The sequence below is a fragment of the Acipenser ruthenus genome, chromosome 3 (genome assembly GCF_902713425.1).
Source record: "Acipenser ruthenus chromosome 3, fAciRut3.2 maternal haplotype, whole genome shotgun sequence".
NCBI classification, from domain to species: domain Eukaryota; kingdom Metazoa; phylum Chordata; class Actinopteri; order Acipenseriformes; family Acipenseridae; genus Acipenser; species Acipenser ruthenus.
This window is the reverse complement of record NC_081191.1, coordinates 91199286-91343464: the sequence shown is the minus strand read 5'-3', so window position 1 is coordinate 91343464 and position 144179 is coordinate 91199286. Positions and strand designations below refer to the sequence as shown.

Here is a 144179-nt window from a genome sequence, read left to right as displayed (position 1 = left end):
AGGGTCTTCTTATTGAACAATGCTTCAACAATTCTTTTTTCATTGTAAACTTCCTTATTTTTTACATTGCTTACATGATTCAATTGATTTAAAAAAATGGATAATGCAAGTTTTTTTTTTTCTCTCACATTTTCTGTGAAATGTACTGCAAAAGGTCCCCATGCTAATTCCTAAAAACTTTCAGCCTTTTTTGATGAGCAAGTTTCAAATACATTTAGGAACATATTGAATATACCACTGATCTGTGTAGGGATGGATACAAATGTTGTATTTGAACATGTTTTTTTTTTGTTCATATTGTGGGAGATTTAAGTCTGTAAACACATACATTTATCTACAAGCATAATACATAACACTATCTAACTTTAAGGTCAAGCAGCTACAAATAATTAAATTAGAGATTGTCATTAAACCAGAACACACAATGCCTATCTGTCTACTTACCCCCATAATGCATCTCCTAATTACATAATTAGCAGTTCGATCACACTTCCAGGCAGATGTTGTTTAAAATACTGTTGTTCATAAACTATAGCTAGCTTGTTCCTTAGCTAGTCTAGATTCAAAATACACTAATTTATTTAGAAACCACTATAAAGATTTTTCTATTATTTTTTTGTGTGAAGTTATGGCCGTACAGCTGCCCTTTGTACAGTAGCTGACTTCATTTAATTTATTGCATGTGCCCTGCAGGTTTTCAGAACCATAGTTCAGACAAATTCAGTTACAAATTTCTAATAAAAAAGGAAAAACCATAAAATTGCAAATTATATATATATATATATATATATATATATATATATATATATATATATATGTTGAGTGAGGTGTTGTGCAGATCAGGGAGACTTGGCGGTAATCCTGGGAGATTTGGGCTGTTTGTGTTTTGTATGGAGGAAACTTACAGTCTACACTATATTGATTTTATGTTATGACCCTAGCATCCAGAAATTGCTTCAATCACATATATGTAGCACAGTACCTAATTCTGTCAGGATCCCTTGTGAAAGTCTGAAAAGACCCTGTCACTAAGAAGTGAAGTGCTGATGTGATGCTGACAGTCACAGCGGGACACGGCTCTCAGAAACAATCTCCAGATCTCTTGTTCACATCCTCTATGGCTTTCACCTAAAACAGTGCAACATGTGAACCCTGTTTCTGTTTGGGGATTTGATTAAAAGATTTTGACAACAAAACAATCCGCTCATTGCCCATTTTATCCCACTCAGACCCTTTGCTTACCAAATATCTTAGTATCCCAAAATAGACCCCCCTGCAGAATGTCTGGATGGAATTTGTTTTTTATATTACGCTCCCCCCCCCCCCCAACAACTGGATTTCTGCAAAAGTGACTCCCTATCTTTTATTTGTTATTTTTTTATTATTTTATTAAGTTATTTATTTTTATATATTTACAACTAGGACAATCAATGCAAGAAAGTATTATTTTTCAACATAAAAGCATCTCAGCCCAGTACATTCTTATACACTATCATGTCAAAAGTATATTGATGGCTCCATAAATGTCTACAATTGCTGGAAGTACAAATGAATAATAGGTGTAATTTCAAAAATAAAACAATATGACTAATATCACAATATGCGATTTACATGTTTCCTTGCTTTGAATGTTGTTTTGAGTTTATTCAGATAGACGTGTCTGTACGGTACTTAATTATTGAAGCTGTGTCTTAAAATCTGTATTGAACTGTAGCAATCTGACAACAAGAAGCATATTTCTGCATTGCAATTAATCAAACTGCAATTACATTTGGGTGCTTGAGAGTATGGATTAAATGATTTTGACAATTACTGCTACTGGTGTTGGAGATGGCTTCTGTGACTGCCAAATTGAAAACAGTGTAATATAGGAATTACTCAGTGGTCTTAATAATCAAGGCACCCTCTAGATACCAAGATAATCACTAGACTAGTGTAGCAAGCTTGCATTGGTGTTTTAATTATGTTAATTTATTCCATGTTTGCCTCTAGTATCTTGAAGCTGAAGGTCAATATTTTGAACTTTAGGCGAACACAAAAGTAGTGAGCAAGCCAAAGGTAATAGGGATGGACCGGTATAATAGTTCCATGGTATACAGTACATCATGCAAGTACATCAGGCTATTTCTCTGCAGCTGAACCAAGATGACTGCCAGCTACCAAACACACACACACACACACACACACACAGAGCCTCTGCTCTGCCACACCTGGAAGTATAGTGAAAAGTAATAAACCACTAATTAGTCTACATGTGAAGACGATATTAAATGATTAAGGTTAATACATCCAGCGTAAGTTCTATTCAAATTCTATTTATAAACCGTGAATATTAAATGAAGAGCTGATGGACATAAAAGTATAATTTACCTTGACTGAACATACACAACAAGGACAAAATTAAACCGTAAACCTCATCTGTGCATCTCTGTAACCTAAATGAAACACGTAAGTACCACGAAAAAAAGGCATTTACAAAACACAAAATGTGTATTGCAGTCACACAATTGTAAAACAGTTCAAACACATTTGTCCTTGTGACATATACATGCAGCCCTATATATACGGTATAAAAAGAAAGAACCACTCACAAACATGGGGTGCAAAGAGTAAATTGGAAACAATTCTGCAAAACAGCAAGAGATACAGGACACCTTTGTGACTCTGTCCCCAACTCAGTGCCAGTCCGGCACCTGCTGGTTGTTTCCAGTGTCAGCCCCACTGTGATGTTAATGAGACAAGACATACTGCTAGGAGATTGGGTATTTACAAAGGCAATGGTTTGTTTCTTCCTGGACTCCTCCATCTCCCCTGTCCCTTCTCTACTTCTTTCTCACCAGGTTCTACATTCTTTGATCAGTAGATGTTTTCTTTTCCAAACACAACTCTTAATTAAACGTTGGGTCCCCAGCCTTGTTTTAAACGACCTGCCAAAGCAACACTGAACAAGCTGCATGTTTGCTGTTCTGAGGTTATAGGTCACAGTCCACCCTTACTTGATAAAATTTGCCACAATAAGCTTGAAAGCTTTTGTGTATTATTATTTTACTTAAGACTAATGTTTATTTTATCCAGGATATATGGTTCTACTATTGTATATATGAAATATGTGGGATATATTATGCAATATGTTCTGTACACATACCCATTATATTCTGCATTTAGTCCATAGACCGTTAGTTTATAATTATATATATATATATATAGCTGGCTCTTTGAGCTAAAATATATATATATATATATATATATATATATATATATATATGTATACTGTATACACACACACACATATGTATATGCATATATATATATATATATATATATATATATATATATATATATATATATAGAGCGAGAGAGATTTGTTTTTAAAATTATATATAAGAGTTAGTTCTTTCGATTAGTTTGTCTTGGGCTGGACATAAAAAAATCCACAATGACATGGGTTCAAGTCAGGGCCAAACTATACCTCCCCTTCAAGATGTGTCACCTGCAGTAACTATGCATTCTCAATTCAGTGATTAATTTGTATTTTACTTTTTGCCAGAGAAGGCTATCAATAGTGAGGTTTCTAGTGAGAATTCCTCATGCTACTGTCATGCCATGTTATAGTGCTCAGTTTCATATTACCCACAACTTGTGTCTTTGAATTTATTACAAGTACCCCCTAAGCATCAATGACCTTAACACAATATAGGATGAGGCATGACATTTTTTATTTAATGAGAAATGTGGTCAGTTATCAGTTACGGCAGGAACAGACACCGTTTTTTGTATCTAAACAAAAACATGATGACAAAAAACAACTATACGTCATAGTATTTAGTAACGCCAATAAATTGTGCAACTAAGGTGAATGGAACTTTTTGAAAAATTACATTCAGTAAGTCGAATTAATGCAAAATTTGGGAAACAAGCAAAAGCAAACAATAAAAACATATACTAGATCAAAGGTTGTGCTGTGAAAGTTGAAAATGAAATGAAGATACAAGACAAGGAAAACACTATGATACATTGGGCCCACAGTCTTTATGAAGCTCACATACAGTAGTTAGCAGCCTCTCACATTCTGTTGACAGCAATAGTAATAATACATGCAGTTAATAAACAGATGATTGATTGTAATTGCAAGGGTAGCTCTGTGTAGCAGTACTAACTGTGCCAGGTCCTTAATAGATCATATAAGATCCATAACTGTAGCTACAAGAACTGAAAACTCAAGTTTCCAACCTCTGTTATTCATACAGCATTTCATTTGGGCACCAATTCATGCTCCTATGAGCAGGTCTTCTAATCTCTATTCTCTCACCAATGCAGTTATTTTATAATTTATTAAAAGCTTGTCACTCCAGAATTGAAAACTTGGCACACTGACTGCAGAACACTGTGCTCTATTAATGAAAGTCGTGATGGCTCTTCAGAATTACTCTCGCTGTAGTGTAGGATGTACCCATAACCCTTCAAAGGACAGCACCTATTTAAAGTAATATGTCTTACATGCTGAACATTTCCATTTGCTTTAAATATATATTTTTTACACTCCCACAACCTTTTTATTACTTGAATGTATTTCATTAACACAAAACAATCTAGCAAAAGGCTTTTTAAGTTTCCCTTGGATGTTATATAAATAAGTGGATAGAAAACAAAAACTCGGTTAGCAGATTCGCTCTGTTTCATTCTCACTGAGAATCCCGCTGAGACTATTGGTCCCAGTTCTCATCTATTTTATAGAAACTAACATGTTTTCAGGACAATGTCTCTATAGCATCAATCTCGAAGCAAATGTAATCAGCTGATCATCTCTTTCAGTGCCCCCAGGGGCAAAGCTACAAAAGTAAGCATTTAAGTAAGATAGAGAGATTCAGTAATTGCTGAGCGGATTAACCTGTGTGACATTTCAAAGGCAGATTTCTTTTATCCTCTTCCTAAAAAAGACTAATCAGAGCTCATTTTTGAGTAATTAAATTCACACAGATGAAAAAATAAATATGCCATGAATTTTAACTCTTTAGCATTGTGTACAGGGGTTAGACACAAAATTAGAAACACCTGCCATACCACTGTCAATAGTGTGTAGGACCACCATTGGTAGCCAAATTAATCAGTCATTTGAGGAGCAGTCAATTTATGTAAAAGTGTACTTCAAATGTGCGTTAACACTCTCAAACGTTTTTGTCCAAGCCCTGTTTCGGAAGACCGGTATGCATTTCAAAAGGTGCTTAGACAAATTATTTTACCTCAATGTTTTGTTACATTCTGATATCTGGACATATCAATCATATATATCCATTTTATTTCATGTTTCTAAACCATTCATCTGAAATGACATTGCCATTTGATTATGCTCCTGGGGATACTTTGTTTTTCTTCATAAAAACTCAATTTTCTTACCTGTTCAATATCGTATTATGGGGTAGATATACTAAAGTGTGCCTGTCCAGTTGCAAACGAGTCGGAAGTCTAGGGTGAAATGTACTAAACATGCACAATGCTGTTAGCGACTTTTTAAGGAATGCTTTGCGGCAACAGTTAGAAAAACCTTAGATGAATATGTAATTCTGGGCGTTCCTGCATAATTTTGCAAAAAGGGGGCAGAGATAGTGCAAATAAGGGTTCACAAATATTATGAGATGTACTAAAGCTGCCGACAATTGCGACACTTACAATTGCATCAATTTGTTAAGAGCTTTTGAAAGCACATTTTAAACAGTCGCAATTGTTGCTGGCATTTCTCAGTCTGCTTTTTCTTGTGTGTTGCCAGTTCTGCTCAATGCATTTTTGAGGCAAACACCCAAGTACCTATTTTTCACTAAAGTCAGGGTGTCCTTACAAGCCTTGAAAACACATTTCTATGACATTTCTGGTTTTCCCAGCGTGTTGGGAGCAATAGACTGCACACATGTGCCACTAACCCCTCCAGCTCATTCTGAGCATCTGTACAGGACCATGATCTATTGTGTGTTAATTGTCTAGGCTACTAAGCAGACCAAGTTAAACATAATTAAAATAAAATATAATAAAAAAAAACCTAAAATCATTTAGTTTCAATTTAAAATAATCTTTTATTCACATTGTACACCAATGTGTACAATGCAGCAGCATGATTTATTTTGTGTTACCAGTAGGCTAAAGTACAAAAAAAGTGTGCTAGGTATTCATTTGATTTTACTACTGTACTGTATAGGCCTACTGTACAGATTTATATTTTTACATAATTTAATGTGTAGCCTACCCAAAACACATTAGTGTTATTTCAGTGCGATGATTTATATTTGAAATACATCTAGAACTGTAAATGTATGTGTTTATTGTATTGTTTCATACACCTCCTTATGTATAGACATTATCCTTCGGGATCCCTCTCTGCTGCAGCAAACCACAACTCAACTGCCACTATATTTTATTTGAAAAAATGTCAAACCACTCCTGTCCAACCACTCTGCTCAACCCTCTCCAATCTGGCTTCCGCTCTGCTCAATCCACTGAAACCGCCCTCCTGTCTGTCAATAACTCATTAAACTCTGCCCGAGCTGCCTCTCTCTCCTCTGTCCTAATTCTCCTCGACCTCTCTGCTGCCTTTGACACTGTCGATCATTCTATTCTACTATCATCTCTCGCTGACCTAGGAATCTCTGGCACTGCTCTGGCCTGGTTCTCCTCCTACCTCTCCAACCGCACTTACCAGGTAACCTGGCATGGAGCAACCTCCACACCTTGCCCTCTCTTAACAGGAGTCCCCCAAGGGTCAGTCTTGGGTCCTCTCCTGTTCTCTCTCTCTACACCCGCTCCCTGGGCCCCCTCATCGCATCCTATGGTTTCTCATACCATTTCTATGCTGATGATGCTCAGATTTTCCTCTCCTTCCCCTCCTTCCCCGCTGTTGTATGCGTGCGAGATGTGAATGTGTGGTCGTTTCACAAACTGGCAGGTAATTCAAAATGGTGCCCACTAAAAGTCTGTCCCTTGCTCAGATAACTTTCCCTTTCCTTGGTGTTTACAATTCCAAGGGTATTGGAAGCCTATTGTACAAGGCATTTTCACTTCAAGGCACAAAATGATTGATTGTGGATGATGATGTTTCTTGGGAGTCACAGCCAAGAAAGGCAAAGAATAATGTGAATTGTCATGCTTAAAGTGAAATAAAGCTATTCAGTGTAATTGTCTTTTAATTAAGACACACAGTAGTTCGGCTTAGCAAGTTGGATATTAATTTGCATTCATTAACTTTATGAATATTCCCTATTTAATTTTAGCATATAAAGAACCTCTATTTTGTTGAAGGTCAAGGAAAAGTACATTTTAGGCCATTATATTATAAAATAAATGAAAGCTTTTATGTGATATCTAACAGGTTGTCAATAAGGAAACAATGCCCTTTTCATACTTTATATTAGTAATTATTTTATTGTTGTCTTATGGGAGTCTGTCCCCTTCAGTATTGTATCAATTTTAAAATGTGTAATAATTAGCATAAGCATGAATACTAATAGTGTTGAGTGTATTTGTTTTAGGATGCTGCTGGACTACAGTATACTGCTATATTTGGTGACATGTGAGATCAAGGTTTCTTTCTCATCTCTTTGAAAAATATAAAAGGTCACTTTGACACCTACTGTACAGTACAATGTTGGTTAGCTAACTTTGCATGGCAGCATAACCTGTTTTTAATATATATTTACATAATTCAATGTTGGCACTGTTTCAAGGGAATTACTCAGTTTAAGCAGTAATGAATACAAATCCTAATCTAGGATTAGATACAGGATATGATTGTCCTGTAAAAAAAGGCAGTACAGAATATAGGTTATTAAATCTTAAAGGTGGAATAACCAAGACATGAAAAACTCACCTCCTACTCTCATAAGTCCTTCATTGTTTTGCTGTTTGAAGAGAAATACCAAAACACTTCACTAAAAGCCTGAGCTTTACAGTTATTTTCCATGCTGCCTGTGGATAAACATAATTTTGGTCCAATAAGCACCCATACATTACCCCACTGCACATTTAAAAACACAGTGTGTGATTTCCTGGTGCTGAAAAACAGGATAATATGAAGGAGGAAGCAGATAAGATATGTTTATGTTTTGTATGAAAAATATTGCCAGAACTGTCCCCTAGCTAGTGCATGGGTTGATCCTTTTGTATAACATTGCCCATCCTTATTTTGCAGTTAGTGATTGTGGCAAAGTGCCCCCCCCCCCTGTGTATGTTATATGTTACGTGTTGTGTGTAAATGTTGGTGTATAGGCATTGGTACACGGGATATAAGCGGTCTGTGTTTCACGTGTGTGTAAATTGTATATTTGTAGTTAGGCACGGGGATGGCACATCACATCACGTGCAAGTAAAAAGTAATATGTGAGCACGGGGAATTGCACTTTAATTAATTCACGTGCAGTTGTACCGAGATTCCAATTGAATGATTGACTAGCAATCGAATCTCGGTACAACTGCATAAAAGCTGCATGTTTTCACTCACTGGGGGTTGGTGTTCGGTGAGTGGAGAACGGGTTAGGAGACGGAGGGTATTGTAAAGTAAAAGAAGTAGTAAAAGAAGCTCACCGTGTTTGTCTGTGTAGTCCGTTTGGTTTGTCTCTTTATTTTGGCTCAAGTGCCGTGTCCTGTTTTTGTGTTTTGTTACAAACGTTTATTTTCTGTATGTTTATTCATTAAATGCTGAGCGAAAGCATTCGCTCAGCTCCACCAAACTCCACATCTCTCTGTCATTTGTGTTCCTGTTTCTGGTCTGACGCCACCCACTCCGGCCGTCTTTGTGACACGTGGTGTCAGAAGTGGGATAACAGCGCCTCCAGGGCTCAGGCCAGAGCGGGAACCGCAGTTTTTTTTGGGGGGGGAAAAAAAAAAAAAAAAAAAAAAAAAAAACCCAAAGGAGAAGAAATGGGGAGAAGAGGCTGGACAAGAGCACAGGAGGGCAAAGGGAGAAAGGTGGAAGCAGGGCTGTGGTGTTTCGACTGTGGCCAAACTAGCCACACCACCATACCCTGCTCCGTCCACAGGACCCTACAGGCAATGGCCCAAAGACTGGGATGGGGGGAGTGGTGCCCTGGCTGTGGGGCATATGGGCACACGTTGGCCCTATGCCCCATGCAGGATGAAGAAGAGGAGCCCTTGCTGCCACGTCCTATGCCTGAGCGGGAGGAGCCCGAACGTCCACAGCCCGAGTGGGAGGAGCCCGAACGTCCACAGCCCGAGTGGGAGGAGCCCGAACGTCCACAGCCCGAGTGGGAGGAGCCCGAACGTCCACAGCCCGAGTGGGAGGAGCCCGAACGTCCACGGCCCGAGAGGGAGGAGTCGGTGCGTCCACGGCCCGAGAGGGAGGAGTCGGTGCGTCCACGGCCCGAGAGGGAGGAGTCGGTGCGTCCACGGCCCGAGAGGGAGGAGTCGGTGCGTCCACGGCCCGAGAGGGAGGAGTCGGTGCGTCCACGGCCCGAGAGGGAGGAGTCGGTGCGTCCACGGCCCGGAGGGGAGGAGCCGGTGTGTCCTGTGTCCGGAGGGGAGGAGCTGAAGGCCCAAACCCCTATTTTTTTTTGGGAGGGACGAGGGTGTGAAGCTCAGGCTCCACAGCAGCCGCTGTTTTTGCTGCTGAAGGGAGCCCAGCGGAGACGCCCGCCACCAGCTCTACCCCCGCGGTCGGAGGAGCCGGCAGCGCCACCAGCCCTACCCCCGCTGTCGGAGGAGCCGGCAGCGCCACCACCACCACCCGAGGGAGAGGAGCAGGAGCTGCCTCTGCCTCCACCACCTGAGGGAGAGGAGCAGGAGCTGCCTCTGCCTCCACCACCACCCGAGGGAGAGGAGCAGGAGCTGCCTCTGCCTCCACCACCACCCGAGGGAGAGGAGCAGGAGCTGCCTCTGCCTCCACCACCACCCGAGGGAGAGGAGCAGGAGCTGCCTCTGCCTCCACCACCACCCGAGGGAGAGGAGCAGGAGCTGCCTCTGCCTCCACCACCCGAGGGAGAGGAGCAGGAGCTGCCTCTGCCTCCACCACCCGAGGGAGAGGAGCAGGAGCTGCCTCTGCCTCCACCACCACCCGAGGGAGAGGAGCAGGAGCTGCCTCTGCCTCCACCACCACCCGAGGGAGAGGAGCAGGAGCTGCCTCTGCCTCCACCACCACCCGAGGGAGAGGAGCAGGAGCTGCCTCTGCCTCCACCACCACCCGAGGGAGAGGAGCAGGAGCTGCCTCTGCCTCCACCACCCGAGGGAGAGGAGCAGGAGCTGCCTCTGCCTCCACCTCCCGAGGGTCCGCTGCTGCTGCCGTCGCCTGAGGTCATCGAGGGTCCTGCTTCGCCTGGGGTCGCCGGGGCCTCTGCTTTGCCTCAGGTCGCTACACTGTGGCCGGAGCTCCATGAAGGGGAGCTGCCGGCCATAAAGAAAGAGGGGGAGGTCAGGAGACCAGCTCCCCCAGCTGCACTTTCGCGGCAGCAGATAGTGTGGCTGAAGCCCCGGAAGAGGGAGCTGCCAGCCACGAAGAATTGGGGGGTGCCAGGCATTCCACCATGGCCACCCCCAGAAACAACTTGCTTCCCCCTCTTCCGGGACTTTGGGACTGGGGGGGGAGGTGGCCATTGAGGCCATGTGTGCGTTGCACAAGGGGGGGTATATGTGGCAAAGTGCCCCCCCCCCTGTGTATGTTATATGTTACGTGTTGTGTGTAAATGTTGGTGTATAGGCATTGGTACACGGGATATAAGCGGTCTGTGTTTCACGTGTGTGTAAATTGTATATTTGTAGTTAGGCACGGGGATGGCACATCACATCACGTGCAAGTAAAAAGTAATATGTGAGCACGGGGAATTGCACTTTAATTAATTCACGTGCAGTTGTACCGAGATTCCAATTGAATGATTGACTAGCAATCGAATCTCGGTACAACTGCATAAAAGCTGCATGTTTTCACTCACTGGGGGTTGGTGTTCGGTGAGTGGAGAACGGGTTAGGAGACGGAGGGTATTGTAAAGTAAAAGAAGTAGTAAAAGAAGCTCACCGTGTTTGTCTGTGTAGTCCGTTTGGTTTGTCTCTTTATTTTGGCTCAAGTGCCGTGTCCTGTTTTTGTGTTTTGTTACAAACGTTTATTTTCTGTATGTTTATTCATTAAATGCTGAGCGAAAGCATTCGCTCAGCTCCACCAAACTCCACATCTCTCTGTCGTTTGTGTTCCTGTTTCTGGTCTGACGCCACCCACTCCGGCCGTCTTTGTGACAGTGATATACAGTAGTAGTGATATTTACTTCACCCTGAGCAAGTCACTTAACCTCCTTGTGCTCCGTCTTTCGGGTGAGACGTAGTTGTAAGTGACTCTGCAGCTGATGCATAGCTCACACACCCTAGTCTCTGTAAGTCGCCTTGGATAAAGGCGTCTGCTAAATAAATAAATATGGTGGTGTTAACTTTGGAGTTAGTGATATAGTAGTGATATATTGTAGTAGCCATGTTGCAGACCCTACCTACAAAGCCTGTGCAGGGGAAGACAGTAGCAATGAGCTGGAGCAGTTGAAGCCACCTTGTAAACTGTAGAAAGGTATAATGGTATATTTTATTAGAGCTATACCATCATATAAATATAATCTAGTAATCTATAGAAAAAAAATACATAAAATATAAATAGTGACCAGAGCCATATCTTTCACAAGTAAAAAAAAAAAAAAAGTACTGTTTATTTTTGTCTTTCAGAAAATATTAGTGGTGGGCAACAATATGAAAATTGTATATCGATATTGTGCACTTATTTCGATATCAATAATATCAAAGTCTTCCATAACACAGAATAATATAATAACACAATTGCAATATCAAACATATTGTGGCGACACAGGGTCTCTCTTATTTTGTTTTTAACAGAATAAATGGACAGACTCAGGGATTGCAGGTGCAAACTCTGGCTATCCAATCCTCCACTCCACGCCTCTGCTACCTCTGTTAGTTCAGTCGCTCCTGCTCTGTCACGCTCACAGCCTTTACCGGATCTCTCTCTCTCTCACTGACTCCCGCAGGTTTCGTTCTTGCAGCTTTTCGCAGATTGTCACTCATTTTCACTTTGTCTCTGAATCTCGCTCACCACTGTCACTCACAACTCACCGTCATACTGACATCGCTCCCGTTCTTATACCACCCAGCTGGCACGCACCCCCCCCCCCCCCCCCCCAACTGCTCTCCTCCAATCACTGCAGCACATCACTCTCCCTGACTGCCACCCCCCACACATACACACACACTTCCCTGCCTTCCTAACCTAACCCTCCCTGGCATAGTCCCTGCCAGAACAATGCATGCATCTGCTCAAAGACAAACAGACAAACAACATGAAAGTGCCCTCAGCAGTACCCCGATAGCTTACTTTAACTTAGTGGAGCTTTGCTTCACAATATCCATGGATAAAAACAAGGTCATGTTATATTGTTTTAGTATTCCTTCCATACCATCATCAGCCACTGCACACTTGAAATATTTCTATACTTCAGTGCGCACTGACTAGCCAATCCAGAAGTAACTTAATCTTCTCTGCGTATATGTTGACACCTCAAAAAGTATTAAGGACGGTGTCATGCTGAATGTTGCATTATTTTGAGAGGTGTTTTGATGTTTTAAAAGTACATCTCATTCATAATACCGAAAGTTCACATTTAAAAAATATATTAATAGTGTAAGTAATCACATGGACAAAATGCAATGAATCACCGATGCATGTGCATATCTCAAAATAATCCCAAGAGTGCTTAATGCAGCATGCAAATAGCGTTTGATATTTTGAGCACGTTCTGAATGGAAGAATATATGTAAGAAATAACCCATGACAGGGTGTGCAGTAAGACAATTCTTACCGCACGCGTTGTGAGGTACGAGGCCACAGGCCGAGTGCCTTCAACCACCCAGGAAGTTGAGCTGCAGGCTTTTTATATTAGTGACCGAGGGATTAACCAGCTATCAATTATCTGATTAATACATTTCTTTTAAATAATAAACACAATACATTTATACAGCAGGGCTTTGCCCTGTCCCATGTCATATGTGCAGGGCTTTTTTTTACCGCCCTGCTACATTCCTCAATACATATATTTTGTACTTTTTTATTTGCCATAAACATTACATTGAACATTCCCATTTACAGTAAACTCTTAGAGATAAAATGGCATTTGAGAATTGAAAGCAGACTGATTTCCCACATCTGAGGGAGGATTCACGGAACAGCCAAACACTGCACTGGCACTTGACATTGAGGGAGGAGCTTCCGAGTGTTTTTTTTTGTGTGTGTGTGTGTAGGAAATGATCCTACTCAGGTTTTGCGGTCTTCAGGAGAAGTTGACCATTAATTTCTGAGGTCGGTAACCGGCATAATCTCCCTAGATTGTAAACTAGCATTAGATGATATGTGGACTAAACGACCCAACCTTGTTTAAAAGCCCAATGGTTGTAGTAAGGTGTAGTAATATTAATAGATCAGGTAAGTAAGTTGGTCAATGATGTCATAGCCGTGTGGTAAGACATCTTGTTAAGCCAATCACAGCACTTCATTTATCCAAGCCATTTTATATATATATATATATATATATATATATAATATATATATATATATATATATATATATATGAATGACCTGTTCACATTTATTTTACACTTGTATGACATTTTTATAATTTATTTTATTTATTTGATTAGTGCACGTTTTATGTTGTCTTTGTGATAATTGTTTTTTTATCACGTTATGTTGGCTTCTCCACTCACTTCCGTATGTTTGCCCTGTTGAGCACCTAGTAATTGAAATATTGATCAATTTTGTCATCATCCCCAGTTGGGCCAACGTTGCGCCAACCTTATGTAAAGTGCTGTTTGTTGGGCCAATGTTGGTACAACGTTGTTTTTTGGTGGTTCTGAAACTGGGCCAACATTGGCATATATTTCAGTTTTTAGTTGTTAAAATAAAATATTTTTCTGTAAATACTTATTTTATTATTTCACTTCCATTACTAACAATCCTTTTCCTGCTTCAGGTGTGGCCGTGCCTGATTATTTCAGACTGTTCTTTTGAATAGTTTCTGTTTAAAGTAGCCTTTGTTTTCCTAATTAGATATTGAACACATTTTCAAGCAAGTGCAAAGGGATATTTTCTTATATAAAACGTGCTGCTTGTGGTGTTGCTGTACGCTACCCGTGTCACCGGGGAGGCGTTACATATTTTTTTATATATATATATATATATATATATTATATATATAATTATTTAAGCCAATTTTCCTGTTTTATTATGTTTTTTTATGTTAAGTTTGTTTTTGGTGTATATCCCTTTAAAAAAGACAACCCAGTTTCTTAACACTAGAACTGCCATACATGTCAATTTGACGTTTTGTGATTTAAATTTGAAATGACTCTGTGTTGGTGCATGACATGCGGTTGTCCTTCCTTGACTTTTTCTAAATATATGAAGTAAATACGGAGACGGCATATGAGCATCTGAACCACAAAAATAAGGATGTTATAAAAATGTATACCTAGAAGAATCGCCAGGCGCGTCATTTTGACGCATATTACAAAACATCATAACATGAGCGCAAGCCTTTGAGGAGCGGGAAAAAAACAGGGGAGACTCAGCTTCATTGTATACTATACTCTGCTGTGTGTAGCACTCACTTCATTCATACGTGTATTATTAAAGAGGTTTCTGAGGTTTGGAACAGCTTCATCAAAAACAGCATTGCCTACTACAAACCAGGACCTAACATCACAGTGGATGAGCAGCTGTTTCCCACCAAAGCACGCTGTTGCTTCACCCAGTATATGGCCAACAAACCTGACAAGTTTGGAATCAAATTCTGGCTGGCAGCAGACATGGATTCCAAGTACCTGGCAAATGGTTTCCCGTACCTGGGAAAGGATGAAACTCGGCTTGCTCACCACAGTCTCTGTTTCATACTTTCATAGTTAGATTTTCTTAAATTGTAAACCTTAGATTTAGTCATTACTTTTGGGGTTTCAAATGAGACCATGTTGTGGTCTGAGTTTGCCAATGGCTCTCTGACCTCTGTTTTAGTTATTCTGTCTTCGTTATTTGAAAAGACTAAATCAAGGCATGCCTCCCCTCTAGTCGGTGCCGTGACAAATTGCGTTAGGAAGCAGTCATTTGTCATTTCCACCATTTCCATTTCAACTTCTTCCTATGAAGTCAATAATCTATATTATATATATAATTAATATATTATATATATACACTGTATATATTTGTGTTTCTTTCCAGACAATACTAGAACAGTAATATGCCAGTCCAGCTTCCCAAAGTCTTTAAAGCGAAGACAGAACTTCAATGTCCCTGCAACTTTTTCTATCTAATTAAATAGTGCCACAGGCGTCTCTCAAAAAAAAAAAAAAAATAAATAAAACAAATCAATAAGCATGGTTCAGTTTTAATGTTATGGTTCATGCTACAGTAATTATCATTCTTTCTCATTAAAAATGGTTTACTGATTTATTTTAGCATACCAAAAAATCAGTATATTCAGTTTTACATGATGCATCACAAGCAACTGAAGCGTGTACTGTAGTTGGAAACCATTTATCCTGTGTTGGCTAGGCAAGGTCAATTGTGGTGATAGGGATACTATTATCTCATACCATAAGATTCATTGTTAGCCTAAATCCAAGCTAGCAATCAGTTTCTAGAACAAATTTTCTGCCACTGTTATTCTGTGTGGTCCAGTGGTTAAAGAAAAGGGTTTGTAACCAGGAGGTCCCTGGTTCAAATCCCACCTCAGCCATGGACTCATTGTGTGACCCTGAGCAAGTCACTTTACCTCCTAGTGCTCCGTCTTTCGGGTGAGACGTAGTTGTAAGTGACTCTGCAGCTGATGCATAGTTCACACACCCTAATCTCTGTAAGTCGCCTTGGATAAAGGCGTCTGCTAAATAAACAAATAATAATATAAACACAAAAATATATGAAAGTACCAAATAACTGTCTACACTGTACTTTCCACTTGTAATAGCACTTCAACAGGAAAATCAGTTATAAACAGATGTAATAATATAATTGTATTGCTTTATTTATTATTGACCATGAAGCATACATGATAGACATGCTTAAAGAAAACTAGCAGGTAGTGTTATTGAACTTTCAGTTTCTTGCATAGACTCCATCTCCATTGCTAGTCCAATCCCCAGGTATTGTACAGCAGGAATCTAATGAGACCAATACAGTGATCTGTGTCACGGAAAGGTTCCCGTTATCTCTAATAAGGGGTCTGTTATAATATCTAGAGAATTTAATAATTATCCAGACTTCACTTAGACATATAAATGGTAGGGTGATGCATGACAGATACCAGTATAATAAATGTTATATGAGGCTGGGGGGAAACGCACACTTGCTTGACACTGTCCCATATCTCCTGCTGGGGAGAATAAGGTTACTGTTATAAGTAGAAGGCTGAAGAAATAAAGCACAACATTAACATGACTACATAACAGATGAATATACACAAAAACTGTACTTTTAAAGCACTTTCAAAAAATAAGACAAAAACTTAACTCCCACATGCTCCCACTGTTTTTCCCCCGAATCTAACTAAAATATGATAGTTAATCTGTTTACCACTTAAAAAAGAAGATTTTTTTTTACAAAACACACACACAAAAAAAGGTTTACCCACTATCTTTTTTTCTAAACCACACAAGTCTCTCCACACTGACAACCTCTTTCCTTCTCAGACTGCAGACTATCTAGAACACACTTTTGGCCCGGTTTAAATACCTGCCTGCTAATCCTTGGCAGGTGACACATATTACATAAATTAACTAAATGATTACACCTGTGGCTGTGCAAACATAGCCACGCCACCACATTTATCAAAAGGTAATGTAAAAGGATTATACAACACTTTCAGCTGTCTACTATAAATACCAGAACATAGCTTATGCGTTGTACAAAATGAGAAAGAGTATTTGCTTTCATTATTTCAAACACATGACAAAGACATGCACAGTGTGCATTTTGAATGTCAAGTCTTTCTAAGCATTTTGTAAAACTGTTCAGCAAATCGTTGGTTTACGGCATCAAAGGTTTACATTACAAACTGTGAAAAGTGATTTTAAAAAGTATTAGTAGGAGAGCATTTAACATTTGGTGATGTGAAAATAGCTGGCATATGTGCAACAAAGCCTGTCATTGTGTCACAATATGTTGTGCCTTTTAATAAGAACATGTCTTATGCAGCCCTTACATCTTTAGTTTCATTTGCAGTTGTCATTCATTAATCCCTTTACCAAGTGTAATGCTGGTGGATTAGTAGTGCAAACAGATTGCTGAATTATCATCAGAAACAAAGTGAATGATGTTGCTAATAGGAAAAGCATTATGTAGCTGGTAGGTTTTTTATAACAGGCAAATTAGCATGTCACTACAATATCTGTGTTCATGTTCAGCGCTTTAAAACTTCAAATGATTACTTCACAGTACAAGGATTTAATAACTGAGGGCAGGCCAAGTCCATCTGTGCCTAACTAAAGACTTATCGTTTCTTCCATGCATGAGAGACCGAGATTGAACGCTGTTGAAATTTGGCTTTTTTTCTCATCAAGGATAACCAGAAGTGAGTTTCTTAAAGAGCCAGTATCACGTCTATAAAAGTTATAGCAATACCTGTAAGATCTTGCTGTGCTGTTTCCTGTCTTTCTGGATCACCTGAAGTATGAACTGCTTTGGGTCACTCCGATCTATCCCAGTGCTTGCTGGCATTGTTTACACTACATCTTTTCCTGTAAATCTTTGGCAGCAGTCCCTGAATTAGCATCTTCATTTATTCTGGTCAGGTAGCAGCATGCTCATCCCTGATGAAAGTCAGTCGATTCATTATTCTAACTCGAGAGTTTTTCCCTAAGCTAACTTTTACAGATAGTAGCAGCTCAGGTTGCTAGACTACAGTCTGCCTGGCATCACATGCAGCAGTGTCATCTGGTATGAATGAACTCAATGGCCTGTAGGTTTTAGACATGTTTTATTTTTGTATTTCTAGTCTCTGTAAGTCGCCTTAGATAAAGGCATCTGCTAAATAAACAAATAATAATAATAAATAAATTTTAGACACCATTAAGTCGTCATTTTTACATTTTGTGAAATGCCTACTGCAGCGGTAATAGTATAAATTAAATACCAACTCAAAAAAATGTCTTTCTGTATATTGTGGCAGCAAGAAATAAAACAGAACAGCATTTCACTTTTCTTTTTTTATAAATGTGCATTGTTATTATTATTATTATTAGGGATACAACATTATAATAGCTATATCTTTGACTTGTGTATGTGTTATGTGTAGAATAGACACTGTTTTTTCTATTTTATTTTTTGCCATGGGTCTTGAAAACGCACCACTTATTAAATACCTCAAGTGTGTGGCTAGCAGGTAAATCTTGATTCCTGCAGCCACAGGCGTGCTGTCTAACAAGTCGATCCTGAGTTGAGACAAAAGTTGACTGAAGTTGACTCAGTAATAATATAAACTTTTTCTTCTTTTTGGCATCTCTCCATCATTATACATTAATTACATTATTTTATGTTCTTAGATACTATGAATGATGTGTACATATTCAACATTGCTAATTCAGTGTTCTAGTTTCTGAAATCCCATGTTGCTTGGAGTCTAGGGACACAGGAGGAAGCAGATTTAGAACAAGCTCATGACTAGATTGGCTTGCCTGGCTTGTTGATTTATGATGCGACCACAGGCTGAACACATTTTCATAGGAAAAAAAATACCCTATCTATCTATTTATCTATGTCTATCTCTATTAGTGTTCTGCGGTGTATCAATACCTACAGTATATCATGATACCAAAATCCTACAATACAGTGGTAAAAAAAATATCGAAGTATCACTGTTTTTCGATACAGTGTTTTTTTCAGGGGTTTTCTTTTTTTTGGCGTTATTAAAACAAAACTCTGTAATTGTGTGCTTTAAAATCAATATGAACTACACTTACTCATTTCCGCTTAGCGAAAGTTGTTTTAAACAAGTAAAAAACAAAGGAGGAAATCCCACCAATTTATTGAAACATCTTTCAAATCGCCACCCTGATCTCTTTGCCGAAGTTTACTTTAACTGAATTCCAGTGCATATTACTTATGAAAAGGTCACAGCAAAGATAACACATAAAACAAGAATGTGCTAGAAGCTGCTCAAAAGGGAGTTAATTTATGCTTGTTTACTTCTTCATTACAATGCATTTGCTAAAAAGTGCAAAAATATAATTTGCCGACGTGTCTTACAACTACCGCAAGTCAAAAATGTTACCGATGTATTTATATTCTTTGGGTTTTGTGTTAATCCATATTCTATGTGTATGCAATGTGATCGCTGTGAAAATCCTGTGTTTTGAATTGCATGCACAAGCGGTGGAAAGACCAGCATGAATACAGACTTCACTGCCAGCATATGTTTCCCTACGAGGATCAATGTGATGCTTCACCTGCAGAGGAAAGCACAGGACCTAAAGCTTCCGAGTCACACTGCAAAAGTCCACCAAGGCAGACGGCTACAGGTTCAGCATGAAAGCAATAAAAAGTACTTACAGTTTAATATAGTAGCCATAGTGGTTGTCTTGTGTAATTTTACTTTCTTTGAAAGATTTTTAACAACCAAAATGAGCATGATGGGCCGAATGGCCTCCTCTCGCTAGTAAAATGTCTTATTGTGTTCTTATTTAAGGTGCACTGGTGCATTGTTTTGAAGGAGACATTTGGCTTGAATACGCTTAAACAGAATGCTGTTCTAATAGCACGTAAGAGGAAGGCATCTACATTAGTTGCCTGTTTGTTTAAGAAATGTTTCATTACATATAATGCTTAGCTTTGAATATCTCACTATTGAATTCCGTATGTTTGCAGTGTTTTTAGTAAAGCAGTTTGTCAGAAATACTTTTTTTTTTTTTTATCCGCTGAACTAATCAATTATTTGGAAGTGGTGATTTTCAAAATATCTAACGCTATAAAATGAACCTAGTGTTTAAAATGAAGGAATACATTTGTGTGTATTCCCTATTGTAACATGTTACTGTGTTTGTTTAAAAAGAAATGTTTACAATGTAAATCAGGCTAGTCTAGTTTAGCATTATACTCTGTGTTTACTTGTTTTACTTTCTAAAATATCTCAACAGTATAGATTCATGGAGGTATTATGTTGTAGTGACTTAAGAACACAAAATGTTACAAACAAGAGGAGGTCCATTTGGCCCATCTTGCTCATTTGGTTGTTTATTGATACAAGCAAGAACCTCATCAAAAAGTATGATCCTTATATTTTTCATATATAGAAATTGGTCCCTTTTTATATATTTAAAATATACAGACGTGCTCAAATTTTAAAAAAAAATTTTCATGTCAACTTGAATGCTGAAAAGTTTATCCGAGGGACAAGATTTTTGACTGGTTTGATAGACGTTGAAAGAACCAGAATTCCTGATGACGTCGGTTCTAGTGTAATGCTATTGTCTCCACCACTGTTTAATGTCAACAGATTTGTTGCTGCACAGCACACTAGGAGAGTAATTATTATCATTCTTGAGGGCATTCATACCAGCACTGAATTTAAATGTGTTGCCCTTTAATGATTACCATTTCAGGTATATCAGAGTAAAAGCAGGACCTTTAAAGGTGAAAGCATTGTCCTACAGTTTCCAGATCATTTAAACCTAAATGTTCTTGCATTTAGGTTTCCCAGAGGTTAATAATTTAAAGCTAAGCTCCCTTGTCTCTCCCTTTCAGTAAACACAACATGACAAATTCTAGTTTGATGTGTGTCTAATTCATTTTTTTCCTGTCTCAGCAATGTTGCCCCAAGTCATTTACTATTGCTCTCTTGCTGAGAGTAGAGTCGCATTCTCTGCAAGAAGTCAGGTTGGTTCCAGTGATTATCTCTGTTGAATGAGCATGCTCAGATCTCGCATATGGTCAATGGAGTGGAATGGAGTCTGCTGGGAATATGGCTTAACTGCATGTTAATAAACACTCAGTCAGAGTGTCATGCAAATAAAGAGCCTTAAACAGCTTTTAATAATACATGTAGTATAGTTACAAAACAACTAATTTGCAACTAATAATGTTTACCTATATTATGCTTCAATTTAGATGACGAATTAGGTTTTACTTTTCTTTGTAGGTCTTTGTTGGTGGTAGATATAAGACAAAGTAAATATTCTATTAATGATAGTCAGATTATCCTTTCACTTTAGGCACACTAAAATTGCATGTTAAATATTAACCAATGTTGGCTAAAATGCAAGACAGTGCTGGGTCAGTATTACACTTATCATAATCCAGCTAAATGGATTAAAATCATGACCCTGGTAGTTGGGTCAAAAAGTTGGGCCAATCCATTGGGTTATTTCAACTTTGTTGGGTTACATAATTTAGTCTATTGGGTTAGGATTTAATCTACGGTAACAGGCTACATTAATTGATCTATGTTAGATTTTGTGATGTAAAACATAGTACACAATATGGGGATTCATCAAGTATTAGCTTTTTATGAGACTTCAATAGCTTAGATTAGTGGTGCGCAAAGTGTGGGAGTCTAGGGTAGAGTGACTATGAAAGCGGCAGTTCTGTAAAAAAAAAAAATTAAGGATAGAACATTTTAATAAATACATAAATGACACCTAATTAGTCCAAATTCTTACCTTTCAAATGAGCCATTGACGATCACTCTAGGAATTGTAGAATCTGAGAAATTATGTTTGAAGTGGCAAGTGTCAGTGAAACTGTAGCGAACAGAGCCAAAATGGTGGTGTCCATGTATCGGACGCCAAGTGTAAAAAAAAGCACACATTTAACAGGTTTTTTTTCCCGTATTTCATGTAAATCGTGTATTTTTTCTTAGATTTAACCAAAAAAAAAAGTCCAGCCTTACCTAAATACATAAATGTTACAAACACATTCTTAATTTTAAAATGTGTAGATTTCCTTTATGGCATTGCATGCAGAGGCAGGGAAGTGGAGGGATTGCTTCTCAGTGTAAGGACAACTCTGCAGCATACCATGCCAAATCAAACACATCAATGTCAGCTTCAGATTTAGCTGGCAAAATAATTTTTTTTTTGTGAAAACCCAGATGTATTTTTTCAGACTTATTTTTTCAGATTTATCTGTCAGTTAAATGTTGAATCTTTAAGTTACGTATATTTTTACTGATTTATTTGTTAGAAACCCAGATTTAACGTGTCAGCTAAATGTTGACTCACCAAGTGTATATTGTGATACGTGTGATAAATTATATCTGAAAGTAGAAATTTCAAAACTTTTAAGAATGGTGTTTGTTAACATTTATGTATTTAGCTAAATCTGGACTTTTTGTGGTTAAATCTAGGAAAAGAAGACGTGATTTTCATTAAGTCCTAAAAAAAATGTTAAAATGTAAAGTTAAGTTATAACGTTTAATATCGGTGTTTTAACAAAATGTATGCTAAGAAAAGGAGGCGGCATATACAAAGTTTGTGCACCACTGGCCTAGAAGATAATAGCACATACTAAATATTTCAATGTTTAGAACTGAGTGGTTAAGGTATTATGATTATGAAACCTATTGCTTGCATAATTGTATAAACAAAGTAATCGACTAAAAAAAAGCAGCTGATAGCCTACTATGTGATTAACTAAAAACATAGCGGTACAAGAATGGATTATAAAAGCAATTGATATTGGTAGAGTATTCATTATTATTACTGTATTCTTATTTAAATTGTGCAAATGCAACTGTTGTGATGTCGCTTACAATATTTTTGTGATACAGCAATATAATAAGAAGTAGGGGTGTGCCCGTGTCCGAGAACAAATAAGCACTCGTAACGAGTATGGCCATTTTTTTCAACCAATTCACAAGTAATTTTGCTATTCCAGTAAAACCTGGTTACCCTGGCTCTCCTTTTTTTATCCCAGCTTTGCACTTTCAATTTTCAACCCCAGGAGAGATACTAGATTTTGCACTTACGATGTCTTTTTGCTGGAAAATGTATTTTATACAGATGGTATTCATAAATTTATGCTGCATCTCATGCAGCACTCTGGTTTTCAGCATCTCTATGTTCTCAAATGTTGCTGCCACAAACGATTGCAGTTCAATCAGGCAAGTCAGTTTAAATTATTATGGGATTGTGTGTATTCACTTTTTTTCCCCAGTCCCAAGAATCAAAGGCAACTTTAGCAGTTCTCGTTCTACACAAGAGTAAGTTAAATTTGGTGGCCTAATGGCAAAGATGACAGAATAGCTATATGTGATGGAATTAGTTATAATGAAGGATGCTCTTGAGACTCTAAAGGGCGTGTCCCTATTTCTTCAGAACAGGAACTCCAGTGCTATCACAGCTAAGAGTGAGATCTACAGTAAAAGCCATTCATGTTATGGAGGATTGGGGTAGCACAAATACAATAGCTGTGAAAGATGAGTAGTTAAGAACCAGTGCATTTAACCCTTTGCGGTTGCAATTATTCCTATCAGGTCCATTGTCGGACCCTGTCCGACATCAAAAAAACGCAAAAAACTGGTTTCTAGACGTTTTTTTTCCCGGAAAAAGCCGAGAAAACCATTCAATGGCTGAGTGGGAGCGACAGGAGTCTAGACAAGTTGAGAAAAAAAAGGGGCGTATCTCATGAATAGTCATACTTGCCCCTGGCATCAGATAACGGGTGGTCATAAGGAAACAAGCTGGCTGTTACTGAGTCAGCGCACAGAGACTATCACGGACATTTGCAGAGCTTTTTTGAGATGTTATAGTAATAAAATAATGACTTGGATCGCATTATTGAGGAGTTTGGTGATAAAACGAGTGATCAGGAGATGATCGATCGGTATGTACGACTAATTATTATTATTATTACTTATTTCTTACATAGGTGAAAGCTGTAGCGAACGAAAGGGTGGGGCGGGACTGGAGATGCCTAGTGAGTGATTTGTTGATATGCAGGGCCTTTTAAACCCATTTGACTGTGGGAAAAAAAAATACTTTTAAACAGCGCGTCTAAAATTAATTGCACGTGTGAAAATAAATTGGACCTGACGTGCCTGACACGCACTTAATAAATGGACTGCAGGGTTCCAAGGATTAATAGACAATATAGAGAGTTAGTGATTAAAGAGCCCTGGAATACTCAACCCTTCATCATGGCCATCAGATGAAAGAATCTTGTCCGGGGATAACCGTGAAAACAATCGCACCATAAGGGAGTTCAGAGAGTACTAAGATGATCGACATATGGGAGATAACTTGAAGAAACTGTTAATTGGTATAATTTCTGCTGAATGTGAACGTGGATTTAGTGCTATGAACCTTGTTCTTACAGACACCAGAAAGCGTATGCATGTGAGTACTGTCAGCAGCATGTTATTTATTTCAATTAATAGCTCCTACCTTGATGCTTTCCAAGTCGACAAATACACAGAGATAAGGATTAAAGAGGGTCATCACTCTACTGAGGACACCCCTGCAGGAAAGGCAAAGAAGGAAGAAACAATCTCCCACCAAGCCAAACTGCTTTGCTTGAGCAATCCTGCATCATCAATTCTTGTGGGTAATGTAACACAGCCGGCACTCGCGGTCGTTGGTTTCCCAGGACACAGAAATTTTTCAAGCGCGGTTGCGCTATTTTTAAATAAGCCGTCCACAAACAAACAAAAACTAAATAAACACCTAGCTCAAACGTAGAGCTTAACTTCACTTTGAACAGGTCCGTGACCAACACGTAGGATGGCTAAGCCGTTTACCTGTCAACAAACAAAACACACAGTTTTAACACAGCACTTACTTTTACATTGACTGCTCGGAAACAGAACACACCTTCTGCCTCCTTCTACTCAGCAGTTCAGTGCAGACTGACTGCACCTCTTAAATACCCTGCACCTGGTTCTAATTTACAATTACTTCCAAGTGCAGGGGATAATTAACAATAAAATAAATTAAACCAAACATGCATATGCACATGCTTTTAGGCAGGGAGGCATTTAACCCTCTCCCTGCTCACAGTAAGTTTAATTTATTTATTTGTCAGTTGATTATAAGCGTACATTGTTGTCATTCCCTTTTAGTTATTGAGAATATAAAAAAAAGTTTTAAACAACAGGTTCTAAAAAAATCAGATTAAGCAGGTTAATATCAGCTTTTCGTCTTTTATTTTGATATAATGACTCACAATATATTTATATGGCTAAGTCTATGCAAGTTAAGAGTGTACTTTATCTTGCACTCTTTGTATGACAGACACAGCAAAGAGTCCACAAGAAATACACTCTCAACTTGATTAGTGGTAGGCTCCGAACACTAAACATACAATAATTGCATTTGCGTGGTGGCAGATTTTGTCACATGAGGAATTTCTTAACACGATGTATCTATTCTATAGGCTTGGCACCTTTTTTGTGGCTTGTGTATTTTATCCCCCTGTCCAGGGAGCCCTGTCACTGGTTCATGGAGTGTGTGTGTGCCTGGGAGAAATCAGCTGCAACGTGCAGCCAGAGACGCGTTGCTAAGCGACCAGCTGAGCGGGAGGCTCGCCCTGCGCTAACCTGATCAGGAGTTCCCGGTTTTCTGGGGGGGCATGGCCAGGGATGCTGCGCATAGCTCAAAAAGCTTGGGGCGATTGCAATGCCATTGACACACAGACAGGCGCTGTGTGTTTGTTGACATCAAGGAGGGGAGCGTCCGCTCTGCAGGAACTACTACCACAAAACCCTTTAACTGCAAGACGGTGCCTGTGAAGGCAACTGCCCAGCCAGGATTGTTGGAACGGCCTGGAGTCACTGGGAGGCCAGGACTTCGGAAGCAACAGAACAGAAGTAGGTCAGCTTAGGGGATGTGGATCCCAAAACAGTATAGAGAAGGTTACGTAGAGTAGTAGGTACCTGGAGTGGGACGTTCCTTTTAGTGGGACTAGCGCTCGTCATTTTGTGTGGAAAACTTTTATTTTTAGCTTTGTTTTGTGTTGGTTCCTTTATTAAATTTGACACTAGGGCTACCATTGTTGGTACCCTAGTGCCAGTACTGTGTTAAAATTAAACCTGTGCACCTGAGTGGTGTATCAATACCAATGCTCTGTGTCAGTATTTTCAAGTGACTACCCACACACGTAACACACCCCCTGTCACCATGATTTTGTGTCATGGGTATTTCCAATTAGTGCTCGAGCCTAATTTTAAAACCCAATCCAAACCCGGCCCAGTCAAACAAATCTGTACCCGACCGGAGCCCGAGACCTTTGAAATATTTGCATTCCCGACCCTACCCAACCATCTCCACAAATATATTCCAAACATGCGCTATTGAAACTAAGTACCTCCACTGTAGAGTATTCCCGGTTTCCAGTTAAAACTTAAATATCATTTCACTTGCATACAGAGGAAGAAAAAAATACTGACTTAAAATTCAAAATGCCATAATCCACTCCCTGATAACACACTGACCTGACCCGAGCCGAGCCCGAACTATAACATACAAGCTACATCCGACCCGACCCGAACCCGACACTTATATCTCGTTTCCATTGACAGCCAACTCGAGTCGACTTGTGTGCGTTCGAATTGGTCTGAATTCTCCCAGGATTATTGTCGAGAATACAATAAAACGGTATTATTGTCGAGTCCCATCGGGCTTGGGAGGGGAGGAGGGCTCTATTTCCAATAGCCTAAATAATACCTCAATACTTCTACTTACATGAAGCTGTTCTTCAGTTCAGGTACCTCGTACACAAAAGAGAACATGGTTTGTAAACTGCTTCTCTACCTCATAAAAATTGTAAAGCATGTAAAAGAATAAAAGTACCAGTAACTTGTAGATTTGTGTATTTGTGTAATATGCAGTATTTAAATTACTGTTAGGTCCTAAAATGTATTAGCGAAATAAAAAAAAGAAAGTTTTAGGAATTAAAAATTACCCAGTAGCCTACATGTAATAATGCTAATCATGCTTTTTTTTTTTTTTTTTTTTTTTTTTTTAGAGAAGAGAGCATAATGCCTGGTACTATGCTGAATTAAAGTTGCTGAAAGTAATCAGTCTGCATGCAGTTGTTGGATTTATATAATTTGCCATTCAAACCAGAGAGTAAGTGCTATTTGTGGTTACTGAATTGCCACTGAGAGCAAACACTATTCTCAATTTTTGTATTATTTTTTATTTGCTATACTAAATTTAAATAGATAGACTGAACGTATAGAACAGCAAGAAAACAGACAATCTACATTGACAGACAACATTCAGAAAGTGTGTACTAGAACGGAGATTCCCTTTCAAGTCAAAAATAACCATCAAGTATGGGATATTGCCGTCAGGCAGTAGGGATTGGCTGAGCTTTATAGCAAAGCTGCCGATAGGCCTCTGCGCGAGCTGCCACGCAAGCCCGCCCCCCTGGGAGCTTACTATACGCAGCGCGCAGACGCTCTTCCTCTTTTGTCTTCAGCATCGGTAGCGATAGGTAATAGAGCTGTTAACTGATTGTACTCGCTAAGCTTAGGCTTGAGAAGCTGGTTATTGCCCCTTCTCTGAGTTTATTTCATTTATACTCTTCGGAGTGATTATTATTTTGTTATTAAGGATTATATAAATTGTTTTACACTTATATATTTCCTTCACGCTTTGCTTCGGCATCGCGTTTGTCTCGTGGTCTCCATCTTTCCTGTGTTAATAATTATTTTATAATTATTAGTGTTGTGTTTTGGGTTTTTTTGTAAATAAAATTGTATATATTGTGTATATATATATTTTGTGAAGGACGCGGGTTGCGTTGGCCTTGGCCGCGAGCGTATCTGCAGCCCCGGTCTTGCCTTGGCTAGACCACGTGTGTGGAGCCTGCACTGCAGTCTCTCACATACTACCTCTGCGGTGTGTTCCACCAACCGCGTGGTAGCTGTACTGTGCCCACATATCATTGTGCCCCAGTCACATATCACTATCATATAGTGCTGCTGCAGCATCCCAAAAAAAATTCCCATTCACTGCACAGAGGAAGACAACCACAAAGCGCAATTCCCCAGCACCAACAGGTAAGTAGTGCACAGCATCCAAGACACTGTACCAGCACTTAACGTCTCCGCTCTGCAGGTCAGCTGATGCTTAGGCGTCTGTGCTAGCGTTCTACACTCGGTACTCACGCTCCGGCGTGCTGCGCTTCGGCGCTCTGGGTTCAGCGATTTGCCGCTTGGTGCAACGCTTCGGCGCTTTGTGCAGCGCTTCAGCACTTGTTGCTAGCGCGTCTGCGCTTGGGGACTCGGTGCTCGACGCGCTTCCCTCGACGCACACACTGTCGAAAAATCACCCTTGTTTCCTCAGCTACCTCTCTCTACTGAGGCGCTGAGGCCTCCTTTTATGTCAGGTGGCTGGGTGCTAATTGATTGATAATTGCTCCCACCTGACACAATAAACCTGGGCAAGGAGGAGAATTTAACCGCATCCCTGCCAATATTTACAAGGACAGAGCCCTGATCTGCCACACCTCTCCAACTTAATACCCCAAATCCCCCAATAACACTCAAATAATAAATAGTATTTCTTGCAGATTTGTTGGTCTCATCATACTATGTACTGGACACAAGCATGCCCTCATGATAATCATCACAAAAATAACTAGTAAATAAATTATAATAAATACATTTTTCAGATTTGCAATATAGTCAAAGTGGTTCCACTTCAACTGTACATAAATCACCACCCCATCACAGACATCCCATATCATTTGAAAAAAAAAAAAAAATAATAAGTCTTGCTCAACAAGAATTAAAATGACACATTAGCACTTGAAATCCTGTCTGTCTGGTCACTTTCTGGATGAAACTCAGGGCCAGCGATGTATTTTAACAGCACTTGTGGTTTTTGCTCGCCCACTGCTGATGACATCACCCAAGTAAAGTATGAGTATAAATACGTGTATTGATTTCTGAGTACGTAGGGAAATTGCTAACCAGTATATGGGGAATGTCATTTAGTGACTGAAAGCAAAAGTCTGTGTTAGTATACAAAACAGGCACTCCACAGTTCTAATTGTTCTAGAATACAGCTTGCAACAGGTTTGTTGTTCAAAAGTAGGTAAAGTGTATTGGTTAGAACTATGGAGTACTTAAGAATTAAAGAATAATTCATTGGGCTCCTGAGTGGCGCATCCGGTAAAGGTGCTCCGTGTGGAGTGCAGGATGCGCCCTATAGCCTGGACGTTGCCGGTTCGAGTCCAGGCTATTCCACAGACGACTGTCAATGGGAGCTCCCAGGGGGTGGCGCACAATTGGCCGAATGCCTCTAGGGGGGAGGGCTTAGGTCGGCCAGGGTGTCCTCAGCTCACCGCGCACCAGCGACCCCTGTGGTATGGCTGGGTGCCTGCGAGCTTGCCTGTAAGCTGCCCAGCGCTGCCTTGTCCTCCGATGCTGTAGCTCTGAGGTGGCTGCATGGTGGGTCTGCAGTGTGTAAAAGAAGCAGTCGGCTCCTTCTCCACCCTTGCCCCTCAGTGGTGGAACGACCTACCCACGGATATTAGGACTGCTCAGTCCCCGAACACCTTCTGGCGCCTCCTCAAGACACACCTGTTCAGACAGCATCTGTATACCTCACAACTTTCGACTATACTGAACTATATGGCACCCACCTGTATCAGTACTTACATCATCTTGTACTTGCACTTAACTGCTCCACACTTTGCTGTATTCTACTACTGCTCTCAATCATAATTATATTTTCTGTATCTTGTACTTGATTTTACTGTTAAAGGTAACCGTATTCAGGTTTTTTTCTAAGTGCTCTTATTTGAAATCATTCTTATCCATTTATTGTACTTACTACTTGCTCTTAATGGAATTTACTCTCATAACCAAATATTTGTAAGTCTAACTGTTCTTAGTCGTAAGTGCTCTCAAATGTAATTATTTACTGTATGTTTTATTTTCTCTCATTTGAATGTGCCCTTACTACTGATTTTATTGTATTCTATAACTGCTATTATCTGTAATATGATACTTTATAATGTGATATTGTAACAACTGTAGGTCACCCTGGATAAGGGTGTCTGCTAAGAAGAAGAAGAAGAAGAAGAAGAAGAAGAAGAAGAAGAAGAAGAAGAAGAAGAAGGAGCTAAGGGAGTTGTTGCAAGACATAACATGCCTGCAGCACTATGTCACGATTTATAAATACATTTGTTAGGGTCTATTTATTTGATCTAGAGTGTACCAAGGTTACCAAGGTTATGAAAAGCAACATCTTTAATAGTTAATTTGATTGTGTCAGTGCATTTTATCTATAAAGCTGAAAAATGTAAAGTAGACCCATTTTTAAAGATTTAAACAACAACATTTTTTTTTTACTGGTTAAAAATGTAATTAATTGAATAGCCCTGTATTTGTCTTTTTGTACAAAAGCCTGGTTTTGTCGGTATCCCACAGCAATACTACAGGAGACCACTAGCACCAAATCCCAGCTGTTCTAATTTAATACATTTTGGGGTACAATCGTGGGGGGGTTTTTGTCGTTGGTAGGTACCCATGATAGATCTTACTTAAGGCTAGTGTACAATGAATTGCATCTTATTGCTAAGTTACAGAAAAGTCTAGGCTTAAAGCAATCAGCTGTCTGATGACCAAACATGATGATAACAAAAGCGTAAAGCATGAAAAATACCTATTTAAATATTTATTTATTGCAAAGGGCTGCATTTTTTAAATTTGTAGTAGCTTTAGTATTTTTATAACCTTAAACTATAAAGCACAATAATTTCAAAAATATGGAACGTTTAATAAATGGTGTCACTTAAGAAAAACACTGAATGAAGAGGTCTTTAAACCCCTCGTACTGTATGGTTATGTTTTCCTATTTGGTCAAAGAAAATTGCTTGGTTTGGCCTTTAGTTGTAGTAGAGAGTTGCGTGACGTCACAAACGGGATCTTCACTGCTGAAGTCTCGCGAACATAAGGAACGGCTTTAGGGCATGTTTACATGCAAGTGATATGTGCTGCTACGCCACATTCTCACAACAATGGAGGGAGAATTTGGAGTTTTTAAACTGCATGCAAACCCCACTGTTGTGTGTTGTCAGTAGATGCAGTTTCTGTTCCAATTTCCTGAAACAGAATAAACATTAAATAGTATTGTGTTAGTTATTTCTTTGTTTGTTCTTTCATCAAGGATATCAACAACCTAACCCCACTTCCCACCAATATCTGAAATTTGATCATTTTTTCTCACATCCTTGAAGCTTATTTTAACAGGTTAAGCACAACTCTATTGAAGACCATTCCAGAACTTTTTATGCCAGCAATGCATCAAGAAGTAAAACAGAACTGAAAATCAAATAATGAAATGTGTAAGAGAATTAGCCATGTTTAACCTTTAAAATTATAATAATAATAATAATAATAATAATAATAATAATAATAATAATAATAATAATAATAAAAACGGGTTGATGTAATAAACCCTGAGATCATATGATTTATCAATTCAGACTCAAACTCTTAGTCATTTGTTCTGATGGAGTATGTTATCCTCATTTTCAATTCTGCAGCTCCACCCCCAGCACTATTTTTTTTTTTTTTTAAATATAGTATTTATTTATTTCCATCAAGGCCACTAATCAATCCAAGTTTGAACAGAGTGCACTTATGAAAAATGTGGGGAGTCAGCCTGCTACTGGCCTTTGCTGATTAAAATCCCAGGAGTGTTCCTTCATAAATTAAAAATTAACCAAAAACATGTCACACAAATGACATTTCATACCAAATAGCATGACATAATTGCATCATATATGAAAAAGAACAGTATGCCAAGCTCCAAGTATGTGCATATTACAAAGTAATGTACACATTTATTTTTTTGCTGCACTAGACTATGATGCTGATGCATTACAGTACTCATTATTATTATTATTATTATTATTATTATTATTATTATTATTATTATTATTATTATTATTATTAGTAGTAGTAGTAGTAGTAGTCGTAGTAGTCTTAGTAATGTTTACAATCTCATAATAATGCAATACAAAAAGTTAGTCATTTCCTTCCACATGACAGATAGCCCTTGTCAAATTTTAAAATATACTCTACTAAAATGCCACTGTTTTGCTAATTAAAAATACAAATGGTGGTAAATATTTATGAAGAAATATGTTTATGCCTTTCTGATAGCAACGGTGCCACTCTTTCTCGGCTACTGCAGCTTGTGGAAAGGGGTGGAAAGGGGGGGGGGGGTGGAGCGACTCATCTAAAAATTATTTACAAGTTGCTGGCATGTTTTTACCGTTTTATTATCATTGGAGAAACAGATTAGAACAGGAGGAGATAGCCTTCAGACATCAAACACCAGCTATAATGGGGGGAGGGGTTATTAACAAAGCCGTACTCTTTGAACACTCCCACTGCATTCACATGGAAATCTTCCGGAATATCCAACATGTAATGCCCGCATCCTCAATTCTGCAGCTCCATCATCTCCAGCTCCGTTTTTTTTGTATTAATCAGCCAATCAGAATGTCAACCAATCAGGAGGAGTGCCATCCAGAGCAAAAAAGTGATGCGGAGTGAGGCAGCCGTGGAGCAGACTGTATTGACTCAGTTCAACTGCTGCAGTGAAAGGATACACATCACGTTATTTGATAGTGGTTTGCCTTATGCTAGGATTGTGAACTTCTGTCGGTATCAGGTAAGTGTGATTTAATACAAACCTCTTATTGGATTTACTTAACTTTATTAAAACATGTGTATGTGAAAACGAGAAAATAAACCATATGAGGACCCTTTGTATTAATTAAGTTTTATTTCTTAAGTACTGTGTGGACCTTTCTTAAAATAAAAAAAAAGTAGTGACCCGATCCCCTCCCTTATTAAACAACGCAAAACGGCCAATTATATACATGCACACAGTGCAAGTTCAAACAACCTTGCCTTGTCGTGTGTTTTACTTATTCTGTTTAAAATAAACATAATCCTATTCATTTTACATGTATTTATGATTTATAGTGCTCGAGTGCACTTCTTATTAAAAAGTGGATTACGAACGTTTGTTTGTGCATCTATACACACTTACATTAATTATTTCCATAATTTGACATATGAGCAATATATTTTCTTATTAGATAATACATTTCACCTGGTACAGTTCAAAGACCATTAGTAGTTCTTAGTTCTAAAAACATCCATTTATAAATCATCTCGTTCTAAATGAAAACATTCTTTGTATGTTAAAAGGTTTAATTATTGTGGGAAACATACACATAGATAAGGGAAACTAATAATTAAAGCACAATATTGCAAGCAGTTTCAAAGGAAATTGTTTTGCATGTCAACAAGTGTGCTATTTTTTAAAATTATATTTTTTTCCAAAGTCATCAGTTGTTTGTATTGTTTTACAATATACTTTTCTCTTGAAATAGGCTATTGCAACTTGAAATGGTTCGTGTGTGACACCTATTGTTCATTAGCCTACCTATTATACATTTTTTGCACCATTCTGTAACAGGCTTTAGACTCTTCACATTAACATTTTTGATGCAGTAACATTTGTTTAATTTAACCAGGCTTTAAACTATATGAACTGTGGCTATGACATAAGCTCATACAGTGTTAATTGGATGCCACCGAAAGAAAACCATACAGTTTTGTAATGCAGTTATCGTCACCCAGAGCACATGAAAGGGGCATTCATAATTCACTTGTGGGATTAGTATTTATAAATATGCTAATTATATGAATTCAGGGAGGCACATTTCTTTGTACAACATAAGACATTCTTGAAAGTCTGCAGTTGATTGATTTTGATCAAATGCAGATAATGAATAAGGCTGTATACATCAGCTATATGAAAGAGGCTTGTCACTGCTGCAATAAAATCCATATTTTATGTGGATTTAGTGCAGCACTTTGTATGATGAAACGAAGTATGTAAAAGTAAGTGCTTTAAATGTCAGGAGGCAAAACCAACCCAAGGGGCTTTGTCCAACACTGAACATATGCTTCAAAGTGCTGCTCAGACTGACCAAGGTCTGTTCCATTAATACTGTGTGTGGGCCTCATCTTAAATCCAGGGCAGCCATTAGCATGCATTCCTTGAATCTTAAAAAGATGAAGACCAATGTAGACAACAAAGTTCAGAAGCATATATCATTGGAATATCAACTAACAAAAAGACCAGAAAATATATATATATATTAATTAAAAATTGGAGAGGGGCACTGGAAATGGATGCCATCACCATAGTTACATGGATTATGGTTAAATAAAGTTTTTATTTTTTTTAAGTACTCCCAACATTATTCTACATGATGAATTTGAAAACAACCAGCTGTAATTGTTGGTGTTTTTTTTTTTTTAATATTTGAAGCTTTAAAACCTTAGTCCCATGACTAAGAGTTTGAGTCTGACGTAACCTAAGCATTGAATGATGTGGAATCGAGAAACATATCTCTTATAGTTAAAAAGGGTAGTCCTGTGTTTATCTGAAATGAGAGCACTATGTATGTGATTTTGATGTTTCAGGATTAAAGAATGTTAGGTTCTCTCTGGGGTCAACATAAAAAATGCTTGGATGATCAAAGCCATATTGACAACACAGGAGATAGGAGATGTTAAATATTTAAAGATATAAGTTATGCAGGCGCTTTTTATAACTGTTTTTGTGAAATAAGTATATGGTGCACAAGAAAGGATGCCATTTTATTACTAATAATACCAAAGACTTATGAGAAAACCTGTTAAGTATTTTTGGTTTAATTATTTAATGTCAGGTGCTGAAGCACCTTGTTTTACACACCAGTTATTCAAATTACACCTCATCAAATGTGGCAGAGTAATGTACTGCAACTTAGACTTGACTGACACCTTGTTTGTAGTGATGTATTGTATTACTGTGTAAAGTTATTCAAGTATGTCAAGTATGTCAAAAATGTACTAGAAACCAAGAATAGAGAATTAAACATAGTGTGTTTGTGGTAATAGCAAGTGTATATGCACATTCTTATGGGGTCATCATCATTAATTAGCTTACTTTATCATGGGCATACCAGCAGCTTAAATGAGTAATTAACATAATACATAAGATATTGTCACTCATTTAATTTGACAAACCTGTGTTTAAATCTATGTGTTAAACTAAAAGGCAGCCATAACGAATGGATGATTTTACTCATAACCTAACAGTGGGCTACCTGTTCTGTAGTTTCCTGTAGATTCTACACCTATAACCCTTGGTCTGAGAACAATAGAAGTTAGCAACTGGAATGAGTGCCAAGCCTGACGGGTAAAAACAAAGTAAAGCAAAATCAACCCAGTTTTCTGACAACCTGATACCGAGCTCTAAGCAAGTTTATAAAGATGAATCTTAAGCAAAAATACATTTAAAAAAAATACAGTCCGGTAGCTTACTGCTCATAGATAAATAATAAAAACACTGTCTATGAAGAATATAAGCTAGGTCATAAAGTACTGGTTTTGACCTGGTCAGAGATACATAACTGTTCATGCTGGTTTAAGAAACTTGATTATGGATGAAGAGCTGATTATCCTGGCAGAAGATAAAAAGACAATTAAAAGCCAGTCTGTTGTCTACTCTCCCAAAGTAATGTAAGTGCTGTCAACACGAGCCTTGGTTTTATCTAACTGAGTACATCCAGTACTAAATCAGTAAATGTGTGCTCTAAATGAGGCAGATTATTATTCATTCAAAATGTTCAATATCCATTTAAAGTTGTTGCTGATGAGTCTAAAGGGTATCCATTCATTAAAAATGCCGTTAACATGAATTATGATATTGATAGCAATAGTATAAGATTAGATTACTCTAAAAGAGTGATGTATTAACATTAAGACACATTACATAACGAGAGAAAATAGTGCTTTCCCAACCTTTACATCTTCAAATACAGTGTTGAATATTATGACCAAATCAAATTGTAGCCTACATCAATGTCTGTGCTGTAGATAAGACAAATTTGTAAGTAAAGAACTAAAGCCAACTCTGGCTATCATCTTTAGGGTCACCTACCTATTGTCTTGCAACTCAACCATAATCTACTGATGATATAGTAACAAAACTGTCTCGTATTAGCAGTTTGTCATCTGGTTTATCTACAGTATAATTAATAAAACAGTTTCTGTTCAGGTTTGTGATTTCTGTTGGTACCAGTTAACATGTAAACAAATATTTATAATGTGAATGGAAAATAGAAACAAATGTAAATTACATTTTATTCTCAAATGATAATCAAATGGCACCGGTAGAATATTACATTTAGCAGCTGCAGCACAATCTGTGTTTTAATGGATTATTGAACCAGTTGTAAAAGAGGCCCTGAAACAGCAAAACAAAGCTGAAAAAGACAGCACTGTTCAGCCTGAAATAGAAGATCAATCTTGTGTTGCCTTGATAACTACGAGGGTTATTTAAACCACTAGCATGCTCTTGTAAGGACTGATTTTTCATATTCTGGTCTGTATTATTATTTTTTTTCATTTTAAAAAATTGCTTATTTCACAGCACTTCTCAAGGTTTTAAGAGTAAACATACTATTTATTAAAATCAGAAAAAAATGCATTTCACATTGAAAAGGGTACAACAAATGTTCCTAAAAATTTAAATACTTACCTAAACAACAACTTTGAAAGTAAAGACATTCTATTGTTACCATAAGTGAGTTATCAAATAATAATAATAATAATAATAATAATAATAATAATAATAATAATAATAATAATAATAATAATAATAATAATAATAATAATAATGGCCCCTTCTTGTACTGGACAGAGTGATCTTTAGCAAAATAATTTCCGATCTTGGTGACTTTATCGTTGAAGACATTTTTTTAAAAATCATTATTATTTGTTTATTTAGCAGACGCCTTTATCCAAAGTGACTTATAGAGACTATCATCATGCAGCTCTGTGCAGTGTGCTCAGTCATTTACTGGAAGCAAACTAAACCAGCTGGCAGGTTCTTAAATGTGACAGGTAGTGCTTCACTAAAGCAAACATTTACTGTATTTATTTTTAAGTGCTAAAAAAAATGTATTGTAGCGATCTTGGTTCTCGCAGGCAGGCGTATCACACAGGGCGAGGCAATCCACACACAAGCGGAGGGTGGGCACGAACCCGGGACCTCTGCACTAAAGCATAGCGCCGATACCGCTGTACAAAAGAGCCGGCTCCCTTGCAAGGAGTGTATATCGGGCTTATGTCTTTGTGTGTGATTACGTCACCTGCCAGCCCTGCTGCTGCCTTCCCCCATGCACGCTACAGTATATTTGCACTGTTCTTTCAGAAATGGGAATTGCCCATGGAACTACATATTGCACTGGTACATTTGATGGAAATTGTGAAATCTAAGTTCAAGTCCTTATCCAGATGCATTAAAAAGAGTAGGTACTCTGTAGAACTGAACATAGATAATAGTCTCTGCTTTTTATATTTTATTTGAATATGTTATATTGATATGGATTTTATTTCCAGTGGTTAATCTTTTTGAGCAGTATGTGTTTGTATGGCTGTTTTACATTTACTTGTCAACTAAAGTAAGTTACCAATATGTAGATCTTTGAATTATTACCCACTTTACCACCTTATATTGGGTCATATTTAACACACCATGTGTTTTTGCCTTTATACTAGTTCAATGTCAATATGATATCAATATCAAAGTCTATCTTATTGTGAGAGCAGTGGCTATACAAATAAGAATAATTAAAGGGTATATAAGGACCTTTTTATTTTATTGTGTTACATGTCCCCATGTGTTGCTACAACTGTTTACGTAAGGTGTGTGTATTGTTTTACTTTTTACCAGTGAGCAGGAGGATGATAGGAGTTGTAGTTCTGAGAGGTCCATGCAGGTACATGTGAAGCCATCTTGAGACAGGGAATGCAATTTAAAAATTTAAAAAAGTGGTCAAAATGTAAAAAAAAATTATAAAACAATACACACACCTTTCTTAAACAGTTGTAGCAACACATGGGAACATCTAACACAATAAAATAAAACGATCCTTATATACCCTTAAAACACTGTTGTTTTTTTTGCCACTCCCACAGATCAGTGCAGCATTATTACATTTTTTAGGACTATCTGTAGGAACTGTGATGCAACTGCATACATCTGTGGTGTAGCAGGTGCTATGGAATTGCATAACTTTGCCACCAGTGAAAGAGTCACACGTAGTCCAGTACATGATCATAAAATGTAAATACTTAGTTACGGATAAAAAAAAAAACCATTAATGGACATCGTTAATGGATATCAGGTATTATTTGGTTGACCTGAGCCAAACTGGAATGCTCTGTTTGCCGGGCTTGTTAGACCAACCTGATTGACAGGCAACCAGAAGTATATTAAAGCCCTGAAGCACTATGTGTGCCTGGGGCATATGCCCTCCAGGCATACAAACAAGGGCTACATCTCTTAAGTCTAAGAGGACATGATCAAAATAATCACAGGGGAACTAAAAAGGAGAAACTGAAATGTGATTAAGATCAATAGGAAATAATAGAACATCTTTGGATCTATTGAGCGTGAATTGTGCATTGAGAGTGATGGGAAGGATTTGGTGGATAACACTGATGCAATGTATTCTATTCCCACAAGGTCTGAATTTCTTTGTCAGCAAAAATTCTCAACTGTATGTGAGATATTGCTTTGATTTTAATACCAGTTGATGGCAACCCCTTGAGTATTGAGAAGCAGACCTTTTTGTTTTGTTGTTAAGAAACCAATCACCCTAGAAATCCCTGACGTGTAGAGTTGCTCTCAGTTGTACTGCTGGGTGGACTGAAGTTAAACAGGATGACCTCTGTGATTAAAATGGACACCCTGCACTCAACTAAAACATTAAATGAATCATGAAGCAGCTTGTACAAATAATAATTGCACCATTGCTCACACCAAAATGATCTAGGGTGATTGACAGAGAAGTGAATAGTGTGATAGCTGTTTAAGTAAATAAACAGTAGATAAGTAGGCAAATGTAAGTACAGCAGTCCAAAATCAATAAATTGTTTTATTAATTTAGTCTCTGGAAGCTCTTGATCTTAGCTGAGTGGAGTTTAAGATGGGCCAGTATAGTCCCAGTTGGCACTGTATAAAAGTTGTATGCAGGCAACTACATACTGTATGGCAAACGAGTAATGTAATTGGAATAATGTACACGAAGATGAACAGTGAAGCAGTTGGCAAAGATCTGCTGTACTTCAGCAGGGAAAATAAAGTTAGCCACGTAACTGTGGTGATGCATACATTTCCTGATGTGCACAAGGTGCATGGTGTAATGGTTAACGAGATGTTAAGGTCATAAAAGCCCACATAAAAACAGCTGTACATTGTGTTGTGTCACACTGCCGTGACACATGGATATGTAATACTGCAAAAGCTTCCAATTACTTTTTGACACAGTTGTCAGTCAAACTAGAGTGGACCTTTTAAAAGGAGCCCTGTAGTATACTAATCTGTGTGCAAGCTGCAAAAAAACGGTCTTCTGACAGATTCAAAGAAAAGAAGCAAAAAAAGTAGGTAATTTAGGTTCTGATTTACTGGTAACAGGTCTTGATGCATACAGGGAGAGATTGGGGTGCTGCTAAAGGTGACCTCTGGGGCTAACAGAATTATTTTGCCAACAAAAGTTTAAGAGCCCCTTTAATTGCAAATCTACAGGGCATCAAAATAAATAATAACACATGCATATTTTCTTAAAACACTTTCAGTGTAAATAAATGTGGTATACTTATCATACTTTTGCAAACATCCTCACAGCCAAAAGGTATTGTATATTTTCCTATTAAATGTATCTGCTGGGTAAGGTAATTAATTATTGTTAATATTATTATTATTATTATTATTATTATTATTATTATTATTATTATTATTTATTTCTTAGCAGACGCCCTTATCCAGGGCAACTTACAATTGTTACAAGATATCACATTATTTCACATTATACAGATATCACATTAGATAACACACATTTATACCCATGTATACACTTGTTTTTTTTTTTTACTGGAGCAATCTAGGTAAAGTACCTTGCTCAAGGGTACAGCAGCAGTGTCCCCCACCTGGGATTGAACCCACGACCCTCCGGTCAAGAGTCCAGAGCCCTAACAAGACCATTTTAAATAAATAATTGAAAACAGATTATTTAAGAGTTGTTTGCAATTCAGACTTTAGTAAATAGAGTTTGTTATTACATCAGTTTCAATACTTTATCTGTCCTTGAGCTGTAGCAAGTAGAACAAATTGTGTACCACATCGCCAGCTTTCAATCAATGATTGGAGTATTGATTGTGTACATACAACATCAAAAGCAAAACTGACAGTGGCAGACAAATTGTGTTATTTATAGATAGATCCCCTGGAATTAAACACAGTGGTCAATCATTGATTGCAATGAACCCTCAAGGAATTGACTTGAGATTTTTCAGGAAATGCTTGGCAAGGTACCATTCTGAAGTTTCCGTCTTGTAAAAAAATTAGTGTCTGTTGGCTCCTGCTCAGATAGCTGTGGTCACCTATGTTGTATGGAGTTACGTGTTACTTTTAGCAAAAAAATGACTTGAATGTACGAGCACCATTAAGGGAATACTGCAAACCAATTGAAGAAATAAAGTATCCACAATTGTAAAATGAAGCTTCTCTAAACTAATACTAATTATATTATAAAGAGTAGGGAAATAATTTTTATATATATATATATATTTATATATATATATATATATATATATATATATATATATATATATGATCCCGCTAGAATGCAGACGAACTAATGATTCAAAACAGCTCACGGATAACAATAGGAGTGAGACAGATAAAAGATACGGGAAGGTAAACAATTGTGAAGGAAAAATCCAAGACCAATAGTTGTAAAACCAGTGAAGTAATAATCTGAAACTTCCTGGATAAATAGCCACAAAAGCAGTAAAGACAAAGACAGAAACATTGGAATGTTACAACATACAATAAAACTTCCTCATATAAAGGTCACATTGAGGTGTGAGACCAGGGGTCAGATTGACAGAATAGCCAACCACTTGAAGGCATAGCTCAGTTTTGAGGACTTGAGCAGAGTGCCAGAGGATGTACATACTGTACACACATAGATCATCTTTACATACATTTTAAGGTCACACTTTTTTCAGAACTTTCTGTTATTTCATTTAGTGCGTTGGTTGATGATAAACAGCACCTAATTGCAAGAAAGAAATAGTAGTTCCATTCTAGAAAATATAAATCCATAAACCCCTGCTGTGAAAATTAACTTCGACTTACTGCATTCAAAATGACAGTGCTAGATAATGACTTAGGAGGGTAAGAGAAATACAGTGTGCCATGAGGTCAGTCAGCAGTTAACAGAGCAAAGGCACAGAAACAGCTTCTGTTAATTACAAAGCTTGAGGTTCATTTTGTTTTGTAGTTCAAAAGCTCACAGTTGTTTGTAACACAAACTGTTAACTTTGGAATGAGAAAGTGAAATGAAAATAATAATAATAATAATAATAATAATAATAATAATAATAATAATAATAATAACAAACAGATCAATCACTAAAATTGTGCAGTGTTGCGATTTCTGTTGGACAGTTGGTTAAGAATATACTACATGTGTAATGCCATTGCCTGTATTAAAGGTTCAACCATAACAGTATGATTCAAAACCGAGATATTCTTAGTTGACATGGAAAATAATAAAAGGTTATTTATCAATCTGTACAGAGATGTTATATTAAATGTAACCATGAGCTCTTAGCAAGCTTGTTTCTTTCTGATTGTTATAATGGAAGTTTTTAAAACCCATGTGGAAAAAATCAGTAACAATGTAGGTTCATTTAGTTAATGCAAATAATATACAAATCCGGTAACTGCAGTAAGCTGTGAAACTAGCATGTAATTCACATTGCCATGCATTAGCAGTCTCCATAACTCCTCTCTTGTTTTTACAGCACTTGCACTTGTCCTTGTCCCTTCTTCTCAAGCACATATTTAACATTCTCCTTTTTCACATTTAATTGTACCTATGGGATTCATTGGAGTCGATCCTTGAGTTTGTCACCGTGGCAGCAACAGAAAAGTTCACCATGTTCGATGACTTCTCAAAGTTATTTGTGTCACAGGTTTTGGTCAACTGTACAGTACCTGTCAAGTGTAAGCTGGCTGATAGATTTTTTTTCTGCTTACTGAATAAGTCCTGGTATTACACAGCATGTATGGAGATACCTGATGCCAAGCAACTTCATGCCAACCATGTATATCTCTCCATACTATAGTCTGTATGTATGTGGCTGTATAAACTGTATATGACAGATATGTTTTTTAGGGCATTAAGTTCTCGATTTTAGAGATAGGCTTCTAAAAAGATATCCCAAAAAACAAATACTTGCAACTGTTAATATGCACAGCACTAAACAGCAACCATTTTACTGGTACAGTAAAATAGCTGCTGTCTTAGGAGCCCTGATAAGGATGCATTCCTATTAAATGTTTAACATTCTTTTTTATTTTTATTTAGTGCCCATTTATTTTACCCCCGATTGTCTCCCCAATTTAGAATGTCCCAATTATGTTCCCCTTACCACAGCAATTCTCCAGATAGCTCAGGAGAACTAAAGGTTCAGTGGGCATCCTCCAATACCATGACCAAGCCAGTTTCCTCTTTTACCCCCAGGAATTTGAGAGCGTTTGTCAGCACCAAGCCCTACAGCTGTTCACCAAGTGCCTGGCCAGTAGGGTCCGCTCTGGCACAATGAGGAGAAGCAGTCCCTGCTGGTTTTGCTTCCATAACCCACTGGAGCCCCAGAGAAAGGATGCGATCCTGAGCTCCCCTAACAGTATGACTTGCCCTAAATGTTCAACATTCCTAGTCATACTGATACTCCCATTTGGTTATTTTTATTTCAATGCCTCTAACTGACAAGCCTATGTGACAGGCAATTAAAGCAGTTTCAGACTGTGGCATAAAATGATGTGAAAAGCTGTAAACAATGTATTGTGTGTAAACTGGTGTGTGAGTGTATAATTATTTTGTCCCATTTTATCATTTAGTTGCTGAATGGCTCTTACATTTGAAGCTGTAAATAAAAGTGAAGGTATTTTGTTGCAGCATGTGTGCCTGTACTCTTAGTCAGTTGACTTGTGATATCAAGGGATTATTGGGTCATGAAGCTAAAGAAAATGGTTTCTAAGACATGACTAATATGGTCTAGGATCTGTTTCCCCACTGGGAACAACATCTTATATATTGCAGGACATTAGCTTTCCTGGCTACATGAAAATATACACAACATTGATGGATCTTTTGTACTGTATATTGGCACAATTATCTACCTACCTTAGTACTTTGGGTTCCCAGTGGCACAGTACTTGATTCATGCAGACTAATTTGGTGCAACTTTATTTATACTATGACTATATGTAGCACCAAAAATATTCAGCCAAGTTTCAATATCCATAGTTACATACATTATAATGTATTTGTATACAACAATAAAACAATATTATCCTGGCAGTTTAGCAAACCTAAATCGATGTTAAAGCACACTATCAGCAATAGGAGGCTGTGTGGTCCAGTGGTTAAAGAAACGGGCTTGTAACCAGGAGGTCCCCGGTTCAAATCCCGGCTCAGCCACTGACTCATTGTGTGACCCTGAGCAAGTCACTTAACCTCCTTGTGCTCCGTCTTTCAGGTGAGACGTAATTATAAGTGACTCTGCAGCTGATGCATAGTTCACACACCCTAGTCTCTGTAAGTCGCCTTGGATAAAGGCGTCTGCTAAATAAACAAATAATAAATAATAATAATCACATGGATTAATTTAAGTTGAATAATATGTCTAGCTATTTAAAAGGCAGTGGATATATTTTGTTTTATATATTTTTACAAACAAATATATAAAACCTTTCCATCATTTCTAGACAGTGACTGCATCTGATTTAAACCTCATTGCAATAGAAGCGCAAATGTACCGTACTTGGGGCTGCAAAAAAGCCTGCTTGATTTTTATTATCTATTTATACAAGAAAATACATATTTAATAATGAACAAACAAAAAACAAAATGCAGGAACAAAATGAGCTGGCTAATACTAACATCTTCATCTCTGTTTCAGGTGGCCCCAGTGAATGACAAACTGGAGACAATGCAGTTGGGCAGAATTTATTGAGGAGTGACGTGTCAGAAGTGTTCTCTTATTATTCGGATTCTACTACACTGGATACAATGAGAACTTGCTTACTGATAGTAGTCTGGGCATGCTTGTCACAACTTGGTGATGCAAAAGCCTTATTTAAAAGGACTACAGATGTGGTTGTCAAGGAAGGGATGGTGGTGGGGCGAGGAGATGATGTGTGGGCACTAAAGCGTTCCAAACGAGGCTGGATGTGGAATCAATTTTTTCTGCTTGAAGAATACACTGGGTCTGATTATCAGTATGTTGGAAAGGTAAGTTTTTTTTTGGTTTTTTTTTTCATAGATAACATGAAGCAGCTAGAACACAAACAATGTATGTAATCTGCTTTCAGTGGAATATAATGGTTGAGCCATTAATAACATTTGTGAAATTTTATACAAATGATAATAAAAAAAGATAACCAAATTGATAGAGAACTAAATTATTTCTACAAATCACTCAAAATGGTCACTTCAGTTAATAAGAAGGGGTCTCCAAGCTTTTTGTTATATAAGATTGTACAGTAGATTACAAAAAAGAGCTGCAAATGGGAAATGCCTGTAGTAGTGTGTTTGTAATCAATGCAGTGTGTATCATTACGTGGCCTCCATTTTGCACCATATTGATGCAACAAAATGTATGGTATCCTTTGAGTATTGTTTGTTTTACACAGTGAGTATTGTTAAGGTCATCAACTAAATAAAAACTCATCCCTGGTCATGTTTTGCTAAATTTAAGCTGTTGGCTAAAGATCATCTTATTCTAATTTCTCATAAGACAGTATAGGTCAGGGATTCTCAAACTCGGTCCTGGGGACCCCCTGTGTCTGATGGTTTTCTCCAACCGAGCTCTCAGTTACTTAACTAGACCCTTAGTTGAACTGATAATTTGTTTATTAGACATTTTTACTTGTTTTTACTTTCAGTTCTTATAAACAGTTGCAGTTCAAGTAACTTATCAAATGTTACAGCTAACTTGAAATATGCAACTTTTTAAGAGCTGAAAACAAGTAAAAAGGTCTAATTAAGCAAATTATCAGTTCAATTAAGAGTCAAGTAATTGAGAGCTCGGTTGGAATGAAAACCAGCAGACACAGGGGGTCCCCAGGACCGAGTTTGAGAAGCCCTGGTATAGGTGGACACATTGCATACAAAATGATATCAATGTTAAAGGGACATACAGACATTCCAGTACAAATGGTCCCTGAAGGGTAGGTTGACCCCTTGTGTCAAATGATGGTAATGTTAGATATCGCATCCATCAAGAAAGAAAAATTAGGTCAAATGTCATCGAAATGGCACAACATCTACCCTTTACTCCTTTATGTATCCTCAAAAAAGAACAGAAACACACTAGCGCACAAGAACCATGCTTCTATTAACAGAGTATGTGCAGGCAATACCCAACTTGGAATCTATGTTTTGATGCAAGAGTGCACTGACTAATTATGTGTTTTGCATTAAGAGTTTTAATGCCATTGCCAGAGCAAATATAAGTCGTCAGGCCTACAAAATGATCAGTACTTACTCTAAAATAGAATGGAGGTAAGTGGTTCATTTGTCACTTGACAGAGACATTTAGGGTCTTGCCCTTTGAAATTATTGTATGTATTAAAAATACCAGTTTTAGCAGAGACTGGTCCCAGCATTAATGGAAATGTGGTGATGCTAAATTGGATTAATTGGTGTCTTACAATGTTTTGGCCAGCCAGTGCATTTGGCTCTAGTTTTGGAATATGGTAAGGTAAGGGACATGGGTGGCTTTAAAATAATGATACCGTAATGACTGTGCGGGTAAAACATTCATTACAGTATTTTCTTATGACCTTTTTTAAGTTGGGATCAGTGGGAGTGATGAGCCACAGAATAAGCAGCACTTTTTTGCTGTCGTGTTCTAATTATTTTGTTGATACAGTGATTTTGAAACTCAAGAGATGATTCTGTATAGTTAATAATTAGGTGGTGTCTGTAATTTCAGTGAAGCTTAGCTAACTTCTTTGTCAGAAACATCCATCTGGCTGTACCAAAGCAAGCTGGATCACAACAATCTTCAAGTGACAAATACACATCAAGTCAACAAACCTTCACAGTTAGTGCCTTCATTTGAATGCTGATTTTTGGACTGGTTTGCATCATTTAAAACTTGTAAGGCCAACAGTTGAACTGCAAACTATGTGGAACCTGTATGGCAATTTAACAAACTGTTTGTTTGTCAAAATATTAATATGCCGAGGCAAAACAGGGTTTGCACAGTTTAAAGATTTCTCTGAGTATCGACTGAACCGTGGGTACATTTAAGAAGGTTCGTTCTCCAGTGTGCACTTGGCGCAATTCTTTGTAAAATGGGAACTATTAATGACTTAAATCTAGGAAGCCTAACCAGGAACTCAAGGTTTATTAAAAACATATGCCTAATTATTTGTTATTATCTTTAAGATATTACCAGTTTGGTTTTCCTTTCTATAAAATGAGGATACATTGCAAAAAAACTTGAAGAATTTGGACCTGTGCATTATACCAAACCAAGCAGTACAAATACACAGATGATGGAACTGTGTCATACAATATAATGCAAATGGCTTAAATACAATCCATGAGATTATGCACATCAGCTCTAAATAGGAAAGCTAATGTCCTGCATATAGAATAGGGTTGATGCAGTGCTCCGGGATAGAAATACACAAGACAGTTTGCAGTTCAAAACAGCTTTATTTCGCTGGGTTGCGTGCCAACAACTCAGCTAATATCCTGCATATAGAATAGGGGTTCTGCTGCTCCAATGTTGAGTTCTCTACCTGCCTCCACATGGCTTTGAGCTTGTCTGGAGAATCACAAGTTCTGTTAAAATGGGGTGACACTGTTGCGTTTAACTCTGCCAGTCCCACCTCCTCAGCGTGTCTATAAAATGAAGAACAGGTTGGTCTGACAGAGTTGATACATGATTTTTTAAATGTATTGAGGATGCCTGTTCAGTCCTTGTGCCTCAGTAAGTCAATAAATTCTTGTTATTTAGCAATCAGCATTGTAAAATGGAGACCCATACGTTTTTTTTTTGTCTGTTTACATACTGAAGCTTCCTCTTTTTTTCAGCTGCACTCTGACCAAGACAAAGGAGATGGAACCCTGAAGTATGTCCTTTCTGGAGACGGGGCCGGTTCTTTGTTTCTTATTGATGAGAATTCAGGTGATATTCATGCTACAAAGCGACTGGATAGAGAAGAAAAGGCTTACTACACTCTCCGTGCTCAAGCAGTAAACAAGAGGACAGGCAGACCTGTGGAGCCAGAATCACAGTTTGTCATTAAAATCCATGACATTAATGACAATGAACCAAAGTTTACAAAAGACACTTATATTGCCAGCGTCCCAGAAATGTCTGATGTTGGTAAGTTGCTAGCAATGCTACTCTATTGGGCTCTATTTTCCACTAAGGAATGTTAAACAAAATGTTTTATTTCTCTTTTTTAAACTATGAATCTGGGATGTTTAAATAAATAAAATTAAATAAATTTATTTTAACACAACATAATGGAAAAGTGTAAAATACAATTGTTGTAACAAAAGATATAAAATGCAGAAATCCCCCATGAAGGAGACAGAGTGCAGGTGATACGTACCTATGTCACACTTCACATTTTTCCATATGCAACATTGCTGATCCAATTGGCAAATGTACTGGTAGTAACATTTGTTTAAATTATTGAGATTATCAGATTTTAGAGAGATAGCGGGGTGTCTGTACTTACATTTGTCCATCTGCATGTCTCACTTAAGAGATGAGCATATATTTGGAGAACTTCTTATCCAGTAGTCATGGAACTTCGTATTTACATTAGCTAGCTAGTTAGGTGGGGGGCGGTCTGTACATCCATCATCCATCTTTATGTCACACTGTGACAAGAATGACAGAGGTTGAGACTCAGAGACAGTTTGAAAGTTCAAAATAAAATTTTTAATAAACAAAAATTCAAAATAAATCGGCACAAGGGCCAAACAAAAAGGTTTCAAAATACACAAAACAAAACTTACAAAAATACGGCTTCCAGGCTGGGCATTGCCTTCACTGGTCAAAAACAAACTTACAAAAACAGCACACACAGACAAACACAGTTGCTTCTCCTCCTCTAGAACTCTCTCTCTTGAATGGGAGGCTGATGCCTCCTTTTATGTCAGGTGGCTGGTGACTAATTGAATAATTAATGGGTAGATTGCTCCCACCTGACACAATCAACCTGGGCAGGGAGGAGAATTTAACTCCTTCCCTGCCAGTATTTCTAAAGGCGGAGCCCTGCTCTGCCACACACACATATTTGTGTTTGCCTTACAATGAGAATGAAAGTGCCAGTGGAATGGCATTACAGGGCAAATTGTTCTGCAGTATAAAAGGCTACCTTATAACGTGGGAGCCCTGTATGCTACTTACATACTTGTTAGGAAGGTGGCCATACCCACAGTAATTGATGAAAATGAATGCTGTGTGACACCATCCATGTGTACTGTACTGGTGTCTACAGTTTGCTGCATGTGATTAATGTTATTTCACAGTCCATTGCCATTCTATGCCCTTATCACTGAATAGTTCCTTCCATGTAGCTGTCTCTGACTGGTCAGGCACGCACTATCATACTTTATTCAAACTCTGTTTATTGAAAGGGTTGCAGAACACTCTGCAGGGTGTTTGCTGCATTGAGGAGATCCCTAGCTACAGAAACAGTTAAAGTAATGTGTTTCTTACACTGCAGGTTGTTCTGTAACAGCAAGCTGCTTCATGCCTGATATAGTCTTTATGTGTTTACTTTATTTCCTAATAGCTTCTTTAAATTAGGAAAAGGCTTGATAAAGGCATTCAGACTGTAACATTAAAAAAACATACTAGTTTCCTGATATAAATTGTTCATATTATATCTACTTGCATTTTCTGTTTACCTGTAACCCTGTACATTTTACATTGCAGTTGATCATGTCACTAAAACCCTAACTGAAATTACTCCCTATGCACAGTATTTCCTAAATTGTTATTATTAATGTTTTTGTGACACCAAACCGCCACCAAACATGCAGTGTTGGTTGATGAAGTAGGTCCAGGTCATCTCTAGGCAAGGTTAAGTAAAATACTAATGTTAATGCTCCAGACTCACAGATTTTAGTGTTTTCTGCTTATTACAAAAATGGAAAGAAAGTAAAAAAAAAAAATGCTTTTCCTGTTAACGGAAAAGCTAGTCAATTATTAAAGCACTACATTAAGAGCATTAGTTTGCTGCTTCTGATCCCAACAGGCACCACAATGTTTAATCTTGTACGGTTTAGGAGGCTGTGTGGTCCAGTGGTTAAATAAAAGGGCTTGTAACCAGGAGGTCCCTGGTTCAAATCCCACCTCAGCCACTGACTCATTGTGTGACCCTGAGCAAGTCACTTAACCTCCTTGTGCTCCATCTTTCGGGTGAGACGTAATTGTAAGTGACTCTGCAGCTGATGCATAGTTCACACACCCTAGTCTCTGTAAGTCGCCTTGGATAAAGGCGTCTGCTAAGTAAACTAATAATATTTAATGTCCTGTGCAAGCAGCTACGTGAACAATATGTGTAGTGAATACAATTGGGAGATGCGTCATATAAGGGATAATTCAGTGAACAGCAGACCAAATGGGCAAGTGTAAATGGTAACTTGAAACTTAAAATGTATCCACATAAGCAGGTAAGTGTGCCAATAAGTACGGTTCATTATCCATTTTTGCCTGAAACAGGCTTCAAATAAGATGTTTGTAAATTGTTTCTGTTTTAGTTTCATTGCCTTAGATAAAACAAGACCCCTTGGCTGCATAATACGTTTCTTACATTAAATTTTAGTTGGATTTTTTATCTGTTTATTTTTTTTTACCAAACAATTCCACTGTGCCTTCAGGTACCCCGGTTGTCCAAGTCACTGCGACTGATGATGATGACGCTACCTATGGGAACAGTGCTAGAGTGGTCTACAGCATTCTCCAAGGACAGCCATACTTCTCTGTTGAGCCTGACACAGGTCAGAATCTATTTTTAATCACCATTTCTCCTTTTGTTTTTCACTTATTTCAATGAACAGATTAAACACAAGCACCCTCTTCTAAAGGGAATTATATACAGTATCTGCAGTCTGTATTTACAGCAAAATCTAATAATTTTTAATACATATTTTGGAAGCCTGTACATATATATTAAACAAACAAATGGCCACAAATACCTGTGGCAAATCAACCTTTGGATTAAGTTCTTAGCTTCAATTTATTGTGGGCTTGTGTAAGGTCGGGGCAACAAGCTTGTTCCTATCACAGAAAACATGATTCGTGGGAGTCTGCTGCCGTTGTGAGATTTCATTAGGCAGAGACTCATCTCATCTGAGAACTGGATAAAATGTAACAGCATTAGTAAGGAATTGTGGGGTGAATCCCAAAACATAAAATATATATTTGATTTGAATGATTCCTTCTTTAATTATTACAGCTTATAAAACCAAAGCTTATATATTAAATTGTGCTAACAAGAGATCTTTTTTTGGAGCTCCTGTTTGCTCCAGTATTCTGTTCGGAGACTGTGGCTACAGTGAATGGCCTATTAAACAGCCATTGGGTTGAAAAGGAAGGGATTGGTAACAGTGATTTTATTTCTCAGTCTTAACCTTCAACTTAAACCATTATGCCACAATGCCACTGGAGTGCTTTCGTAACAAAACCGCTACACAGTTTGGGACAATTTGGCACTGTTTAAACTCTTTTCTGAAAAGAGGCTCCAGAATTAAAAACAAAACAAAACAGGAAAACAGAATTAGGTTCTCAGTCCAAAGGAAGGGTGGTCCCTCCATGTGATTGAGTTTCAATGGGAGGGTGCTGTGGAAAGCTTGCTCTGTGGCTACCCACCGCTTTACTGTATTTGGTACAATAATATACAGAGGACTCTAGTCACTCCACACACAACAAAAACAATACAAAATAAATCAAGCCAAAAACAATAATGTTAATACAGTGCTTTTCTTCTTCTTGTTTGCAGGGATCATTAGGACAGCCCTGGCAAACATGAACAGAGAAAACAAGGAAAAATATCAAGTGGTCATCCAGGCCAAGGACATGGCAGGGCAGATAGGTGGATTATCAGGGACTGCGACAGTGAACATCACCCTCACTGATGTGAACGACAATCCTCCCAGATTTCCTCAGGGTAAGCTGCATTTTACGAACGCCTTTAAAAATCAAATAAAAGCAGGAACTTGGCAATCACCATCTGATCCCTGCAGAAAAAGAGAATATGGATTATAGTGCAGGGTTATCAGTGCATGGTACCTCTTTTATTTGTGCTTAGTTGGGAATAATTAAACGCAGAACCATATGATGTGGTAACAGGTCCCGTAAAGTGCATCAGATCAGTCTAGTAATCCCTATTAAATGAAAAGAGGAGACTTTGGGTTTTAGTTCTCTCTCTCTCTCTCTCTCTCTCTCTCTCTCTCTCTCTCTCTCTCTCTCTCTCGGTACATCTAGCATTTCCTCTTTCTACAAGCAAATAGCAAGGCTGCTGATTCAGATTGATGAATAGCAAAGGTTGTTGTGCTGTTTTCTTTCTTCTTTAAGCAATACCTTGTGCAGTAACGAATATATAATGAAAAAGGAAAAGCAAATCTGAATTTGAGAATATCGTTATACAGCATAACAAAACAAATTTATTGTGGTCCTTTCCTTTTTTATTTTTATTCGTTCCAAGATTCAAAATGCTGGCATGCGTCTGGTTGAAGGCTTATTGCATACCCTGTATAATTGATCTAGTACAAACATAAAACTGGGATTACTATACATAAATGACTGTTGCTTTGAAGCCAGGAAAACTGTACTTGCCTATATGGTGCATTAAATATGGGGATATGCTGTTGAAAAATACAGAGCTTTGTCATTATTTCTTAATTCTACAGTTTACAAATGTGATTAATTCACAATTAAGCCATGTTGTACATGCAATATACTTTAATGTATAAGGGCCTACGTTACATTCAATATTTGAATTATTTTTTTGATGTGCAAGTCAGGAGAAAATAAAACACAGTATTTTTATTCTCATTTTCTTTACCTAGTGTCTCAGTGCACCATCAAATATTTTAGCAACAGTATGAATCAAACCCAATTTCAATCCTAGCATGTTAATAAGCACCTTGGTTTTATTGCTCAATCCTAACGCTTTTTTTCATTCTTGACATCTTCTGTGTCATTTCTTTCAATGATTATCTGTGTAACCCTCTCCCCAAACAATGAATGAATCTCAGCTCTTAGTTAATCACATCAGTGAAAATGGGCTAATTCATAAAAAATAGGCAAGCATATATGCTTTTTAATGTGCTTGGATTTAAATCAGTTCTGAATCAAACCTCAGTATTTTTTTGTTTCACAGAAAATAATAGTTGTGTCATTTGCACTTCAATTTGTAATGTTCCTGCGTCCATTAAAAGAAAGATTCATGAATAATTTATTACGGGTGTGATTTCAACATCAGGGATGACTAACATGTATACTTTCTTGTGTTAGGTACATATCAGTTCAGTACACCCGAGTCAACAGAGGTTGGATCACCAGTTGGCAGGATCAAAGCTAATGATGCTGATGTTGGTGAAAATGCAGAAGTTAAATACAATATCATTGGTGGGGATGGAGTGGACATGTTCGATATCATGACAGACAAGGACATACAAGAAGGGGTCATCACTGTGAAAAGGGTAAGCCCATATAATGGCCACAAATGTTTGCTGTTACATTTTCTATACTTGTATAATATTTTTCAAGATACTAAATATAATTGATTTGAATTGATATTTACAATATAGCCTTTTAAAAATACTTTAAAAAGCCTATATTGGTATGTAGTATATATGTTTTGTTTTGATGTAAGACTATGGCTTGATAATTAATTCACATGCTTAGTAATTAATAACATCTCATCAAAGAAAATGACTGCATACTGACTGTATACATTAACTATCAAGACCGTTGTGCCAGCACTATGGGTAGGATATTTCAAAGCACAGTCTAATTATTTTTAAATGTTAGTGTTTGAATACAGAGGGATTATTTAACACACCTTGCTATGGTGAATAGATCAACCACATAGTTGACATTTTGTAAATTGTTTTTAAAAAAATATTGACGTTTACATCATCTTTGGACTCCATTATTCAACTCTCTTCTTGATTAAGGCCCATGTGACACTGGTTATATGTTCTGATTCTCACTGAATCCTCTAATTAAATATACTCTATTTAAAAGAGCACGTCATTTTGAATTACTTTAAGAAAACATTGGTTTTTTTATGCTTTGTATATTTATGTTGGTTAGTAAAACTGTTCTTTTAAAACGGTGAACAGTAATTATGTAAAAATGTGCAATATGAACAACATGGACAGAAAAAAAAAGATGTAACTACTTTATTTACACACTGTGTTACTTTCCAGAAATGTAACCCTTCGACACGAAAACACTTCCAGAACAGTAAACACATACATATCTTATACGTATGACTGATAATATGATCGTGAAGGCTAATACTACTTGATGGCAATGCTAATTGTGTTTTGTATATTGCTATTTTATTTAGCCTTTGGACTATGAGAGAAAGAAAATATATACCATTAAAGTGCAGGCAGAGAACACACATCTGGACCCTCGATTTCTTTTACTTGGCCCCTTTAAAGATACAGCTACTGTGAAAATCACTGTGGAAGATGTTGATGAGCCCCCAGTTTTTGAAAGGGCGAGTTACATCATGGAGGTGAAGGAGGACGCCAGTATCGGCACTTTGATAGGTTCTGTTATTGCAGCAGACCCCGATGCCACCAAAAGCCTTGTCAGGTAAGACGGACACAGACATGTCAATGTCATTACAGTTTTGAAATAAGATCAGCCTTTAATTAGTAATTGCCAAATCAAGAATATATGAATATATAATATGAACACTTCACAGATTTGTGTTCGTTCATTTTCAGACTGACCTCTGACACCCCCTGCTGTGTGACAAGCATTCCATTTTTTTGTGGAAAACAGAAAGATCATTGCTCAGAGAAAGAATCTACTGCTAGTATTTTTCCTAACATTTAATTAACCCTATGTAATTCCCAAGATTACACAATCATTTCATCCTATGGTTAATGACTGTGTTTACTTTTGCAAAAGGGTTTTTTTTAGATGTTACAAGCTTTGTTTTTTACATTGCTTATTAAATTATAAATCTGTGTATCTCCCACTGGCTTAATTTACTTGTGCTTAAAATATTTCCAACTTAATGATTTAGGGTTATGAGTGCCTTTCCAAAACTCTGATGCAGTACGTGACTCTTGGGGTTTCTTTATTCTGACTTAGCTTTGGGCAGTAATGCTGCTGTTTAGTAGATGCATAAATGTGCTGGGGCACTTAAGACATTTTCTGCAAAAGAAAGATACTTCATTCGCTATGGGGCCAGGGACCTCTTTAAAACCAACCAGCTTGTACACAGTTAGAAGTAATGCTGTTCGGCACTAACAAACAGCTCAGGGGAATGATACATCGCTGATATATGTATATTCAGAAATGGTGTGTTAGACATTTGGAGAAAGAACATAATAGGCAATGCAATTACATCAGGGTTAGCCAGGTTTGTAGCAATGAATGTGCTTTATAGAAGTACTGTATACTTGGCAAGCAGAAAAAAAAAGATTCAAAGTTGTTGTGGCAATGTGCCCCGCCCCTGTGTGCATTTGTGTGGTATATGTTGTATGTTGCGTGTGTTAATGTTGGTGTATAGAGATTGGTACACGGGATATAAATGGGTCTGTGTTTCACGTGTGATTTAAATTGTATATTTGTATTTAGGCACGGGATTGCACATCACTGCACGTGCATTTAAAGTATAGTATGTGAGCACAGGGTTGCACAGAATTAATTCACGTGCTGGGATTCAAGTGAATAATTAATTAGTAATTGAATCCCAGCACAACAGTATATATAGATGCACGTTTGACTCACTCGGGGTTGGGTGTTCGAGAGTGGAGAACGGGAGAGAGAGAGAGAGGAGTTAAAATAAATAAGAACGTAAATATAAGTGTTGTACTCACCGTGTTTGTTTGTCTCTCCGTGCACCGTTTGTTAAGTGTTAGTGCGTTTTGTTTGTCTGTTTTATTTTTACGTAAAGTGCCGTGTCCTGTTTTGTGTTCTGTTTAAACCTTTACTTTGTTAATAAACGCTGAGTGCTACCATTTGCAAGTGGGGGGCAATGGCAGAGGACTACATCGGGATGCGGGACTGGGTCCTGGAAAATGCTGGGCTGGAGGCCCAGTCTATGCCAGTAGCCACCCGGATCCTGTGGTTGATGGACAGGGAGCGATGGGAGGCCTATGAGAGGGAACACACCCCAAACACTTTGGAGGAAGGTTTGGAATTGGTCCTCAGCTACCTGGAGGCAGCTATAACCACAACAGCAGCCCAGGTAGCAGGTCCACCGGCAGTGGAGTACCTGCTGTCCCCATCACCACCAGCAGAGGAAGAATGCCTGCTGTCCCCGTGTCCACCAGCAGAGGAAGAATGCCTGCTGGTTTTGCCTCCACAGCCCAAGCGGGAGGAGCCCGAACGTCCTACGCCTGAGTGGGAGGAGCCCGAACGTCCTACGCCTGAGTGGGAGGAGCCCGAACGTCCTACGCCTGAGTGGGGGGAGCCCGAACGTCCACAGCCCAAGAGGGGGAGTCGGTGCGTCCACAGCCCAAAAGGGAGGAGTCGGTGCGTCCACAGCCCAAAAGGGAGGAGTCGGTGCGTCCACAGCCCAAAGAGAGGGAAGTCGGGGCTTCCACAGCCCTAGGACCCAAGCTGCCAGCAGAGGGAGAATGCCTGCTGGTTCCACCTCCACCAGCAGAGGAAGAATGCCTGCTGTCCCCATGTCCACCAGCAGAGGGAGAATGCCTGCTGTCCCCATCTCCACCAGCAGAGAGAAAATACCTGCTGTCCCCATCTCCACCAGCAGAGGAAGAATGTCTGCTGGTTTCCCCTTCAGAGGCAGAGCCGCACCAGTCCCCTGCAAGAAAGGCAGAGCCGCACCAGTCCCCTGCAAGAGAGGCAGAGCCGCACCAGTCCCCTGCAAGAGAGGCAGAGCAGCATCAGTCCCCTGCAAAAGGGGGAGACTACACGCTGCTCCCACCTTCGTCGCCAGGAGACTACACGCTGCTCCCACCTTCACCGGCAGGAGCAGAGCAGCCAGAGCTGTCTCTGCCTCCGCCACCTTCACTGGCAAGAGCAGAGCAGCAGGAGCTGCCTCTGCCTCCATCACCATCAGGGGGAAAGGAGCAGGAGCTGCCTCTCCCTTCACCAGAAGGACCAGGACTAGATGCTGGCGGTCCTCAGCAGCCCTTGCATAGGCTGCTGAGGGAAGCACGGGGAAGAACCGCCCGGCCGCAGAGGCCGAGAAGAGGGCCAACACCCGCACCCCAGCTTGTCCTGACTCCCTGCCTCGCTTCGCCCAAGGATGCCTGCCTCGCTTCGCCCAAGGATGCCTGCCTCGCTTCGCCCAAGGATGCTTGCCACGCTTCGCCCAAGGATGCCTGTCTGGCATCGCCTGGGGCTGCCTGTCGCTCCGCATCGCCTGGGGCTGCCTGTCGCTCCGCATCGCCTGGGGTTGCCTGTCGCTCCGCATCTCCTGGGGTTGCCAGCCGCTCCGCATCGCCTTGGGCTGCCTGTTGCTCCGCATCGCAGCAGGAAGTACTGTGGCCGGAACCGCACCAAGGGGAGCTGCCGGCCACAAAGAAGGTGGGGGAGGTCAGGAGACCTGTTCCCACAGCAGCAGTTTCGCTGCCGGAGATCGTGGGGGAGGTCCAGAGACCTGCTCCCACTGCAGCTTCTTCGCTCAGGAGACCAGCATCCCCCGCAGCAATTTCGCTGCAGGAGTGGACCAGCATGCTGTCAGCCGTGCCACTACCGGCAGGGGTGCTGACAGCATTGCCAGCCATGGGCCCACTGAAGCCTCCCTTCCCAGCCTGAGACTTTGTCCTGGACTGCTGGGTTTTTAAGGGGGGAGGTGGCCGTTGAGGCCATGTGTGCTGCGCACAAGGGGGGGTATATGTGGCAATGTGCCCCGCCCCTGTGTGCATTTGTGTGTTATATGTTGTATGTTGCGTGTGTTAATGTTAGTGTATAGAGGTACACGGGATATAAATGGGTCTGTGTTTCACGTGTGATTTAAATTGTATATTTGTATTTAGGCACGGGATTGCACATCACTGCACGTGCAGTTAAAGTATAGTATGTGAGCACGGGGTTGCACAGAATTAATTAACGTGCTGGGATTCAAGTGAATAATTAATTAGTAATATAATCCCAGCACAACAGTATATATAGATGCACGTTTGACTCACTCGGGGTTGGGTGTTCGAGAGTGGAGAATGGGAGAGAGAGGAGTTAAAATAAATAAGAACGTAAATATAAGTGTTGTACTCACCGTGTTTGTTTGTCTCTCCGTGCACCGTTTGTTAAGTGTTAGTGCGTTTTGTTTGTCTGTTTTATTTTGGTGTAAAGTGCTGTGTCCTGTTTTGTGTTCTGTTTAAACCTTTACTTTGTTAATAAACGCTGAGTGCTACCATTTGCACTCAGCTTCTCATCACCACCGTCTGTCTGTGTATTCCTTTCTGGTCTGACACCACCCACTCCAGCCGTCTTTGTGACAGTTGTACACGAAGAACAATCTAGTTTTAAAATCTTTGCACAGGAGGATATCCTGCTGATGCTCTCTTGAGACTTGGTTTATCTGAGCCACTGCTTTCTTGATAAATCTACAGCAGTCCCTGCAGAGTTTCCACAGACCCCTGCATTCATTAATCAACCTGAAATATTACACTCGCCAGTAAAAACGGTGTAAACCTGTGTTTGCATGCTTTGAAACAATGAGGCATGTGCAATTACTACACAAAGTTTCTAGTCAAAAACTGGGTCTTATTAGTCAATGACAAAGCTAATACTTATGGCGCTCATGCAGCAGTTCAGTGAAAACATTTTCTGAAAACTAAAACTGATGCAGTGGGCACAGATCGTTAGATCGTTAGTAATTGAAAATAATGAATTGCCGCACAACTGCATTGTCACAAACTGGATGCGGTTGACAACAACCAAACCGCATTCTCCTCCTGACGTATAAAAAATACAAGGTGTTTTTTTTTTTTGTTTTTTTTTTGCCAATTTAAGATCTTAGTTTTGAAATTCTTTGAGGCACTTTTATGTTTTTCAGCCAAGTTTGAAATGTTGCTTAATGGATATTTAAGAAATCCTAGAGTATAATGCACCTCCTAAGTGCCAAACGTAAGGTATTTAAAGATGTGTTTGTGTTTGGTACTGTATGTCAGATTTGAGTCACAGGCCCTTCTTAAAGAGTAAATAACACGACACCTTTTTAAAGGTTTGTTTCCAGTAATTGTGAGTGGTTCTGAGTCTTATAGTCAGGGTAAGGTTCATGCAGGCTGGGTGTTCAGTCCTAACAACCAGTTTCTCTTTGATTTCTCTGTGTCTGGTAATCACCCTAAGCATATCATTAAGGTTAAATAAATGTTCTATAGAATTGTCACAATTGACCCTATTCTGATGGAAGAATTGCAACAGTATGAAACTAAATACCCTATTCATAGAAAGAAGCTGCTAAATTATTTACATTCTAGTTTTAAATTTTTACAATTCATTTTATTTCACTCAGAACATTTGCTTCTGTCTTGTCTCAAAATAGGAACCTACATGTTTAGCTATAGTATTAGTAGTGCATTAGTAGTATTCTTGCTCATTATCCAATGAATGGATCTTATCCACTTATCCACTAATATCTAATACAGTTTAGCTTGTGTATACATTCTAAGTAGTAAGTTCAGGCATTTTCATTTTGGATTAGGGTTTAAGAAACAAAATATTACAGTACAAAAACAAAAAAAAAAACACAACATGAACTTTATACACCATAAAAAGCATTAAGATGTGGTTGCTATTTTGTCTTAGGTATTCCATTGATCGACTTACGGACCTGGACAGAATGTTTAACATCCACTCTGGAAATGGTTCAATCATCACTTTTAAACCCCTCGACAGGGAATCATTTCCGTGGCATAACATCACAGTCACTGCAACGGAGATCAGTAAGTAAGATTACACATACATTTAGAATTAAAGGAAATTATTTTATTATTGGCTTACCCAGTGAGGGTGGGGGGTATAGACAACATAATTTGCAGAGGAGAAAGGGAAATCAAGTTGTACAAGGTCTGTTAATCTTGGGAGTTGATCAGATTTTGTGATCAGATTTTCTCTGAATCTTGATTTATGCTTGTTGCAGATGTTGAGCTGCGTGACTCCAGGTGTGAATCTTCTTCCAGTAATTGTCATTGCTTTTAATTAACCTGGAATTGTTTTCATTTATTTTTTGAACAGGCAACCCTAAACAAGTGGGCCGTGTTCCAGTGTACATCAGAATTTTGGATATTAATGACAACGCCCCAGAGTTTGCCACTTTCTATGAGACATTTGTCTGTGAAAATGCAAAAGCTGGACAGGTAAGGTTACATAACTGCAAACCTTGCAAAAATACTGAGTGAATTGATCTTAATGTAAGTGCAACGGTTCAACACTTGCGCACACTTTTATTGTTGGGAAAATGAAACAAAAAAAAACAAACAACACAATGTACATAGCTCTTGTAGCAGTAAAGCAGATTTAGACTAGTTCCTTCTTTGCACTATACCGTAAACTTGTATTCTCAAGGTGACACAGCTCGTTTTAGCTACTCCTACAGTGGTTTCACCCTGAATACTATATAGTCACAGAGCCACAAACATTCTTACTATATTAAAGATGCAAGCCACAACTTGAGCATTCATTACACAATAACTTTACAACTTTATTCTATTAAAAAAAAAAAAAAAAGTATTTAAAGATTTGTATGAATGTTTTACAGTCTTTGAAGCTTTTGATTGATTTTGATCAAAGTCAAATGTTTTGATGAATGTAAACCATCCTTAGAGAAGAGGGTTCAAAGAGGCAGGGATGAAAAAAAATATGCCAATGCAGTAATCTGCACTCCTTTCATCAATCTTGTGAAGTTTAAGAATTGATCAAAGTAAAAAAAAAATATTGCAGATTTCATTTAAATTAAATGCCACCTTTCTACAGAATAGTTATTTGGTGTTGGAAGTGTTAGAAGCACAGCCAACCTTTACTATCGCACATTCTAAATCCACACACATCTGAGAAAACATCTTGTGAAATATATAGGTAGGGCTTTGCTACTCTAGATGTCAGCAAGTGGTAAAAAAGTATTGATCTTAATAACTTTAACACTAATCAATATGCACTCTCCCTGTCAGTTTCTGTGGATAACATGTCTAACGTTTCTCCTTGCCTAATTAAATAAATTGCTAAACATTGAAAAGAAACATAAAATGACCATAATAAGAATACGAATAAAAACAGTCACAAGGGAAACGCTGTTCCAAAATGCTGTTCTTTGTAAAGCTACTAGACTATGTAATAGAAGTAATATCCCTTGTAATTTTATCCCCTTTAGCGGATACAGACAGTAAGTGCAGTGGATAATGACGATCCTATTGGTGGACACAAGTTTTTCTTCAGTTTGCCAGCTGAAGCATCTGTCAATGCAAACTTTACAGTCCGAGATAACAAAGGTAAACACAACCCTCATAACCTAGGCTTCAACTTGTTTTCTTGGAAATGAATATTCTCTCTTAGTAAGCTTTCTAAGAAATGTATACTCAATGCTAAAGAGCTCAGTGCATTAAACAGAATGAACTAGATGTGTAATACGCTACAACAATACTTACAACAAAATGGGTTAAATACATTTAAAGGCTAATTCTTTAAAATAAGAATCTCTAAAGGTTAAATATACAAATCTGTTTTTTTTTAAAGAAAATGTAAATGTTTTATTTTGTTTTTTTTTCTTAATTCAGACAACACAGCTGGAATCCTAACTAGGCAAAGTGGTTTTAGCCGACTGGAAAGGAGCACCTACCTTGTGCCTGTGGTAATATCAGACGGGGGCTATCCCATGCAAAGCAGTACCAGCACACTAACTATCCGTGTGTGCACCTGCGACAGGGAGGGGAATATGCAGTCTTGTAATGCAGAACCTCTCATCCTTCCTGCTGGTCTCAGCACTGGAGCCCTTATTGCCATTCTCCTCTGTATAATTATTCTTCTCAGTGAGTACTGTCTTTTTAGTTAAGAAGTTCTGAATTTTCTCAGGAACAACCATAAATGTGTTACTTTGTAGATCAGTTTATATATCTGGTTTGATCTACAGTCAAACACAAATCTAATTGTGTGTGTATATATATATATAACACAGCTTGGAAAAATAACAACCTCTGCTTGGTTAAACAGCATCACGTGACCGTGCGTATATATAGCGTACAGCACGGCTTGCATACTAATGATCGTCAACTTAATCTGGCACAGCTCGGACACGAGGCTGTCCGACAACTAATAAAAACATATTTTGAGATCCAAAAGGATGGAAACGTACTAGAATATGTGTGCCTCGCATATAACGAGTTCACAAACTCACTTCAAGATCCGGCTTCAGTCAGCTGCTCCCCTTACTTCCTAGTGTCATTTGAAACTCCGCCCATCATCACAGCTTGTGGTCAGTCCTCTAGTTTCTAGTGAGATGGCACTTTCGATGCAGAAATTCACAATAAACGAACATGTGCAATTTATTATTAATAAGCAAACAATCAATTAAATTAAATACAAATTGTGTTTTAATTATTTTAATTATTTTTCTTTCCACAAATGACAGGTAGCCGTGTTATAAGCGGTATAAACCACTTCGGGCCGTGCGTTTCCGATGATATATGCCACTTCTGGGATGGTTAAAGGCCCTTGGCTTACATCTCGGACCTTATCACCACCCCAGGCGTGGTATATATCATGGGAACCACATGGCCCGTCGTGATTTATACCTTACATATATATATATATATATTTTTTTTTTCTTTTCAAGCTACACTAGAGTATCCACTCTAACCAAAAATATCTGTTTCTTTCGCCAGTTATAGTGGTGCTGTTTGCAGCCCTAAGGAGGCAGAAGAAGAAGGAGCCTCTGATCATTTCCAAAGAGGACATCAGAGACAACATTGTCAGCTACAACGATGAAGGAGGTGGAGAAGAGGACACGCAGGCCTTTGATATTGGAACACTAAGGAATCCAGAAGCAATAGATGATAACAAGCTACGCAGGGATATTATACCAGAAACGCTGTTTCCATCACGACGGACAGCACCCACCAGGGATAACGCAGATGTCAGAGACTTCATTAACCAAAGGCTACAAGAAAATGACACAGATCCAACCGCCCCCCCTTATGACTCTCTAGCAACATATGCTTATGAAGGCAATGGGTCCATAGCAGAGTCCCTCAGCTCTCTGGAATCTGCCACCACAGAAGGGGACCAGGACTATAATTACCTTAGTGAATGGGGACCTCGCTTTAAGAAACTGGCAGATATGTATGGGGGAGAAGACAGTGACAAAGATTCTTAACCAACACTCTTGTTAAATGATTGCAAGAAACTGTACTGGCACATAACGTGGCCCATTTAAAAAAAAAAAAAAAGGAAAATAATGTAGCCACTCTTCTACAAAGTGCCATTTTATTCTAATAATCCCGTTCTTGCTAATTGATTGTGACTGAGCAGTAAATTGGTGATGACTTTATCTTGTATAGGTTTGATCAGCAGATGAGTGTTCCAGACTATGGAATTTCAAGGATGGACTTCTCTCCAGGTTGCTGTATAAACTTCAATGCGGACTTTTAAATTATGGACAGTTTCTACTTAATATGCTTACTTAGAAATGTGGAAGAATGGGCAGGCATTGGCATTATCTGATAAACATTCACCTCATTCAAAGTTGCATTTATTGGAATACATTTGCATTTTGCAATGTTTATCGTTAACTCCCTTGCAATGTACCTTCTGGACAGCATATTGTATTTTGAGTTTTTATTTTAAGGATCTTCTATATACTAATACAAATATGCTCCTCGCTGTACAGCACGAGAGCCTGAGTATGATGGTGCAGTTCACATAAAGCACTCGTACCAGTAATCTAAAAGGTAGCTTCACATGACCTTGGTTTAACATAAAGGTTGATTAAAATGTAAGGGCATTTCAACAAGCTGCATTTATGACAGGGCATTGGAATTTAGTGTGTACCACAATGGGAAGCAAATATTAGGGACACACATGATTAGGGATGTAACGGTTATGATATTCCAAAAGCACCGGAAGCGACATTTTCATAAAATTCCAAACCGAAGTTGTTGAGTCCATTGCGTCTGTTAAATTACCCTGTGTAGACCAATTAATCCAAAACTTAAACCAAATAAAAAATGAAATAATGTTGCTAAACAGACTAAAACAGCCAAATGTAAAAGTATTGAAAAGAAAATAAAATGTTATTTGAAGTCCTCAACTATTGAGAAAATGGAACAAGCAGTAAAGCAGGCAAAGCTGCAAAACAAGCGAAAGGGATGCTGCAGATATGGACCAACTTGAGACTACCTGGTTCCATAATTAAAAAAATAAGCACCTGGATTCACATGGGTCTGATTACTTTGTTGCTACATTCTATCACATACTGATGAATTTAAAGTGTAAGAGCCTTGGAGTCATATGCATTATAGTAACAGGATGTAATAAACCAGCATACTGATGAAATTGGCATTTGATTTTGGGGGGGGGGCTGGCTTTAGTTCTAGGTTTTTGCTGACATAAGTCTAGGTGACATTTTAAATTAGAATTGTTTTCTCATCAGAAACTATTTTAAAATGTCACTAAACATCTCAGTTGCTTTGAAGCCAACGTGTTGATTAAATCATTTTAATTAAAAAAAAAAAAAAAAACACGAGCTGCAGATCTACTCAAACATGATTTGCCAATTTACGACTGACCGCGGTGACAATGGGGGGTACCAGGAAAATAAATAAAAACATTTATGTCTCTTAATACATTAAGTTTAATTGTATAATACAGGGGTTTTCAACCTTTTTCTTTTTAAACTGTACCCCTTATGTCGGGAGGTTTCAGCTAAAGTACTCTTTACAATTTCTGCTCACTGAATGGTACCACAGTTGCAATAAAAGGCACGTTTATTTACTTGTTTATTTAATATATAATTTTTCACAACAGTCTGGGACTGACAAATTGCTGAGACAGAAAACCAAACAGTAGGCTTCATTAATAAAACTTAATTACATGTCTTTGGATGCAAATAATTAAAAGGCAGTATTTAGGAATCTTTGGAAACAATCGTATTTGCTTTCTATTGGGCAAAGTCATTATAAATAATACAAAATAGTCTGGACTGTAAATGTTTATCACGTTACTATTTACTTCCCATCTCAGCATAATTATGTGTGCCATTTAAATTGTTTACAGTACCGGTATCAAAAACTTTAACCTCAAGATAAAACTGTAATTACTAACAATAATACAGTTTTTTTTTTTTTATTAAAGCCAGCATAAAATGATCCAAAGGGATTCTTGTGTTTTCCTTTTGCAAGTAAGAAATTTATCAAACACCGAAAACATATTCAACCAGCCGCTATTGCTGTTAATAAAATGCAGCTGCGGTAATAAACAAAACCCGTCAAATATGAGTATTGTGATGACTATTTTTTATATTTACCAGAGCATTTATACTTCTAAAAAACGCAGAAACACTGCTTCACTGATACAACAAGTTGAAAACAGCAAAGCATGAGCAGTACAGAGCGCTCTCCATAGGCACAATCGCCAGATGCCTGCTTCACTTATATATATAGTGGAAATCCACGCAATCGGAATCACACATGCGGTACAGGTGGAAAATGTGGATTCTGTTTTTTTTTTCATTAGCGGTTCACTTTGAGCTGCTAAACAAAGATTAAATAAGCATACAGTGATTTAGAGAATATATAATACTGTTAAAAAATTCAAGATCATTATTTTCTCTTACTTTCATTATATTTGTACATTTCTGAGTCATCCTGCATACCCCCTATGACCCTTAGAAGTACCCCCAGGGGTACGCGTACCCCCAGTTGAAAACCTCTGGTGTAATACATTGATATAAGTGATGCAATATTGCTTCATTGAGCTTATTTGTTTGCTTATTTACCATTAAAAAAACAACAAAAAAAAAACAAAAACAAAAACAAAAACAAAAACAAAAACAGTGTGTAATAATGCTATGTCCCGTTCCCTTGGGTGAAGTTTTCAGTCTGTTTTTACAGAAAACCAATTGGATGTCAAAAACAGCTGAAAGGCTTGATAAAAAAACAAACTGATCATAACTGACTTGCATCCTTACACGCAATGCATCTTACTGTTGGATTGCATGCCAGTTTTATGGTGGTACTCCCTGTTCCAACTTAATCAAGCGCCCTAGATGTACACATCGGCTTTCAGTGTCCTGCCGTGGATACTTTTGTTATAGCTTGCTGAACTACCCTAGTCTATTGTACCTTCAATCCCTTTAAATACAAGTAAACAAAGCTTAATGCAGCGACTGGCGATGCCACATTTTATCATTTGTTGCGAGACTAAAGGCTCATGATACCGACATAAGCTCATTACAGACTTGTCCTAGCTTACTAAACATTATGCATTTCACATTTATCCTGCCTTTCTAAATATGATGTTCTTTTTCCACCAGACAATGCCTGTCATCCATATTATCCTTGCAAACTTGGATTTTGCTGACCATTCATCTTCTCTCAAGTTTAGCAAATGACTTCCTAGCTTAATGCAGGGCCTACATATTTGTGCAACATAGATATAGAATTGTAAATGAAACACCTACAATGACCTCCAGCATGCTGAAGAGCATTATGAAGCTGCATCCATGTTACAAACCCGGAAAATACTGCTTTTTAATCAGTCACAAGATATATTAAACACAGAAACCCTGATTACAATCTTTTACACATACAGGGGTCTATTAAATGTATCTAAAAAGCGGTATATCTAAATATCGCCACTAGGATTATTAATATTTGTGTACCAAAGTCATGAAAATCAAACACGTAACTGCATGTGAGTCGTTATACTGCATTTCTGTCAGTAAATATCCCGTTTAAGCAAACAGACCATGCAGTGAGTGTGAAAGTAAAATGTAGCTGTCGTTTTTTTTTCACTTGCCAAATGGATTTTACTTGTCAAAACCTTGTAAAAGGTACAACAAAGAAGAAACAAAGCTGGATCAAACCATTACCACCAAACACCCTGGAAACCGTTCAGATTCCAAAACGTTACTTTTGCAGTAATGAAGGGAATCCAACACTGCAAATTTTATGTTGAGTGGTAATATTAGATGTTTTTAAAACTCCATGAAGACACAATGATTTCTTTTTTCAGGCGGTCTGTAGAGTTCCTCTAAATATGTTTGTTAGTTGATAAGAATAGCCTAGACAATCTTGAAATGGCACAAATGTTAGCAATGTGGATTCTCAGATGTTTTGTAAGAAAGTAAAAATTAAGACTGTTCCTTTGCACTTGAATTAAAGTTTCGTATTTGGTTATTAGCATTCCTATGTTACTGCTTTAACATGCTGTCTAAATGTGTATTGGAAATGTTTTATGTAAAGGGTAAAACCCTCCTGTACCACCCATTGTTTTCACTTTTTATGTGTAAATGGCCCAGCCTAAAACATTTAAAAATAAAGAGTTACCATGCAATATTATGGCAATTATTTAACTCTAGAACAACAATGTGTTAAATAGTTAGTGTTAAATTAGCAACTGAAACTTGAAAGAATCATTCAGTTTCAATGATAATTGCATATTGGATTTTTGTGATTAAAAATGTATTTATATCAGTCAACAACTGGAAACAAGCATCCTTCTAATAGGAACCACAAACCACATCTGCTTTGGAATAATTTTTCAGGGTTATTGTGAGCTAAACAAAATTCAAAATCACAAAAATGATGCTCAGATGCTGTTGCCATCGATTAATTAAAATTATAAACTATGGCCCAAATATTTGATAATGTTGATTAGCCTAGCACATTTTGTATTCTTCCACAGAAACAAGTGATTTTCAAAAGTATTTTCCCCGTCTGATTTTCTGCAGGTTTCGTCCAGTCGTCTTTCAAGTTCTTGGCCAATCTAGATTTGCCGATTGGACGCAGTGCTGGAAAAAAGAGTTAACTTCGGGATTCGCCCAGAAGCCCTTGGCGAAACTAGATTGGCCAGGGCAAAACTAGAGTTGCCTTACCACCAGGTTTTGTCCTTAACATACAGTGCCGTGAAAAAGTATTTGCTCCCTGTGATTTTCTGCATTTTTGCACATTTTTCACATTGTATTTGGTCAGATTTTTTGGTGGGTTGTAGTAGTATATAGAGAGAGTCTGAGAGAAAAAATGACACCAAAGTTTGGTGCTTCTTTCATTTGTTTGGTGTGCAAGGTAATCAAACATGCAATCTTCAGGTGTGAAAAAGTTATTGCCCCCCCCCCCCCCCCCCACAGTTAACTCAACCCAATTAAAGGGATAATTAGGGTCAGCTGTTTGAGTACTTTGGTTAACAACCAGGCCTGATTTGGGCCAGCCCTGCCTAATATAAATCTGCCTAACTTCACTAACTAGAGTGAAGTTGTCAGCACACAGGTTCTTGAGGCACATCATGCCATGAACAAAAGAAATTCCTGAAAACCTCCGGAAAAAAGTTGTTGATGCCCATCAGTCTGGAAAGGGTTACAAAGCCATTTCTAAGGCTCTGGGGCTCCACCAAACCACAGTCAGAGCCATATTGTCCAAATGGAAAGTTTGGGACAGTAGTGAATCTTCCCAGGAGTGGCCGTCCTGCCAAAATCTCTCCAAGAGCAAGGCGTAAAATCGTCCAAGAAGTCACAAAGAACCCTAGAACAACATCCAGAGATCTGCAGGCCTCTCTCGCCTCGGCTGAGGTCAGTGTTCATGACTCCACCATCAGAAAGACACTGGGCAAAAATGGGAGGAAACCATTGCTCACTAAGAAGAACATGAATGCTCGTCTCAAGTTTGCCAAAAAGCACCTAGATGATCCTCAAGAGTTCTGGAAAATGTTCTATGGACAGATGAGTCAAAAGTGGAACTTTTTGGCCGACATGGGCCCCATTATGTCTGGCGAAAACCAAACACTGCATTCCACAGTAAGAACCTCATACCAACGGTCAAGCATGGTGGTGGTAGTGTCATGGTTTGGGGATGCTTTGCTGCATCAGGACCTGGACGCCTTGCCATCATTGAAGGAACCATGAATTCTGCTCTGTATCAGAGAATTCTACAGAAGAATGTCAGGCCATCCGTCCATGGGCCGAAGCTGAAGCGCATCTGGGTCATGCAGCAAGACAATGATCCAAAACACACAAGCAAGTCTATATCAGAATAGTTAAAGAACAAGAAATTTAAAGTTTTGGAATGGCCTAGTCAAAGTCCAGACCTAAACCCCATTGAGATGTTGTGGCAGGACCTGAAACGAGCAGTTCATGCTCGAAAACCCACAAATGTCACTGAGTTGAAGCAGTTCTGCATGGAGGAGTGGGCCATAATTCCTCCATGGCGCTGTGAGAGACTAATCAATAACTACAGGAAGCGTTTGGTTGCAGTTATTGCTGCTAAAAGTGGTGTAAACCAGTTATTGAGTCTAAGGGGGGGATTACTTTTTCACACTGGGGCATTGGGTGTTGCATAACTTTCTTTAATAAATAAATGAAATGTGTATCAAATTTTTGTGTTATTTGTTCACTCAGGGTCTCTTATCTAATATTAGGTTTTGGTTGAAGATCTGATAATATTCAGTGTCAAAAATATGCAAAAATGCAGAAAATCAGACAGCAGCAAATACTTTTTCACGGCACTGTATATATAACAACACAATGATCATGTTTAACATTAATGCTGGTTTACTGTATGTTCATAATGTTGAAAATCTTTTATGATATCAAGGGTTCACAATGATTAAATACAATACAACATTAAACCTTTTCAAGCAGCTGTGTACCCCTTTTCTAGACAATATTGAACACAAACCCAAGGTACCAACAGGACTTGCAACAGATTGGTACTTATTTTAGATTATCTAAATAGCTGCAAATGTACAGTACATACCAAAGACTAAATACTAAATTTGGCTGGTGTTTTCCTACCAGGAAAGTACAGCTTTTTATAACAATTTTACAGTCAAACTATACCAGTCGAAATGTGACATGATTATGCACTGATGGGATCTAGATCACAGACTATTATAACATTGTCTAATTGGAACTTGGCTGCTAATCAGTTTGGAAAGAGGATAACACTTCAAAATTGTAGCCAAATGTGGGCCAGATGGCTGCATTTCAGAAAATAGATACTTATGAGCTCATATTGACAATTTTACCCTCTAACACAGCTATTGCTAATTGTATAATAATATGTATTATAACATGATAATGATCATAGTCCTATTTATTTCATGGGCTGATCATAGGTGTGCATAATTAAGAGCAGCTGTATGACAACACAATGTTTATTAGCTGAACTGCTATCGCAAGTAAACTGGAGATTTTATTATTTATTTCTTTTTTTAAAAGACAAAATATAAAAACAAACATGTGTACAGTATTGTATTACAAATGTGGATACTTAGAAATAAAAAAAGTACAGATCTTTTTAAAATAGTAGTTACACAACTAAGAATATGTTTGACAAATTAAAAACAAAACAAAACAAAATAAGGAGGCTGTGTGGTCCAGTGGTTAAAGAAAAGGGCTTGTAACCAGGAGGTCCCCGGTTCAAATCCCACCTCAGCCACTGACTCATTGTGTGACCCTGAGCAAGTCACTTAACCTCCTTGTGCTCCATCTTTCGGGTGAGACGTAATTGTAAGTGCTGCAGCTGATGCATAGTTCACACACCCTAGTCTCTGTAAGTCGCCTTGGATAAAGGCGTTTCCTAAATAAACAAATAATAATAATAATAAAATATACAATACAATGATAAAAAAAAACATGATTTTATCCCAACCCTAACCCTAACCTAATGCTTCTCTGTTGCCAGGAAACCCTCCTCTACATCTTGTCACCTGTTACTAGAAGAATGTTAGCTCTCCCTGGGGGCAAGGTGGTAGAAAACAGCAGAGGTACAGAACCCTTCTGCTCCCCCTTCATATCACTGCTTTACTTCCGGACCTCCTCAGTCTCATCAGACTCTTGCCGTTCCCGTTCCCGTCTCATTTCTTTTAGCTCCTGTCTGTACTTCCGTTCAATGAAACGCTTCTGGTGAGCCATCTGGGGAAAGTTATCTGCATGCAAATATATACATATATATAGATATGTTAGATATTCGCATACAACAGTAAGTAGTGCAGAAAGACGGTCACATTACATCTTCTGAGAGCGCTTGAAGGAAAAGTACATTTCATTATATAGAATTTTTGTCATCAACCAAAAAAATCACTTTACGTAGTAGAATGCATGTCAATATTTCTCAATATCTATTAATGCAATACAACAAGTTAACACCTTGAATAAGGTAACATGACAAGTTTTGCTTCTATACATGGGAGGGTACACAGGATAAGATGCGATAGAATTATGCTAAATTCAAAACTAACTGGTTGATTTCTCATCTGTGATTCATAAAGATTGGTAACCTTCTGGCTGCTACCAATACATTTTATATTTTACAGAACAAAGTACCAGATTTCTGCAGGCTGAGCAACACTTTATAATAGAATGAATTGGTACAAAATAAAAGTACTAAAAGTACATGACAATGTGCATCACAGTAAGGCAATACAGTTTATGCCCTTCACAGTACCTTTGTTTTAGTGAAGAAGCACACAAATAATTATACAGTGTCATCTGACTATATCTAATAAGTGCAGTTAGCCATACAGTTAAACTAAATATTGTTTAACCTTCTGTTAATAAGATCTGATGCCACTCTGATTTAGAAAAGCAAAATGCCGAAGTCTACAGAGGTTTAGAAAACTATATTGAAAAAAGATAGGATGGAATAGCACTAATCCATTAATATTTATCAGAATTCAGATACATTGGCTTATATTTCAGGCCCAGACTGAACTGTATGTATAATACACATAGTGTTCGATCAAGCTGACCTTTTAGGTTTAACTTTAAACCCTTGTCTGGCATTAATTGTCTCAGGAAAAAACAAAAACACTGGCATTGTCTCCAGAGTGTCTATATCATTAACATGCTGGTGCTACACCCATACCTCATCCACTGAGACAGATATACAATTTGACAAGAACTCTGTGATGAGATAGATCTTGTTGAATTACTGTTATAAAATGGCTTTCTTTAATGGGAAAGTATACCAATTTTATTTTTATTTTTTTATCAGTTAATGCAATTATTTGTAAATGAGTGAAAATGTGACAAAATCAACTTTACATGTGTGGCTTTGGAGGCATTTAGGGTGCATCCTTCTTTCTAAAACAGGGTATCATTCAGATGTTATTTCATTTAGTATACCAAGAGAATGCTGCATATTAGAATAACAGTAAACATACAATCTATAAAAAGCCTGATAACACCAATACAATCAAGCAATTTAAAGTATAAAACATTGAACAAGGTAAAATGACATAAAATGTTACAGAGGAGATTTAGATGACTCCAATAAGGTGTGTGGATGTGGAATATTAACTACACCGTATCCCATTAAAAACATACATTTTTAATATTCAACTTGGTAGGGCATGCGATGTTGCTGGCTCCCTTGGGCAGTGTTAAATTGAAGCTGGAAATGTTTAAAAGTAAGTGAGAATGTTACTAAAAAGAAAGACAATGAGATTATTTTCACCAACCAACTTACATTTTTCAAGGGCATCCATTGCAGCTCCCATTTCTGCTTGCTGAATACTGTTTTAAAAAAGAAAATACCACCACAAAATCTTGTTACAATTTAAAACAAACACATGTGAACATCAGGAATCTAAGCCCTGACTTGTTAAAAAAAATAACCCTGGGTTTCATAATTTTAGTATATTCACAAATGAAAAATGCACATTATAACTGCACTTTAATGAAATATAAAATATTCATAACATACCAGTATTGCACATCAAGTACTAGATGTGCTCATGGTGGTTGTAGATTGTTGTAGAATATATAAACACCTTTCAGTTTAAGAATACAATTATATTTTATCTTTAAATCTTGATGCAAATCTTCCAAAAATTGAGGAAACACTGCGTCCCAAGACTGGTAATGTAGTAACCTCCTAAAGGCCTAATTTGTATCTAAATGTACTTTTTTTTCTGCCAAAACATTTCTCTGCTTGACTTTCTTCCTAAAAGTTTTACATGATAAAAGGTTTGTCTCCTTGGCAATTCTTTCTGCCTTGGATTTATATACAAAATACTCACTATCTTTGTATAATACTTTAAAATGATAAAATAATTAGAAATAAAAATCATTACCTTGGTCCTTTCCCACATCCAATCCTTTCGCCTTTAAAGTAAACAGCAACAGTGTATGTTCTAGCATGTGATGGACCCACAGTCTGTAAAGTCCTGGAAAAAAGGGAGTGGACAAGGGTTTACATCTCAAAAAAAAAAAAAAGAAAAAGAAAAAAGCACATCAACTGTCTTTGATTTTTCCTATTTCTGATGGGAGTCAAATGTGTATTTCCAAAAGCAATAATTATAATATATATATATATATATATAATAATTATAGGAAAATTATTTTGTAGCAAGTTTTGCTTTTGTACATGAGGTAAAAAAGTTACAATTATTTATTTCAGCAATTTTTTTGCAAAACTCCAAAAATGCTAATTCAAAAGTATTCATACCCTGACAAGGAAAATGAAGCTAGTTGAGGCACCTTTAGCAATAATAACCTAATTTAAACAATTAGGATATTTGTCAATGAGCTTTTTGCATGATTCTTTTGGTGATTTTTGACCATTCTTCAACGCAAAATTGTTCCAGTTCATTCAAATTCCGAGGACTTCTTTTGTGCACAGCCTTCTTCAACTCATAACAAAGATTCTCAATCAGATTTAGATTGGGACTTTGACTAGGCCATACCAGAACCTTGATTTTATTCTTCTTTAACCATTCTGAAGTAGATTTTTTAGAAGTAGATTTTGACGTGTGCTTTGGATCGCTGTTGTGTTGGAACGTCCAGTTGCGCTTTAAATCAAGTTTTGTAGCAAAGGGTTTCAGATCATTGGCCAGTATCTTTTGGTATGCTATGGAATCCATTTTTGCCATGTACTGGAACTAAATTTTCTGTGCCATTAGAGGAAAAACAGCCCCACAGAAGGATATTACCACCTCTATGCTTGACCGTAGGTATGGTGTTCTTTTCTTTGTACGCCTCACCAGACTCTCCAAACTTAACAACTATCAGCGTGACCAAATAGCTCGATTTTTGTTTTATCACTCCACAAAACCTTTGACCAGAACTCATATCCATCATTCAAATGCCGTTTTGCAAACTTTAAGCGATTTTCTTTGTGACGTTTTCCTAAGAGTGGCTTTTTCCTTGGCCTGCGACCATTGAGACCTTTACCATGCAATACTTGACCTATGGTTGAAATGGAAACCCCAGTCCCACTTGCAGCCAATTCACTTTGAATATCTTTGGTAGTCAATCCGACTGTTATTAACCTTCCTCACAATTCTTCTACTTGTTCTTGGTGAAAGAACCTTCTTTCTTCCAGACCGAGGGAGCGTTGTGACATGACCATGACTCTTGTACTTCTTGACAATAGCTGAAATTGGGATAGTCAAATGCTTGGAAATCTTCTTCTATCCTTCTCCAGCTTTTTTAGAGTGTATAAAAGAGTTAGACATAGGATGACAGCAATCATCCTATGTCTAACTCTTTTATCACTCTAAAAATGTTAATCTACAATCCAGCATTTTCTAGAATTAGGTTCTGCATTATCATATTGAAATTTCTAGCACCATGTAGACAATACTATTATTATTATTATTTATTACTTAGCAGACGCCCTTATCCAGGACGACTTACAATTGTTACAAGATATCACATTATACATTATTTCACATTATACAGATGCATCACATTATACAGATGCATAGCATCAAACGGTATGAATACTTTTGCAAAAAGTTTTGCAAAAAAAAAATGCTGAAAAATGAAAAAAAAAATGCTGAAATAAATAATTGTAGACATCTATTTCTTGTAACTTTTTTTCCTCATCCACAAAAGCAAAACTTTTGCCACAAAAGATTTTTCCTAAAATTCTTTGTTTTCGAGAAATGTATAGAAATTATAAAATTTCCATTGGGTTATGTAAACTTTTGACTACAACTGTATATATACAGTAGTCTCCCGTTAATTCGTGTTTCAATAATCAGTGCGGTTTAATATGGTGCATTATCAAAATGTATTAGTGCAGAAATCATGTGATCTATGCGGAAGTATTTGTCGCTTTATTAGTGCAGAAATCAGCGTATCTGCAGAAGTGGACGGTCATCATTTAATTCAATTAAATGGAGTACAGTGTAGTGCAAGCCAATGGACATTACTGTATTGTAGTTACTGAAACCAGTGACCAGCGAGCAGAAAGAAGATTTAAGACTCTCTTAGCCTGGCAGTCTGAATATGAAGAGCAGTTACAACAATTAAAGACTCTTTTAAACCAGCTCTCTGTGCCTCTGAACAACGCTGATTATGTACAGTATATATTTTGACCATTGATGGGACATTATATTTTATTTGTATTACTGTATTTACATGTTTTGCTCTAGGCTTTTACAATAGCACACATTTATGCAATTGGTTTATTTTCTTTTCTTCTCTTTTCTTATATGACATGGAAAGAATAGCCCAGGAATTGTGATCCGTTCTATGTAGTTTTATACTCTACAATCAATTGCCTCTTGTAGATGTTGATGAGCTACCGGCCCCTGGAGGATAAAAAAGGCCCCAGTCTGGAAGGTGTTGGATTGAACTCAGTGGGCGCCTGTTGAGTCGGGTCTGCAGCGAGATGGAACAATCCATGCTAATTTTGCTTCCCTAATCCATGGGAAACCCAGCGAAGATTCACAACTAGGCACAGGTAAGACACAAACCTGTGCTCCCCTGACTGCTTGACTCACCCTGAACACCACATAAATGATGCCTCTACCAGGTAAGCCTTAGGGACAGTTAATCTTGACTTCTGGGTGTGTCTTTAACCTGACAGAGGGCATTGTGGCATGTCACACTGCTACCATAATGTGCTCCAAAAATCTTTTCAAAAATCACTCAATCCTTTATTGATTATTACCCAAATGACATACATGTATGGAACAAAACAATATATAATTACTTGTAAAGTGGAATATCTGGTTCCTTTCCTTCCGTTCTGAGGGTCAAACAACACTGTTGGAGCTGGGATTTGGGGTCATTCCAGTCCTGATTAAGTATGAACTCCTAGAGAAACATAAATAGATTGAAAAGCTTATGTCCTTCATGTAGCACATAAATACATGCATTCTTCTCCAAGGCTTTATGGTGACTTTACATCACAAGCTACTTAAGCAAAAGAATCTACTCCAACCCAAATAAATAAAGGGTCAGGGGCTCCCAGATGCTGTAGTTTTATACATTTCTGTTTTCCAAGGGGACCACTAAAAGCACTTCCATTAACAGAAAAGAAGCCTGGTTATAAAAAGAGGACTTTGAATCTAGAACTGTCAGTTCCAATTAATTTCCTACAAAGGGCAACGCTGTTTTTTTTTTTTTTTTCACCAATGGACTTAGAATTATACTTGGTTGGCCAACATCAAAGCTTTGCAACAACAAAAAAAAGGAAACTCATGCTTCATAAACATATTTTAAAAAGTTGCCAGCTTGCAGTAAAAATGTGGGTAAACCTATGAATCTACCGTCAATTCTGACAAATTGACAGAAAGAATTGGTTTACTATTCCCATGCTGTAGTTTCCAAAGGAAAGGGTAAATTGCTAAAATGCTTTAAGCCTGAAGGAACAAAGCAAGGAAATGCAATGTTACATGTAAAAGTACAGTAGTAATATAATGGTACATAGTACCATAACACACACACACAAAAAAAATCTACCACCACCACCAAGAGCAGATGGAGCTTTCATTTTATTAATAGAATGTAAACGGTCATCAAACAGAGTCAGAAAAAAGGCTATCCACTCACCTTTAACCTTGGGAAAAAACAAACATTCATGAAGGTATGCACATACTCCAAGTCCTTGTCAATGTACAGTGCAGCAATAAAAGCTTAGAAAAGAAAATAAATGAACAAATTATCATACATTGTACACATGTCAGAAACTATTATTTCAAATAGTTTGATTGGGTCTTTATGTCAAACTCCTACAACTACCAGTAATTATATTGTCTTTGCTGGTTTTGAGAATTCTGTATATTGTCCAGGCAAACACAGTAGGAGAATCCATGTACTGATAGCACATTGCAAAACATTACTTGGTAAAGAGATTGTGTAGAGAAATACAAAATATTTTTGCATTTGCTTTTTAGCTGATCATAGCTATTTCCAGACATGTCTTCTACCGATCACTGGACCATAATCAGTTTCCTAATCTTAGCAGAGAAGCTTTGAAATTGCTGTCTTTGCTTGGAGGCACTTATATCTGTGAACAGGTGTTTTCCCTTATGAAGCTAAACAAGTCACACCTCAGAACAAGGCTGACAGATGACAACCTGCATGCAGTGCTTAAGAGTAGCCACCACTTCACTGGAGCCCAATATCCCTCAACTGGGAACTGAGAACTGCAACATCTCCCACTGATTAACTGGGCTGCACCCCAGAGTGAATGTAAGTACTAAAAACTTAAGTTCATTGTGAAAAATTACCATAGTTTAAAACTGGTGTTGAATATATATATATATATATATATATATATATATATATATATATATATATATATATATATATTCAACACCAATATATATATACGTGCATCAAAGGCAGCACTTAGATCAAGAATTAATAATACTGATGGAAAACCAGTCAGAGCAGATCATTCACAACTCTGACAAGGGCCGTCTCAGTGCTATGTGCAGCATGAAAACCAGTCTGAAACTTCTGAACTATACCACTAAGAGTTAGAATTTTTTTTAACTGAATTGTAACAACTCTCTCTAGAACCTTATCTGAGAATGGTAGGTTGGTGATTGGCCTTGTTATTGAGAACTTTAGGGTCCAAAATGTGTTTCTTAAGCATAGGCTTTACCACAGCTACCTTAAGTACTGAGGGAACTCTACCAGAAGAAAGTGAACCATTTTTTTTTTTTTTAAATGTGGGTATTAATAAACACAGAGAACATATTTTAATAGTTTTGTAGGAATAGGATCAAGAGAACATGTAGTAGCTCTCATATGTTGAATTAGCTCTGTCAGTTCCTGTAATGTAATCAAAGAAAAAGCTCCCATAGTAGCCTTAACAGGTGTAGTGGGTAAAATTCTGCCGGAGTCCTCCTTAATAGAAGGTGTCAGTGGAATTTAATTTATGATGTCTAGTATTTTATTTTTAAAGAAATGTAAGAAGTCATTGCAGCTGTGAGAAGAGCCAATGCCAAAGGGTAGGACTATTAGGGGAATAATTCATTAATTTATTTAGGGTAGCAAAAATAAATCTAGGATTAGTTTTATTTGTTTCAATTAAATTAGAATAATATGATGATCTAGCCAACGCCAGAGCCTTCCTATATTTAACCAGGTGGCCCTTCCATGCAATGTAATGAAGGTGCAATTTAGATTCCCGCCATCTCCGTTCTATTTTACGACCCTCACCCAAGATGATTCAGTAACAGTTTTGAGGTGCTTCTGTTTGACTGGCTTAAACTAGGTGTCCTCATAGACACCATTAAAATGTAATATCATTTTAAAATACAAGGACCAGAGGTGCGTTTTCAAGATCGCTTTGGTTGAGGGCCAATTGAGGTCAGAACCAGTGTTCGGTTGTAATCTCGTGCCATGTTGCTAACAAGCATTTGTAAACCATCTGCTCCGTCTGAAGCCTGGGCATGATGGTAACTCCATTCCAAACTGTATTACTGGCTATGAGGGGGAATTCTCCTTTTTGAAAACATTTTATTTTATTTTTTTTAACAGAAGGATGCAGGTCTCTCCGATATGGGAAAATAAGAGAACACAGCATGAAACTTAAATACTTAAAGTACAGTAAACTCATTGAAAAAGAATGCATATCCATACACTATAAAATGTTCAAAACTATAATACAGGCTCCAAGTCTATGAAGCTTTTACATTTCACCTGTAAGCACTTCCATATGGCATTCACAATTGTAAAACTAACTACACAATAATTTGTTAAAAACCCAGTTTGAATAATGTCACTAGAAAAATAGTGATTTTTTTTATTAACGAGACCTCATTTTTGCTACATTGGGAGAGAGGAGTTATAATAGGTTTACTTTAACTGACTTTTTACTTACATTCTAAAAGATCTGCTAGAGTCTTTGTCCTTAGAGCTACTGGTCTCTTTGTTTTGTCATTTGTGATTGCAAACTCCTGCATGCCCAATTCTTCTGCAACTTTGGCTTGGGTCCTGTTATTTACCAATGAACTTCTCAGCAACTGTACACAGAGGACAGAGGAAGACCATTGAAAATATGTCAATCATACCATTCTATCCAGTTATATGACCACAATCCTAGCAGACATCTTTTGTCAGTGAAGGGTCCTGGTAGATTTTCCCCAGGGTCTTAATAACACAAAACACATGAAGTCAATATCTCAAATTACTTATACTAGTAGCTGAAGTAGCAAATTAATAAGTATGAATAAGCTCATTATGCTTAATAATAAAAAATACTTTACGTTTGTGTCTGCTCAGTATAATATTGTTTGCTAAATGAATACATATATAATCTTGATCAGTTCCTTAAGGTCTGCAAAGCCTGAACATTTTGATTTGAAATTCATGTAAGGAGAATGGAATGGTTTAATTAAAGAGCCGATAGCATTTTCATCCTCTAATTTAAATTTTAAACAAATGATGAAAATGAATATAGCGCTATATTATTGTTCTAAGTGGTACATGCAGTGTATATTAAATATAAATCAATTAAACTAAAATAGATAACACCTGAAATTTTTATATACAATGGCTCTTTTACAAGTCTCAGGCACTCTTGTTCAATTGTGCACTGTTATTTGTAACCCTCACCGTTAAATGCCCTTCATGATGGTCTGGGAAATGGATGAACAAGTACTCTGTGGCAACCAATTGCATTATTGAGTCACCCAAGAATTCCATCCTCTGATTGTGGCCACTAAAGAGAAAAAAAAAAAAAAGAAGAAGAAATCACTAAAAAAAATTAAAGCACTTGAGAAGCGCAGAATTAAAAAAGGGGTTTTTTTGTTTGTTTGTTTGTTTGTTTGTTTGTTTGTTTTACTGAATTATCTTTAATGCTTCTGTAACACAAATTATAAACAACACATTCTAAAAACTACTTATAATGGGCACATTATAAAATAAATACACTAAGAAAAGGGCACTTTTATATGGCTTTCCCTTGGACTTGTAAGTACCGGTACAGGGGTTTTGCTGTCGCTCGTCACTCTCGTAATTTGTGAATGTTTTTTGAAAGTGACAAAAAAAAAGTGTTTGTACTATAAAAATAAAAAAAATCCTTTTTGTTAAAGTCACACACAATGTCTCTTTCTTCAAAAGAAGGGATCGCTAAATCAGAGTCACTGCTGCTGATCAGATCAGCGCCTCAGCCTCTCGATTCATTGACTCTGCAACGTTCTCATCCCGTGGTAAGCGACGTAAATGCAGTCAGCCATTCAGCGCCTCAGTTTCATGTTGCGTTTCAGTTACCATGGTAACCCAGACCGCTTTATGAGGCTGTACTCGGTGCTGCTGTAGCTTTCAGCCTCACATGATTCTTTGCAATCTGACAGCTTCTGCTGCTGCGCTTTCACGACTACAGAGAGTTCTGCTCAAACCTTTGCATCCGCAGAGAAAGCGGTAAGCTTGTGCTCGCAAATTAAAAAACAAAACTGTTAGCCAATACTGTAAAATGTCGCAGAAGAAAATCTACTCGTTTTTTCAGCGCGGCCATGTTCTCAGTGATGTGTGTGACAAAGGCTTTTTTGCAGCGTAATTTTAGCCGCTACAATGTCATAAAATCAGACCTACGAAACCAACTTAAAGTGAGCCGTGTAAACCTACTAATGCAAATGTCCGTCAACTCAAACACGCCTGATCTTGACAAAATATCTGAATTTAATTTTGAAAAGGCTTTCAGATATTGGTGTATGGACAAAAAGCGCAGGGTTGTAGTTTGAACCTATAGCAGAGAGGAGTTGAAAATCTTGTTGGAAAAGTGAAGCAAGGATATTGTACCAAACAATACATACAGTTTTGTTAAAACGAAGGTGATTTGTAGTATATACAGTGCCTTGCATAAGTGTTCACCCCCTTGGACTTTTCCACATTTTGTAGTGTTACAACCTGGAATTAAAATGGATTTAATTAGGATTTTTTGTCACTGATCTACACAAAATAGTCCATAATGTCGAAGTGGGGAAAAGAATCTACATATTTTTCAAAATTATTTACAAATAAAAAACTGAAAAGTATTGATTGCATAAGTATTCACCCCCTTTGCTGTGACACCCCTAAATAAGCTCTGGTGCAACCAATTACCTTCAGAAGTCACATAATTAGTTGAATGGAGTCCACCTGTGTGCAATTAGTGTCACATGATCTCAGATTAAATACACATGTTTCTGGAAGGCCCTGAGTTTGTTAGAGAGCATATCTAAACAAACAGCATCATGAAGACCAAGGAGCTATCAAAACAAGTCCAGGATAAAGTTCTGGAGAAGCACCAATCAGGGTTGGGTTATAAAAAAATATCCCAAACTTTGAACATCCCCGGAGCACCGTTAAATCCATTATTAAAAAATGGAAAGAATATGGCACAACCGCGACTCTGCCTAGAGAAGGCCGTCCACCAAAACTCAGTGACCAGGTAAAGGAAGGCATTAGTCAGAGAAGCAATCAAGAGGCCAATGGGAACTCTGAAGGTGCTGGAGAGATCCACAGCTGAGATGGGAGAACGTCCATGGGACAACTATAACCTGGACGCTCCACAAAGCTGGGCTTTATGGAAAAGTGGCGAGAAGAAAGCCATTGCTGAAAAAAACCCATATCAAATCCCATTTGGATTTTGCCAAAAGGCATGTGGGAGACACAGCAAACATGTGGAAAAAGGTTCTCTGGTCTGATGAGACCAAAACTGAACTTTTTGGCCTTAGCGCAAAATGCTATGTGTGGCGGAAAGCCAACACTGCTCATCACCCTGAGAACACCATCCCCACGGTAAAGCATGATGGTGGCAGCATCATGTTATGGGGATGCTTTTCATCGTCAGGGACTGGGAAACTGGTCAGGATTGAAGGCAAGATGGATGGAGCCAAATACAGGGAAATTCTTGAGGAAAACCTGTTTCAGTCTGCAAGAGACCTGGGACCGGGGCAGAGGTTCACCTTCCAGCAGGACAAAGACCCTGAACACACAGCCAAAGCTATACTGGAGTGGTTTAAAAACAAGAACCTGAATGTCTTAGAATGGCCCAGTCAAAGCCCAGACCTCAATTCGATTGAGAATCTGTGGCAAGACTTGAAAATTGCTGTTCACCAACGGTCCCCATCCAACTTGACAGAGCTTGAGCAATTTTGCCAAGAAGAATGGGCAAAAATTGCAGGATCCAGATGTGCAAAGCTGGTAGAGACTTACCCAAAAAGACTCACAGCTGTAATTGCTGCCAAAGGTGCTTCTACCAAGTATTGACTCAGGGGGGTGAATACTTATGCAACCAACAAATGTCTTTTTTTTTGTTTAATTAACTTTTGTGTCACAATAAAAAAATATTTTGTACCTTCACAGTGTTAAGTATGTTGTGTAAATCAAATGATAAAAATCCCAATTAAATCCATTTTAATTCCAGGTTGTAACACTACAAAATGTGGAAAAGTCCAAGGGGGGTGAATACTTATGCAAGGCACTGTAATATTCTAACACTGTTTTTTTTTTCTTCTTTTTATTGTAAAAGACATATAAAAGTACACGAAAACACTCAGTAAACAATTACATTTTGAATGTTATTGTATACCATAGACTGGTAGATTTTAGCTGAAGCATTAACAAAATTCTGAAATATTCTACTTTCATTTAGGAAACCTGAAATGAATATAGAAATAAGTTTGTTGGTTATGAAATATTGACTTATTTGTGTACCATTGCCATATGAAATGTTGCAAAATAATTGCAAAAAATAAATAAATCCTGGTATAAGTACTTCATAATGCATTCTGTGTATGTAGCTTTTCAGGGCAAATAAATATGGTTCTTGAGTTTTAAAGTTCTAAAAGTCAATATAGTGATTTAAGGTATAAAATAAAAACAGGATTCATAACACCCTTGAAGACTTGAGCTGTGTGCCAGTAGTGACTACTGAATATCTGGAGTGACTAATGTTTTTAGAAAGGATTAGTCACTAGTGACTTCAAAAATCTAGAACCCAGGGGAAACCCTGCCGGTACATCTATTTTTACATGACTTGTTCCACAAAAGATCAATGCCATCAAATAAATACATTTTTGAGTAGGTTCAATTTATGAAGGATCACGCTGCAGATGATCTATAACAGTAAATGGGTCAAAATATGAATGTAGCTAATTCTATACAACTATGGCAGGGTGAAAGAAACATGCTCTCTAGTGTTTCAATAGAACATAAACCATAAACTTCAACTGGGTAATGTGTGCTTGTTCCAGGAAATGAGGATGACCATCCATGCGAGTGAATAAACACTACACTCCATGTTAGCTCCATGAGGCATTTACGGTGTTTACACTTGCCACTTTTAAGCTGGCTTTGCTCTTATAACTTTTTTTTTGCGTGTAGATGCAGCCGTCCTAATTCCAGTCGTCTCAAAAGTGGCCTGCTCCAGTGGGTGGCTTTACGACGGCTTTGGCAGTTTTTTGTTCTACTGTGAACACATCTGTCCCTGAGTCGGCTCAAGCAGAGGCACGTTGTGAGCAACACCCCCAGGGTCTTGGTAACCGCCAATGAGAGGCTAGTAGTATAGCATGAAAAATACACTTGTCTGATAATGACATGAAAACAGAACCAACAAAATAATACCGTTTAGTTCATATATGCTAAATAACCAAATGATGGGTAATTTGTTTATTTTAGGTTTAAGGTGGATATTATAAATGCTAGTAACTATAAAAATGTTTTGTTTGATATATGAAGGTAATATAAATGGTAGTACACAAGTTGAGAAATATCTGCACTTCACTAACATATACTGGTAACTTCATACAGATTTATACAAATATAAATGCATGCTCCTAATGTATTTACAACTTAAGGGATCAGGTGGAGTGCCAATGTATTTGTATCTCATAGCAGCCATGCTGGCATCTGCAGGCTGGGTTGTATTTAGAGCTGGGGACTGTCCAGGTCATGGCAGGTGTGCACATTTTGGTTAATTTTCCTTTTGAAGCACTCACAAGCAATTTTTGCTTGTGAGTGCGATGATTAAAATATTCATCCTGCTAGTTCTCTGCATACTTTCAATGATGTTATTAATTCGAACACACAAAACACATGTTGCCTCAAAGAAGTACTTTCGCTTTTTGTGCCCCTTTAGATAGACACATTTTTATAAATATTTAATTAATGTTAATGGAAGACATCCTTGCCCTGACATGCTGTCCCAGCACTGCCTCAAATCATGATTTCAGAACTAGGAAATGTCTCATAAATACGAAATTGGCTTAATAAAGTGAAATACATTCCTCTAAACAACAAGCTTGATTTTCATGTTGTTTTGACCTTATATTAGAAACTCAGGAAACTGGATAAATTCAAGACTATTGAAGGGTTTTTGAGTGAATGTAGACCCTGATATTGATGTGATACAGTCATCCGAAATGCCAGGTTTCACCCCACTCACAATCGGAATAAACCTTTTTAAAACCAGCTAATCTCACCTCTCATGGGATGGATATGAGCTTATATATCTCCCTGTACTATATACTACACACACACACTATATATATATATATATATATATATATATATATATATATATATATATATATATATATATATATATATATATATATATATATATATATATAATGTGTCTAAATTTGAAATACTGAATATATTTCAGGTCCTTCTTCAAAATCAACTGGCTCTGCTAATTGGCACATGTCAATTGGATGCGATACATAGTGTATATTAGGAAGTATTACAATTGACTAAATTAAATGAAGGGGATTTTACACTGTTTTGTGTGCATTCATACTTACAGCGTCAGATGATTAAATCCCACTGTACGCAACGTGAAAGCGCGAGCCAAGAGACGAACATGGGTAAAAAGCACTCCAATTGTTTCTTCAAATTCCGTCAGCTTTTGTAAGACTGGAGAGGTCTCAACAAGTTGTCTATCAGTGCTTGGCTCCTGCACCTTTAAATGACATAAATACTTATTTAGCAATATAGCAATATTTGAGCAATAATGTACTGTATTCTTGCTCTTCTTAAGTGTCAAGAATAATATTAAAAAGGTATATAAAATGTATGTAGTTTGTTTAAAAAAACAGTACTTAACTTTCAGAAATGGATACTGTAAACCTCTTATTTGTGTACCATTTATGTGGTAATTTGTAAAGTCCAGAACATGTAGCTAATATTGCACACTGACTATTTTATAATGTAATTATTTCCATTTCTGGGTGCTCAGTTTTCCCCACGTATCCCAACATTGTTAATGTATTTAATGCTGTGGGCTTTCTCTATTCACTATAGCCTGATGAAGACCATCTGGCCATAATGTTGCTTTGTTTTGAACTTTGTTTTTTAATAATACTCAACTTTTTCTAAGGTTCAAACTTTTAGGTGCAATTAAAAACCAGTACTGGTTCAACTGTATTCATGCCTGCCTAATATCTACTCTCAGTTATTGTTTTCACCTCTCAGCATGCATTTTGGTGAACTCCATGTAACAGGAGTATAAATAGCATGACCCTGCATTTTACATTTTGAAAGCAGATTGGCATACCCAGGAAAATGTGGTGTATGTGAGAATACATAGTTAAAAAACTTGGCATTAAGTACAATGGCATTAAGTCTTGGCATTAAGTACAATGGCATTAAGTCTTGGCATTAAGTACAATGGCAAATTAGACATTGGTTAAGTAATGAGGACAGCTAAAGTTAATCCATAGCAAAAGATCATGTTTACTTGCTCATCACATTCAAAGACTGTTCTTTCATACAGAGGCTGGTGGTGAGTCAACCAGTAGTGCAAGGCACCACCATCATGAGGATTTTGGAATTTGCAGCACAATGATACAATTCCACTTTTTAATCACTGAAAGGCCAGCAGTGATGGAAATGCAATACAATTAGTTAAACAAAGTTAAATGTAGATTTTAGTCCTCGGGTTAGAATACTATTAGCATTTAAGCAGGGAATCTACAGTAAAAAAAAAAAAAATGCAATTTAATGATTTCCACTGTGAATACAGAAGCACAAAAATAAGAATTAAAAAAATAATAAACCTACTTGCAATGGATGTTGCGGGTAATTAAGCCATACTTCCCGCAGGTCCTGCAGATAGTAAAAATACCATTCGTACTCCTGGGAGCCATTTAAACCTTCCCTTGCAGTAGATAAAACAACACTAAATAAAACTGTGTCCATTTTAATACAGGGTATGCTTATTGTTAATTCAGCAGAGCGAAGGGATCAACTAAAGGGAAATATAAAACAGAGTGTCATGACAGCAAGTGTTTTTCATTCCCTTCAAAGGCAAATCAATTCATGGTGGAAGGTTTTTCATTATTTGTACAAAATACAGTGGAAGTCAATTATCCATTCTAAACTCTCAAAGAGCAGGGGGTAATTGGATATGCAAAACGTACACATACTCAAACTGTAGCCCAAGAGTAGCATGATGTGCTCTACAGTCTTAACAATGTACTAATGCATAACAACTGTAAATTACCACAGGGCTTTTATAGCATTACACTCGGACATTAAGACTATATTACAGGTCACAGAAGTGGATAAAATGATGTTTCTTCCTGGGTGGGTTAGCTAAACATATACACAAAACATAAATCTAACCATTTGTTCAGTGGCTATAATTTCTACTGGACACTACCGGAAATAAAAATCAATCATACAATACCTCAAAATGTACTGTCTCTATAGAGTAAAGACAGATTCTCAAAGTCTGTGGTCTGTACCATCGATGGGCAGAGGTTAACGCAATACAGTTATGTATGGAATATGTGATGGTGAATATCTCAAAGTCCACACTCCATCTTCCAAGTGAAGGGCACTTTTACATTTTAACATAAAAAATTAAATAAATCACCTCATTCTTAAACAGCAAACGTCCAAACAGCTGTCTGGCCTCCTCTAAACCACCCTCCAAGTATACTGCTCCTATTTATAAATGATAAATACATACAAATCAGGAAGACATAACTACATTCAACTAAAAAAAATAATAATCTCTTAGTATAATCAGCTATGCAGTGATCCCCATGTGGAAATAATCACAAATCAATCTCCTCAGATAGTGATGTTAAGCCACATCAAGGTTTGCATATTTATGGTATCAGACAAGCAAGACTTAAAAGGGTAAAGGTTGAGTGTCAATATGGTCTTTTGTTGAAAGATGAAAAGTGTCTGTAAATAAATAAAAGCATTACCTCAATATGACATGCATATTTGCCGATAGGTTAAAGTGAAGGGTGCCATTAGATTTTGCCTAAGGAGTTTACAAAATGAAAATGTGAAGGGGCAGCAGTGTGGAGTAGCGGGTTCAATCCAAGGTGGGGGACACTGCTGCTGTACCCTTGAGCAAGGTACTTTACCTAGATTGCTCCAATAAAAACCCAACTGTATAAATGGGTAATTGTATGTAAAAATAATGTGACATCTTGTAACAATTGTAAGTTGCCCTGGATAACGGCGTCTGCTAAGAAATAAATAATAATAATAATAATAATAATAGATGGGAAAAAAAAGTGTGTTACGGAAGGTTAAAGTTGTAGGTATTAAGATACACTCTGTTTAGAGCAATAAAACAGTCCCCAAGCTTGTTAAAAATGTGTAGTTCTTAAGGCGCTATGAGTTTTAGAAAGTAAAAAGCCATGAACCATGAAAGAATGCAATGCAGATTAGTGCATGTACTTTATTCCTACATTCTGCTGTGCAAAAAGGAGGTTGTGTGTTTTAAAAATTCATCAAAACAAAACTCATTGCAAGCAACATCATGTGTGGAAAGAAGGGCAGTCAATCAATTAATTACCGTTATATCCTTGTAGCAGCTTTCTAATGAAGCCGCTTTAAAAATCTGCTTCCCAAGAGGTCTTTGATTTAAAAAAAAAGCCTGCATGTTGCAACACAGGTAGAGTAACATTTGTACAAGTATCTCCATCATATGCTTGTTGCCAGGGATATGCGCGCCCTACAAGGCTTCCCAACATATATATCAACTGTACAGTATGCAGTGTTCTCAAAAGGAATGCATTTCTGATTAGCAAACCCTTAATATTCTTAAAGAAATCACTGCTATTACATTTTAGGAAATCCTATATAAGCTAGGGATATGCAGAAAGATTTGTTACAACTGGATTTGCAGTATAAAGTAAGAGAACATATTTCAAATATATAATTGAAAATACCTGAAAAATAAGTAAAAACAAACATATTATACACAACTTAAGAAAGTGGAAGTTGCGTTTGATTACTGAAAAGGTTGCATTAAAAACAGCTTTGTTTTAAAAAAAAAAAAAAAAAAAGCACAACCGTAAGCACACCACCCCATATAGCAATTAATAAAATAGCTCTGCCCGCACATCGGTGAATAAACCACATTGTAAAATCCAATATCCAATGAATCAAGGAAAATCCTTTATATTCTGGCTTCTCTAAAAGGAAAAGCTTAGAATGGCATCCAAAGCACTACCAGCTGCTACCCAGTAGCTCATAGAAGACGAATTTAATCCTCAGATAAACTGTACATAAAAATTAGGGACAAAGCATCTACAGAAGATAATACTTTATATGTTAGATAGAAATGAAAATAAAAGGCTTATCAGAGGATTATTTTTTTTCTGAAAAATTGTAGACTTTTTCTTAGTGACTGTGTTTGATACTTCTTCCATCTCAAGGCATAAAGCAGGACTAATGCATAGTTATTTTATATGTGTGTGTGTAGATATTACATGTGTCAGTAGGTCACCATTAAAGCTACCATGTTTTCTACTAATAAGAACATGAACTGTAAAACACTGAGCAGCTGATAAGTCTGTATCATTTATGGATAGTTTTTTATATTGAATTGCAATGGCATACCAACCTCAATTACATTCCAGTCCATTATTAAAATATATATATTCAAAACTGAAATTGCTGCATTGGTCTTTAGATACTTTCTGTGCAAGTAGTGGTAGATCATTTAGTGTAAGTCTCTGCTAATGGAACTACAGACTTCGTAATGCCACAAGCTCCAACCTCTTCCTGCCCGAAGAATACTCTTGAGACTGATGTGTGGAACATAATGGATTGTTTTGTTTTTTCATGCTTTTTTTAAATAGTGTCTGGCAGTTGGCTTTTAAATAGTGTCTGGCAGTTGGCTTTTAAATAGTGTCTGGCAGTTGGCTTTTAAATAGTGTCTGGCAGTTGGCTTTTAAATAGTGTCTGGCAGTTGGCTTTTAAATAGTGTCTGGCAGTTGGCTTTTAAATAGTGTCTGGCAGTTGGCTTTTAAATAGTGTCTGGCAGTTGGCTTTTAAATAGTGTCTGGCAGTTGGCTTTTAAATAGTGTCTGGCAGTTGGCTTTTAAATAGTGTCTGGCAGTTGGCTTTTAACCCATTCTGGACCAAGCATTTCTCAGTATGATGCATTTTTTGTCTGTGGTTGACTCTCTTCCTATAAAAAAAATTCACTAAAAATCTATTTTTTACAGTAGCATCTTTGAAATGGTGTTCTTTTTTCAGAACACACTTATAAAGTAATTCAGAAACCACACAAATCTTTTGCTTTTTTTTTTCAACACAATATTTTTTTTTTTTTTTTTTTTAAGTATTGTATTTATTATGTATTCTGCTAAGAGATACACGTATAAAAAAATTCTATTCTATGACCCGAGGGACCTTACAATACTTCCTGAAAGTTTTGTTGACAAATCACAAGACATTGTTTCACCTGAGTGATTGCAATGACATAATACACTTTTATTCTCACAGGTCTTTATAAGCAATAATGGACACTACTCTCGATTATTTTATCAAAATACATATTTATAAATAAAAATAGTTAGTTATTCATTCTATTATTATCAGTAATAAGGAAAAAAAAACATACCTGATACATTTAGTTAATGAAATAGTATCTACTTATATGCACTCGTTTCTTGATATTTATAAATGTTGTTTATAATATATATATATATAATATATATATATATATATATATATATATATATATATATATATATATATATATGAGATAGAATAAATGTTCCAATATAAATGTCAAATACATTAGACTTGGTGGCCCTGTAAGCCATCAAAACGAAGTGCTTGTTTTATCGTGTTTACACGATCGCGGTCCTAGAAGCCCATTTCAGCATGCTTGTGTAACACGATCCCGGTCCTAAAAGAGTTAAATAGCGTCTGGCAGTTGGCTTTTAAATAGGGTCCGGCAGTTGGTTTTTATGTGACCAGCATCATTCGGCAGTGCAAAAGTATTGATGAAAGTAAAAGGTACGTTGATATGTGCATAAAATACTGTTGCATGTAAACTAGCCATGTGCTCACCCCAATTCTCTTTACTCCACCACAGAAGCATTTCTAAAATAACTGTGTGTTAACTGCAGACATTTTGTTCTGACACACGTTTACTACAAGAACAGTGTTTTATGTACTGCTTACTACAAAATTTGGAGTACCGTTTAACCCATAAGTTTTAGGCAGTGGTTTATTTTTATAATACAATATATTTTTGGCTTGAGAAGACCCTGTCCATCGTTAATGTTACTTTCAGTTTACACAATGCCCTACACAAACCGAATAATCTAAGTGAATCTCATAACAAATGCCTATGCCCATTTGTGTGCAAATATAGAGATGCTTACTGTTTTACTACTTAAAACACAAAAGAATGGTATATATAATCTATTAAGGCTTTGAGAAATGAAAGCACATAACATTACCTATAAGTGCTTCAAAGCAGTTGGCCATAGCATGCCGCAGATCAGACTCTCGGCACAGATCAGGTCCATGTGCGTAAAGCATGAACCGGTCCAGCTCCAGCTTCTACAAAAACAAAAATAAGGCGGCCAAGTCAGAATTAAGGCCACAGTCAAATCTTTACAAAATATGTTTAAGTGCATTACAATTTGTGGAAAATCCACCTAATACAAATGTATTATCCAGAGGTATTGCAAATAAGGAGCTGAAAAACAAAGCGTACTGTAGTATTTGAAAGAATTGTGAACTAAAATAATTTGCCAACATGCTTTACAAAGTGTCATTTTCATAGTGGCTTTCTGTTACACAACTCCATTCTGTACATATGCATTCAGAAGATACCTGATCTTCTTTACCTACCTTAGCGAGCATGGCAAGATGCTGATTCTGAACAATAGCTGTACGATACGTAGCTAAGCCTCCTTCTTCAAGGCTCGGAAACAAATAATAGAGGTGGACACTGCAAAGATCAAACAGAAATGCTTATAGGAAGTACACACCGATTGAAAGACTCTTTACTGCAGCTGGGGTGGTGGTTGTTATTCTCTACAGTGTTACATGTACCATTATATGAGCAGGATTACTATTTTGGACAGGTTTTATATATATATTAGTGATGTGGCACCAGAAGCAGACTTCAGAGTCCAAGTGAAAATAAACGTATGGAAAATTAAAAATACAAAACTAAAAAAAAATGTTTGTCATAATGAGGATTAGGTTCTATATTCATTCAAAAAGTACATTTACTGTTCAGTATGATACTTTGATAAAGTGGTAAAGTTTTTGATCATTGGACCTCTCTCATGAGAAGTCACATAAAAACTACTTCATATAAGGTATTATATCAAAGTGCCTATTATAATTCAATGGATTTACAGTTAATGACATTCGAGGTTCATGCAGCAAGTTTGTCAAGAATTAAAAATAGATAAGGTATTTTTTTTTTCTTTTACTCATTTCATTTTAATCTCTACAAGAGCAGTAAAAAGGACAATCTTTTCATTCTTCTTGCAGGGAAATGTATTATTCTATTTGGGATAATGCTTTGATAATTTACTTTTCTATTTCTTATCCATTTTTAAAGAACAGGAAATGTGAAAGTGATGAATTGCATTACCACAGATTGAGGCACGGAGAGAAAGGTTACCCAACGGTCTTGGAGGGGCTCATACCATGTATTTAATGAGCCAGAAAAAAGGAATTGTGATCAACCCATATCCCACTAAACCCCATTGTATTCTCTATGCACATGTCATATGTTTTGAAGGCATGGCACAGTTATTTCTAAACTTCTGAAGATGTTTTATGGTTAGAATGAAATGGCTGACAATTGACATTTTTATAACTCAGTCAGTATCAGCACATCAATGGACATGGATCCAGCAGCGCGTAGGCAGGTCTGAAGGATTTCAAGGAGCCCACAGGAATTACAGCCAGAACTAAAGGCTGTCTAAGTTTTTATTAAGATGTTTTAAAAGAGAAAGGAAGTTCAAAACAGCTTTTTTCTTTTTTTTTTTTGACAAGATAAGTTTTCTCTGTCCATTTGAGATTCACCGCATTGTGAGGCAACTCTTTTTTATTACGAGGAGTGGGGTAGGGGGATTGAGATGTATTATTGTGTGAAATTGACAAAAATATACTTGCTAATGTCAATCACACATCGACTATCTGATATAATTACCAGTATTTCCATTCCAGGGTGGTACCTCTGGATACCGTTTACTTTTGGATACATTTAAATTGTACAATCGTTTACTGTACAATAAATCACCATTGCTTTAACATGAATTGCTTATAGACCCTTTAGTTCCTGAGATGGGGGTATTAACCCATCTGTGTAGGTATGCGGAAGATTAATATTATTAAAAATATTAAATATAAAATGTTTCTGCACTAGTTTACCTACAAAGATTCATTTCAGTGTACAAGTCCAAAGGATACACATAACCTCTACACTTGAAGGTATAAATGTTGTAAACATTGGTGGCTACTCAGTAATGCCTTTTATGATGAAAATGTAGCTTCGATAAAATTATTATTGTAAAAATAATTGATTACATTATTACATAACTAACTGTAGCCTAAATCAATAAAGCACAATTTTGCTTTGCTGCTAGTGGAACTTTGAGTAATATTAATCTGTGATAATTTATTTTATCCTAAAAATACCAAATGGATTTCTAAGATTTCGTCTAGCTGGTGTATTATTGTTCAATGTATTAAGCAATATGTCTTGGTGTATTTCACAGAATTGTATCCTAGGAATATTAATATTATTTTTTAGAGTTTTAACTTTGACTCACTGGTACAGTACAGCCGTGGTGCGCAAACTTTTCATACGCCGCCCCCCCTTACTTCGCATACATTTTGTTGCTTTATTTTTACACTTGGCGCTCCATACATTGAAGCCGTCATTTCGGTTCTGTTTACTGCAGTTTCACTGACACTCACCACTTCAAACATAATTTCTCCGGTTCTACAAGTCCTAGAGTGATCGTCAACTGCTCATTTGAAAGGTAATAACTTAGACTAATTAGCTGTTATTTATGTATTTATTTAAAATGTTCGATCCTTTAAAAAAAAAAAAAAAAACCTGTAGAACTGCCTCTTTAGTCATAGTCGCACCCACCTTGACTCTTTCGCGTCCCCCTAACCCTAACCCCCCCTTACTGACTCTCAGCGTCCCCCACACTTTGCGCACCACTGCATATATAGACTGCATTTACCAACACAACTTGATTTTACAAACACGACTTTAAAAGCTAGCCTTTTTAATGATCTGAGATGTATTCATACAGTAGTCTCTGGCTAAGAGAACACCCCTCTGGAAGCAAGCGAACTGTTCTTATACACTGTGTTCTCTAAAAACAGAGTTAGCCACACAATATGAATCAATAAATAAATACATATGTATTACTTATCATGACGCATGTGTAACAACATATGAAATGAAATGAATAAGTAAAAGCAAAACAATAGGCAAGTGTATGCTAATAAAACTATAATAATAATAATAATAAAAGTAACAGACAAACTAAAGCAAAACAACACGGTCAAAAAGCTTAGATTGCTATGTACTATGAAATTACCTGGCAGGTGCGTTTCGGTCTATCACAATGGCAGAGGCAAAAATAATGGGTGTTACTTAGGGTTAACTTAACATTAATAAACTAACTAACTGTCAAACTAAGTTAACACAGCACCCCTACACATGTTACAAAATGCAGCAGGAATATGCAAGACATGCACATTATTTAACAGAATGGTGAGGCAACTCACCAGAACGGGAACAACCTAATTGCTCAACGACTTGTGTCTCATTCAGGTTTGTTTCAATAGCTCAAACAAATTCCAACTTTGAGTAGCAAGAGAAATAGCTGCGCATTTTGACGTTTGTTTAAATGCCAGTTTGTAGCGATGAGGGGCACTCGTGGAAATCAGAATACAAAATAATTCAATGATATGCAGGCAGTTCTGGATAAACCAATCAGTGTCCCTCAAGACACTCTTGCAATGACAAGTCGCTGTATCCATTGTGAAGGGACCGCTATCGGTGCCAAGAAGGTGTTCTTTTAAGTGAAGTTCCTGTTCCTTTAGCTGGAGCATTTACAAAGGGAAAAATCAGTTTCACCACAAAGGTGTTCCCTTAGGTGAAGTGCTCTCTTAGGAGGTGTTCCTATACGCGGAGACTAGCTACTATACAAAAGATATGCACCCCCCACACATATCATGTCTACAAATGAAAGTAATATACCTTTTAATACCAAAAATGAATAAATAAATACGTAAATAAATAAATCCAACTTGTTCTTATTCGTCGTTTGTTAACCAGGTGAGAATTCTGTGAAGGCATGACAAGATAATCAATGAATGGGATTTTAATATGTGTGGGAATGCAGCATTGGTCTTAAAAAGGGCTAGAACAGCTGACATGCATATGCCAATTACTGGGAACCAAGAGCGCTGTAACATTAACTACCCCTGCAGTATGAAAATACAAACAGAAGTAACCGATAATACAAAATAAAAGTAAAAGGCAAGAATAGTTCATTTGCAGTATTGTTATTTCGTACCTTGTTAAGAACTCCACAACGGCATCACCAAGAAACTCCAGGCGCTCATTATGATTTATTCTGCAATGATGAAGACATCAGTATACATTTTGTAATACAATCATATTCATTATGCTGGCTTCACCACTATGAAACTCAAACTAAACATGTAAAAAAGAAAGTATGAGATAGCTTAATGTTAGACAGCAAAATTAAAAATATTTAAATTATATTTTATATATATATATATATTATATAGACACACACACAGGGGTGAAATTCTCAACAAAAACTGCAGGTACTGGGGCTCCCGAGTGGCGCATCCAGTAAAGGCGCTCTGTGTGGAGTGCAGGATGTGCCCTATAGTCTGGACGTCATGAGTTCGAATCCAGGCTATTCCTTTGCCGACCGAGGACGGGAGCTTCCAGGGGGCAGCGCTCAAATGGCCGAGCGCCGCCCGGGGGGAGGGAGGGTTAAGGTAGGCAGGGTGCCCTCGGCTCACCACGCACCAGCAACCCCTGTAGTCTGGCCAGACGCCTGCGGGCTTGCCTGTAAGCTGCCCGAGAGCTGCGTTGTCCTCCGACGCTGTAGCTCTTGGGTGGCTGCATGGTGAGTCCGCAGTGTGAAAAAAAGCGGTTGGCTGACGGCACACGCTTCGGAGGACAGCGTGGGTTCGTCTTCGCCCTCCCAAGTCAGTTAAATAAAACATCAGTATTGCAGTACCCCACAATCTTGCTTAAATAGCTCATGGCAGATATGAAAAATATCAACAGGGATCCCATAATCTGCTAAATGAGTAAATAAATTAGTAAATAATAATAGGCAATGGGGTCATCTGCCATCAGCAAAATTGCAAGTTACTTCTGAACTGAGTACATTCCAGAAACAGCCAGTAATATTCATAGTTTCTAAATACTTAAACCATTTCAATGCTTCTATTTTAATTAGGTAGAACATTATGCAGGTATTTTTATGCTGTGTATTGAAGGACATTAGCTTTAAAATATTTCTGTGCGCAATGGCAATAGTACCAATTCACAATGTGAATCACTGTAACCATTAATTTAGCATACAGCAGGGTAATCATATTACAAAATGTGCACACTTCTTACCTAGAAGGTGATGGGTCATCCTGGCCAAGCCGCGACATTATATTTATTAATGTGTTTATACCTAAAAAATAAAAAACAAATAAAGCATATTAAGCTGAAAATGCACAAAACAGATAAAATGCTATATATCATTTCAGCAACAGTTGTGAAGCACATGGCACCAGAAAGTCAGGGGTGTGTGTGTTTGTTGGGGGGGGGGGGGGGGGGGGGGGGGTGTACATAAGACAACCAAGGTTGAACAACGTTGTTAAATATCATATGGGAGTTATAGGACTCCTTAAAACACATTCTGGCTTTATTTTATTAGAACACGAGGATACACAACCTATAGAATAGTGCAAACTCTCTGTGTGGGTATACTGTACACTTCAATTAAGCAATTCCTTATCCCTTTAAAAACAAAATACAACACCTTATCTGTTACATTCAGTTTTTACCTTTTTTTCTCATGTACATGTGATGGACTTTTCTATCTCCATACTTGGGCTGCCGAATACCACAGTTCGAAAGAGAGTTTCTGGCATGGTCTGGGTTCATGCCAAAGTTCAAGTGATGACTTGGATGGGTCATGGCCAGCTGCAGTAAGAGAAGAATATGCAAGAGATTATAAAAATTGAATCCTTTTTTAGTTATTGTGCGCTGAAGCACATTTGCAGGGCTCCACATCATGTATAAGAAATAAACAAAATAGTTTGCAGTAATCCTAATTTGCTCCATGCACACACAATTTTATATAAACCACAATATTAAAAATGTTACTGTCATGCAAGGCATGAAAGAGAAGATTTTTCAACATCCCAATGATATGCAAGATATGATTTAGGCTTAGATAATGTTAGACTTAAACAGAAATCTACATGATGACAAATTATTAAATATACTGTAACTTCGGATATAGCCGTGCACCAAGTGTAAAACGCGTTCCGATGCATTCCACACACTTTTGGTCATTCCTGCAATGAGTGTGTTTTATTACACACTCCTATGGATAACGCTCACTGTTTTACTGACGCCGGTATCAGTTCTTAACACTGCATTCCTCTGCATACTTCACATAGCAACAAGCTAACTCTGCCTTAGCGCAAGAAAAAGCAGATCAAGTTCAAAGTCTGCAACACAAAGATTCTGTTCAGCAAACTATATGTTTGAAAAATATTTAGCTTAAAAAAAATAGTAAGGCCAGATTTCAATGTCCCTGCACGGCTTCAGGTAACATTAATGTAACTTCTGGTTTAACTTTTTTTTTTTTTTTAATGTATGCATTTAGTATTTCATGATAAATCCACATCTGGTTAAATGGAGCTTTGTACTGTCCATTTTGTGTTACATTTTTGAAACCGAGTAAAACCTTCAATATATTTGGAAAGGGCCAATACATTTCTATGGTACTATGTTGTTATGTTGCAGAATTCAAAATACAAGCTTAGAATAATCGAATCAGTTAAAATACCTTTTTCATACCACATAGCTGTTCTCAATTTTTTTTTCTAACTTTGCTGGTATAATAATAAAAAAATAAAAAAATAAATAAATAAATAAATCATACACAAAAAAATTCCTGGCGTTTTAAAGATTGCCTAGTGTATTGGATTGTACATTAAGATATTCAAGAAACCAATATTTAAATAATTGTATTACACTTTTTTTTTCTTAAATACTTTACAGGTCTGTCTTTACAGGTGACTTTTGTACTCGGGCTTGCAAAATAATGCCACAAGTCTTTAAAGAAATTAAATAAACTTTGACAATGTAAAATATAGTTGATCTATTTTATGTTAACTTTAAGAAATATGCGTCGCACTAACTGTTAAGACAATAATCCAAATACATGCATTTTCAAACTGTGTTGCTATTTTATTTGTACCGTAATAAAAACGAGAATGCAGTTTCCCGTCTTTAATGTACAGTTCCTTGTCATTATTATAGTCTACATAAGGAAAGTCAATGTAACAATATGAAAGATGGGGGGCTCCCGAGTGGCGCTTCCAGTAAAGGTGCTCTGCACGGAGTGCAGGATGTGCCTATAGCCTGGAGATCGCAAGTTCGAATCAAGGCTATATCACAGCCAACCGTGACCGGGAGTTCCTAGGGGGCGGCGCACAATTGGCTGAGCGCTGCCCGGGTAGGGAGGGCTTAGGTCGGCAGGGGAATCCACGGCCCACCGCGCATCAGCAACCCCTGTGGACAATAGGGTGCCTGTGGTTCTGCAGTGGAGCTGCCAGATCTGTGTTGTCCTCCGACACTATAGGTCCAGTGGCATCGCTGTGGATCCGCAGTGCGAAAAAAGACAGCTTGGCAGGAGCATGTTTCGGAGGACGCGTGCTCCAGCCGCCGTTTCCCGAATCGGCGGGGGGTTTGCAAGTGGTGAGCCGAGGATACAGATAATAACTGGGCATACTAAACTGGGGAGAAAGACTGATGACAACTAGGGTCAAAGTTTAGCGTTACATCCAGATTTGTTTCGTTTTGGGAGAAAGTCCTAGCCATTACTCTTCTAGTATCCCACAATCCATTGCAAAAGAAAGGTTTATCTGATCCAAAGACATTTCTTTGACTGATCACGTAGGAAATGGGGTCATCCGCTTGTAAACATCAGCAATGTGCTTAAGTTGCACACAGGAATAGAACTATCCACGCAACTCCTGTGCTTCTTGCACGTTCACGGGAAACGCACCAAATGTGTAAAACAAAAACCACGCTTTGATGCATTGCGCACATTCCTCCATCATCCTCAATAATATGTAAATGGATGCATGTTATACTTTGAAAACTATGGGCATCATAATCATACTGATGGCCAAGTTCATTTTAAAAGTACCAGCAGTCTAAGAACATCTGCCTTGAAAAAAATTGTTACTTTCTATAGATCAGATAGAATATGAGCATATTCTTACTGCAAGGAGGAAATTAAACCCATCAAGCAAGTCTATGGCCAGTAATATACTTGTTTGGAGTGGGGGGAGCAAATATCCAAAAATACAAATAAAGAATATTTATAATAAAAAAATGATATACATATGTAAAAAAGGCATTCACAGTGATTGGGTGGATAAGTATTGTTTTACGGTCCTCTATAAAACATAGAAACCTTAATTAGTTTATATTGAAAATGTGGGATGTATAAAAGAATGTCATTAGGAAAAAAACGAGAATGGGTTAGAGACACATTTAACTCATTGGATGCCATAGGTAGTCCCAAGACATGAAACCTTTCATGAAAATCAGTAAGCTTTATTTCTTCTCATCCTCTTGAGAATGCAAACACATTGTCTTTGAACATGTACAGTTTAAATGATGCCTTTTATTTTACAAGGATCCCCAAACAGGACGGTAAGGAACAATAGAAATGCCAGTGGGCTTTCAAAAGATTATGCAAGCCTGATACAGAGTATTAGAAATCTTTGAAACCAAGCAGGTAAGCTGTTAAAATGTATAACTAGCTGGCTGACTGTACGGTCCTTCAAGTTCTAGAACCGAGGTAGTTTAACTTCATTAGGTAAACACAGTGAACAGGGGAATTGCAAACAAAACAAGAGCTTTATTTAAATTATGATATACGTGTTATATACTTTTATCTGCAACTGTAACTTTCTAAGAATCGCTCCCACAGCTGTGAAACATTTAGTTTGCACTAAAATGGCGTGTAACTTCTTTGAAGAAAAGGGGAGGTACTTAAACATATTCCTAATGGAAGCAGGTGACTGTAGATGCCCTACATAAGGAATCTGCTACAACTTCACAATTTGTTTAAGCTGACAGCTTTAAATAACATGAAGGCGTGTAGAGGTCTACCATTAACAGGTACTTTTTCTTCTTCTTTATATGCTGCCAATATATGTATTTATAAATATTTAAGTATACTACAGTATTTCAGTTTTTACCCCTCTCCCTCCCATGTAGATACCATCACGCTGCAAAACGTGTTAAGTAACCACATGTGCATACTATGCATACAAAGCCCTAAGGGAAGGTTGCATTTGGAACACAAGGTTGTTAGTGGTTTATTATGCCCTCTCCTCTCCTCTCCTCTCCTCTCCTCTCCTCTCCTCTCCTCTCCTCTCCTCTCACCTGCAGAAGACAGCGCTCCTTGAACACGTATCCTATCAACTTGTCCAAATCCTTAAGGCATTGATGGTAGCGAATGTGGTGTGTAAGGACCGGTAACATCATTGCATGCTGTAGAGGAAAGAAATAAAAAAAAGATTTCAGAGAACAATATAGCTAGAAACCATCAGAACAATGATTGCATGCAAACAATTGTTCACTAGTTTTATTCTGTTGCAACTTATAGAATTTGTCTTTGCATGAATGCCGTGCAAACTTTCATAAGGAAAGATTAGGGCCTCCATGTTTTACATGGAGTATGAATATGAAATGCTCTGTATACCTTAAGAAACTCTTCCCAGCACATGCCAGACAAGTAACACCCAAGATGGACTTTCTTGGTGTTTGTTTTTGACTTACAAGGATATCAGAACTGTCAAAACCTCAGTAGTCACAGGGGATAAGCACACAAGCTGACAAAGCTAATTCATTTCATAAACTCATAAACACGCTATGTATTTTAGACTTTTTACATTCTCTTACGGTCGTAACAGCGCCACTTCCTCAGCCAATCACAATCACAGTTAAGAAATGACAAGGCAATTCATTGTAGTTTTTATCTTGATTACATCCAGCTAACATTGGAAAGCTTTTCTAGGTCCATAAAGTTGAGGTCCATAGAGTACCTGGCAAACATCAGATCGGATGCCTGTTTTCCAGAACCCCTGGCTACTCAGTTCCACAGTCACCTCTCGTCGCATCGTGTTTTTCTGTCTGATCTTCTGAAGAGCTTCCTGTAACATGAATCATCAATAACAGATATTAATAATCATGCTCCATCAAATCTACAAACTATGTCACAGCTGGTGAGTCTGTTCAGCAAGAACATTAAATCGGGAAAAACAACACTATATTTAGTGCTGGGACAAATATCTGAATATTCAAACAAACATTTTTTGACATGTATTCGGATACAAAAATCAGATGTATGTATTCACTACAAAATGACAAAAATACTGCACTTATTTACTGTCTCGCCAGAATTTCCGCAACAGTTTCAAAAAATGGCAAATGAAAAAGAGCTCTGTGTGATATTAACTATATAAAACACAGAATCAACACAGCAGCTCTTGAGCCTCTATATTTTTTAGACAGCAAAAAGTAAACAAACCAGATTATGCGCGTGCACCATAGTGACCTCTATGGAAAGCCATCTGGGACAAAAACGCTTTGTGCTGCTTTAGAGCCAGAATCTCATGGGACAGAAAAAGGCAAGCACATCTTTCTGAAATGCCTCACTTAAACAGTACCCAACTTCCTGAAAATGTTGTGCAGTGTTTTTTTATATAGACTGTATATATCATATATACTGTATATTGTTGCGACTTTCTGCGTCGATGGCCACTGTTTACTGTGAAGAAACGGCAATGGCAAGGAATGAAAAAAAAAAAGAAAACAAATAAAATGCATTGTCAACTTTATGTACCATTTATTTGGGGAATAAACAAAACAATGTTTAACTTGAACTGCTATTTGGCATCCTTAGTTTTGTAGCTAATTCACTAGGGTAAAGTAAGTCCTACACAACGTATTCTTTACTCCTAGGATATATTTCTATTTTAACGTATTTGTAAGGTCTTGCTGTAAAATAAAGGCACACACACAGGGGCCACGTCCCCTGCTGCTACGCTGTCTCTGTCTGCGTTCTTACATTTGGAAAAACGAACGAATAGCCGAACGAATATTTAAATTATGAGTGAATATCCAAACAAGTGAGTTTACGAAAAAAGAGTAGACAAACTTTAGTTGCTACATCTTACTTATATATAGATTAGCAAAAACTATTTATATCCCGTGTAATACTTCTGCTTTCACTGGATTACTGTCTTATAGCAGGCTTAACCCTAGAAACATTAAAATCCCAATCACCAATGAGTAAATCCCTGAAATGTGTAAATTACATCACATTACACCTGTCTACAAGTGTTTAGGTTACTTACAACTGTATTCATTGTTTTGTTCTATCTTTCAGAGCTGGAAACTGTAACCCAACTTTCTTTGTTCATTGCAGTTTGTATAATAAATCCTCAGGGCTCTCGTGTCCCAGAGGATTTCTCTCTCATTTCACTGTGTTAGAAGTATAAAACAGCTCCATGATCAATGCAGATGTACTACGTTAAAGAGGGCTTTGAAAAATCCAAGTGCTTGTGGATTTATGATTTTCTTTGTGTTCTGGCTCCAGGGGGAGCAGATTGTAGTCACCACAAACATGTTAAAAGTAGATACTAAGCTACATGGTTCAATATTAGTGCTGTAGTCAGTGCTCAAGATAAGGTTTTGGGTCTGGGAGTAACTTGACCTCTAATTTTAACAGAGAGAGTAAAATGTATTTTCAGGGGGTAAAATGCAACATTACCTTGAAGTCATGAGTTATCTTGATAAATACTGTACAATCTTTAATGGTAATGGGGTAGGCATTAAAAAAGTACCTGCAATGTTACTTTGAACTACTGTACAACCACAGTTCTACAAGGTTCTTTATCTGCTCAGCACTTCTTTTTTTTTGAGGTATCACAGACTAATTAATTGTGTTACTTAAATTACATTTAATTACATTAAATTCTTAAACTCTGTGAACATGTTAAAACTTCAACATGGCTCCAGTTGGATTTGTAGCTGGATTGGGGTGTTCACGCTTTGACCTGTGTAGCTTAAAATTTGTCTTATTCTTACTGTGATTAGCTGCAAAGTCATCGTCAGGGCTGGCCAGAGATGGGACAATGTTTGTTGGGTTGTTTTTTCTTGTGTAGAGTTTCCTAGTAACTGAATGCATTGTATTCTTGGAGATGTAGTTGTTATGTTAGTGGAAGTTTTAGGGGAGGCAGACAAGCTGTGCAGCAAAATTGCAATGAACATTTTTATCCATTAAATCAGAAATTTAGTACGTATTTCGGATTTTTTAATGTGTAAAAACGGCAGGTACGCAGCTTGTCTGGACTGCTGGCTGTACCTGTGTATTGACGTTCCTGACCTAGTTGCTCATCCATAAGGTAAAACAATCTGATCTGCAAACACTATAGTAATGAAACAATTGTAATGTACATTTTAGGTTCAGTTTTGGATTACAACTTCCATGACTACAGCCTATTGATGAGCATGTGTCTGATTTACACGTGAAATAGCTATTTTTGTATATTTTTTTTCTTTACCTAATAGTTAAAAGGAGTAACTGACAGGCCTCCACCTCTCTCCAGTGCACCAAAGACTGAAACACTGCTTACGTATATGGGGGACTCCTACTTTCTCTGGTTAAACAGCTAATTTTATAAGATAACTTCTACATGTTCTTACCTACTGATCTAAAAATTGCTAAATTGTTACTATACATTGGGTTTATTAGAACAATGTAACCTACAGATTAAACATGTATACATTAACGAAAAACTCCAGTGAGCTGCCTGATTCATCTTGTTAAATACCTCTCTTTGTGTTAGCTTCTGTTTGTCCACTTGTCTGACTTTTGGACTGTTGGCCAGCAGATGGCGTAGTTTCACATAGCTCTTCCATAACTTCTGGTACCTTAAACACAATATTGTTATCAAAATAAACTGTGAAAGTAGAACATGCCTTCTGTTACTGCAATATTTATTTTGTATTTAAACTATATTTTGTATACAAAATAAAAAATAAAATCCCAGTATGACTAACTCATTATTGTAACAGTATGTAGTTCGCATGGGTATGCTTCCTCTAAAAGGAAAAAAAAAAAATCAAAAATCAAAAGGTTCCAGGAAAAAAAGAAAATCTTACTGTGGGTCACCGGCATAGCTCAGTTGCGCTGGTCTTATCCCAAAGTGCACAATTATAGGAAAGGTAATGACATCTGGGTTAAACTGCTCCCGGTCCAATTGGTCAATGCGAACAGAGCTGGGTTTCTGCAAAATGTAACTTTCAAAACTCAAAACCAGATAAGCTGTTCACAAAGGCTTGTGAAAACTGTGAACACGAAGAACATTTGCTATATATTATGCTTTTAAGTAAGTAGGTCTTCGTGAATCTAGTACAAGTACCAGATACCACATAAGTTCATTGATTAACATTCATAAATGACTTGCACATCTTTTGTAAAATACCAGGCAAAGACATAAAGGATAGAATGGCTAAGTTTGCAGTACAGTTATAAATCACAATATGAAATTACAAAGTGCTTCTAATCTGGATGCCAAGCATCGTGAGAACTGCAAGATGATTTAAGCATACATTGCTTTGAAAAGAAAAACACAGATCACCACGTAATAATCTTACTTGGCTAGTTTCCAGTTATTCTAATCTTAATTTGTCTGGTATAAGAATTGCTGTCAGCATTATATATGTACTACTTTTGAATAAACAAATTAAAAAACAAATGTATGAATAAGAGAATGTATTTTCCATATTGTTTTATCTTAGGATAAAAAGAATTTGAATTTCTATGAAAATGGCACAGATTTCACTTGTCCTACTAAAGAAAACATGTTTAAATGTGAAGTAGTATAGCTGCCACCTATAAAAGTACAATCTCCTCTATTTAGTTTACTATTAATAAACATTTGCAAAATCAATAAAACTAACAGTGTGCATTATATCATTTCTTGAATTTGTTTTTGTGATATGATGAAATTGCTTACTAACTCAATGACATTCTGTTCAAATATTAAACAACCTAGCATTGTTTCATGCAAAGATAGTCTGTACATATATATTTCTTACCACGCAAGTATTGGTATATCTATGCCTGCAATTCCCACAATGCACCAAGCTCTAGCAATTTCCTGCCAAATAAATATTCTGCTAATGAGAAGTTTTTTTGGAGACTGACTTACTTGCCAAGTACTGTTTTCAACCTTTTTTTTTTTAGCCCAACAGTTTTAAATCCTGCATTTTGATTTAACCAGTACACTGCGATTAACTTGCATGGTTTACTTTTAATAGAGAACAGAGGCACCCAGTGGTGTAGTGCTATATTTAGAAGTAAGGGGTCCATATTATCTTCCTCCCCCCCCCCCCCAGCTCTCTCACCCCTACCACACACCCCTGCCGTCCCCGTTTCCCCATACATTCAACAGAATGCAGTTTATCACGCTAGTAGTTACCGTATTTGAAAGGGCTAACGAGTGTACCAATTAATTACAAATTCAGACAATCAGATATTGAGGTAATTTACTATTGTAAAGCAATAGTATATGCAAGGCACTAGGCTTACAGCTATTTATATTAAAGATAAACAAACAAATAAAGAAATACATATTTTCACAACACAATATTAAAACACGGTCATTATTATTATTAATCCTATGTGTAACACCCACCCTTCTCTTATATTTAATGGTTTGGTCCTGAATCAGCTCGTCTCACTGTCCTACTGCAGCTGCTTAAGAGCGAATGAGACTTTTGAAACAGAAGTGCATCCGTTTGCAAAAAAAGATGTGCAAGGCCACACACAGGTACCCTTTATTTGTTTGTTGTGAGTTTTATCTTTTAAATAAATGTTTAGCTTATTTTATCTACATGATTTCTAATATATGGATCTAAAAATAAGAACTGTTCAAATTATTACATCCAATTGTAGAACGCTGACACCTCAGCACAGCGTTGACACAGGTTCCCTTCACCTCTCTTACTCATTCTAGACCAGACATGCTGTATTTAAACTGTTTCATTATTTCTCTCTCTTACGGTTATTGTATTCTTTGCTTATTTGTATGGGTTACATACACATGTATATCTATCTCCATATATTAATAGGAGTAAAACAGTTAAATATTGTACACGTGAAATACGGAAGCGGTGCTCTCCCTGCCCTAGAAGCGAGAGCTCGGCGCTCCCTGCCCTAGAAGCGAGGGCTCGACGCTCCCTGCCCTAGAAGCGAGGGCTCGGCGCTCCCTGCCCTAGAAGCGAGGGCTCGGCGCTCCCTGCCCTAGAAGCGAGGGCTCGGCGCTCCCTGCCCTAGAAGCGAGGGCTCGGCGCTCCCTGCCCTAGAAGCGAGGGCTCGGCACTCCCTGCCCTAGAAGCGAGGGCTCGACGCTCCCTGCCCTAGAAGCGAGGGCTCGACGCTCCCTGCCCTAGAAGCGAGGGCTCGGCGCTCCCTGCCCTAGAAGCGAGGGCTCGGCGCTCCCTGCCCTAGAAGCGAGGGCTCGACGCTCCCTGCCCTAGAAGCGAGGGCTTGGCACTCCCTGCCCTAGAAGCGAGGGCTCGGCGCTCCCTGCCCTAGAAGCGAGGGCTCGGCGCTCCCTGCCCTAGAAGCGAGGGCTCGGCGCTCCCTGCCCTAGAAGCGAGGGCTCGGCGCTCCCTGCCCTAGAAGCGAGGGCTCGGCGCTCCCTGCCCTAGAAGCGAGGGCTCGGCACTCCCTGCCCTAGAAGCGAGGGCTCGGCGCTCCCTGCCCTAGAAGCGAGGGCTCGGCGCTCCCTGCAGACCCGCAGCACTACACCCCTGCAGACACCACAAAGTACATTAAACTGAACAGATTTACCATGCCAGGACTGGTGACGATCATTCCTTTACATTCCTCTGCATATTTCTGCCACTCCAACTCCTCCCACTGCAGCATGTTGGCAATCTCTTCTTCAGGAACCAGCGGTTTGTTGCTGTGCAGCATGTACAGGAGCACCTGGTGCATGGACAGCACCTCCTTCCCACCGTCTAACGAAAGACATACAACTTACAACACATACAACTACTGATATCATTCAAGAATATACTAATAGGGTGTTACAGCACACCCTGCAAAGTTTACATGAAACACATTATATTACCTTTGCTGAGTCCCATGTTGTCCCATTATTGCAGCGTTACTTTTAAACATACTCTTTTGCATTTTTAATCACACGTCATAAATCAACTGGGCAATACATTCCTCAACATTTACTAGAGAGTGTTCGCCAGAAGAAAAAATAAAAAAAAGGATCACAGTGTATTCAGATCACACTCCCCCCACAGCAATGCTGGTTTTCTGTTCAGACAATCAGCCACTAATTTCAAACAGAGCATTGTTGGAAAATGGAGCATGAACTGGATACACTGGTATGTTTAGAAGAAAAATTCTCCTGGCAAATGTAAAAGTTGAAAAAAAAGTAATATCTTGTTTATTTTCATTGATGTGTCAATAAAAACAATTAAAAAAAAAAAAACATTAAAACTATCAGGAATATGTTGAAAAAAACTGCTGGAAATACAAAGGAAATGAATGCGTTTCTTGTAAATACTGCAAGGGGTTCGGTAACACTTTCATTTACTAGGAAGTCTTGACAATTATAACATGTTTATGAATGAATGCATACAAAAATAAGATACATACATCCTGTTGGTAATATCAGATAGCCATAATCAAAAATACAATCGCGCATGTATCTGACAATTACAAAAATAAATAAACACAACAGTAGGCAGGCAAATAATGAAAGAATGATGATATTTACTTTACAAAGTATCAGTTACCGTATTTTCTTACTGGGTTGACATTACCATCCAAACAGTTCTTCATGCCTCATAATGAATGCCCAGTATGAACATGCCTGGTTATTGTCCCATTTACAGGTGCCATGTTTTGCAGACAGCCTTACTCATTCATTCAGATCCGCTAAGCTTGATAATTTAATTCCTATGTATGTATGTATGTATGTATGTATGTATGTATGTGTGTTAGAAAAAAATAAAGACCACTAACTATAAAACATTCACCTATTATGTGAGACCACAAGGTGGCAATAGTATCCCCATAACCACTGTGCTGAGTGTATGTTGTGAAATACACACCAGCATATTCACTCACCAGGAAGAAATCTAACAAAACGAGGCATAAAATGAAATTTTTGACAAATGGAAGTATCACTCTCACTTTCAGGCCCTACAAAAAGATGAAAAAATAATGGTTACTGTATATCACATTCTTTCTGCTGATTTACATGTTGGGTTGTTTAAATGTCCTTTAGTGTACAGAGTAGATCACACATTACCCTTCACTCGTTTCTTACATTTCACAGCTAGTACCACAGGAGAGAAGAGTATGATGCAGTTTACAATATTTTGTTTATGATCTTTGATTCATTGTCAAATAAAGGTTTTCTTCCAAGCAGGAGATGGAGCCAATGCCTCATTTAACAGACACAATAAGGTGCATATACAAATTGGGGGTCTGGTGTTGCTGTTTGTTTTGTATACCAACACAAAAAGCATTTATTTTAACACAATACAATGCATGCCAGCAGCATTAGCGGCAAGTCTTAAACTAGAGATAATTGCCACTAAAAGATTGCCAAAGACTAATACGTGAAGGTAAATTAGACTCAATTTGAAACTTGTGATCCAAGTGCTTTTCAACAGGGTTCTTGTAATTTTGTGAAAATGTACTCAAGTTGTTGCAGTAACATCGCTGGTGGATGACACAGTGATGATTATAAGGACGCTCCCTGGTATGAGTGGCCATGTCATATCAAACCAAAATCACATTAAACATGGCCATAGAAAGAAAGATAAGAATCACTATAAACCAGATTTTTAAAATGATGGATGTTTTTAAATAATGAAGAATAAATAAAGAAAATACCCTTAAGATTCCAGTCGTACAGCTCCAAGATATCTTTAAATAAATAAGATGAAAACAGCTCCAGTCCTTTTACACAGTAATTCTGCAATTATAATAATAAAATACAGCATTAAATCTTCCAGCAATTAATGTTCCTATTGTGTGCATATACAGTAGACTCCTCTCCAACAAGTGTTGGGGCACAAAACATTTGCTGACTTGTGCACAACTACTAAAATATTTACATTCTTTTTCTGAGATCAGTTTAAGGTGTATACCTGTAGATTGGCTGTGATGTTCAAGGTCTGAGAACAGGTACTGCATTTTCAGTCTTCAGATACTAATTCTACTGTAATACTTTAGAGATTTAACTAAAATTTGCAGGCAAAGTTTAATCCAGTTTAGTGAGACAGGGCATTCTGGCACAAAGGTGTAATATTTGGAGGATAATACAGTGCACCCTTGATATTTCTCAAATGTTGGTTAATTAACAGAGAGTCTGTGTTTACAGTAAATTCTGCAAGAGCTATATTTTACTGTATAAGGATCCTTCACCAATTAACTTTTTTTTGATATGACATGATTTTTTGATGCACAAGTCAGACTGAAATAGAGGGAGAACTTTAAAAAAAACTGATGTTCAGTCTAAGTCTATCTCCTTTTTAACAAGAGCTATCATTCAGTCAAACAGCAGATAACATACTATGGCTTGTTAAGAAACTAGGACAATAAAAAATAAATGATAACAAATAAATAATATTCACCTCTGGTGCCATTTCTTCAATAAAATGAATGGTGTAATCTATGTTAAAACGGATCACTCTGCATAATGGAATCTGAAATTATACAGATGGCAAAGTTAAAAATATGCTCCAAAATCTCCTGCTCAAAGTAACTGGACCACAGAGGAATACATTTAAATTGAAGGCACAGAACATTAGTATGGACCTTCAAGCTAAGCGTCTGAAAAGAACGCCTATTTATTATGAGCCCTTCATCCAATTTATAAACCACAAATGATCAGACAATGCCTCGTTTTGACCTGTTAATCTGTTTCCACTAGCATGCCCTGTTTCAACTGTACACATTATCATTTCATAATCTGTGTGATCCCAGCAGTTCCTCTTAAAATGCGAATGCCATAATGTTTAACTCCCTGTATTTAAACACTTTCTGTATGCATCACCCAATTTGCAGTTGTGGTCATGCCTCTGCATTGATGGATTTTCTGTCTTCATTTTTCAAAGGTGGACCCAACATCTTGCAGTGCTTTTCACTTCAGCAAGCCTCCTAGTTATTTTTTGTTAGAAAATAAAGAGACCAGTGGAATCTTCCAATAAGGAATTGTACACCACTACAGTTACTTTCATGTATCCCTCTACACAATAAAATTGTTTTAAATACTGCAGCCATTTCCCTTAACGTGGTCATAAGATTTAAAATTCAAGACATGTCAGGAGACTGACCAGTACCAGCACTCCTGGTCACCAGCCAAGATGAGAAACTTGACAGATTCAAACCTTGCTCACGTGGCTCAGACTGTACACCAAACGGCAGTTCTTTTATTATTGTCGGCGAGCCACTGGGGTCCCTTAAAAGCTGTAATTGTTTATTTTTTTGCTTTTTTTCTCATACATTAAGTTCTGTCCTGTTTGTCTTACGAGAAGCATTTCTCACCATTAATGAAGATCAGTTGGTATCACAATAAGTTATTAATACTTACATTAGTAAGCGGAGTGTGTGAAAACAAAGAGAATCCTTCAAAGATGTACTCATGATCATCATATTCTATTACAGTAGGTCGGTCAGTCTACAAAGACAGTGTTTTTGAACAACATTTAAATATATGGCTTTAAATATTCAAAGATATTTATATAGTGCAATAATGCATCTATTGCCAGAAATAAATTGCCAACATTGACTTACTAAGAAGTTGGTAGGTGGGGACACTGTAATTCTGTAGTGGTACAGTCTTCCTGCATTGTTTGTCATTAGACGACACGCTTTAACATGCTAGGAAAGATCAAAGAAATAAATAAATATTGTTTTGTTTAGAAACTCTCTGCATGCTGCAATAGTCACTGCATTGTTACTGTTTACTTATTATGAATTACAGTCAGTTGTCCTCTTAGGATCTTTAAGGCTGATTTCTAAAAGGATCATTGCAAAAATAGCAACCAGTTACACTATACAATAACAGCATTAATAATTACAGCTGGTTCAACCAGGGAACTACAAAGCTTTTCGGACACAGATACAACATGTGCAGCTCATCATGGCCAGACACTATTTGATCTAATAGTAAGACATTCTTCTCACCTCTTCCCCTGGATAAATGCTGTGTCGGATTCCAGTCCGCCTGGCTTTGGCACTGCACTTGCACAATGGCCCATCATTCATCTATGAAATATTAACACAGATGATTTGATATAATAAATACATTACCTGCAGTATTACACGCAGCCTAATAAATAGAAAAAACTCACATTTGATACCAGTACTCGATATGGGTATAGGTTGATGAAACGAACCCCTTAGTAAATTAATTTGACAGATTTTAAAAAAGAAAACATATTACTAATTAAGGACATGTTTTCCTAACTGGAAGACTGGAATGCTTAAGACTTAGTGTTAAAAGGACTGCAGTAGCAGTTTGTATCTGCTCATTGCAAGACTTACTTCCGCCTTCTGGCTAAACAAATTACTGTACTCCACTTTGCCAATGATTCCATGTCGCTATCCATGCTGGGTTTAAGCTAAAAATATGTTATTCCATTACAGATTTTAACGAAACTCTTTATTTGAGGAGTTTTTTATTGGAAAAATTTTGATCAGAGCCACTGACAGTCAAACTGCTATCTCAGGGTGTATTTGAGCAAGAGATTTTGAATCGCTGGTCTAAAGCTGCAATTGCGCATTTTCCCTTAAAAAGACACCCCAAATAACAAGCTTCATTAAAATATGACTTGGGTGTATTGTTGTCACATAATGACCAAGGAGTAGGTAATGCATAGCTAAATTACGAAAATGGTGCAACTGGTGACACAACTTTACAAATGAATAAATGCTGGCCAGCTCTCTGTACCACAGTTCCTTTTGGATAAAATGCATGTCCACCCTTAATGTACTAACAAGAGTAAGAGATTTGCAGACCTGGCCGCGATCATTGTACCAGAGTTCCTCCTGCAGGCGGTCCGGGTGTGCCTTTTTGCGTTTGATTTCTGCAATGACATCGAAGATGTCCGAGTCTGAACTACTGCTGCTGCAGCTGCTTCCTCCATCCGACTCGCATTCAGAGTCACTTGAACTCTCATCTAAGGGTAGACACACACTGTCAGATTTTTCTTACCCAGCTCTGACCATCTAAATCTGGGAAAGAAAGTAACTTTACCTGAAATGTTATACAGACAGTAACATAAAAAATGGTACCTAGATCATCATCTAACTTGGTCTTTGGTGGTTCCCATTGAGGTCTTGATGCTTTGGCTCTTTCTTGTCTCTTCACCAACTCCTCTTCAAATCTGTCATATAGATCTCGCAGTTTACTTGTGCCAACAATGGTAGAGTCACCCTGAAAAAAAAAAAAAAAAGTTAACATATATGACTATAAATGGGCGTTTGTGTGAGCGAAATCAGGGTATAAGCTAAGGTGAATGTTAAATCATATAACCAATTTTGTATAACTTGACCTGACTTGTTAACATTAAAGGTGGCCCAACAGGGTTAAACTATGAATAAAAATTGTTCTTTTACATACCACTTGATCCATAGGGTCATTCGAGTAGTAATTCTCAGCATGGGTACAGCGAATCCACACCGGCTTAAGAAGCTCTTCCTCTTCTCGATCATCTTCAGCTCTTTCTACTTGATTCTCTTCTGGTTCTTTGTTTTTCACAGAAGTGTAGTTCTTCTCTCTACTTGAGCCCTGGCTCTCTGGCCTCCTCTCCCTCTCCCTCTCCCTCTCCCTCTCCCTCTCCTCTTCCCAGCGAGGCCGCTTCCTATCCCGACTGCTCGAACGACTACAAAAATAAACAAAACAAAACAGTAAGCATTTCACATGTTGTAGAGTGTATGATCAGAGACTGCACAATGGCTCAGTCATGCAAGCCTCAGCACAGCAAATACAGGGTTTGGTCATCAGAAAAGTGTGAAAACACCCTTTTCTTTAAGTGTGAGATTAAAATAAATTCTGCAAAGTTCCTAAATTTGCAAAAAAAAAAGCCCCTTGCTACACAAATAAACAAAACAAACCTTGTTGAAAAGCTATACTATTTTTTTCATTTTTAAATTCTTATTAAAATAACAGTCTCACCTCCTTGGTCTCTTGGAGTCTTTTCTGTGTTGCCTTTCACAAGACACAGACCGTCTGCTCTCCCTGTGTCGATGCCTTTCCCTTTAGTTAGTAAGAAAGAAAGAAAGAAAGAAAGAAAGAAAGAAAGAAAGAAAGAAAGAATATTGATGTCTGCCACAGAGATATGTTGGCTATAAAAAAAAAAAACTAAAATATTAAATGATATTCTTTAAAACATACTAAAACTACATAAAAATAACCGCAACCAGTCTTCCTCTCAGGCTTTCTACAGAGATCGCTAATTACTGGATCCCAACAGTAGAATGCTGGCAGTATGCACTTGCAACAGACAGCAATAGCAATGTGAGGAGACTGCAAATAACTCAGCAATACCTGCTTCGCTCCCGACTTCTGTGGCGAGGTGGTGTTCTGCCTCGGTCATAGTCTGATCTGTGACGGCTACTTTCCTGCCTCCTCCTGTCTGGGCTCTTTCCACGATCCCGCCGTTCTCCAGAACAGTCCATCCTGTGCCTGTCACCATGGCTTCCATAGGTGTACCCCTTGTGCCTGGGCTCCTTGGAGCGCCGGTTTCTTTCTGGCGACCTTCGCTCACTCTGCGACTTCTCAGCTTTGTACTGACTTGCATGTCTGAACTGATCGGTGTTGAAAGAGCTGGAGTGCTGTTGATATCCGGCATTAAAATTGGGTGGAGGAAAGGGTGGCTGGGAATAGTTAATGGAATAAGGGGGCTGGTAGCTCATTTGCTGTGGCATGGAGGGTGGAACAGGGGTGTGTGGTAATGGTGGAGGAGGCATCATGTAATGATAGGTGCTTTGACCTGAAGCTGCTGATCCAGACAATGAGCTCTTGGTAGGGATTAGGATTGGAGGGGGAGGAAAGTTAGGGGGCCCTGGGAAGGCTTGTCTAACTGGAGGGTTAGGAAACGGGGGTCTCAATGGGCACTGGTTTGTAGGATTCTGTCCCAGTGGGGGCATTGGGGGTGGATAAGGTATAAAATCAGGTCTGGGAGGCATGTAACCTGCACTACCAGAGTTAGAATAGCCAGGGGAGGGAGCAGCTTGTGGATCATAATGAAAAGGAGGCATGGGCTGCGGAGGTGCAATTGGTCTGAGATTCTGTGGCCTGTAATTATGAGGTGTTCCACGCTGTCCAGATGCACCCCTTCCACGGGGACAACCTCGGCCGGGATGAAACGACATTATATTTCTTAAAAAACAAAAACATATCATTACAATTACTATTTCATTGTTTCCAACATTCCATCTTGTTCTGGTTGCATTTTTATATTTAACTGTATTGCACTCATGCATGACTTAAATTGGTCTTTCTGGTACTTGAATACCTAACTCCACAAGTCCAGTTGACTTGTTTACAAGCCTCCAATGATTGTGGAAACAGTAGAATAAACTACATTAAAAAAACAAAATGATCCAATCCACCAATACAAAAAAAAACATATTAGGTTGCAGTAGGCTCTGCAAAAATGTGGAGTGTAATTGCACTATGTGGTGATCGTGTGCTACTACTGTGTTTGCCAAAAAAATGTTATTTAGTTTTAACAAACATGAACTATAAAATGAGCAATTATCATTTTGTCATTTAGCAGACGCTTTTATGCAATCCTGGGGAGCCCCAATCCTGCAGGTTTTATAGGTGTCTTTACATCATCAATGGCTAAAGATCTGGGCACATGTTAATCTTGACTTTTAATTGTGCAATAATTGTGCAATTAAGTAACTGAGATCTCAGTTGAAACGAAAACCAGAAGACTCCTGGTCCACTGGAAAAATAGGAGGCACTTTTTTACACAGAAAATTATGAGGGTCTGGAACCAACTCCCCAGTAATGTTGTTGAAGCTGACACCCTGGGATCCTTCAAGAAGCTGCTTGATGAGATTCTGGGATCAAAAAGATACTAACAACCAAACGAGCAAGATTTCTTATGTTCTTAACTATGCTTCACAACTGCTGCTGCAGTCATTTTACAATAGGACCTCTGTTTTACGTCTCACCCGAAGTGTGTGTGTATGAGATATATATATATGTGTGTGTGTGTGTGTGTGTGTGTGTGTGTTTTCCTACAGAACCGTATCTTGTTACTAATTTTGCATCTTTTGCTAAAAACAAAAAAAACACGTGTTTGCTGATGGATGGCAGTGAACTGGAAAAAAAATGCTGTAAAACAAATCCTTACCGTTGGAAATTAAGAAGGTCTCGTCGGGAACTGTATCTGACGTAACAGTAAAACACTGAAGTAATATAAACCTAAAAACTGCAAACCAGCCACAGTCACTGCATTCTACCTAAACAGGAAATGTAGAGAAGAAATCCCGCCCTCGTTTTTTTGGAGGGTGGATATGATTGGTAAAGCGTTTCATTTAACGGAGCAGGGCATATTTTACCTTTAGTTGTTTGTTTCTGGAGGTCTACATAAAATGCACGGACTCACTTTAACCAATCACAGACAGAAACTGCTAAAGAAAAGCCAATCATGTGTAACAAATGCGTGTGCTGCTAGTAAAAGTGTCCTCAAACAAAGCGTAGAAAATTGTGAGTTATAAAAACTGTCACTAATTTAAATCTATAATTATGAACTCGTCGACAACTTCTTCTATGCGGGTCTATAAAGATATGCCCGTTTGGGTAGTCGAAGACCATCATGATGTAAGTAATATTAGCTAAGTTACTTTAATATTATCAATTATGAGTCAAGTACTACAAAAAGGCTATGTTAAAATATTTGAATTCAACGCGACTTGTTAACAAAGTTGCAAACTCTACACGAAGTATGTTGTGTATCTTGGACGACTGTACAGCATATCATGTTAAGTTGTTCACAAAGCTACAGTAAGGAATGGATTGATATATGACAGAATACATCTTAAAAAGCTTTGGAACACCTTATTATTCCCATTGTCACGAATCTTTTGCCGTATGTTTTTCGTTATCCCGAGAACACAGAGATCATTTTTTGTCATGCTCGCTGTGATTCTTTTTGATTATTTGAATGTTAATTTGCAACAAGCAATCAAACAGTGTCATGAACAGTGACTTCCATACTTAACATGTTTGTTTTGCTTTCTGTGATTTTTTTTTTCAGGTTTTACCTTACATCTATCGTGCAATTGGATCAAGATATTTACCCATTCGTAACATAGCAATGGTTCATTTAGATTCCCACCCAGATCTACTTATTCCTGTTAACATGCCTGCTGATACTGTGTTTGACAAAGAGGAACTATTTAGGTAATGTTTGCTGTAAATTACATATTGTAAATTAAGTATTACATTGCAACAGCAATTTCTGATAGTTAATATAAATGAAACAATTAACTCTGTATTGCAGTTAAGAAAGTGAGGGTTATATTCACAAGGGCACATATTGAAATATGCTCAATTTACTACATTTCTTACCTATTGGGATCACATGTTGTGAGTTATGTTTATACCTTTTTAAAAACATGAAAAGCATTTGGACCAAGATTCAGACACTTTCTAGATTTTGCAAAAGAATGTCCTGACAAAGTTTCACAATAACTTTCGATTTTCTAGATAATGTTAAATGTAATTGTACCATACAGACATACTCCATAAATTACAAGATTATGATACAATTTATAATTTGGACAAATTGTTCTATAGAAATCTTTCTATGTACAACCCTGGTACTTTTGTAAATATTCACATTGCAGGCAGAGGGGAAAACAAAACAAAAAATTAAAAATAAACCTAAAACTTGGAGGAATTGCATAGCTTTCATGTACAGGTCCCTTTTTATTTAGTACTTGCAGGAGCTTTAGGTTGAGCAGACATGGATAGGACAGTTTTCTTTGTCTCTGGATTGCAATTATAATTCATGAATGTGAAAAAGAGATCATCAGACTACACTAAATGTTTTAAAAACAGTACACTCTATTTTGTTTTTGCATGATTTATGTTCTTTTTTTCCCCACAGTGAGCTAAGTATTGAGAACTGGATCATGCCTGTGGTATATGCTGGGCATTTATCAAATGTGGTGTGGCTTCATCCATACTGGGCTCAACAGATTGCAGAGGGTGAACACAAAATCTTTGTGGGGAAAGACTCATCCACCACAACCATCAGGTACCTCCTTGACCTGAAAATGCACTTTGATTTCAGAAAGAAGCATTTGTACTTAATGGGATGTATTAATTGTTTAGTTAAGCATTCAAAAACTTATAAAAGCTGTTATTGTTGAACAATTTCTTATTTGACAATAAAATGAGGCTATTTGTTGTTGGATAAATTGGTAATTTCATTTCAATTGGATGTTACTCAAAGGTTAAAAAAAAAAAAACACTTACCTTGGTCTGTCAAAAAGACATAAGGCAAGATTATTCACCATGAATGTGCTTATGCAATGTTAGCTTAAAGATATGGTATCATATTCAATTCCATTAGGTGATTATCTTTTCAGGGATGCCTAGTAGTATGTGCACTGTGCTTGTACTAGAACTGCTTCTGCCAGTACTTAAAAGCACCAACTGATTCTTTTCGATGTCTTTATTTCAGGGTTACAAGTAAAGATGATTACTTTTTAAGTGATGGACTTTATGTACCAGAGGGTCACTTAGAAAATAAGAAGCCTTTCCAATTGGATGTAATCAAAGTAAACTCAGTGGAAAACCAGAGAAAGCAGGAGGAAATATCTGAGGAGTGTGCAGCTAAAAGGGTAAAATTGCAGCAAGCTGGTGATATAGAAAACACTGGAGTTTCCTGTGAGAAAAAAGAAGAGACGGTAGGCTCCAGTATTGCAAATTGCAGGACAGAAACAGCAGGGGGCAGCAACTTCACAGATAGCAGCCACTGCCCTGATAGCTCCTCCAAGGCAAGCAATGAGTCGTCTGCAGGCAGCGGTTCAGAAAATGAAAGGAGCCAAACAACTGATGCTGTGAAAAAGATCCTCACAGTCATACAGCAAACAGATGCATATATTCTTGACATTGATCTGGATTTCTTTTCTTGCAAAAATCCCTTCAAGGAAATGTACACACAGGTAATACATTTTGTTTTGCACACATATGTGCACAATCTACAGAAGATATGCATACTGTACAGTAGGTGTTCACAGCACTGAGATTATACAGTAGTGGGTGCTGCATCACAAGAAACAAATCAGGAAATTACATTTTGTAAACATGAAAGATTTTTGCTTTCCACCAGTGAGTTCAGAATGTTAATCCAGCTTTTTTTTTTTTTGATTGGTGGGAAATAAGCATATGTGGTTTGCTCTCAGTTTTCCTACCAAATTATCAGTAAATATCCAGAATATCCCTGGGTCACCATCTCGGAATGTATCAGGGTTTGTCAATTAGTCCATCCTATAACTATGTTCCCTAAAATCGCATTTGGCAATGAGTAGAATAACAAATGTGATTTTGAGATGTTATGAAGATAATTCTCAATTGCTAAGGATTGCCCCCCCCCCCCACACACACACCTTTTTTTTTTATTCTGGTTACCATATATCGTTGAGTATATTGGCTAAAGTGTTGAGAGTTTCTATTTTTTTTCCCCCAACAAAGAACAAGCTCTAATGAATGATAAGTATGGTTACAACGTTACACTCCTGTCTTGACACCTGTTTTCCAATGCAATATGCAATCAAAGTGTTAAAAAGAATAAAGCACTATTACACATTATGAAAGTAAAGTTTCATAGTCATTGCATATTGATATTGGTACAACATTCCCCAGACAGTTAAACACTGATTTAGTGGGGCTGTCTATAATTTATTCTGTGATTAGGACTTCTCTCTTTTGGTAAGTCTTTTCTCTCTTCCCCCTTTTTTAACCAGATTTTTAAACTATTAACTATTACAGAAAGCATGTAATGCTTTTGTTTTTCTGTCACAATTCTTTTATTAATCCAACCTGGTTTGTCTTCCCGCAGTGTAGAGGATACCTGTATTGATTTAATCAGTTGGGTGTTTGCTTTTTTTCAAGCATTGATGGACCAGAGAGCAAGCCTGACCTTGTCACAAATCAAATTCACACTCCCTTTCAAAGAAGTATAAGAGATAGAAGGTCTAGTTTAATGATCTCTCCACGGTTTGATAGTTGTAGCCTATAGTTTGTGTATTTCATTTTCCTTCAGTAACCCACCCAAAACCACTGGGTGATTTAACCCATATATATATATATATATATATATATATATATATATATATATATATATATATATATATATATATAGCTGCATCATACGGTCACGCTGCATCATGAAGCCATCTTTGCTTTTTCAGGCATCTTGGCTAATGAGCAGAAGTTATACTGTAATTGGATAGTAGGTTGTAATACAGTTACATAAAACGATTGTACTGTACTTGAAATGGGAAGGATTCCAAATCAAAAGTCTTGTTATTAACTGAAATTTGGAGTGGATTACTGGTATGTCTATTAATGATGAACACAGTAGTAGTTTCTGGCTCACCTTGCTTGTCAGTTTTCCAATTTGTCATTTATTTTCTTTATTCAGTCTAATATTAATTATTGTGTATAATCTATTATTGACATTAACACCTGATACTAAAGAATCAGTTTAGATGTGTGAATGTACTGTTACTAGTTAATTAAATGCCTAATATCAGTGACAATATACAGCTTTACCACTGGTCCTAAATTTAAAAACCAATGATATATTTAGAAAAGAAAAGTTGAAATGAAGCCTATTCAGTGGCCTGTATCGTCATTAAAATTAGTTTTGACTTCCTTTGGAATCATCATAGCTTGTTGAAGCAGATGCAACCCTTTTTGCACAGGTCTGCTTTATTCTGAAAGGATCTGCTCGCTGCTCATTGCTGGAAGACTGAGCTTTATTTTTACCAGTCTCTTCAACTCCATACCGAAAGGCTTAATTGGATTCAGAACTGTTGATAGTCTGGGCAGTGGATGAGAGGCTTCCTGTTTCCACCACCGTGCTCATCAAAATCAATACTGTGTTGAATGCTACTTAGTGGAATGATATATTGCAATGAACAGTGACTGTCAGTAGTCAGAGTCACTGCTCTATGTACTCTATAACGTTTTCCGATGATTTCAATCATAAAATGATTTTTAATGAAAAAGGTTATCCCTAATGCTATACTTGGTAATTTAGTGCAGTTCATCACAATTATTCAGTTAAGCAAATAATGGCATGCCTGACATGTACAGTGTGAATTCACACCCCCAATGGAATTTTAGTGAAAAATTAGCAATGGGGATGGAGAGAGGGGAATGGGTTGGGGTTGTGGTGTGATGCTTTGTAAGGTGGTAATATGGTACTGTAATAATAATGATCATTAATGATGGCCAGGTATAAGAAAATCAACTGCTAATACCAACTGTAAAACGCTTTTTTTCCCATTCAAGAAATATCTGGTTAACTAGCTGGTTGTGTATCACGATATAAACCATACATATCTCTATTTCGATACGATGAAATATCATTGGTACACAGAATTGTTAGACCCCTATTCAATAGATATAAAGTATGCACTGTAAGTGTGACATATATATGTATTACTGTAGGTTTGGGTGACTCCACTATATTCCCATCACCAAGGAGATAATAAACATGAATGAAAAACTGGTGTAGGGTGTTCCCAGTGAATGACAAGCGCCTTAAAACTTCCCAGGTATGATAGCTATTTAGAAAACTGTAATGATGAAGCAGATTTATTACAAGTTCAAATATCTTTATTTTCAGGAGGAATATACTATTCTGCAAGAGCTTTACAGTTTCAGAAAACCTATTGAAGACCCAGACGAGGTATTGTACTGTGTACTGCTAATATTTGTTCCATTATGTATTGTAATGTTTATGGGGTGGTGTGTGTGGGGGTGGAGGTGCCTAACTCAGGACATTGTTTCACATCACAAGAGGCCACAAAATATTTTACAGTTCAGCTGCAGAGCATGCCTGGTTCCCTAACTTTCAATAGCAGGATACAGCTAGATGGTATTTGTTTCCTGCTGTATTCGCTCCCTCTCCAACTCCTTGCCTCTTGACTGAAACCTATAGTGCTCAATCTTAAATCGACACCCCCAGCCGAGCAAGATATAGGTCTACATATGGTTGGGAACACAGGACCAGTGCAACTAATTACCCCTACAATTAGCCACATATAGTACTTTTATATGGTCTAGTCCCCAGTTTCATTCTATCTTTGATACCCTAACTATGATGGCCTGAATATAAAAGACTGCACATGGTACCAAATATTACCATCACTTTCATAGTTATATGCTGTACATATATACATCTGTTTTATAAAAAAGAAAAAAAGGTTTCTCCCTCAAGCTGTTGCATAAATAGGACACTCTTGGGGGGGGGGGGGGGGTACATATTTTTACTGACAATAATTTACTTAAGAGACTTGCATGCACTTAGAGAAGTTTGATTGTCATAACCTTTGTGCACATTTTTAGTATCGTGCATAGCTCTTGTATGTTGTGTCCCTATTATGTACTGACCTACTGCATTACAAACCCCACAGTATACTGTGTAGAATATTATTACTGAGTCTACTGTGCACCTTGTATGTAACATATGACAGTACATAACAGGCACACATCTGGCAAAAATGTATAAAACATGATGTATATACAAAAATCTCCTCCAGTGGACATCCGCAGCAAAGGGGGAAGAAAGGCAGCAACTCCTGTCAGTCAAGTCCATATCCACACAGAGTTCTCAATATTATTATTATTATTATTATTATTATTATTATTATTATTATTATTATTATTATTATTATTATTTATTTCTTAGCAGACGTCCTTATCCAGGGTGACTTACAATCGTAAGCAAATACATTTCAAGTGTTACAATACAAGTAATACAAAAGCAATAATCTTTATTTCATAGCTTTAAAACTTCACAGCAAATATAGCTAACACGTTTCGACCCATAGGTCTTCTTCAGAGCATAGAAAAGAAAGGAAAGTACATAACCCTTAAATAGTCATTCTTCATTTCAGGTGAACAAAAGGAAACATTAAGCAGATCACATTTCAATTAGACACACAGGTAGATCGCAGTAATCCTCAATTAACAAATAAAAACTAAAATACCATATTCTTTTGACGGCAGCAGCAACAAACAGACAATCACAAAGTTAATGAAACAATCAAACATATAAATATATGATCCATAATAATATATCCAATCTAGCATAAGTTAACATAATTGCACAGTTCATATCAAGGGACACAGGTTAAACTCTTCACTATAAGTGGACATTTAAAATCAGAAAACACATTTCGAACAAGCACAAGAACATAGTCATCCGTTATCAATTAACACATTTTCTTCAATAGCAACAAAAGTATTTAATATTGCATATCAATGGCTTTTAACCTACATTTCATATCAAGGGACACAAGTTCCTCATTGAGTTCTATGCCTCTCTGCAATAGAAGCTTTACTAAACTTCCACCACAAGCGGGTAAATTAACCTTTTCCACACCCACAAACCGTAGTGAGTGTGGAGATCCATGTCCAGCTTGTTTTGTATTGTTTAGCAATAGAATAGTCTTGATTATTATTTTTAATAGCTGCTTTGTGTTTGGCAACACATAACTTTAAAGCTATTTTTGTCTGACCAAGGTATACCAGCCCACAATGGCATGTCAACATATATTATTATTATTTATTTCTTAGCCGACGCCCTTATCCAGGGTGACTTACAATTGTTACAAGATATCACATTATTTTTTTACATACAATTACCCATTTATACAGTTGGGTTTTTACTGGAGCAATCTAGGCAAAGTACCTTGCTCAAGGGTACAGCAGCAGTGTCCCCTACCAGGGATTGAACCCACAACCCTCCGGTCAAGAGCCCAAAGCCCTAACCACTACTCCACACTGCTGCCCACATATACATGACACCAGTAGTGTTGCAATTAATAAAACCTTTCATTTTTACTTTCTTACCAGATCTAGGATGGGAAATCTGTTTGGTATTGATTGTATTGGAGCAATGAGTACAATGGCCACATTTATTATTATTATTATTATTATTATTATTATTATTATTATTATTATTATTATTATTTATTTATTTATTAGCAGACGCCCTTATCCAGAGCGACTTACAGTCGTAAACAAAAATACATTTCAAGAATCACAGTACAAGTAATAATACAATTAAGAGCAAGATAAATACAATGACTTTGGTTCTAGCAAGTACAAGTATGACAAAATACGATTCAATAACGGAGCAGATAAGCGTCAGTGATAGTTACACCAGGATATAATTAAATACAAAATACTACAAATTAAATAACACTTGACAGATTACAGTACTCTAAAGTACAGGATTAAATGCAGTAAAATAGGGAGCAGATAAGAGCAAGTAAAGCACATTTAAGGAAGAGTCTCCATAGGGAAAAAAAGAGGAGTTCTACAGGTGTTGTCTGAAGAGGTGAGTCTTGAGGATGCGCCGGAAGGTGGTCAGGGACGGCAGTCCTGCCTCTGTGGGGCGAGGGTGGAGAAAGAGCAGGCTCTGGAGGCAGGGGAGCGTAGAGGAGGTAGAGCCAGTGTTCTAGTGCAGGAGGAGCGGAGAGGTCGAGTGGGGGTGTAGGGAGAGATGAGGGTCTGGAGGTAGCTGGGTGCAGTCTGGTCAAGGCATCTGTAGGCTAGTACAAGAGTCTTGAACTGGATGCGAGCGGTGATCGGGAGCCAGTGGAGTGAGCGGAGCAGTGGAGTTGCGTGGGACAATTAAAATTACTGTCAGGGGGAGTTGGCAACCACATTTTAGTTTGATCTATTTTAGGAGTAAATGAATGAACCAGTTTGTCTCTGATGTTTCTAGCACGTTTGTATGCAAACTGTGGTGAACTATCTTGTATTGTTTCTTTGAAAGAAATCACTTTTTAAAACAAGCCAGTGCTTCAAAAGTATTCTCTTAACATCATTAGATATGTGTGGCAGTGTGCCCCGCCCATGTGTGTGTTATGTGTTGCGTGTGGTGTGTTAATGTTGGTGTATAGGTGTTGGTGCACGGGATATAAATGGGTCTGTGTAGCACGAGTGATTTAAAATATATAGTTGTATTTAGGCATGGGGATTGCACAACCCCTTCACGTGCATTTAAAGTATGTGAGCACAGGATTGCATAAATTAGTTCACGTGCTGGGATTCAAGTGAATAATTAATTGAATCCCGGCACAACAGTATATATAGATGCACGTTTCACTCACTCAGGGTTGGGTGTTCAGTGTGGAGAGAAAGTCTGGAGTAAGCTTTAAAATAATAATTACAATTGCTAGACGTGCTGAGTTAGATCAGCACGATACTTGTTTGTTTAGCGTTCGTCCACCCTGTTTGTTAGTGTCTGTTCGTTTTGTTTTGTCTGTTTATTTTGGCCTCAAGTGCAGTGTTCTGTTTTGTTCAACCTTATATTTTCTGTGTGTTATTAAAACACTGATTCCGCAGCGTCTCAGTTTCACTCACCAGTACTGCCTGTCTGTGTGTTTCTTTCTGGCCTGACATTACCCCTACAGCCAGCCTGCTCACAACAGGTAATTTAAATTCGGTCGAGAAACAAATAGTTTTATCATTCTTAGTACTCTCTGTTTTCTTTTTCAGTAAAGATTTACAATCAAAACATTTAGCTTTCTGCATTGCTTCCTTCAAAATGTCATCATCCTGTCCCCTAGATTTAAATTTAGAGGACATTTCTTCTTTCTTTTTAGAGTAAATAATTTATACAGTTCAAAATATCACGTGTGTTGGACAAATAAGACTGAAAATTGCAAACAAAAGGTTGGAGAAAAGAGTATGTATTGACAAAGGGGTTCAATAACTGAGCCAATCCCTGACACAATTGGTCTTCTTGGAGGGTTTATTGGGTCCTTATGAATTTTGGGAAGACGATAGAAAGCCAGACAAATGGGATGATCCACTTTTAAAAAGTCATGTTCAATTTTGTTGATCCATCCATTTTTCAAAGTTTTTCGAGGTTTTTTCTTAATTAATACATCTAGATCTCAATTTACTAAATTAGGAAATGTCACAATACAAGGATTCAGATTCATATTTGGAAGAAAATAAGATTTCTTTTTGAACAGTGTTCTTTTCTTTTCATTTTGCATATCAAAGTCAATGACAGATTTCGACAAGTTAAAATATATTTTTTTAATGTAATTGGCTTGTAAAGTTAACACAATCTACCTTATAACCCAAAACATTAACATTACTTGTTGGAACAAACGAAATACCTTGATTTAAAACAGATACTTGTGGAGGAGTCAAAGGTGTGTCCGATGTGTTTATGACTGCCAACTTATCTTTCACTGGTGCTGGGAACTCCTTAGTTCCATCCTTTTTTTCCTCTTCGCTGTGGCTGTCCACTGGAGGAGATTTTTGAGATTTTTGTATGCAGTTGTCACAAAACGAAGCACCCTGTGCTTGAAAAGTTTTTCGAACACTTTTGTAGCGCTGGCACACTGTTTATATATAGTGCGGAAAAAAAGTGGTAACTTCGTGATTGAAGAAACTAGATTGACCCGGGCAAAACTAGACTCACCAGATCACTGGGTTTCGCCCTTAACGTATGTATGTATGTCATATACTGTATATATATATATATATATATATATATATATATATATATATATATATATATATATATATATATACACGGTCACTTCCAGAATTATTGGCTCCCTTGATAAAGATGAGCAAAAAAGGCTGTATAAAATAAATACAGGTAATGAGCTATATTTTATACTCAAATATATGGGAAAACCATATTCTTTTATTCTAATACAATTGCTCAGAGAAAAAGGTTTTTATTAAGTAATACAATTTTTTCTCAAAAGTGTAAGAATTATTGGCACCCCTAAAGATTCTTATAAATAAAATCAAACAAAATTAAATCTGCATTAACATTCTACTTATTTAAGTTCATCTCAGTCTTAAGGAACTGCATTGTGGTCATCCATGGCTTCCTGTTTCACTGGGGTATAAAAATGAGGTAACATGCATATGAAATCCATTTGTCATCCATCACCATGGGGAAAGGCAAAGAACTCACAAATGAAAAGAGACAAATGGTTGTTGATCTTCATAAATCAGGCAATGTGCAAAACAATAGCTAAAAAACTAAATATACCACTTACCACTATTTTAGGCAGTAATTAAGAAGTTAAAAACCACTGGAACAGAGGTAAACTTGCCTGGTAGAGGATGCAAATGTATCTTGACCCCTCACACAGTGAGGCAGATGGTTCGGGAGGCAAAGGGAAATCCAAGGGACACAGTTGGAGAATTACAGAACTTGGTTGCATCTTGGTGTCACCAAGTCTCCAAATCTACAATTAGACGCCACCTCCATGGCAATAGGCTATTTGGAAGGGTTGCCAGAAAAAAGCCTTTATTGCAAGCAACCAACAAATGTAAGCGCCTGGAGTTTGCTAAACGACACTGGCACTTCGATTGGAAATGGGTGCTATGGTCAGATGAGACGAAAACAGAGCTCTTTGGCCACGCACACCAGCGGTGGGTTTGGCAACAAAAGAAGGATCCGTGTGCAGAAAAGAACCTCATGCCTACTGTAAAATATGGTGGTGAATCTTTGATGTATTGGGGCTGTTTTGCTTCCACTGGTCCTGGGGCCCTTGTTAAGGTCAACAGCATCATGAACTCTACCCAGTACCAGGAAATTTTAGCCAAAAACCTGGTTGCCTTTGCCAGGAGGCTGAAACTTGGCTGCAAGTGGATCTTCCAGCAAGACAATGACCCCAAGCACACATCAGAATCCACAAAGAAATGGTAATTGACCACAAAATCAACATTTTGCAATGGCCATCTCAGTCTCAGGACTTGAACCCCATTGAAAACCTGTGGTTTCAATTGAAGAGGGCAGTCCCTAAGCGCAGACCGAAGGATATTAAGGATCTGGAAAGATTCTGTATGGAGGAATGGTCTAAGATCCCTCCCAATGTGTTCTCCAATCTCATTGAACATTATAGAAAAAGACTCAGTGCCCTTATCCTTGCAAGGGGAGGGTGCCAATAATTGTTATAATTGTTCAATTTTTTTGAATCATTAATAAAGTCAAATATATTCCACATGTTGGAAAAATACAATATAGCTCAGTATTGGTATTATTTATTTTATACAGTCTTTTTTGCTCATCTTTATCAAGGGTGCCAATCATTTTGGAGGTGACTGTATATATGCTAACAAACGTCAAACCACTGCCAAATAAATTGTTAGTACTATTTGTTTAACATCTTTGGTGAATTTGTTTAATCTCTTGCCCTTGACCATACTTATATAAAATTAGTCTTTTTTTTATTACGTTTTATTTGTTTTTCTGATTTTATTTTTGGAAAACAACTTTTCACCAGTAAAAGGTTAATAATAGGATGTTTTCTAACCGATTAGAACTTAATATTTTCTAGCATTTTTGTATGCAAGACTGTGCAGCAAGGTCTCGCTAGTGATTACATCAGACACATGTTGCAAATCAAACAGTGTGGGTTGTTGTAAAATGTACAGGGATGCTTTGATTTTTTCTAATTTCTAATTTCTTTCTCCACAGGCCTGTTTCATATTCCTTCTTTGTGTGCTTTACTAATAGTAAAAGGTTGAGATTGACATCCCGGGGAGATAGACAGTTCTATTTAATGCCAGGCACATTCAGTGTGTAGTAGAACTTCCTTCAGAAGTACTGCAGTGTTGACACAAGCAATCACTGATATACTCTGAAATATCCCTGTGGACTATAGAAAGGGCTCTGACTAAAAATTTATGAAAGCTATAAGCTACTGCTCAATTTAAGGTCTTGTTGTTAAGTCATGCTTTGAGTATTTTAATACTTTTTCATAGTATTCAGTTTACAAAGCCAACAGCACCCTTTACTGCATTTAGTAAAAGATGCAGAAAACGGTTTTGTTATGCATTAAGCCTCTATCCGCCCTATCAGTTGAGTTTAACAAAAGCAGTGCAAGGGTGTAGCACGGTGCAGGTCTGTGCAGAGTTTACCTGTATTATATAAGTTGAGTGTAGCATCTACAGGTGTGGGTGGCGGCATATTCAGATGAAGCTTTTTCATACTAAATAAGCTTTAAATAAACATTTATATAAAGAGGAGAGGTAGTCTTATGAAGTTTTAACAAAAAACAACAAGTCATTCTGTTCTATTGGGGTACAAAAAAAACTCCAGTGTAACAATGTTCTCTGGAAAATGTAATTGTCTTTAAGTCAAGTTAGGAGAGATACGATTACAATGTGTTTAAGCTATCGTCCTTTCAATTTTAAAAGTCTGTTTACCTTTTGTCAAATCTAAGTTTCAACTAGAAGGAATATTTAAATGTGAAAAGAACTCTGAACATTCAATCTACTTTATATGCATAGTCTGGGTACATCCAAATCTGGTTCTAGTTCCTAATAAACATCTGTTTGTGTGTTACTGTTATATTAGAGAATGCCCCTTTTACTTCACTACCTGTACCCACAATCCACCCTTTTATCAGTGCTTTACAAAAACTTATATCTCTCTGTCTGGTGCGTAGGAGGCTTTGTTGGACTGTGTGGAGAACCGAGTACATCAGCTGGAAGACCTGGAAGCAGCTTTTGCAGACTTTGTTGAAGATGACAGTGAGGAAACCCTCCAGAGATGGGCTGCTAACCCTGGGTTAATTTAATTTATTTCAAAGTATATTTTGAGTCTCCAAGTGTTCTCTATGTCCATCGACAAAGAACAATAGGCCTTGCCCCCATTCAAAATGTGTGTGTATAAAGTGGCTTGGTCTCTTCCACAGTGATGTTTTCTACTGATATCAAAATATCAAGTTCCACCTTGACCATCCCTGTCGTCTTCCAGATTTGTTATGTTTTGAATAATTACTGTAATTAAAATGGGAGAGATGATGGATGTGTTTACAACAAAAAATGGCATTCTACTTGTCATCTGTGAGGATGGTGAAATGTAGTCTATTTCTTAAATGTTTCCCTTAAGACTCCATTGTAGTGTGAAAAATGTTAATTTGCTGTGCTAAAGCTGTGCCTATACTACCAATTCCATGTGTTTCTTTTAAACTGCATACTATTAATGTACTTTTTTCTGCCTACCCCTCCTCACTCCATCAGTATCATTGCTTCTGTAATAGGATCTTCAAGTTAAAACAAAATGTGTCTAACATTAACTCAGACTGGCAGTGGCCTACCATCTCCAGACACATAACACTTGGAACATGCATTTCCAAAATCTAGAAAACTATAGAACAATGATGTTACGATGACATCATAATTGTAGAAAAATGAAGTTCCTTCCTGGCTGCCAAATGTAGTTGTAAGGCTAATATCTCATTCATCCTAAAATGGAGCTTGCCTCTCCAGCAGTGTCAGCTATGATGTGGCTGGCGGCCCTCCTGCTGCATGCCTGTGCTACATTGCAAGTTTTGCTTTTGTTCGCGCAGTTCCTGTGACCTTTTCATCACCTGGTTTACTGTCATCCTGGTAACACCGACAGCATTGACTTTCTCCACTGTAGAGGACCATATGGCCTCTTTGGTAGCATAACTGATGTTGGCGGAGGCTTTTCCAAATAACTAAATTTCATGCTGAGTGGCCTCAGCGGTAAGGACTCTCCGCTCCTCCTCAGTAAACTTGTATTTTCTTTTCTGTGCGCCAAGAGGACTTTGCTGCCATTCCTCTGACATTTTTTTGTTTGGTTTGATTTTCATGCTCCACAAATCTCATACGGCACCTACTTAGGCTCTCATACAGCAATTTAAATTTTGCAACCACAATTGTTTGCATTATGCCTTATCCTTACATCAGCCCCAAAGTGTTAATTAACAAGCCCCAGTATAAAGATCTATATTAAGACATTTTTATTTCTAATGCATATACTGGTACCTGGTACCCAATGCTTTTTGATTTCATTATTCTTTTATGACCCAACTTATTTTTCTTTTTTGTATCTGATCATATAAAAAATTTAAAAAAACACTTTTTTTAAATGGCACATTTAAAATTTCAAGAACAATGCCTTTTTAGTGTTTGCCTACCTGTTGTTCATTGGGGTCTTAGCTGCACTGTCTTATACGGAAAGTCATACAGGGATATATAGGGGCATACAGTAATAAAGGGACATAAGCAAGACAGGGCCTGGTTAATTGGTCTGCTGTGTTGAGGGGTTATTTTTTTTCCTAGGCTACACTAGCAATCTAAGTTATTTTTCCTAAACCTCTTTACAGTGTTGAAAAAGTTGTTTTTTAAATAAGTTATATGCACTTCCACAAATACAGTTGTGTTCTTTCAGCATCAATGAATACTTTGATAACAGAAAAAAATATATAACCAATGTAATGCATGCACAAATACAGTAGAGTTTCTGTGCCACCTTTCATTTAAACTCCAATCATACAATGAACTGACAAATCAAAAGTGCGTGCATGGAAATCTAAAGAACTACCACTGATCTAGCAAGGTCTTCACGCCAGAGCTTTGTGAGAGTTTCAAAGCGCTATATATATATATATATATATATATATATATATATATATATATATATATATATGTGTGTGTGTGTGTGTGTGTGTGTGTGTATAATAATATATATATATATATATATATATATATATATATATATATATATATATATATATGTGTGTGTGTATATATTAGGATTATATCATTTATATAACCCCTTTTAAAATGTTCAGGATTCTATTCATAAAACACTTGCCAATTGATAGTAATTAGAATTTCATTTAAAACTTTATATCAACATTGATAGCCACTAAGTGATTTATTTTGATGGTAGATTTATGCATGTGAATTACGGTATTATGAGCTCAGGTCTCTATAGCTGATCAAAGCATTTTAACAGTTCTATTGTGTTTGTTTTCTAATGTTTTAAACCTTTTAGGATTGTGAAGAGCACTATTTAAGTGAAATGTTGTTGTTGACATTTCACTTTCTAAGCATCAGCAAGGCTTGCCACATGAACAATAGTGAACTTTCTAAATATACGTAGATTCAGACCTCAGTACAACTGCAACACTGTTAGATAACAGTGTATGTATTGTGCAATAAACGAAGTAGAGGTTCCTTTATGACATTTTGAAGCCAGTCTGTGTGAAACATGCTGTTGATGTCATTCGCAGGATGAAGCCTCTTACTGAGCTGGTACACAGTCTTCGAAGCAGAATGGACACCCCTGACTATGAAATGGTGAGCCTGAAAAAGTTTATGTTGTGGCCTTATTAAAATAGAAAAAAATGTAATAATTAAGGGGATTCTTATGGAATTATTATTTGGTATTTTATGCACATGCACTTTACATATTTCAAATGACCCCCTGGATTATACTGAGTACCTTTTAAAATATATTGTGCTAATAATAATCTCTACAATGTTACAGTACTTACACTAGAAACTTATTCTGTGTGGTTTCCTTTTAGGTTCACCAAGCAGGTCTGACCTGTGATTATTCAGAACTACCACATCACGTTAGTACAAATGAAGAGATTGATGGATTAATACAGGCTATAAATGTCATACTGAGGGATTTGCCAAAACCAACACTGGTTACTGTTTCAAGGTAATGGCATCCTTAGTGATGTATATAATTGTATTGATTTTAGGTACATCTTTTAAAGTATTTTATGTTTTGGTTTGTAACCCATGTTGCTGATGAAGGGTGTATAAATGGTATGTCCCTTTTGGTTTTGACAAACAATACCAATCAGGGATTTATCTTTATTTTTGTATTCTTTAATTTTAATTTTTATATTATTACTTTTTATTTTTTTTGCTTTGCAGATTTTTTTGTGACTTTAAAATACATTGTGCTTGTTTTATAAAATATTATTTTATTTTTCAGGTCTAGTATGGATGACTATTGCCCCACAGAACAAGTGAACTACATTCAAAGCAGGGTTCTTTCAATGCTCAAGTCAATGTACGGCACTCTGGATATTCATTTAGAATATTTATCTGAACCTGAGTCATCTAAATCCTCATCATGAAAAACCGTACTGATATGCTAGTTGGTTTAAGCTTTGGTGCAAGTTCAGGGATTTACTTTTCACTAACTAAAGGCAGTGTTGCCCAGTAACTGTTTTTGTATCCTTTAAGCCAGTTTATCTGGGTTGGATTCCAGCGTAATTAATGACAAGATCAAGTTTTCTGTTTTTAAACTCAAAGCTTGCGGGTGCGCAAAAGCCAGTGCAGCTTGGAGCGTACCACACTTGCATGACTGAACTTGTTTGTGTGTATTTTTTTCAGTCTTTACTAATCATTTATGTAAAAGTTGCTTATTGGTACTACATTGTTTTATTTGCTGAAAATGTAATAATAAAAGTGTTTGATTTAGTTAAAAATTGTATATACTGTGGGTGTATGTATGTGTGTATATATATATATATATATATATATATATACACAGTCACCTCCAAAATGATTGGCACCCTTGATAAAGATGAGCAAAAAAGACTGTATAAAATAAATAATACCAGTACTGAGCTATATTGTAATTTTCCAACATGTGGAATATATTTGACTTTATTAATGATTCAATGGAATCAACCAAAATTACACATTTCTCAAATTATAAATTTTCAGTACTTTGTGCACCCTCCCCTTGCAAGGATAAGGGCACTGAGTTTTTTTCTATAATGTTTAATGAGATTGGAGAACACATTGGGAGGGATCTTAGACCATTCCTCCATACAGAATCTTTCCAGATCCTTGATATCCTTCGGTCTGCGCTTATGGACTGCCCTCTTCAATTGAAACCACAGGTTTTCAATGGGGTTCAAGTCCTGAGACTGAGATGGCCATTGCAAAATGTTGATTTTGTGGTCAATTACCATTTCTTTGTGGATTTTGATGTGTGCTTGGGGTCATTGTCTTGCTGGAAGATCCACTTGCGGCCAAGTTTCAGCCTCCAAGTTTCAGCCTCCTGGCAGAGGCAACCAGGTTTTTGGCTAAAATGTCCTGGTACTGGGTAGAGTTCATGATGCCGTTGACCTTAACAAGGGCCCCAGGACAAGTGGAAGCAAAACAGCCCCATAACATCAAAGATCCATCACCATATTTTACAGTAGGTATGAGGTTCTTTTCTGCACACGCATCCTTCTTTCGACGCCAAACCCACCGTTGGTGTGCGTGGCCAAAGAGCTCTATTTTCATCTCATCTGACCATAGCACCCATTTCCAATCGAAGTGCCAATGTCGTTTAGCAAACTCCAGGCGCTTACGTTTGTTGGTTGCTCGCAACAAAGGCTTTTTTCTGGCAACCCTTCCAAATAGCCTATTGCCATGGAGGTGGCGTCTAATTGTAGATTTGGAGACTTGGTGACACCAAGATGCAACCAAGTTCTGTAATTCTCCAACTGTGGCCCTTCAGTTTCAGTGTTTTAAAATAAAATATCAAACAGAACGAAATTTCAATGTACCAGTAATATGAGAGAATTGGTCAGGGGTCTGAATACTTTTGCAAGGCACTGTATATATATATATAGTAAATATGGACTGGAGAGGAGGGCTATAGTGGAAAAGTATTGAACCGAGGGAAAACTATTGTTACCGACAGGGGGCTATAATGCCTGAAGCCGCAGACTGAGGGCATTGCACACTGGAGGTAACAGTAGTATAACATAGGGGCATTTAATTTTCCGCTATGAGTTGAGTCTGCAGTACATATTTAATACATGAATCAGTCAAGAAAATAAGTGAGGCAAGGTTGGATAGTAAATACAACTTTATGTATTTTGTTTAAATATACAGTGCCGAGAAAAGGTTTTTGAACCCCAATGATAATTATGAAAATTCCATAGATTTACCATGATAGCCTTTTTGAATCAAAACCAGTCTTTTCTAAAATATCCAATAGGGTTTATATTAACAAATTCCATGTCTTTTGAAACAAAATGATGTATGAATTAGACAAACAATGAGTAATTATGTGAAAAAGTCAAGTGAACCCCTGGTTTTATCAGCTCAATTCTAAGGGGATAATTAGAATCAGGTGTTTAAATAATTAGGTAGATCTTCAGGGGTGAGTTTCAGAGGCCCCACCCTATATAAAGATCAGAAACTTTGTGAGTTTGGTCTTCACCATACAGGTGTGTGGAAACACGTCATGCCACGATCAAAAGAAATCTCTGACGACCTCAGAAAAACAGTTATTGATGCTCATCAGTCTAGAAAGGGTTACAAAACCCTTTCTAAGGATTTGGGGCTCCACCAATCCACTGTCAGACAGATAAACTACAAATGGAGAAAGTTCAAGACCACAGTCACTCTACCCAGGAGCGATCGTCCTATCAAAATCTCTCCAAGAACAAACCGGAAAATCATCAAGGAAGTCACAAAGAACCCCAGAGTAACATCCAAGGATCTGCAGGCCACTCTCGCCTTGGCTAATGTGAGTGTTCATGACAACTATCAGAAAAAGACTGAACAAGAATGGTGTTCATGGAAGGATAGCCAGGAGGAAACCACTGCTCTCTAAAAAGAACATTGCTGCCTGTCTGAAGTTCGCCAAAGAGCACATAGACTTCTGGAACAATGTTCTCTGGACAGACGAGTCAAAGGTAGAATTCTTTGGCCTCAATGAAAAACGTTGTGTTTGGCGAAAAGCAAACTCTGCGTTCGAACAGAAGAACCTCATCCCAACCGTCAAGCATGGTGGTGGGAGTGTGATGGTTTGGGGCTGCTTTGCTGCCTCAGGACCTGGACGGCTTGCCGTCATTGACACAACCATGAATTCTGCATTGTATGAGAAGATTCTAGAGGAGAATGTCAGGCAATCCGTCGGTGAGCTGAAGCTGAACCAAAAGTGGGTCATGCAGCAAGACAATGATCCTAAAAATACAAGCAGATCTACAAAAGAATGGCTGCAGAAGAAGAAATTCTGTGTTTTAGAATGGCCTAGTCAAAGTCTGGACCTAAACCCCATCGAAATGTTGTGGCAGGACCTGAAGCGAGCTGTCCATGCAAGAAAGTCCTCAAATGTCACAGAGTTGAAGAAGTTCTGTAAGGAAGAATGGGCCAAAATTCCTCAAAACCGATGTGAGAGACTGACAACAGTTACAGGAAACGCTTAGTTGAAGTCATTGCTGCTCAAGGGGGTGCCATCAGTTACTGAATCTAAAGGTTCACCTACTTTTTCACACATGGATATTGAATGTTGAATCATTTGTGGATAAATAAGTGTTGAAAAAGTATTATGTTTTTGTGTCATTTGTTTAATCAGGTTATTTTTATCTATTATTAGGACTTAGATTAAGATCTAATAACATTTTAGGTTTGAAATATGTGAAAATCCTAAAGGGTTCACAAACTTTCTCGGCACTGTAGCTGATACAGCATACGTAAATAAATATTGACTTATATATTTTATTAAATATAGCTGATACAGCATAAGTAAATAAATAAATAAACAGAAAATGTTTTTGAAGTTCATAACGCAGTTAGCAAAGTTTTTCTCTGTCTCCATCTGGTTTGCTGACTACTGCATAATCCAGTTTGTAGCCGCCCATCCATATTTGTTTTCGTCGAGTTGAATTTGTTTGAATTTCAGAAAGTCAGAAAACAGTGACATTTTAATTATCATTTTAGTGTTTGGAGCATGTTTTGTAATTCATTTTCTGTTAAGTCACAGAATCTCTATTGAGCAGTTTTTTTCACATTTTGCCATTTTCTCTTGTTGTGAGGAGTGAAGCTGAAAGGTGTCCCATTAAAAGGGACGGGACTGACAGTGATGTGAACCAATCACATGACAGACTATTGCCCGGTGGTGTAAGGATGTTAGGGCAATAGTTCAATCTATATATATATATATATATATATATATATATATATATATATAATTTATTTCTTAGCAGACGCCCTTATCCAGGGCGACTTACAATTGTTACAAGATATCACATTATTTCACATTATACAGATATCACATTATTTTTACATACAATTACCCATTTATACAGTTGGGTTTTTACTGGAGCAATCTAGGTAAAGTACCTTGCTCAAGGGTACAACAGCAGTGTCCCCCACTGGGGATTGAACCCACAACCCTCCGGTCAAGAGTCCAGAGCCCTAACCACTACTCCACACTGCTGCCTATATATATATATATATATATATATATATATACACACCACCCACTCGATATATCGCAGGTGTCAGGGTCCAGTATAAATCCCCTACGCAACCCGCTTTTTCTTATTTTTCATATAAAAAGCAGCACACCGTTTTAATTCGTACAGCGGAGGGTAATTGCTTCTCTTCAGTCTGACATCACTGCCTTGTGACTTTTGCTAGTGCATTGCTGCCACATGTGAACACCTTGTTGGCTAAAATAAAAAATGCTTCAGCAAGTAGATATTTAATTATTGTGTTATTGTGCAATATGTGTGTATATGATAACAGTACGATATTAATTCTTTGTTTTTAATTGTTTTGTATATTGTTGTTTGTGATGTGCAGTACGAAATAAAACAAACAGTAATTCCAAGTGCATACGCTGTTAGACAGTAAAAATGGGGAGCCAACTCCAGGACCGCGATATATCCGAATCCGCAGTATAGCGAGGGGCCATATAACGAGGGGTGTGTGTGTGTGTGTGTATATATATATATATATATATGACAGAACAGCCACCTTTTAGTTGAAGAAGTACTCCTCTAAAACATTCATCACAGTTTTTAACAAGCTGGAAAATAGCCAGGCAAGATACTTTCAAATGGTTGATCAACTAATTGAGCTACTGCAGTATAGTTTTGGAATTGCAACACAATGGTATCCTTTTAGTATGTTGGCTTCTGTCTGGCAGGTCTTTTTGTGTATTCCTGGTAGCCATACAAAGAAACCATTACTTTTTTTCCCCATATAGTAGAATGACTAAAATGCATTAAAGATGCTGGTTTGCATGAATTTGGCCAATTAATTATTAAGATGAATCACCTTCTTTTGATGTGGCAATTTTCTAATTTCATTTTGGTAGTTTTTACGTCAATAGTTAATATATTGTGAAATTATTATTATTATTATTATTATTATTATTATTATTATTATTATTATTATTATTAATAATAATAATGTAGTCCCGCCTGGTGCCCTGTGTCTGCTGGGTTAGGCTCTGGCTCACCGCAACCCTTTATAGGATTAAGAGGTTAATGGATGGATGATTATTATTATTGGGACAAGAGAAGGCCTCTTGACTATTAATTTCCTTAGTCTTGGCGAGAGCCGAGTTCAAATCAGCATGAAGTTTTAACATCTACTCTCGTGTAATGGAAATCAGGTACCACGTGTTGCTATACAAGGGTTATGTTTTAGCAAGTGGGTCTGAAAATCATTGCTCCTGAAAGAAGGCTTTGAAATTGGATTGTTAGTGAAGACCAGAGGCAGTGTTTTAAGTGGCAAGGGGAAAGCACAAAGCCCCATTGCCGCTAAAGACTACATCACTTTGAGTCATTGTGAACGTGTGGGTTGCAGTGCGTAGTGATAGGGTGATGCAGGTGCTCCAGACAAGGACAGACGGTTCAAGTTCTTTCTTTTAATTTACTTATGGTCTCCTTGATCAGGTTTAAATAATAAAGCTGGCGCTAACCAACAATGGGTATTGCCAGCGCCAAAGCAAGGGGTTGCAGTCCCGAAATAATAATCACAAAAAGTACAGACACAACACATACACAGACACGTCTCCGGACATTGAGTGCTCTTAGTGCAGGTGTGGTGCTAGAAACAGTGATGCCGGTTAAGTGCAGGTGCGGTGAAGTCTGGGTGAATCGCTGGCCCCAGGCTACAGCTCCCAGATCTGTGCTTAATCAGTCTGGCAAAGACAAAACATGCACGGTTGCAAAACAAGACAAAACACTTAGGCTGTGTTCCATTCCAAAACCTTGCCCCTATGCCCTTCTCCCTTCAAAGTGATCACTTCCAGGAGTGATCACTTCGAAGGGAAGTAGGGCGTAGGGGGCGCAAAGGTGTTTCAATTGGAACACACTTCAGCATCATCATTCACGGCCAGGGAAAGGCATCCTCATTTGTCAGCGCTAGAAATGTGTATTCACTATGTACAAAACTGTCTCTTACACCATTTGAAAGTTAATTTTGCTGCCTTTCATTTGACCTAGAGAATGCATATGTAGCATAAACCAGTCAGAAGATATACATAATAAAGTGAAAACAGTACAACTAGGCAGAATTAACCCACGTATAAAGAGTTAAAAATGTAATTCCAATTATTATCCCTTTTCTTAAGGGAGATTCAGCCAAGCAGCAATACCAACATACAAGTTATCTTCTGCATTAACAGCAATATAATTATGTACGCAACATAATACTAACCAATACAACTGAGATATGTAAATATACATTTAAAAGTCAAATAATTAAAAAAGTTAATATAAATATTAAGAAATGTATTTAAAATTAAAACCTGTCATATTCACTTTTCAGGGATATAGCCTGCAGTGCTATACAATCTGTCATCTGTCCCTGTAATAATTAAAATAAATGAGCTGAAAAAAGCTGTTTCACGAAAACAAATTAGCTATCTAGCAATACAGATAGCCAACGAGCTTGTTAGCAAGCTATCCCTCAAGATCTCATCTATACGGAGTAACATAGCTTGCTATTCGTTTGTTTTTATTGACAATAACAAGCTAAGAGAACGCAATAAATTCATCTTGAACATTGATTTATTTATCTATCGGGGACACGTACAAGAATCACATGAGTGTTATTTATATGACACAAGCAGCATTATAATGTTGTGTTATATGATTGCTAATTACATTTGTAGACGAACTCCGTCTTTTCAGGCTCCATTTTTGCGCTCTGTCTTTAAGACGCAATGTTTGATGGGATTAACGCAATTCTTGGTGGGAGGCATGACACCGGCCCGGTTTTTGGGATGGAACCGCATAACAGTCTCGCTTTTTGATTGGTCCATGTCTGTCACATGAATATGTCGTCACACGAGTGGAAAAGCTTGCAGGCATTTTTAACATTGTTATCAGAGAGATAGAGAGAGTGATCTGCTTTCCACAACCTTATTATTAAAATATAATGTGGTATTACGCTGTACTGATATAACAAACTATGGGTGATTACTTTATATGAATTGTCATGTTATGCACGAATGTAAGAATTGGCTTTCTGTGGTGGTGTACTTTTTTCTTTCAAGTAGCATATATCTATAATCGTTTTTGCGATATATTTTAATATAAAATGTATACACTATTGCAGTTTTGTTAGAGGATACATTAGTTTATCGCTAATGTGATCACAGTTGTACATATAGACTGCCCCTGTTTTCATTTACGTCCCAAATTCTGGGCCGCTTTGGTTTTTAGGTAACGTCCCAAATTCTGGGCCGCCTTGGGTTTTAGATAACGTCCCAAATTCTGTGACCCTTTGGTTTTTAGATAACGTCCCAAATTCTGGGCCGCTTTGGTTTTTAGATAACGTCCCAAATTCTGGCCGATTTGGTTTGCAGATCACGTCCCAAATTCTGGGCTGCTTTGGTTTTTAGATAACGTCCCAAATTCTGGCCGCTTTGCATTTTCGAATTCAGCCCAGTTTTGGGGACTCAGCTGACAGCGAGTTTCTAAGTCATCCATGCACAGTTTACCATAAACTGGATCGTGAATTCATTTGAGAGTAACCCTTAGTACATGAATCAAAGTTAATGTATTTTTTACTCTCCCCAGAAATCTTTTTTTTTATTATGAAAAAACAAATAAAATGTAAATGTTAAAAAAAAAACGTATTTCTTATTACGTGAAGAAACTACATTGCACTGAAATAGATACATGAAAATTAATTAAAGGCTAATATTAAAACACATTTTTGGGAAGTAACATGGTATTCCGAAAAAAGGACATCTCATTTTCTTATGTAACGTCCATCAATATATTGTAGTGTTTCAGGTTCTTTTTGGACAGAAATGAGACTGCAACTGTGAGTAGATGAAGGCCGTTTATTTTGACAATAATTAAATAATCACAAAATAAAATCATAAAGTGAGGGAAAGGAGACTGGGAGTCGAAAGTGAAAATAAATGATTGTAGTAATTTTTCTTTTACCCTACCCTTCCCAGTCTTTTCCCGCCCCTCTTTTGCGCAAAACCTGAACTCCAATTCCCCTCCACACACGTGTACCACCATGCAACCCCTGCACGCACACATCACTATGCAATCCCTGCACGCATACACCCACCATGCAACCCCTGCACACACACCACCATAAGACCCCTACATGCACACATCACCATGCAACCCCTACATGCACACACCAATATGCAACCCCTGCATGCACACACCAGTATGCAACCCCTGCATGCACACCACCATGCAACCCCTGCACGCACACACCACCATGCAACCCCTGCATGCATACACCACCATGCAACCCCTGCATGCACACACCAACATGCAACCCCTACATGCACACAACACCATGCAATCCCTGCACGCAGACACCACCATGCAACCTCTGCACGCATACACCCACCGTAGCAATTCTTTGCAAAATATATTTTCGGGTATTCAGCCCCATTCATGTCTATGGCAGTGTTAAAAAACACATTTTCAGTCATATCTCTCGAACCAGAGCACCTATAACCACCGTTCGAAGGGTTCTAGACCAGCCTGAATGTAATGTGCCCAGTTTCGTAGCAATTCTTTGCAAATATTCATGTCATTCATGTCTATAGCAGGGTTGAAAAACACATTTCAGGCATATCTCTCGAACCCGAGCACGTAGAACCACCATTCAAAGTGATATAGACTCAGGGGAGCACCCCAAACCACCCCCTAAAATGGTGTGGTGATTCACCCAAAAACTCATGTCATGACGAAAAAATTCACTTTGCAAAGCCATCCTGGCATCTGAACCATGAAAATTTGGTGACTCCTTGTGTGGGGCCCCATGGGGCCCCGCCGCAAAAAAAATATCAAGTTCCTAACCCCCACAGAATCCGAGATACGCCCTGTCAAAAATGTCAAAAATGAATTTGGGACGTTATCTAAAAACCAAATCGGCCTAGAATTTGGGACATTATCTGAAAAGCAAAGCAGCCCAGAATTTGCGACGTAAATTAAAACAGGGGGCAGTCTATATGTACAACTGTGATTACATTAGCGATAAACTAATGTATCCTCTAACAAAACTGCAATAGTGTATACATTTTATATTAAAATATATCGCAAAACGATTATAGATATATGCTACTTGAAAGAAAAAAGTACACCACCACAGAAAGCCAATTCTTACATTTGTGCATAACATGATAATTCATATAAAGTAATCACCCATAGTTTGTTATATCAGTACAGCGTAATACCACATTATATTTTAATGATAAGGTTGTGGAAAGCATATCACTCTCTCTCTGATCACAATGTTAAAAATGCCTGCAAGCTTTTCCACTCGTGTGACGACATATTCATGTGACAGACATGGACCAATCAAAAAGCGAGACTGTTATGCGGTTCCATCCCAAAAACCGGGCCGGTGTCATACCTCCTTGGTGGGTTATAAAAAGAAAATCTCTTCCGCAGAAGTGTACAGTGCTTGTACACTTCGGGAAAGCCCACTCAAAGACCCTTCGAAGGGAGCATTTTATGTTCACTACGGATTGGAACACCCCTTAACATGGCCACCGCCCACTTGCGCCCTTCGATCTTCACTTCGTTGGGTGCATTTTCATGAATTGGAACACAGCCTTAACTTTCGTTCCAAACAGCCCCGTTTCCTCCCATCAACCACAACAAAGGAACCGATTACAGCGTCACGTCCCCCTAAAGTACCCTAAGCCCCACCCCCTCCGATAGCTAGTTCAATCACGTCTCCTCCAATTCATGAATGAAACTTCGCTTACCGTACTAGGGCGATGACTCCTGGTACTGTGACGCCATCTCTTTCCAGAATGGCCGGCTTCCGACTGCCCCCGGAATGAACTGCCGAAACATTCAGTACGGGGCATGCAATTCCTGCTGTACAGTGCTCTCACAGGTCGAGAGGGAGATTGTTGATTCAGATTAATTCGCTCTCTGTCACAGTCATTTATGTATTTACTCTGATTTGCACTTTGTGACTCCGTGTAAAACCAGCTCATTAGTATGTAGGCTTTTCTGTGTTGGTTACTGCTGACTGTTATACAACCCTTTCAATTAAAGTCTTACCGGTTGCATAGCAACATCAGCAACATGGTAAAAGCTGTCAATGTATGGTGCTGCCATCAGAAACTTTCATAACATATCACATCATATTATGTTGGTTGCCACCTACTGAAATTCACAGTTGTTAAGAATGGTGAAGGATGTCCTGATCTTATTTTTTGTTATCCCTGTTTATTATATATTCGACTCATGTAGAGTTTATTTGGTGAACCGAGAAAGCTAACTTCCTGGTGTCAATACAATTTGATAATTAACATTTCTCAAATTCCAATTGAATACCTGTTATTCCTGTGTTGTTCTCTTTTCATAACAAATCTGTGGCCATTTTGTCAATCAATCAATCAATCGATCTTTATTTTTGTATAGTGCCCTTAACGAGGGCCGCCACAAAGCGCTTCACACAAAGAGGAAAATATATATAATATATATAAATACACTGATGCACAAAAAGAAATGCAACAATCAGGTCTAATAGATTTAATCAAATATTTTAAACATAGATATCAAACAAAATTACAGACAATGTGAACAAAAATACAGATCAAAGAATCATGATACGTTTTCAGTATGAAACGTGACACACTGTCAAAATGAAAACATTACAACGTTAGTATCAGGTATGACAACCCTGAGCATTAACACAATCCTGGCAGCGTTGATGCACAGACCTGATCAGCCTCTGGATAGACTGCTGTTGGATGTTCCACCACTCTTCCTGTGCAGCTGCAGCCAGCTGGCGAAGGTTGGCTGGTCGCGGTTGTCTCCCGTGGATGACACTGGCGATTTCGTCCCACAGATGTTCTACTGGACTCGGGTCAGGAGAAAAAGCTGGCCACGGCAAGACCTTGACATTGTTTTCTTGAAGTCGTGCAATTGTAATCCTAGCACTGTGTGGTCTTGCATTGTCCTGCTGGAAAATCGACTTCCGGATTGGCTTGCAGGAACGGAAAAACTGTTGCCTCAAGAACTTCGTCAATGTATCACTGAGCAGTAAGGTTGCCCTCAATCTGCACCAAAGACGTTCTTGTGTTAACACTAGAACAGCCGAGATTTCGGACTACATACAACTGCCGCACCCGCAGAATGTGCGGCTCCATTTTAAAACAGCTTCGATATGAAAATGAAAAACAATCGGGTACAACTTTATTTTTATTTATGAACATCATACATAACATTTTCTGAGCAGAAACACCATATTTACATTGAAAATTAAACTTGTTTTATTTTTTTCAAAAAGAGCACATATACATAAACATGAAAAACTGTAATAAAATAAATTGTAATTCAATAAACTTCTGGGTAAACAGGTGTAGAAAACTGTATGTACATATAAAATTATAAAACATAAATAACTAGTTATAAAAATAGAATAAAACAAAAATATAACATGACTTATGCAATGTGAAAGTGCTTTGAGTGAAACAGAGTTCAAAGGCTGTCTGTCTGTTCAGAGTTCTATTACAGCTTTCTAAGTACAATCTACACAGAAAACACTCTTTTCAACTGTAACAGTGCATTTGCCACAGACTTGCCTTTTCACAATGGGCGCAGACATCAAAAGTTCTGTTTTTGTAAATAACATTATGTATGTGCCTGTGGCAAAGTGGGTTGCAGTGCACAGGTGTAGAGGTGATGCAGTGTTCAAGATAACGGCAGACAGCAAAGTACTGGTGAAATGGTGGTTTTAATTTGAAATCCAATAGTCTGATGACAACAGTAAACAATAAATGGAGGCTCAGCTAAATAAACACGGGGTTCAGTCACAAAATAATAAGTATTTAAACACACACAATACAATTACAATTTATTCGTGAACAACAGTAAAGTGTTTGTGCTGGCCTGTAGCAACAGCTCCGGATTGTGTTAGCCATCTAATAAATAACAAACAGTACAGTTAGACGTAACAAACAAACAAAAACACTCATGGTTACTTTTTACTTGTCCTTTAGTGGTTCGACCTTAACCATAACAAAGGAACAGATCACCTAGCTATGTCCCCTATTTGTACCTTCAGTCACGCCCCCTTGGTTAGCGAGTGCAGCCGTTTCTCCTCCAATCCGCGGTTGCCACATCGCTTTCTCCCTGGGCGATGACTTAATGTACCGCAGCTGTGCCCCCTTTCTAGATGGCCGACTTCCACCTAACCCTGGGAATGAATTGTCAGGCCATCCAGCTCCGGGGCACTCTGTTCCCTTTATACAACGCCCTCACAGGTCGGGAGAGAGATTTATCACCAAGAATCATTCTGTCTCTGTCACAGTGCCCATTGATGTAAAACTTAGACTGTTGTGTTTTCATTGTGCATCAGTCTGGCAGGTTCAACCATGCTGTGAAAGCTTGAGTAACATACTTGGCCAAAGTGGAAGGGGCACTCACCAACCCGCCTGACCAGCATTATGAGTTATGGCCAACCCCCCCATGATGAAAGTACAGACAAAAACATGGACC

General features: G+C 37.7%; 3 protein-coding genes across 4 annotated transcripts; 2 read left to right on the top strand and 1 right to left on the bottom strand.

Annotated features, from left to right (window-relative positions):
* Nucleotides 1-32387: 32387 nt before the first annotated feature.
* LOC117394762 (cadherin-10-like) lies at nt 32388-64066 on the top strand. The gene is made up of 12 exons (XM_033993301.3): nt 32388-32652; nt 44091-44422; nt 47240-47534; nt 50051-50170; nt 51172-51339; nt 52689-52876; nt 53752-54005; nt 59145-59281; nt 59574-59695; nt 60706-60823; nt 61109-61360; nt 62213-64066. Exons 2-12 carry the CDS (start codon nt 44201-44203, stop codon nt 62701-62703), a joined length of 2367 nt encoding a protein of 788 aa, XP_033849192.2. The 5' UTR covers nt 32388-32652; nt 44091-44200; the 3' UTR covers nt 62704-64066.
* Nucleotides 64067-69715: 5649 nt separating this feature from the next.
* On the bottom strand, nt 69716-114929 carry LOC117435344 (ribonuclease 3-like). Of its 2 annotated transcripts, XM_034921145.2 has the most exons (32): nt 114758-114929; nt 112936-113769; nt 112564-112644; nt 112009-112270; nt 111681-111822; nt 111405-111565; nt 110571-110651; nt 110178-110264; nt 109975-110061; nt 109016-109087; nt 108273-108354; nt 107499-107573; nt 106200-106369; nt 103502-103626; nt 103171-103270; nt 100378-100485; nt 99716-99823; nt 96085-96223; nt 95648-95708; nt 94557-94616; nt 90844-90943; nt 90447-90549; nt 86597-86667; nt 85780-85824; nt 84522-84679; nt 79348-79453; nt 78614-78755; nt 76330-76412; nt 75488-75591; nt 72618-72710; nt 72011-72057; nt 69716-70469 (listed from the first exon to the last, which is right to left on the bottom strand). In XM_034921145.2, exons 2-32 carry the CDS (start codon nt 113760-113762, stop codon nt 70345-70347), a joined length of 4005 nt encoding a protein of 1334 aa, XP_034777036.2. In that variant the 5' UTR covers nt 113763-113769; nt 114758-114929; the 3' UTR covers nt 69716-70344. The 2 variants fall into 2 exon arrangements, with proteins under 2 accessions (XP_034777036.2, XP_058874750.1); XM_059018767.1 differs by lacking the exon at nt 85780-85824.
* Nucleotides 114930-115007: 78 nt separating this feature from the next.
* Nucleotides 115008-131848, top strand: LOC117394209 (UPF0489 protein C5orf22 homolog). Its single transcript, XM_033992287.3, has 9 exons — nt 115008-115227; nt 115664-115809; nt 116519-116668; nt 117098-117581; nt 120275-120337; nt 128097-128218; nt 130698-130764; nt 130995-131134; nt 131417-131848. Exons 1-9 carry the CDS (start codon nt 115153-115155, stop codon nt 131559-131561), a joined length of 1392 nt encoding a protein of 463 aa, XP_033848178.3. The 5' UTR covers nt 115008-115152; the 3' UTR covers nt 131562-131848.
* Nucleotides 131849-144179: the final 12331 nt, after the last annotated feature.

Excerpts from the sequence above, each read along its gene's own strand:
- LOC117394209 (XM_033992287.3), top strand. The coding sequence starts at position 115,153 with ATGAACTCGTCGACAACTTCTTCTATGCGGGTCTATAAAGATATGCCC. Across the intron at positions 115,810-116,518 it reads GACAAAGAGGAACTATTTAG|TGAGCTAAGTATTGAGAACT; the intron begins GTAATGTTTGCT and ends TTTTCCCCACAG. Across the intron at positions 116,669-117,097 it reads TCATCCACCACAACCATCAG|GGTTACAAGTAAAGATGATT; the intron begins GTACCTCCTTGA and ends TCTTTATTTCAG.
- LOC117394762 (XM_033993301.3), top strand. The coding sequence starts at position 44,201 with ATGAGAACTTGCTTACTGATAGTAGTCTGGGCATGCTTGTCACAACTT. Across the intron at positions 52,877-53,751 it reads GGGTCATCACTGTGAAAAGG|CCTTTGGACTATGAGAGAAA; the intron begins GTAAGCCCATAT and ends TATTTTATTTAG. Across the intron at positions 60,824-61,108 it reads TACAGTCCGAGATAACAAAG|ACAACACAGCTGGAATCCTA; the intron begins GTAAACACAACC and ends TTCTTAATTCAG.
- LOC117435344 (XM_034921145.2), bottom strand. The coding sequence starts at position 113,762 with ATGTCGTTTCATCCCGGCCGAGGTTGTCCCCGTGGAAGGGGTGCATCT. Across the intron at positions 78,756-79,347 it reads ATCATGAAGGGCATTTAACG|TTGCTGAGAAGTTCATTGGT; the intron begins GTGAGGGTTACA and ends CTCTGTGTACAG. Across the intron at positions 70,470-72,010 it reads AATGGATGCCCTTGAAAAAT|ATAACTTTCCCCAGATGGCT; the intron begins GTAAGTTGGTTG and ends ATTTGCATGCAG.